Source organism: Pseudorasbora parva, chromosome 16 (genome assembly GCF_024679245.1).
Source record: "Pseudorasbora parva isolate DD20220531a chromosome 16, ASM2467924v1, whole genome shotgun sequence".
NCBI lineage: Eukaryota > Metazoa > Chordata > Actinopteri > Cypriniformes > Gobionidae > Pseudorasbora > Pseudorasbora parva.
The window spans coordinates 16,610,393-16,753,435 of NC_090187.1; the positions used below are offsets into that span (position 1 = coordinate 16,610,393).

Here is a 143,043-nt window from a genome sequence, read left to right on the forward strand (position 1 = left end):
GAGGTTCATCGGTGTGGGTTGGACTGTGGTGTGCCCAGCTCAGTGGCCTGCTGGCCAGCCCCCTCTCCCGGGGAGCGATCGAGGTCGCCCCCTCCGTGGAGTCTTATGGAAGTCATTGCTGCGATCCGCCGTCAGCGATGTTCGGGTCAAATTGATTTCCAGCGAGCACATGCTGCTCCAGCCGCCTATAGTAAGGCCTGCAGCTGGGCAGTAAACTTATGCGCATACCGAAAATCCTCTGTGGAGTTTTCTGGAAGTCGATGCTGCGATCCGCCGTCTACGACGCTCGGACCACATCGATTTCCAGCGAACCCACACTGCTCCAGCCGCCTATAGTAGGACCTACAGCTGGGCAGTGAACGCATGTGCATACCGAAAATCCTTTGTGGAGTTTTCTTGAAGTCGATGCTGCGATCCGCCGTCTACGACGCTCGGGCCACACCGATTTCAAGCGAACGAATGCTGCTCCAGCCACCTCTAGTAAGACCTGCAGCTGGGCAGCGAATGTGTTCACACACGGAATATCCTCCCCGACTAAGCTCTGCCGGGTGTCCGCTTCAGGGGGTCGGGAAGGAGGATCGGTGCGTACCAGAGAGCTTTCCACGATCCTGTGAGTGATGGGCCTTTGGGTAGGCACCATCTGGTTGTACGGTTCCCCACGGAGGAACTCTGACAGGAGTTCCAACTAGGGATCTGGCAATGGTAATTGAAGGATTGGATGAGGCCCCCTTTGAGCCACTGGAGTCAGCTAAGGCTAAGAACCTGACCCTTGAGGTGGCAGTTCTCCTTGCTTTCACTTCTCTGAGGAGAGTGGGGGACCTCTAGGCCTTGGCGGTGACATCAACTTGCCTGGAGTTTGCCCCTGGCGGAGTTAAGGCTATTTTACATCCCAAACTAGGTACCTAGGGTGCCATCTAGGTGGCCAGGTCATTGGTTCTTCATGTTTTTCATCCTCCGTCCCATGTGATGGCGGAAGAAGGGAGGATTTTCCTTTATGCCCGTTCAGGGCCTTGAGAATATACTTGGAAGGTCAGCAATACCTCCCTGCAACGCCGGCGTTAGGGTGCTCCAGTCCTAATTGTGCCTGGTCTCCAGCTTCACAATAGGGCAGGCGTATCCTTGGTGTGGCCTAGTGGGCACTCGTTCCCCAATTCGTCTTTTCGAAGCAGTGCGAAGTTCCCTCGATATAGGGAACGTCTCGGGTTATGTATATAACCCTTGCTCCCTGAGAGGGAACGAGCACTGCGTCGAGTCGCCACACCGCGTATCGCCTGAGACCGTTTTGCTGATATGTTTCACCATTCCTGAGGAACTGAATAGTGTAGAGCACAAGTTGAGCATGCTGACTAAAAAGAGCCAGAATCAGCACGTACCATGATGTCTTCAATGGCCTCATTGACTCTCTGCCTGGTGACCTTCACTTTGAGTTGGACAGCACTGTGGCCCCTGTGCAGTGCACTCCCGGAAACGTACCAGTGGCCCTCAATGCGACCGTTAAAGCACAGTTGGATCAGTATGAAAGGAATGGACAATTAGTCACATTCACACAACCCACTGACTGGATAAGTAACCTGGTCATAGTAAAGAAGCCAGATACACTTAGGCTCTGTATTGACCCCAGACACCTGAACCGAGCTCTCAAGTGGTCCCATTTCCTTATGCCCACCTAAAGCCCCGTTTCCACCACAGGAACTTTACCCAGGAACCAGGAACTTTGGGTGGAACACGGTGTGTTTAGACCGAAGGAACCAGGGTCTAAATGAAGTTCCGGGTAAATATTTCCCCCTCCAAACGGCCCTGCTCGCGAGGTAGTACTTTTTCAAAGTTCAGGAACTTTCAAGGGCGGGACTTGGGCGCTGAACATGCTGATTGGTTGAGCTCAGGCAGCATTTTATTTCAACTCGGCATTTTTAAAAGTCTTTTGCGAGGTTCGGTCTACGTTCAGTAATAATCAGTCTTACACGCCGCGTACAAAACTTTTTATTTCGTAAGTTATGAAGATAATGTTGGAGTAATGACACAGCGTATATTGCCCCAGGCAGTTTTTACTTTAACTGCGCCTGACAGAAGAATTTTTTTCTCAGATGATTATTTAAACAAATAAATAGCTTATAATATAATACTGTATTAGTCCTGGTGGCCGTTAAGAGTTGCTATGGCTTCAGTTAACACATAGCTGCTGGAGAAAACAGCGTTGACATTTTTGATGTGGCAGACAAACTGCTTATGTGACAAAATGATTGCGATTGAAAGTCATCACATGTAAACACCAGATCGGTTTAGATAACGTCTCATGTAAACAGTCCACTAAATCTTTCAATCGGTACACACAAAAATGATTACTGCCCGTTAGGGCTGTCATTTTTGAAAAAAATCTAATTGAACGGAATTAAAATATCAAGCAATGCATTCAAATATATTCAATTATCTACAACGCCGTCATCTCCAGCAGCTGGAATGTGTTTACGGATGCCATAGCAACTCTCAACGGCCATTATCTTCATAACTTCTTATGAAATAAAAAGTTTATCCCTCAGAAAAATGTATTTTCCTCTCTTGTCATGCTTGGTGCATGAGCGCGACGTGCTCTTCAGTGGTGAAGGCGCGCGCTGTGTACATCACATAAGGACGCACACTCAAAAGTAATCCGGTCAGGTCATTTACATGGTGAAATGTTTAGTTTGATCGATTCATGAAAAGGTTTATCCACCCATCTCAAAACGATTACAATTTCATTCAGTTTGGGCATTTTTATTACGATTGAGGTGTTTATATGGAGCATTTTCCTTCAGATTGGACTTTTAAACTGATTACAGTGCTCCATGTAAACGCACCGACAGTAAAAAAATTGCACTACATGGCACTTTAAAAACCGGATAGTTTATTTATAGTTCGATTACGGATATTTCACGTCATCTTCGAATGCATATTCGAATATCGAATAAAAAGTGACAGCCTTGTCCGTCACTGGCTTGGAGGAACAGTCGCGCGCAGTCCTACATCACCAGACTAATTTGCCAAATCTTCTCGGAACTTTATCGCGGTCGAAACGCAGACAGCGTTTCTGTAAAAAAGTTCCTGTAAAAAAGTTCCTGGTACAAATTGTTCCGGGTAATTTTGGTGGAAACGGGGCTTTAGATGATGTGCTGTACAACCTGCCAAAAGCATGTATATTCACGCTAGTGGACACACAGGACGCATTTCTACAGTGCCAACTTGATGAGGAGAGCAGCCTGATGACTATATTTTGGACACCATGGGGCAGAATACACTGGCTGAAACTCCCTTCCAGCATGTTGGTTGTGTCAGAGCTGTATCAGAGAAAACAGCACAAGCTCCTGGTGGGCTTGAAAGGAATTGAGCCTAGAGCTGATGACATTCTTATAGTGGGCTGAGGAGGAAGCCATCCAAGACAATGACGCTAACCTCATTGCACTGATGGACAGGTGCAGGAAAGTAATTGAGGAATTGAGGCTGAGTCTGAAGAAGCTGCAGTTTCAAGTTAAAGAAGTCCACTTTCATATCCACGTCCTCTCGGCCAAGGGCCTAAAAGCTGACCCTGACAAGGTCAGAGCAGTTCTGGACATGCCCAACCTCACAGACACTAAAAGCGTGCAGCATTTTGGGGGGTTTGTGAACTACCTATCCAAGTTCATTCCACTCTTATCAGGGGTTTGTGAACCATTGAGGAGGATTTTTTGGATAAGGATGTACAGTGGCACTGGCCGCCAAAGCAAGACAGCCATGAAAGAGATCAAGACACTGATCCCATCAGTACCTGTTTTGAGGTATTATGACATTAACAGGCACCATTCAGAGCGACTCCATCCAGACAGTTCTGGGCTGCTACTTGCTCTAGGAAGGACAGCCAGTTGCATTCAAATCCCGTGCATTGTCACAAACAGTGCAAAAGTATGCACAAATAGAGAAAGAGTGCCTGAGCATTTTGTTTGCCTGTCAGCGATTCCACTATGGGAGGGGTGATGTTACAGCTGAGAAAGATCACTGACTGTTACGCTGGCTTCACACTGCACACGTAAGCAGGGCGTAAGCAGCGCATATTTTTTTCGGCGCTCATGTTAACAGATGAGTGCATTCACACCGGCAGCAGAGGCAGCGCAGCGGCGCGTAGCAGGAGCAGAGCAGAAGCGGCAGTGCCGCGATCGTTTCGGCGCCAGCTCTATTTTTGACGTGCTGCTCACGATGAATTAAAGCCACAGTGCATTGTTCTGATCAAAATTAACCTGGTTAACATGAAAAATAACACATTTTAACCATGAAATAATTTAGTGAAGTGTTCCGTGTGTTTCTGAGTCACCATAGGCTATGACATCCGGCGCTCTGAAAAAAAAGTTCTACACAAAAACCGAAGTCACTGCCATAAGTTTTTGCCTGAACAACAAAACTAATTTTAAATAATGTATGCCAGTTTAGCTTAAATTAAATATGAATTAAATTATGTATATATTATAACTATATGCTGGCATAAAAACAGAAACGATAAACAAAAGCAGGTGGTGTCAGTCTTCAGAGTGCACTTGGAAAGACATGACACTCGTCTCATCGGGTTGAGAAGCAGTTCTCTATGATCCATACAATTTGCTTTATAAAGACTTGCAAGTGAATGAAAGCATGGGAGGAAGTTGGTGAGCGTGAGCGGCTCTTGGTGCTGATGGTAAGTCATTTTAAAGTGTTTTTGACAATCTTTCGTTGTCTCACGAACGAACAACTAAATATGGATAGGCGAATAGAATGTACACACATTAATATAGCACACATACAGTATAGACATGTAGATAGACTATGATGTGCGTTATTTTGTCATTTAAAAAAAAAAAAAAACGTTTTTAGATAATTTGCTCATTTAGCCTACAATATATCATTAAGAAGTTTCCTCTTAGTTATTACAGTCATTTATAAATTATCTTTAAGAGGTTTATGATGGGTAATGCATGTAAATTTGATGCCTATCCAATATTTCAAGACAATTTCCTGAAGTTTCTCTTTTTAGCAGTGTGCTTTTCATGGAAATATAGTGCGATGGCCTTTCTTCTATCAAAAACTCGCACTAAACGAAATAAAAAAAACATCAGAAACAAGTGATACGATTTTTTAAAATAAAATTAGCTTCATGAAAAATCTTTGCTTTATTCCCATTTCAAATACATTAAAGAGAAATGCAAACTCATCCATTATAGAGTACTCTGTACACAACTGCGCGTGACAACTGCGCGCGACAAACGCTGCCTGTGTGAAAGGAAAAAGTGTGCGCGTTGCTACTGCTTTACACATGCGCTGCTTCAGCGCTGCCTACGCCCTGCTTACGCGTGCAGTGTGAAGCCGCCGTTAGTGTCCATCATCAGTAAGCCCCTCCTTAGTGCACCGAAGTGCTTCCAGAGCATGCTCCTTACGCTTCAGAACTCCTGCCTCAATGAGGTGTACAAGCTATGCCCGGAGTTGTCCATCAGTGAGACGCTCAGCAGAGCTGGTACCCTGCCACAGAGCACAGACACACAGTACAGGTGGGAAATGGTCTGCAGCCTGCAGCAGACAGACTATCTGAATATCAACAGCCAAAACCTCCAAATCCGACAACACACAGAGAAGGATAAGTGCCTTCAGATGCTCAAGAGTGTCATGCTTGAAGGATGGCCAGACTGCAAAGAGGTGACACCCATAGTGATTAGAGGATACTGGGCCATCAAAGATGAAATTAGTGTGCAAGATGGCGTACTCTTCGGAAGCCAGCATGTTATCATTCTTAAAATGTTGTGGCCAGAGATACTAAGACAGATTCACTATAGCCACGTAGGGGGAGAAGCTTGCTACAGGCAAGCCTGTGACGCTCTATTCCATCCCAACATGCAGGGGGAAATCTAAGACTTTGTGCAACAATGCTCTGTGTACAATGAGTACGCTCATGAACAGCAGAAGGAGACCACGATGTCTCACTAACTACCCACACTTCCCTGGCAGATAGTGAGCATGGACTTGTTCAATCATGCCGGAAAGGATTTCCTGCTTGTGGTAGACCACACCAAACTCTCTCATCCATGTCTTTATGGAACTTGTTTTGTCGGTAACACTTTAGAATAATGGTCCGTTATAACTATGTAGGAAGTAATGCAGGACTAATAAGTAGTACTACATTAACACTTCAGCAACTACTATTAAATAATATAGAAGCAAGCTGAACTAATCAGTAAGTAACATCAAATTTAAGAGATAGTTCCTAATTAAGTAATCAATAATTGCTGACTGAGATTAGCTTCATTAATAACTATTAACTGACCAATTATCACAACATTATTGTGTTGGAGATGTAATTAATAATTTTCTTTACTCTGAAAAAAGCCATAAAATGCATCACTAATTACGTAAGTGTTACCTAGTCATTATGCAGGAGCTACTAGTGATCTGGACCATTATTTTAAAGTGGAAAATATGGTTTTAAAATAATTGTCTAGATCACCAGTAGTCCTTGAAGAGTGATTGGGTATTTGAGTAATTAGTGATGCATTTTATTACTTTATTCAGAGTAACAAAGGAATTTTTTTAAGAACTACTAGTGATCTAACAATGTTTTCCCCTTTTAAAAATAATGTGTGGCAGTAGGCGTTCACCCCACCTATTACCACTCGTCTGGATGGTGATTTGTCATTAGTCCCAAGGGCTATAAATGTTTGGTGTGTGTTGCCGGGGAGGGCAGTATGTGACGTCATGTCATTGTCTTTCGGCGGTGTGTAAGAGTTGAGAGGTAAGCACTGCAGATTAACGACGCTGTTGCGAGCATTTTTGTTGCACCAGATGATATGGACTCCTTTGTTTTAGTGGACTGAGGAAGTAAACGGCGGATCATCTGCAGCGCTCGTTATGTGAACTCCTAGTGAAGCGGATGAGGTTTGTGGTGACTTTAAAACTGCCGGCATTCAGGTATGTTTGCAACCTCGTATATATTTAATGTTTTGATCTGATCGTGAGCCCACTTGGTGAATCTTCTCTCGTTGCCTTTCCACTTCAGGTGTTTTCCATAGACCTGAGTAAGGTTGTGGTGGGTTGTACGTCGTCGTTCTGTTTAAGGGACGAGTGAAGTGGCGGTTAAGTGCAGCGTGACGCACTGAACGTTTTGCGATTGTTACATTACTCTATGGGACTGCTGTTTGCTCAACTGGCGTTCATAGAGATGCGCTGCTGCGAGTGTATACTCCGTGCACTGTTTTGCTGCCTGGCTATTTAGCCTAATGACGACTAATGTTACCGTGACACTGTTTTAACAACAACTTTAACTGTGTGCTTATTATTCCACTTCAGCTGTGTGTTCGTTGTAAGAGGCCGATCACATGGATATGACTTTTGTGAGTCAAAGTTATAGCGCCACCAACTGGTATTTTTATCTTCAGTCACCAAACTCTGTATATATATATTGTTCTCTTTGAGCTGGACAACTTTTTAATTTACAGTCATTAGCTCCGACCAACAGGAAGTCAGATATTTAGAGCTTGAGGTGTGAGGACCTTATTGCAATTGCTCAGTCCATCATTCTTCTTCTCCCAAATGAATTACATTTTTGAGGGCCTAATCACGCATGAAAATTTATGAAACTTTGCACACGCATCAGAAGTGGTGAAAATATACATCTGATATGGATTTCAGAATTAGGTGTGGCAAAATGATTCGATAGCGCCACATAAAAAAATTTAATTAAGCGTCATTCATGCTACGTTTGATGTATGAGTATGAAAATTCGGTAGACACATTCAACAGCCCAATGCCTACAAAAAAGACCCAGGGCACCAATTCTGAAAAACCAACGGGAAGTGAGATATTTTGAATTTTGTTTGGTAAATTGGTGCAGTTTTTGCCCTTGCCATACATTGTACTTTAACAAACTCCTCCTAGAGATTTAATCATATCAACACCGTATTTGCACAGTCTAATATAAAGGCCTTTGTGGCGTTAAATTGGGAAGATCTTGAGTTTTCCCTGAAGAGTGTGTCTGTGGTGGCCTCACAAATATTGATGTTTTGCCATGACACAGGAAGTTGTTGTAACTCAGGCATACAATGTCCGATCTGCCTCAAACGTCACATGTTTGACAAGAGTCCTGCCCTGAAGACATCTACATTCCAATATTCAGTCAAAGTTATAGCGCCACCAACTGGCAGCAGGATGTGTGTCACTTTTTTACTTAAATCACTGTCTTACTTTCACCCGATGTACTTCAAACTTCATCAGTATAATGTGAAAACATGACAGATATAGACATACGAATGGATTCCTGATATTTTATATACTTTTGCTATGGCAAAGTTTAATTATCTTTGTGGGTGTTTTTGAGACTTTGAGACTTTGTTTTGCATGCTTGAAATTGCGTGTGTGTGTGTGTGTGTGTGTGTGTGTGTGTGTGTGTGTGTGTGTGTGTGTGTGTGTGTGTGTTTTCTATACATGGGCTTTACAGAAGGTTTTTGAAAAGACACAAATGTCTTAAAATGTATTATTTACTGATAAAAATCAAATTGATTTAAAAAGTCAATTTCACATGATTTTCTAGTTTATAAGTTGTCTGGCTATCACCAGACCAAGCTCAATTTAAGATGGAACATTGGTCTGGGGAGTCTGCTCTGTATTTTCTACTGTACAAGAGGCGTGATCAACGAGCATTATTCGAATGACTCCGTATGCAATTGGATAGTCAACTAAACAGACTACTAAACATGCCAATAGCGTGTCAGGTGAATAAGTTAGTCTGTGATTTGTTCCCGCAAAAGTGTAACAGAAGCAGTAGAAATTAATGTACGGGTTTTCAGACGAAGTCAAATCACCAGCAGATAAGGCTGGGTTTACCCAGTCTAGTTTATAAGTAAATTTTATAATAAAGTTTATAATTAACTTCCATAAAATTTAGACACGCATCTTACTCTTACCTGACATTAATATAAAAATCATTGCTGCAGTTTCTGTGATTTGGCTCCAATTGGTAATTTTGTAATTAACATTTTTTTTGGATGCCACAAATATGGAAATGAAAGCATTAATTGCATAAGATTGTAAGTAGCTAAGGTAGGTCAAAAACACATGAAGAGAAGTGTTAGGATAATACAATATCACCATTCGGACGGTATTCTGCGCTCATTTGAAATTGACGTGACATCATTTGACATGAAACTGATTAATTACATTTAATTGATCTCATAGATGTGACTGTTGTAGTCATAGCAGCACCAACTGCTGCAGTTAATGTGGTGAATTTAACTTCCTTTGTCGGGCACTAACAATATAGTTTTATATAATTATTTTAATAATTGTGTTAATAAAAAGACCTTGAATTAAATACTGGCCTTCTGGACATACACAATTTTGAGCTGCAAAAGATAAATTTGCACATATTTGAAAATGACCTATTATATCATACTACATTAGAATTCATCTATATTTAAATTACATCATGGGTGTGGCTCGTGGTCATAGCGGCACCAGCTGCTGCAGTAAATGTGGCATATTTGAGTGATTTCAAAATACTCTCCTGTTTAAATGCATATTGCCTGTCGTGCACAATTTGCCTGAAGCCACCGGGGTGGCGGTGCCACCTCTTGGGCCCATCATCGCTGCTCGCAGCTTTAATTCTAAAGTGTTACCGCTTTGTGCCCTGGTGCACAGGCATGTTGGAACAGGAAGGGGCCATCCCCAAACTGTAATTGTCCAAAATGTCTTGGTATGCTGAAGCATTATGCAGCGTTCACACCGCACACGTATGACGCAATTTGTTAGAGTGATTTAAATGTAAATTCAATGCAGAGACACAAATAGGCATTCTGCGGTGCGAATAACGTGGCAAGGATCACGCGAATTGGGTGAAACACGCGAGTCGCTCAAGTTGAAAAATCTGAACTTTGGCAGATATTCGTGCCGCGTTAACCATTGAGGAACCTGCTTACTGCTGTCACGTGGTGAAGTGACGGATAGGAAACCCATAGTGGAAACCCAGAGGCCAGAGTAATTTAAAAATACTACTGTTATTGTGTCACAAAATGTAGTTTTAATAGTTTTTCAGGCGAGACTGTAGTTGTTTAAAGCTCAAATATGTAGTTTATTTATTAAGAGAGCGCCTATTTGAAAATTTGATCTGGTGTTTTCGGAGGTGTGAGACCCAGGCGATCACCGGAGCTCAGCGCTCATCAACCCCAGTGAGAGCAGCCTTAACTCGGCTAGTCCATCTGCCGACTGCCACTGCCTGGCAGAACCCCCTCCCATGACGTGAATTTGTGTCTGTTGTGGAGTGAATGTCATGCGCGAATGAAGCGAAATATTCAAAATGTAGACGCGTCCAACTTCGCGCGAATAGCACGATTTATTTGCGTCATTCGCGTGCGGTGTGAACTTACTCTTAGAGTTCCTTTCACTGAAACTAATGGCCTAAGCCCAACCCCTGAAAAGACAACCCCAGACCACAATTTCCCTCCAACAAAACTTTACACTTGACACAATGCAGTCAGGTAATACTGTTCTCTTGTCAACTATCAAACCCACACTCATCCATCGGATTGCAAGACAGATAAATGTGATTCGTCACGGCAGAGGCATCTCCACGGCTCTAGAGTCCAGTGGTGGCATGCTTTACACAACTGCATCCCATGCTTTGTATTGCACTTGTTGTAAGGCTTGGCTGCAGCTGCTTTGCCATGAAAATCCCATTCCATGAAGCTCTCTACACACTGTTTTTGAGCTGGGCCCACATGAAGTTTGGAGGTCTGTAACTACTGACTCTGCAGAAAGTTGGCGACTTCTGGGCACTGTGTGAAATCCCTTCTGTGATTTTATTTGACCTGTTGGTGTTGTTCCTAATTGATTTAACTTTGTTATAATACCATTTACAGTTGACCATGGAACATTTAGTAATGAGGCAATTTCACAAATGGACTTGTTGCACAGGTGGCAAATGTTTGTAGAAGCGTTTTGCATGCCTAGCTTCTTGATTTTATACATCTGTGGTCATGGAAGTGATTGGATTACCTGAATTACCTGATTTGGAGGGGTTTCCCAATACCTTTGTTAATTTAATGTAGCAACAGTAGGCTATGTGGTGAAATGACACATGGAACTGTCTGAGCAATGTTGTGTGGCTTAGACTTGCCATATTATAATGTTCCCCACAGTCAGTGCAGTTACTGTACTAACATTTAAACAGCTTATAACAGTATTATATAAGTTTGACTACTAGATGGTGCTTTGGGGCCATTTTCAATAAATAACTGCCTAGACAATAACTTAAGGCTGTAATTTTAACCCTTTAGGCATTAGAATTTTTTTTTTTTCCTAAAACATTCGATTTTGACATCTTAATTTCAAAAGGCTATATCTTAAAAGTGATAAAAGATAAACTTAATGTAAATTAGAGAAATATTAAGGATGACCCAAAATTTATGTAGGGATTACATTTTCCCATCTAATATGCATATTATGACGTTGTAATGTGGTGGCAATCTTGGATTATAGAATTTTCATGAAAAGCCGCATGTTTACATGATAAAATGCAGCACTTCTTTCCCCCCAAAATGTCCCTCACCTTCTGTGTGCTATATTGCACGATAATGAATGTTCAGATAAATAGTAAATAGTAAACAAACTGTGTAAATCATTACTAATAAATGGTAGAAACAAACTGAATACATGTAGCGGTTTGCCTTTTGCTGTAGAGATTTTTCATTTACTACATACAGTAGGCACTCTGATTCCATGCATGGAGCACATATATATTATATATTATGCATATTAGCCCCTGCCCCGTGGCACATCGCATCTGTTCCTGCTACGAGCAGCGCGCCCAGATCTGCCTCGCACGCCGCAGAGTGTGCACAGCCTGGGCCACTGTCATTGTCATTTTGACTTCCACCCTGCCTCCACATTGCCCCCAAACTGCCCTATGAATACTTCAACCTTGTCTAACATACCCAGTGGCATTAGATAAAGTCTCCACCACATTACTGTTGCCGCGATCGCGGAGAGGCGCAGGGTCAGAAGACGCCTGGCACCTAGAGGGTTAATATTTAATAATATTCTTATTTATTTAAAAATAAATGTATTTGTATTTATTTGAACAAGAAATTTAAATGAAATGAAAAGAAAAAAATTTGAAAAGGAGATTTACAGATTTAAATTATTTCAACCAAAGATCAAGTACATATGTGCAATACAAATATAATATGCAATATTGCTCAGTATTTTAATTATATTTATAGATGCATGATATTTGAATTTGCTACAAGCATACATAAGAAGCACGTTCAACGCAGACGTGCAGATGATTGTCCGTGCTAAACGTCCATCTCGTATAAAAATTTTTTTTAGGGGGCCCTCTGACACAAATAAAAGTAGACACCTAACAGATGTGTAGACACCTACATTGAATTATGTATAACACTTATCTGTATGACCAAAATCGACAAATACATTTAAGTTTCTTTCACACTGATAAGAAAAAAATGTGATGTGCATGCTCTGGCGTCTCTGCCGACCCTAGGGAGTTAATTAAAGCCGACAGTGCCGCCGCTCCCACCACGTGCTGCGTGTAGGGCAGCAAGTGCTTTGGGGGCCTCAAGCAACGGGCATCATAACGTAATGATGCTTAAGGCATTAAGACGGCCAGTGGGACTGCAAACCGAATACAGAAAAAAAAAATCTTACCTAGGTATGAGCAATAAACCATACCAGATATTGAACATTTTTATATTTAACTACTTTTTATAGCGGTAAAAAATGTTTCTGTGATTTAGGTTAGAGGGATAAGGTTTAGGTTTGGAGACTACACTATGCAATATAAAAATCATTATGTCTATGGAAAGTCCCGTCTTTGTAAAACATGGAAACCCAAATGTGTGTTTTGTGTGTGTACTTGTGTGTGTGTGTGTGTGTGTGTGTGTAAAAAAAACAAAATAAATTGATTGATTGATTGATTGATTGATTGATTGATTGATTGATCGATTTTTGGTTGATTCTGTCACAAATGTGTCTGTAGATGGTGGACAAAAATAATATAAAACTATTTATTTTGTGTTTCTCGTCCAATGATTGCTTTTTTAGTGTTTCTCTCTGGATGCAAAAGAATGATGTAGCACTTTGGGGCAAATATGGCCACCAGTAATCCGAAACTTGAAGAGAGAATCGCAAAAATCTCCACAGCAACTGAATATTTCCCTGGTGAGCTCACATATGCTGGAACAAATGCAATCCACACAGCACAGAAGATTAACATGCTGAAAGTGATGAATTTTGCTTCATTAAAATTATCTGGAAGATTTCTCGCCAGGAAGGCTAACAAGAAACTTCCTGCTGCTAGCAGTCCAATGTATCCCAGCAGCATAGAAAAACCAGCCACTGAGCCAATAGCACATTCATAGACTATTTTAGAGCGGATATACTGGTTATTTTTATGGGGTGATGGAGAGGCAGTTGAGAGCCAGACTGCACATATCACAACCTGAAGGACTGTTAGGAACAGAACTGTGCATCTTTGTTGTGCTGCTCCAAACCATTTAATCGCTCCTTTGCTCTCTGGCCGAGATGACTTAAACACAGCTATTACCACCATAGTCTTAACCAGGATGCAGGAGATGCACAGGACAAAGCTAATGCCAAACACAGCATGTCTTAACTGACATGTCCACAACTGTGGCTGACCAATGAACAGTAGCACACACAGGAAACACAGTTTAAGTGACACAAGAAGCAAGAAACTGAGCTCTGAATTGTTGGCACGTACTATGGGTGTGTTATGGTGATAAGCAAAGACAATCATCACAAGAGCACAGAAGCAGGTGCCAAGCAGAGATGCAGTGGCCAGAGAGATGCCCAGAGGATCCTCATAGGACAGAAACTCAACTTCTTTAGGGACACATTTATCCTTATCTGGATTGGACCAGAACTCATCTGGACACAGCACACACTCAACAGCATCTGTGGGTTAAAAAAAAAGGATTTTTAAGAGGAAATTACTTTCAAATTTTATTTGAAGGAAAAAAAATCCACAAATCTCCTCACCTGTTGTATTAGAAATCTCTCCATCTCTGCATGGCAAGCAGTCAAAACAGCAGACAGGAAGGCCCTTCTTTGTGGCTCGTCTGGTTCCTGGGGGGCAGCTCTCACTGCACACTGACCGTAGGGGCTAAAAGAGATATCATCTGTAATCAGTCATGTTTGTCATCTACTTTACATAATGATAAGCTTGGCTTTTCTATTAATGCATTTTCTTATCATAGCTTTTAATAGTATTTTTACATGTAAAAGGATGACATTTAACATTCAAAGTTAATTACATTTTTTGTCTCAAAGTTCCAGTAAAATGCATCCTCATCCAGTGTGAGCATCATCCCTGTTGTTGCCCCTTCATTTACTACACCGACCTTGTGGAGCTTTATTAACCCATCAGAGCTTGGCTGCCAGTTCAACACATCATAGATAGCCCGAGCATCTCCATTTTTATCAAATGACACATGATCCCCAAAGCCTGTGGTGAAGTTCACTTTCTGCAGGTAGTGAACCAGCTGTACAGTTTGAAGACAGGACAGGTGATATATGTTTATCTGACATTTTAATTAATATAGAGCATATATTTTGTCATGTTTAGTTAATCTATATGTCCAGATAACCTGTGGGTCTCACCTGCCAGGGTTTCAGATTTGTTATGTCAGCACAACTGTTCCCACTGAATGGTCCTCTCCCCTCCTCACACTGCATCAGGTCATGAAGCGCATGTGCTAGGGCATAAACTGCTTTATACACATTATAAGATGCTCTCAACCCCGAAACATCAGTGTATGGTGAGTTTGTGGTACTCAGATCCTCCTGTCCTGTACAGACCTTTTTCACTTGCTCTCCTTCTGTCTTCTTACCCTCAGTTTCAAAACTGCAACCAAACATGTTCTCCCAGAATATCCTCACTATATTATTTCTTTGGTCATTGTTGGGACGAAGACGTAACAGAAAGTCATGAAGCCCCTTAATCTCCCCACGCCTGATAGCAATTCCCAGTGAGCCCCCTAGGATGGGCAAAAAACGCGCTGTGCGAAACACAGGTGAGGTGGCCCAAGCCTCACTTGCAATCCATTGCCTGCCTGTTATGTTCTGCAACACAACTCGGTCCATCAAAGGTATCAGCAAGGATGAAGCAGAAAAAACGACTACCACTCTAGCTGTAGAGGTTTGAATCACTCCCATTATTTGTTGAATATCTCTGGGGTTGTTATCATTGGGGAGTATTTCAGAAAAGGCAACACAATATCCAAACCGCTGCATTTCCTGCTGGAAGGACTGAGCAGCATAGATGCCATAGTCATTATCACTGTAGAAGAGACCAACCCAGGTCCATCCAAAATGTCTCAATATCTGAACCATTGCCCGCACCTGGAAGGCATCACTGGGGATTGTTCTGAAGAAAGAGGGGTACTTTTTCTTATCACTTAAACAGGAACAGGTGGCATAGTAGCTAACCTGATTACAAGAGACAAGCAACAAAGGAAGGTGAACAAAATCTTGTCAGTTTGAAAGCCATTGGGTTTTCAATTATAATTTTGTGTTTGTGTGAAGCAGGTTTGTTTATATTTTCACACAATGTTCTGCTATTGCACAGTAAATATAAAGTATAATGTGAAGTACCTTACCATAGGCAGTCGAAACAGTCCCAGGACACTGGAAATTGCAATAGAATGAGTAGAACCTGGATCACCTACGATTCCAATCACTGGTGGTGGGCCTTTGCAGTTGAGGTCAGGGAGAGTCTCATCTTTCCCGCTAACCAGAGCTGTGGCACCACGGAATGCCACTCCAAGCCTTAAGCAGTTGTCGTAGATCTGATAACCAAGTGTTATATTAGGAAGCAGGTTGAGATTGTTATTAATCTCATCAATTGCAAAAACCATTGTTAGTGCTTGCTGGAAGCTTGTCATATAGAAGCTAGAGAAAAACAATACAAATTCAATTGTCATTAACTTAGTAATACTAACTGTAATAATAGAAATATGTGTAAGAGATTACATGAATTTCATAACACAATATTTTAAATTGTATACTCTGTTAAAAAGTGTATATACTATATATATATATATATATATATATATATATATATATATATATATATATATATACATGAGACAATATATATATATATATATATATATATATATATATATATATATATATATATATATATATATATATATATATATATATATATATAAACACATTTTGTGAATGATTTCAGTCCTGTAACCCATCATGAAATGTTATCAGCTGCCTATACTAAATGATCATTTACTAGTTACAATGTATTTGCAGTCATAACAATTAATGTCTTAAGTTTTTTTAGTTGGTTATAGTCCAGACTCACAGTTCACAGTGTGGTAGTTTTGGCTCGTTTCTGAAGCTCAGCTCAGGGAATACTTTGAGGTACCTCTGAACTTCAAACAGACCACCAATGAGAAGGTCTCCATCCTGGAACATCCCATTCAATGTAAAGTGTCCCTGGAGCTGACAAGTACCTGAACTGACCATCAAAGCTATACAGATATAGCTACTAGACAGCAACAAACAAATATACAGCATTACCCACATCCTTGTCTATGTCACTCTTCACTCAGCTTACTGATTTTATATTAATTGTGTGTGGTACTTTTTTTTCTTTTTTATGTAGGAGGCGGTGCCACTGGCCTCTCTGGAAATGAGGACATCATTTCTGCTATTTTGGATCCTTATTATAAAACAAAAAGTGTTTATTGTTTCAGTAAAAAGGAAATATAAAATATAATAAATTAAATAAAAGACAAATCCATATTTCATATCTGGAAGCCAGGCTAAGTGAGCAAACATTGTTTCTGCACCAAAAATTCATACCCGAGCCCAAAGAGACCTGTAATGTGCTACACAGAACCGACCTGGACCCGTCTATTATTTCAAAAGGACCTGGAGCCTTGCAGAGCCGAGAAATGCCAAAAATATTGTAATCGGAACCGATATGGACCCGTCTATTATTTGATAGCTGGAACCGAACCCAGCGTGAAGACACAGACCCTACTGGGCCCAATTGTCTCATATTCCACAATAAACTGCTCTTAACAAGTCAATAAACAAGTTTTTTTTTGTCTCAGCCTACCTAACCTTAAAGCTGTCATCTCCCTTCCCTGTACCTGATTGTGATGCTTTACAATATTCCCCTCTTGTTCCAATCATGTTTAATTAACTCATCATTTCAGCTGTAAAAGTCCACTTTATGTCACAGTGATGGATTTATGCATCTTTGCAGATTTGCATTTCGAATCGAGTTAACTCGCATAATAACTTTGCCTGTTTGCCATTTTGAACTAATAACAATTGCTTGTTCAGTGTCATGGCCGCTGACGTAAGCATTATTTATTTGCTGCAATCTTATAAAATTATTTAATATAATTAATCTTAGAAAATTATTCATGGGGTGGCAAGGGGGTGGCACGAGAACTATGAGGGGTGGCAACACTGAATCTTGTGGATTTAAGTATAAAATACTTATATTAAATATACTTCATATTTATATGTTGCTCACACAAGTGGCAAAACATTTAAACATAGACCAATGTTAAAATTAAAAACATTTGTGGTAGTTGAGGCCAAGAACAGGCAGGACAGATAGTAGAAAAGAAGTGGAAGTTTATTGCTTCCAACACAAAAATTATATACAGGGGCAGATTCCAACAAAAGTCATACAAAATCAAAAAAACTTAAGATTTATGCTAACTGAAATTAACAAAAGTCAAACAGGCCTAAAAATAAATCTCCCCTGTAAACAAATCAAAATCTAACTCAAAACCAAAAGTCAGAGGGCTAAGGTGGCTGGACAATACTGACTCACTCTACTTCTCCCATAATGCTATATATACCCATTTAGCCTCTACCAAACAAAAATAAGGTAAATGTCAAAATAATACAATTACCAAATAAACTCAAAACAATTAACCTTTACAACAGAATATCATTATCACACCTAACCTTAATACAATCATATAACAATATATATGAAAAGAAAATACTCAAATCAAACCAAGATATAACTGAATGAAACAAAGTCAAAAGATCCCCTCTAAAAATGGAATGGTACAGTCCAATTTCCTCTGGAACAGCATAAGTTTGCAGGCTGATGCCCCGCCTCTTCCTTTGTCTGCTGCCACATGGAATGCGGCCGTCACTCCATGGACCAGAAGAATCGCCTCGGTTACGACTGTAACCTCGGTTCCCTGAAGGGGGAACGAGCGTTGCATCGAAAGACGCTTATGGGAACGCTTGCGTGATGAAGTCATGAAGCACATGTGAAATCAGTCCAATAGTGTGAGGGCACGTCACGAGGCGGTGACGTCACCAGGAAGTATAAAGCCTGCCCAAAACACAACCGCGCTAGCTTCGAAGTCTGAAGTAGTGCTTTGACAGGCATGTAGGAGATATGGCAGTACGATGCAACGCTCGTTCCCCCTTCAGGGAACCGAGGTTACAGTCGTAACCGAGGCGTTCCCTTTCAGGGGAACTCCCGTTGCATCGAAAGACGCTTATGGGAACGTCATACCAACGCCACCATAGCGAGACGTGCCTGTCCAGAGTGCAGAAAACAGCACTTAGAGAGACAAGACCCCAGACCCTGGAGTAGAGTCTAGGTCCAGAGAGTAAAACCTAACGAATGTGTGCGGTGAGGACCAGCCCGCCGCATCACAAACGTCTTGAAGGGCCACTCCTGAAATAAGAGCCTTAGAGGCCGCCATACTCCTCGTAGAGTGAGACCGGACGGCCAAGGGGGAAGGCCGTCCGACCGACTCATAAGCCAGTGAGATAGTCTCAACCACCCACTTGCTCATTCTTTGCTTAGATGCCGGTGCTCCCCTGTTTGGGGGCCCAAAGCACACAAACAGTTGGTCAGTCTTACGCCACAAGGCAGCTCTGTGGACGTAAGCATCTAAAGCCCTAACTGGGCAAAGCAAATTACTGTTCTCCTGGTCCGGATTGAGAAAAGGTGGAGGGCAGAAGGCCTGCAGTACAATAGATCTAGCTACATGAGTAGGGACCTTAGGAACATAACCTGGCCTAGGATGAAGGAAGGCCTTGACCATGCCAGGTGCAAATTCCAAGCACGAGGGTGCCACTGACAGAGCTTGAAGATCTCCTATCCTTTTAAGAGAAGAAATAGCGAGAAGGAATAACGCCTTTAACGTAACAAACTTGTCTTGAACCTCCTCCAAAGGCTCAAAGGGAGCCTGGGAGAGGCCCTGGAGGACCGTTCCCAGGTCCCAAGCCGGCACCCTAGTGCGAACTACAGGCCTCAGCCTAAGAGTACCACGAAGGAAACGAGACACCAGTGGATCTTTACCCACCGACATACCACCCAGAGGAGTGTGGTAAGCACCAATAGCCGCCACGTACACCTTTAAAGGGTTACTTCAGCGATTAGCATATGGCCTTGTATCAGTAGAAACCCTGGAGTATATTCAAATGATTGTGCTTTCCCCCCTCATATCTCCCTGAGACAAGAGATTTATGCATTTTATTTCTGGAAAAATTCCTCCTATGATGCAAATTGACGATTTTTGCATCATAGGAGGAATGTTTGCCCAAAGGCTAAAGACTACAGACAGCAGAGGGAGCCATTTCCGCATGTTTTGAATCCGCGCATGGGGGATGGGAGATAGCACTCAGCTCGCAGGGAGAGCTCAGCTCAGCTACAGGCACTCATTTAAACGGAGCTATGGTGTGCAATGTAAGTCTTTTAACTTCTCAAATTAATTTCTATTAAAGTTAAGCTTGTAAAGGCATGAACTGAAACGCACCAGACTGAACTCGCGTTGTGAATGTATGCCGCGAGTGTAGTCACAATTACCTCAGCTCTCATCACTCGTGCAGTTAGTGCTCAGTGCTGTGATACTCGCGCGGTGACTCACTCATTATATTGAACACACACGTTCAGTTTTTAATTGTAGTGTCTTCTCTAACTCAGTCACTGTAATCAAGTTGGTGGCGTTGGGAATGGCCTCACAGGGCAGCGAAGCATTCTGGGAATTGTAGTCTTTCATCCCCATGGGACAAAAATACATTTTCTGTCTTTTCTCAGTCTAGAAGACACCAAATTCAAAAATAATTTCACATTTCTACTACATTGATGACCCAGTTTAAATACAGATTAATCTTCCCAGCGCTGAAGTACCCCTTTAAGGTGGAGGGGGAAAGACCTGCATCAAACCGTTCCTGCAGGAACTCCAGCACTGTACCCAGAGGGCAGTGAACTGGATCTTGGTGACGGTTCCTACACCAGGAAGTGAACACCGTCCACTTCAGGGCATAGAGCTTCCTCGTGGAGGGAGCCCTAGAGTGCAGAATGGTCTCTACCACATTGGTAGAGAGACCCGAACTCATGAGCTGGGCCCCTTCAGAGGCCACGCCCACAGGTTCCATAATTCTGGACGGGGATGAAATATTGATCCCCCTGCTTGGGACAGGAGGTCCCTCCTGACTGGCAACTGAAGTGGATGCCCATCGAGGAGAGACACTATATTGGGGAACCAAACCCTGCCCGGCCAACGCGGGGCTACTAGAATAAGGCGCACCTGGTCCCTGCGAATTATCTCTAGAACTTCCCGGAGTAGAGCGACCGGGGGAAAAGCATACAGACGCAGCCTCGGCCACGCCTGTACCATGGCATCCACCCCCAGCGGAGCTGGATGCGTGAGGGAAAACCATAGTGGACAGTGAGACGTCTCTCGAGACGCAAACAGATCCACTTGGGCCTGGCCAAACTCTCTCCAAATCTGCTCCACCACGTCGGGGTGGAGCCTCCATTCCCTGGGCCTCAACCCCTGTCTCGACAGTGTGTCCGCTCCTATATTCTGGACCCCAGGAATATAAGCCGCTCTGATAGAGAGAAACTTCCCCTGAGACCATAGGAGGATCTGGCGTGCCAGCTTGCATAGCGGACGTGAACGCAGACCCCCCTGGTGATTTATATAGGCTACCACTGCCGTGTTGTCCGTGCGGACTAGCACGTGCTGGCCCCTGAGGTCTGTGAGGAAATTCCTGAGGGCAAGAAAGACCGCCAACATCTCCAGGCGATTGATGTGCCATGAGAGATGACGGTCCCCCCACAGACCTTGAGTCGAGCGACCCTCCAGGACCGCTCCCCACCCCGTGAGAGAGGCATCTGTCGTTAGCATCCTGCGACGACCAGAAGCCCCTAACACCGGACCTAGGGCCAGAAACCAAGGTTTTTTCCACATAGACAGGGCCCGTAAGCAGCGCCGCGTGACCCTGATCATGCGAAAGGGGTTGCCCCTCGGGGAAAACCCCTTGGTTCTGAGCCACAACTGTAGGGGTCTCATGTACAGCAGTCCTAGAGGTATCACGTTGGATGCTGCTGCCATGAGACCCAACACTCTTTGAAATTGTTTTACAGTAAGTGACTGGCCTAGTTTTACTTTCTTTACTGCTGACAGTATGGATTCTATGAGTGCTGGTGACAGGCGTGCCTGCATCAGCACCGAGTCCCACACCACTCCCAGAAAGGTGGTCCTCTGAAGTGGAGAAAGCACACTCTTCTTGGGGTTCAGCCGCAAACCCAGCTCCTTCATATGAGCGAGAACGACATCTCGATGCCGAACCGCTACCTGATGCGAATGCGCTAAAATCAAACAATCGTCGATGTAATTCATAATGCGAATCCCCTGGAGACGCAGAGGCGCCAGGGCTGCATCTATGCATTTCGTGAAAGTGCGGGGTGAAAGTGCTAGACCGAATGGAAGCACCCTGTATTGGTACGCTTTCCCCCCGAAAGCAAACCTCAGGTACTTCCTGTGATATTGAAGGATGGATATATGGAAATATGCGTCCTTGAGATCTATCGTGACAAACCAATCCTCGGATCTGATCTGTGGCACGATTTGTCTCAGGGTTAACATCTTGAATTTCAGTTGCATGACCGCCTCGTTCAGCACCCGAAGATCCAAAATGGGACGCAGACCCCCACCCTTCTTCGGAACTATGAAGTACCGGCTGTAAACGCCGGCTTCCCTGTCTGAGTGAGGTACATATTCTATGGCCCCTTTCTCTAACAGGGCTTCCACTTCTAGCTCCATTACCAGAACCTGCTCGGGGCCCACCACAGTAGGTAAGACCCCCGAAAACCTGGGCGGGCGAGACCCGAACTGTATCTGATACCCTTTCTCTATCGTATGCAGGACCCAACGAGAAATATTTGGCAGTAGCTTCCACGCCGCCAAAAAATTTTTCAGAGGTACCATCCTCTCGAGAATGGCTTCTGGTTTCTGTTGAGCTGCCAGGACGGCGCCCTGTAACGGCGAACCGGCAGGGAACACCTGAACTGGCTGCTCTAGGACCCTCCTTGGAGGGGGCGTGTTCCCCAGGACCACTACCTTTCGGGGTGGACCCTGGGACGCACGCTCGTCGGAGACTGCTGCGCCCTGTAACACCAGAGGTGGCAGGGTTGGCAGCACGGCCCCCGGAGGGCGCCGAAGGGAGACAGGCACCGTATAATGAGGTGTACTCTGCCTCCCTTCGGGGGAGAACGCCCCCATAATCCTGACCCCTCGGGCGTCAGGACTTCTTTTTAGCAGCCTTCTTGGACGCAATGACGGTCCGTAGATCCGTCTTATCCCTCGAAGGCTGCGGCAGACTGCGCTTCCCCTGTCCCCAATCTTTTTGAGGGGGAGCACGAGAAGCCACACTCTGCTTTTGTGTGGCACGGTATGAAGAGCCAGCTTTTGATGTTTGGGGCTGCTCTCTGTGCTCAGCAGCCCCAGTGAAATGTGAGCGGCGGGGGAGGAGTTTCTGGAACGCTACCGCTTGTTTGGATGCCTCCTGAAACCTGTCGACAACCGTGTTTACAGTGTTGCCAAACAGGCCCGAAGGAGACATGGGCGCGTCCATCAGAAAATTCTTATCTTTCTCCTTAATAGAGCTCAAATTCAGCCAGAGGTGTCTCTCAGTAGCCACCAAGGCTGCCATAGAGCGACCAATAGATTTGGCCGTCTCCTTGGCGGCCCTGAGAGACAAATCTGTGGCCCGACGTAGCTCACACACTACTTCGGGCCCAATACCCCTGCCCTCATCCACATCGCTCAGTAATTCAGCCTGGTAGGCTTGTAGCAGCGACATCGTGTGTAAACATGCCGCTGCCTGACCAGACGCTGAATAAGCTTTACCCACTAAGGCAGAGGTGGTGCGTACTGGCTTAGTGGGTAATGCCGGGGCCTTTAGGGAAGATGCCGACTCGGGATAAATAGCTTGCTAAATTATCTTCTATTTTAGGCATCTCCCCATAACCGTGCTCTTTATAATTCATAATAGTGGAATAGTGTGATGTTTGTGCACTATACACCCTATATGAAACCGGTTTTTCCCATGATCTTGACACCTCGGTGTGAAGATCAGGGAAAAATGGTAGACCCCGGCGTTGAGGCTGTGACCGGGTTGGCAAAAACCGTTCGTCCAACTTGCTTTTAGAACGAACGTCCTGCCTGTCTGCGGGCCAGTCAATGTTTAATCTCTCCACAGCCCGAGTCACAACCTCAACTAGCTCTTCAAATGCTTGTGATTGAGGAGGCGGATCCTCTACTTCTCTGACACTAACACTCTCCAGCTCCTCAGAACTGGAGAGCTGCATCAGAGGTGCCTCCCTCGGGGTGGAAGTAACCGCAGTGCGTGCTTCCAACCCCAGAGAAAAGGCACTGGATCTATCAGGTGAGGGAAGAGATAAGGCTGGGCCCGTCTCTATCCCCGCTGATAGATCCACTTGCGAACCCCAGGACTGTAATCGCCGCTGTGCCTCGGCAGCAGCGGGACCAGAGCCCCGGGGAACGCGAGCCCGAACGTCCTCGCGAAAGAACGCCAGGCGGGATCGGAGCGTCCGTAAAGGAAGCGCTTCGCAGTGCCCACAGCCAGCGCCCTCGAGCGCTGACCGTGCATGCTCCTCTCCCAAACAAGCAACGCAAAGACTATGTGTGTCCCCACCCGAAAGGAAGCGAGGGCAAGGGTGCACACACACTCTAAACTGCTGCTTTTCCGCCATAGTGTTGAATAAGAGTTACTTTACTAACTATCAAAACACTGTTTTCACTGATCACAAAGCGCTACTGAAGACAACAGAAGCTAGCGCGGTTGTGTTTTGGGCAGGCTTTATACTTCCTGGTGACGTCACCGCCTCTGACGTGCCCTCACACTATTGGACTGATTTCACATGTGCTTCATGACTTCATCACGCAAGCGTTCCCATAAGCGTCTTTCGATGCAACGGGAGTTCCCCTGAAAGGGAACTAGGGCTCAGGTACAGTCAAAGAGCACAGGAAAATATAAGAAGTGTGCACCCTTCTGTATATTTAAGCTTTGAATAAACTAGTGATGGGCAGACCGAGGCTTCGTGAAGCACTGAAACAGTTGAAGCAAATGTGCCGAAGCTTCGAAACAACACCCGACACTCGTCTCCATGACGCCATCTAGTGGACACATGCGTGTATTTATCTGAAATAACCTTGACAGTGATCTACTACTAGCGAAACAAAACAAAAAACACGTTTTTAACATCTGTCTGACAACTACTTGGCTTTGTAACCTGTAGCCTCCTCATTGTAAATAACTTTAGTCTTTTGTTTTATTTTTTTGTCATTAAAAATTAAGATTATTAAAAAAATAAAATGTGTCATTTGTTACATAACATTTTTATTCAAAAATATGAATTGCTCTGCTGGTGAAGGATTTAGTCAACTTGTGTGTGTGTATATATATATTCCAGCCTTTGAAAAAAATCTCTCACAAGACGGGACTTTTTTTTTTTTTGCAAGTACATACAAATGAGGGAAAATTACTGAAAATTAAGTTAATGGATCATGCATTCTGGGCCAATAAAATACACACTACACACATCTCACTTTATGTGGTGTTTCCAAATGGAAATGCTCCCACACCAGATCTAGTGTCTATGTGACATCTCTTATGTGGAGCCTCCATATCTAGACTATCTATATATATCACTTAAGAATATCTTCTTTATCTATATATTCTATATTATATATCTATAAGTCTAACGTAGCCTATATGAATGTGTCACTAGCCTTTATCTATCCTAACTATCTGTCGCTGTCTATACCTATCAGTCATTTAAATCTAGCCTAAATATAACTACCCAAAGTGCACTATAAATCTCACTATATCACAAAATGTATCTTCTCTCACAAAATGGATTATCTTCACTTTTAAACTGTGGGGAATGAGGTTCATTCAGATGTGTGACTGTGTGGTTTGTTCCCGCCCCTTTTAATCAAAGCAGTTTCGACAGGCGCACCTGATGAAACACTTCAGAGCTTCGTTTAGCGGTAGTCACGTGACATGGGTGTGTCGAATCACAGCTCAGAGCAGCGTTTCGAAACATCTGCGCTTCGGGATCTCGACACAGTGTCGAAACGTCAGGTTCGCGTCAGCCATCCCTAGAATAAACTGTTAACTCATGTTCTTGTCGTGTGGTTTTTTGTATATGAGGGGATAAATAACAAACATTAAATTAAACTCCAAATGTTTGGTAAAAGCCAAAATATGTGAGGTAGGCTCACACAAAATCTATGATACCATCCGACTAATCCAAGGAAAGACCTCACCTGTTTCTTGGTCTTTGGTAGGAGCCAGGACTTAATAGCTTGCACCTTCCCCACTTGAGGCCGAATGACTCCATTCCCCAGGACATAGCCCAGGTATTCTGTCTCTTCCTTCGCCAAGACACATTTACCCGGATTGATGGTCAGTCCTGCTTCTTGGATGCGTCTTAAAACCACCTGCAAGTGCTTCAGATGCTCTTCCCAGGTTCCACTAAAAATCACAATGTCATCAAGGTATGCTGAGGTAAAGTCAGACAAGCCATACAATACCTGATCCATCAGTCTTTGGAAAGTGGGCGGAGCCCCATGCAGGCCAAAAGGCATGGTCTTAAAATGATGTAGGCCCCAAGGAGTCCGGAAAGCAGTCAATTCTTTAGATCTGGTACTCAAAGGCACTTGCCAGTATCCTTTACACAGATCAACCGTGCTAAGATATTTTGCATTACCCAGGCGTTCAATCAACTCCTCAATACGCGGCATTGGGTAGGAGTCAAATTTTGAAACAAAATTCCAATATCGAAAGTCAATGCAAAATCTTGTAGTTCCATCTTTTTTTGGTACTAAGACCACAGGACTGCACCACTCACTTTTAGAAGGTTCAACCACCCCCAAAGAAATCATCAGGTCTAGTTCCTTTTTAAGAGCTGGAAGTAGACTTTCAGGGATACGATAACTCTGTCTTGAAAGAGGATGTAGTTCCAAAGAGACTATGTCATGCTCCACCAGTTCTGTTAGACCCGGCCTTTCCTGGAACAATTCCGGATGACACAAAGGCTGAAGTTGTTGCTGCTGGAACACAGAGAGATGATTTAATTTAAGCACTGGGCAAATAGGGCAACCATTGATTCCAGTCCGAGCCATCCTCATTTATAAATTTCCTGAGCATACTTTTAAGGGTTTGATTAAACCTCTCTACTAATCCACCTGTTTGAGGATGGAACGGCGTAGACTTTAAGCCCTTAATGCTCAACAACTGATAGACTTGCTTCAAGAGCTTTGAGGTAAAATTGGTCCCACAATCTGTAAGAATCTCCCTAGGGAATCCTACCCTGGAAAACAACTCAATCAAACAGGATGCCACTTGTTTAGCGCCAATTGTCCTTAACGGAAACACTTCTGGATATTTAGTAGCACAATCACTCACAACTAACATAAACCTGTGGCCTGCCCTACTTTTCTCAACTGGCCCAACAATGTCCATAGCAAGTCGTTCAAATGGAACTGCAATAACTGGAAGAGGTTGAAGGGGAGCTTTAGAGGGGAGTCTATTAGAGGTCATCTGACACTCTGGACAAGTGTTAAAGAATTCTACCACATCTCTCCTGAGACCAGGCCAATAAAAATGTCTCCTAATTCGGGCCAATGATTTTTACCTCCCCAGGTGGCCTGCCCAGGGTATGGAATGTCCCAAAGTTAGAACTACATTTTGAACTGCCTTGGGTACTACCATCTGCAAACTATCTCCCTGTTGCCGATACAACACCTCCTCCTGGAGGACAAACCTCTCTACTATTCCTTTCCTTACGCACCGCTCACCTTCTCCTTGGCTAGCCAACTTAGCTTGTTGATACAACAAAGACACCACAGGATATTTTTGCATTTCAGCCATGTTACTAGGAACCTTAAACCCAGTCATGTCCTCCATCTTACCATCCTCTGCCTGACCCTCAGCTAACAGGTATCTGTACTTCTCTTGCCTCCGCTGTTGTCTAGATTTCCTCACCTTACCCGGTCCAGCCACCAGCTCAGCATCAAAGAAAGGGAGACTTTTAAGCGTTTCGGATTCATCCGCACTCTGCTTAACCTGAGCCCGGGTCATCACCATACTAGAAACAAAGTTAGGAAGCAACAAATTTAACAGTGAAGGAAAATCTTGGCCTAAAATCACAGGATATGGTAATTTTTCTACTACTCCTACTCTCAATAAATAGGGTAGCTCATATACTACTACCTGCACTCGAACTATAGGGTAAACCTGCTCTTCACCATGGACACACTTAATGACCACCTTACCTTCCTTCTCTTTTAAATGCTTTGGGACCAAATGACTTTCCACCAGCGTCTGCATGCTACCAGTGTCTATCAATGCCATCACAGTTTCCCCATTTACTTCTACAGGAACGGTCAAGTTTTGCGACTGAGTCAGCTTCTCTACCCCTGATTTTGGCACGGTGCATATGTGGGAAGTTTTAGCCAATAGCTTAGGACACATGGGCTTTTTATGCCCTTCCTGGCCACAATAATAACAAATGAGCACCTGACTAAACTGATGTAAAGGCCTAGAGGACTGATTTTCTTTTTTAAACTTCTTATTAGAAGAATTAAATTTTAAGTCACCTCGACTAGATGTTAACAAAGGCCTACCTTCACCACCTCCTTTAGGAGCTTCACCCCAAGCTTGTGAACGAGACCGGGCCGCTACGAACACATCAGCCAGGGTAGCAGCCTGACAGGCTGTACTAGGGTTGTGTTCTCTTACCCATTCCTGCAATTCTGGTGAAAGCATTCTCAAATACTGCTCTAAAATAATCACTTCCCCCACAACCTCTACAGTCTTCCCCTTGGGGTTGCACCCACTTTACATACAGTTCTCGAAGTCGTACATAAAGTTCTTTTGGAGTCTCATCAGGCTCAATCTCTAATGAACGGAATCGTTGACGGTACGTTTCAGGAATAATGGCATACTTGCTTAAAACAGCAGATTTTACTTTTTCATATTCTAATGACTCCTCAATGTCCATGTGCACATAGGCACTCCTAGCCTTACCAGTCAATAAGGGCACTAACCTAAGGGCCCAATCAATTTTTGCCCACTTACAGGCCAGAGCAATTCTTTCAAAAGTGGTGAGAAAATGTTCAATGTCATCAGAATCTTGCAACTTCTGCAACTTAGGCTCAATCATACCTCGGACAGGATCTGGAGCAGGAGGCACAGAGACATTGGACACATTATCAGGCATTTCAGACTGTTGATCCGGTCCTGATAAACCCCGGAGATCAGGGGTTGTACGGACATCCACTTCCTCCCTAAGAAGGTTGAATTGATGCTGCATTGTTTTCCAGCGTTGATCTTGCCGAACTGCCTTACGCTGCATCTGGGCCTCTTGTCGTTGCTGAAACTCCATATTTTTCCGAAACATCTCAGCCAGGTCTTGCAGAGTCAGTTGTCCTGGATCATCAGCCACCTGAGGAATTCATCCCACCACTGCCACCATTTGTGGTAGCTGAGGCCAAGAACAGGCAGGACAGATAGTAGAAAAGAAGTGGAAGTTTATAGCTTCCAACACAAAAAATATATACAGGGGCAGATTCCAACAAAAGTCATACAAAATCAAAAAAACTTAAGATTTATGCTAACTGAAATTAACAAAAATCAAACAGGCCTAATAATAAATGGTCTCCCCTGAATCTGAATCCCCTAAATCTCCCCTGTAAACAAAGTAAACAAATCAAAATCTAACTCAAAACCAAAAGTCAGAGGGCTAAGGTGGCTGGACAATACTGACTCACTCTACTTTTCCCATAATGCTATATATACCCATTTAGCCTCTACCAAACAAAAATAAGGTAAATATCAAAATAATACAATTACCAAATAAACTCAAAACTATTAACCTTTACAACACAATATCATTATCACACCTAACCTTAATACAATCATATAACAATATATATGAAAAGAAAATACTCAAATCAAACCAAGATATAACTGAATGAAACAAAGTCAAAAGATCCTAAAAATGGAATGGTACAGTCCAATTTCCTCTGGAACAGCATACGTTTGCAGGCTGATGCCCCGCCTCTTCCTTTGTCTGCTGCCACATGGAATGCGGCCGTCACTCCATGGACCAGAAGAATCTAGGGCTCAGGTACAGTCAAACAGCACAGGAAAATATAAGAAGTGTGCACCCTTCTGTATATTTAAGCTTTGAATAAACTGTTAACTCATGTTCTTGTCGTGTGGATTTTTGTATATGAGGGGATAAATAACAAACATTAAATTAAACTCCAAATGTTTGGTAAAAGCCAAAATATGTGAGGTAGGCTACGCACCCGTCACAACATTTTACATTAAAACTTACAATAGAAAAAAAATCTAGTCTTTAATTTCTTTAATTTTTAAATCTTTATAAGAAATACTGCAGGTCATAAAGTACTTTGTTTCTCCACCTCCAAGAAAGGAGGAGTGCTCTCCATTATGTCTCCCTATTTATCTAAATGTGTTGTTTTCCTTGCTTCACCTGAGGCAAACAGTCATGTGTTGACTTTGAAACAGACTTTAAATTATATGCATCTGTGGTGAAATAAGATTCCCTTTTAGTCGGTCACTTCGACGTCGGAGGACCGACGAATTGGGATCACTTCTGGGAGCCCCTATCAGCTTCGAGATATAGAAAACGGGCCAATGAACATTGGCGTGCGTGCTTTGCATATCGCACCCCGCCCTCGCAGCGCGGGTATAAAGCGGAAGCAATCGCCACGCACTGTTGTCATTCACTTCGAAGCCGAACGGCGTTGATGAAGCATCTGACCGCCTGTCATTCAGCGAGAGAGAGAAAGAAAGTGTGTGCCGGGGGTAATCGCTCGTGTTGGCCAGACAGCACAAAACAGCGCGAACGTGATTTCACTGCTGCTGAGAGCTGCTGTTTTAACAGCAAAAGAGAAACTGAGCAATTTGCACTACTCACACACAACACACAGGTGGCGTGTTCCATACTGGTGAGAGCCCCGGTGCCTTTTTTCTTGGAGGTGCATGAGGACCTTACTAGGTCATGGAAAACACCATTTAGCGCCCAAGGGTGACCTGGTAGCTCCTCCCTCCTCACTACCCTGGACGATTTAGTGGCACGAAGTGACCTCAGATACTTCCGGCTCCATAGCAGGAAGTGGCGGGTGAGTTGTGACATGTGACGGGAGCATAGACCACCTTGTCTGTTGATGTACGCTATGGCCGCAGTGCTGTCCATACGGACCAGAGCGTGCTTGCCCTGAAGCGGTGTATTGAGGCAGCACAGGGCAAGATGAACAGCTAACAACTCCAGGCAGTTGATGTGCCCTTGCAGTTGAGTGAAGTTGTTAGCTGTTCATCTTGCCCTGTGTTGCCCGTCCGAGGCCTGTGGAGTCTCTTCCGGTCTGAACACGAGGGGCTACAGGTCTACAGACCCCAAACTGCAAGCCCGTTGCACTCGCAGGGGCGGGAGTGGGGCGGCGACGGGCGGGTGTCGCCATTTGCGATGGGCAGGTGGAGGTGCTGCCACCGGTGGTGGGGTGAAGGCAGGAGCGGACTGCCAGGGCAGGATGTGCCAGATAGCCTCCACTTGCTATGGAGCCGGAAGTATCTGAGGTCACTTAGTGCCACTCACATTCCAGGCCTGCTCAATCATGCGGCCGATGAGCTCTCACAACAGCCAGTGCTCCCGGGAGAGTGGAGACTCCATCCTTGGGTGGTCCAGCTGATTTGGAGCCGCTTTGGGGCCGCACAGGTAGACCTGTTTGCCGCCCTGGACACGGCCCATTGCCAATTGTTTTTTTCCCTGACCGAGGGGACCCTCGGCACGGATACTCTGGCGCACAGCTGGCCCCGGGGCCTACGCAAATATGCGTTTCCCCCAGTGAGCCTTCTTGTACAGACACTATCGAGGAGCAGGTCCTGTTGGTAGCTTTGTATTGGCCCAACAGTATGTGGTTCCCGGAACTAGCGCTCCTCGCGACAGCACCTCCTTGGCCCATTCCTCTGAGGAAGGACCTCTGGAAACTCCATGTCTGGTTTCTGAATAGGACGCGGAGGTTCTAGGTGATCTACCACAGGCTGTGATAGACACCATCACTTCCGCTAGAGCGCCATCTACGAGGCACCTCTATGCGTTGAAGTGGAATCTCTTTGTCGACTGGTGCTCTTCTCATCGAGAAGACCCCCGAAGATGTTCGGTCAAGACTGTGCTTTCCTTTCCTTGCATGAGGGGTTGGAGAGAAGGCTGTCTCCCTCCACCCTCAAGGTGTACAAGGCCGCAATCACTGCCAATCACAAACTAGTAGAAGGTAAGTCTTTGGGGAAGCACGACCTTATCGTGAGGTTCCTGAGGGGCGCGAGGAGGTTAAATCCGCCTCACCCTCCCTCTATACCCTCTTAGGACCTGTCTCTGGTGCGGAACGCACGGCAGAGACCTCCCTTTGAGCCTTTGCAGTCAGTGGAGTTAAAAATCCTGTCTCTAAAGACGGTACTCCTGACTGCATTGGCCTAGGAAGGTAGGGGACCTGCAGGCATTTGCGGTCAACGAATCATGCCTGGAATTCGTGGCGCCTCACTGACAGATATTTGTAGAGCTGAGAGCTGGGCGACACCCAACACATTCGCTAGATTCTATAGCCTACGTGTAGAGCCGGTATCTTCCCGTGTACTAACTTCCCATAGTCGGTAGCACCGGAGTGCCCGTTCTAGTGTCGGCATGCTGCACCACTCCCTTCCCCATGGAATGGATACATGCGCTTATATGCTCCAGTAGAGTTCCCCAGAATCGCGAACCCTATTGAGTCCTCAACAACCCGCGGCAGTCAGACGTGGCGGAGCATCTGACGCCAGGTCTAACACTTGTATGCATTGGTGGAACTTGTGTTAGGCTGGGTTCCATATGTTGTGACACGCTCTACCGTCTTAGTGTAGTATTGTTCCCCCATCTAAGAGGGCCAGGGCCACCTCTGGGACTTCCATATGTTGTACTGCCCACGGCCAGTCCATACGAGTCCATATGTATCTCCACATGGCAACCCACTTTGGGGTAGTCTGGCTTCCTCAGCGACCCCCTGGGCACGCTTTCCCAGCGTTATCCAATAGCCTGCTAAATGGGTCTTGTGGAACAGCAGTGTGGCTCTTCCTACAGGAATTTCCCCGCCTGTACAGACGGGGTCCGAGGGATTCCGGCAGGGCACTGGAAGGGGTAGTAACTGGCGTTTTCCATAGGGATCCCAATTCGTCAGTCCTCCGACGTACATCAAAGTGACTGACTGAAATCTGCCTGCTTTCTAAACGGCTGAAAGAGCACAAGCGAAATAGAAAGAGACTGTTTTTTATTGTTCTAAACCTTATTTCACGACTCACATTTTTCTTATCCTAATATTACAATTGGCAAGTTACAGAAAACACACAAGCTGTGCTGACAGACTCTGATCACGGCCAGGCTGTTGTCCGAGTCGAGTATTTCAAACAATGTTAAACAGACCCGGGGCCCGAAGTAATAGACCCGACCCGGACCATTTTAAATATAAACCTGAACCCGTACCCATACCCCAGGTCGGGTCCCAAAATCCAAACACACGACACCTTGTTGCCATCAAGTGTTTACTGACGCATCACACATCTCTAGGCCAGATCCTATGGAGGATCAACCCTGCACAAATTAAAAATGAATGAATGAATGAATGAATGAATGAATAAGTAAATAAATGAATAAATACATAACTATACACATATGTAAATTAATAAAAACATAAATAGATAAATAAATAAATGTGATAATAGGAAAATAAATAACAGAATAAACGACTTGATAAAATAAATATGATTCATTTTTAATCAAATACAATTTTGTATTATCTTTCCCTTAATTGATTATTTTCTGCTTTTATAAAAATATATCTTTTTAACCTTTATTTATTTGTTAATTAAATTTAACATTTATTTTTATATTTATTTTTACATTTATTTTTATATTTATGCATTTTATATTTATGCGTTTTCCCTCATGTATTTATTTTTACATTTATGGATCGATTGATTCATTCCTTTTTTTTTTTCGTGTGCAACATGTAAATGAGGAGGGCGGTCCTTGTGTAGCTTCAGCACATCATTGGTTGAAAGTGGGTTGCCATGTGGAGATACAAACGTATGGATGTTTCCAACAGTTTGACCCATTGAGAGATAAGTTCCAATGGTCCTTATAGTAGTGATTTTGAACTCGACAGGTTGTAAGTTCAGCTCTTGCATGTGTATACTATGGCAGACGTTTCACAAACAGCTAACGTTAGTTAGAGAGTTGCGCTACTTAGCGAATGAAGTCGAAAACAACGCATCAAATTACTGTTGTTAAAACTAGATGTGCTTATCGATGTTTTAGGAGGGTTATATTCCGATATGGATGTGGAAGTAAAGACTGAAATGTTGCCGCGATACATGCTGCAAAACACTGTATGTCCCAGCACATTCAAAACCCGAGAGTAAGATGGTAGTAAGGTGGGACGACAATCGCACTTTCTTCAAATAAGTACCATTGAAACGTATCTCTCAATGGGTCAAACTGTTGGAAACATCGATACGTTTGTTTAGTGAAAGAACTATGCGGCCGTCATTTACTCACAACTCTCCTCAGCTGGTCTGATTCTGCGTGCGTGAGCTTTATAGACTGTGGTGAGCTCTCAACCAATGATGTGCTGAAGCTACACAAGGACCGTCCTCCTCATTTCCATTTTGCACATGGAAAAAGAAATGAATCAATCGATCAATAAATGTAAAAATAAATGAATGCATAAATATAAAAATAAATGTAAAAATTAAAATAAAAATAAATGTTAAATTTAATTAACAAATAAATAAAAGTTAAAAAGAAATATTTATATAAAAGCAGAATATAATAAATTAAGGGAAAGATAATGCAAAATTGTATTTGATAAAAAATGAATCATATTTATTTTATCAAGTCGTTTATTTTGTTATTTATTTTCCTAATAAGACAATTATTTATCTATTTATGTTTTTATTAATTTATATATGTTTATATTTATTTATTTATTTATTTATTTATTCATTCATTTATTCATTCATTCATTCATTTATTTATTTTTAATTTGTGCAGGGTTGGTCCCCGCCTGTAAGACCCTCAGTCACTCCTTAGAGACCAAATACTAGGGATGTCCCAATCAGGGTTTTTTTCCCTGATTGACCATAAGACCCTCAGTCCATAAGACCCTCAGACTTACCATAAGACCCTCAGTCACTCCTTAGAGACCAAATACTAGGGATGTCCCAATCAGGGTTTTTTTCCCTCAAGTCCCTTATTTTATTCACCTTATTTTAACATTCAACACTCTGTTAACTAAACAGAGCACTTATGTGAGGTAGCTTGAACAATCAATTAATAAATAACATAAATTCTTCACTTTTGGATTTTAGTGCAACAGTAAATATAAAAAAGTCCGGGACCGGATTTACGCAGTAGAGAGCAGGAAGTACAACGGCAATATCAAAAGCCTGCCCATACTCTCACAGATCTGTTTGGGGCGGCAGTGGCTCGCGGGGCGGTAGGGCCTCGGTGGTTCATGTAGATTCATGTGGTTCATGTCTGCAAACCAGAAGGTTGGTAGTTCAATCCCTGGTTCCACCTGACCAAGTGTCGAAGTGTCCATGAGCAAGACACTGAACCCCAGCTGCTCCCGACGAGCTGGATGGTGCCAAACATGGCTGACATCGCCGTTGGTGTATGAATGGGTGAGTGTGAGACAAAATGTAAAGTGCTTTGGGTGGCCATAGGGTCTGTTAAAAGCGCTATATAAAAGCAGTCCATTTACAGATGCAGAAAAAATAATTATGTTGGTGTGAAATATACATTTATGAAAATGTAGAAATTAACACAGCCAACCTGCTGCTGCTTCTTCTTTAAAGCTACACTGTGTAACTTTTTTAGTTTATTCTTAGCTGAAAACACTTCTTTCAAAAATATATGTGCTCATTAATGTATATTTACTTCTTTCAAGTAATAAAGTATTCTCGTAAGTTTATAATATGCCATTGAAAATACATACGGGTGAGGGGTTTGAATGCCGGTTGCCATGTTGCCCCTCCATCTTACATTAGCCAAAGAGGGACATACCCGTAAATTCAAGCTTTTCACCTTTCGCGTTTTAACACTCGATGGCACTGTGTTGAATGTGAAGAGGGGGATTGCCATGTTAATCTTGGACTAAATTGGCCACCGTAGGAGTTAAAACGAAATCGGAATTGAGAGGAACAGAAACTATTAATCACTGGATGGTCATATACCTTTTCACCGCTAGATGGGGGAAAATATCACAGTGTAGCTTTAAAGGGGGGGTGAAACACTCAGTTTCAGTCAATCTCATGTCAATCTTGAGTACCTATAGAGTAGTATTGCATCCTTCATATCTCCGAAAAGTCTTTAATTTTATCATATTTATAAAAGAAATATGGGCTGTACCGAGTCTTTCCGGAAAAAACCGAGCGCCTGGAGGCGTATCGTGTGGGCGGAGCTAAAGAATGCCGAATGTGCACAAAGCGGTGATGTCCTCAAGCGTGGAGAAACCCATCGCTATCTCAGCTAATACAGATAATGATCCACAATCAAATCTGAGGCTGAAATAAATTGAACAGGAGAAACGGCAACATCAGGATGTCCGTCTCTGTGGTATGTACTGTATTAAGGGGCCTTTGTGTGTCTTTACGCGCAGTTTATGAGGACATGATTCGGTTTATGGACTATTGACTAGACCTTAGAGGTAGCAAGCAAAACGGTTTTGCACGTCAGAGTCAGAATAGTGTAACGTTATACAGAACAACAATGGAGTAACCGTTAGCGCATTTGAATGACGAAGCACGCGATCGTATCGTTTACTGATGTTTACTCATGCGACGGTAGCCAATAGCAGAGACATTTGAAGTTGATTTACTCACCGGCTGCTTCCAAAGCAGGACCGCTCTGTCAAAAACACACTTCTTTGGTATGATTTGGTGAAGTCCTGTGACAGCAGTGACCGTGGAAATCCACTTTGCGACGCGACTGAAGCGATGCCTTGAAGCTTCCCGTCATTTCTGCGTTCAAATCGGTTCAAATGCAGTGCTGCCTTCCCGGAATGCTGTGCTGAAGCATTGAAGACGCTCGACGTCACCCATAGGAATAAAGTGGAGCGCGGCGCGTCATAAGTGTTCACGGACGACTGGATCTGCACCTGAGAGACTGTTTACAGCGTGCATTTCCTCTCTCTCCCTCTAGTTACGCGCGCGCGCACCCTACCGGGAGAAGAGCCCGTACGGCCCATACAAGGACCTTCTGATCTATTTAACGTCAAGTAGACCCATACTCGAAAAAAACTCGCCGAAACTTGTGAGAAACCGGAAGGAGTATTTTTAACACAGAGATACTCCATCAAACGTCCAACATTAGTTTTTGAAACTTTGTCTATGTTTAGGATGGGAATCCAAGTCTTTAAAGGTGTAAAAAGCTCAGTATGCATGAAACAGCATTTCACCCCCCCTTTAAGAGGGAAACGCTGCCCATATCTACTTGTCTAGAATATTTAATTCTCCGTAAGAATTTGTAATAATAGCATATTATTAGAAAAAGGATCTAGCAAATGATCCAGTGTGTATCTGTATTTGCACTCGTCAAATGATTACATTTCCAACGTGTTTTCGCCTTGGTGAGTAATGTAGCCAATCACAGACATGTTTGTAGATATCTACAACGCAGTTGGCCAATCACAGGTGTTAAACTTGGAATCCACTCACCGTATCACCGTAAGTTTGTCCAGGTGCTTAGTTCAGTTAACGCGTGTCTCTGTGCAGACATTGTGAAAATAAGAGCCTCATTGCATACCAGCTTCACTGGGGAAATCTGTGAGATTGCGTTTATTGAATGAGTGATACCTTTTAATTATTATAAAGGGAGCACTTTGCGCGCTGTCTGGGCAATATAATTATTGTTTATTTTTTATCAATAGGTCTATAATATATTCAGAATTTGAATAAAATTTTTGTTTTACATTCGTGGCAAGCGGCCACACACACGCTCCAATACACTGACCCATCCACATATACATGCGGGATTCACTCGAAAAATGTGATGACTGATCAGTTATAAATAATCATGTCGAAATCAGACTCATAAAAAATATCAGGAAACACGATTCCTGGCTGCATGTCATTATCCATTATCCTGAGTCTTTGGTAAGTTGTAAGGACCACTATATCGAGCTTTATACCCAAACTTTAGTTTAAACTGATGATCGTTTGCTCAACTCGCGTTTTCCTCCATTAACTTCAGTCACGCAGCAGCTCTTCTGCCACTCAGCCCCGGCTGAGGGGGTGGGTGTGTTCCGGTGGGAAAAGTGACGTCGATGCATTCCCTCTATAGCGTACAACAAAACGTGGCGTCATGCCGCACGTGTGGCTGTTTCTGTGTGGAGTAGTGGTGGGAAGTTCAGTTCTTTTCCTGCTAACCGGTTCTTTCGGACAGTTCGTTTCAATGATCTGGTTAAAAAAACGGATCACTGTTTTTTTTATGTCTTTACGTAATGACGTCATTTCGCTCCATCCGGCGGATGAAAATGCATTCAAACACATTCATATGAAGTATTTGAAATCAAAACTTAGTATAGTAATAATTATTATTGTCATCATCATCATCTTGGATACGTTTTTTCATTTATGTTTTGCAAAATCACTCAATACAGCCACTTTCGTGCAAACACTGATGTTTTACACAGATTAAAACAGCAGCTCTCTCAGCAGCAGTGAGATCGCGGTCGCACTGTCTTGTGCCGTCTGGCCAACACAAGCTTTCTCTCTCTCTCTTCGCTGTAGGAAGTCAGTCAGATGCTTCATCAACGGCGTTCGCTCCGAAGTGAATGACAACAGTGCGTGGCGATCGCTTCCGCTTTATACTCGCGCAGCGGGGCGGGGTGCGATATGCAAAGCACGCACGCCAATGTTCATTGGCCCATTTTATATATCTCTATATCTCTATATTTTTTATATCTATATCTTCTATATGTCTATATCTTCAATTTGTTGGTCCTTCCGACGTACGTCGAAGTGACCGACTGAAAGGGAACTGATGTTATCAGCTCATTTCAATTCATCATATAGTGTCAATGTTGACAGATCAGTATTATAGTTTATAAATACATTTTATTTGGATATTAAGTTGAAAAACTAACATCTACATTTTTGTGTCTCCAACTGAGCAAGCTGAGTCAAAGATGCACGTATCCGGCCCAGCAGGCAGAAGTGGTCATTGCAAGCCGACATTTAGAATGGGTACTTCGTGCTACTGACCACTGGGGGCGAGTACACTGAAAGACACACAGAGGCTCTACACAGAGGCTATAGAATCTAGCAAACATGTTAGGTGTCGCCACCTCTACACATATCCGTTAGCAAGGCACCTTGAGCCAGTGTTCAGGAGGAAGATACACTTCTAGTCCACAGAAGTCTTCTTCTGGTCTTTGATGTATGAAATGGTTGCAGTGCTGTCCGTACAGACCAGTATTTGCTTTCAACAAAGTTGCCCCTTGAGGCTGCCTAGCGTAATACTACCTGCTAGCAACTCGAGGCAGTGATGTGTCAATGCAATTGAGGTCCCATCCACAGACCCGAGACTGCATGCCTGTTGTACGTGGCCCCTCAGCCGGTGGACGAGGCATCTGTGAACACCAAAGCATGCTTGGACACTTGTTCTAGGGGAAGTCATGCCCATAGAAACGAATGGTCTGACCACAGGTGGAAGGTTTGGCCACAGTACAGAATAACAGGAACACGGTACATGATGCTCTGCCAAGCCCATCCTGGGACTCGGCTGTGAAGCCAGTGTTAAAGCCTCATATGGAGCAATGTGAGTAGCGTTATTGTGGCCGCCGATGCAATATGCCCCAGGAGCCTCTGAAATAATTTCAGGGGCATTGCCGTCCTGCCATTGAACAAATTCAAGCAGTTAAACACTGACTGAGCGTACTCCTCCCTGAGGGGCAGTCTGGTTGACCAAATCCAACAACCATACTGAGATAAGACATGCTGCTCTTGTCCCAGTTGACCCGAAGTCCCAACAGACTGAGGGGACTTAGCACCATGTCCCTGTGGTCATATAACTGATCCAGTATGAGCCAGTCGTCGAGATAGTTGAGAATGCAAATGTTGCGTTCTCTGAACAAAACAATGGCTGCCTCCACAACCTTTGTAAAGATGCAAGGCGACAGGGACAGCCTGAAGGGAGGACTTTGTACTGATATGCCCGCCGGGCAGGACCAAAAAAAAGGGGCACCAATGGGACCGCAGACGTACGTGGGGTGGGGCAGCAACACAGGTACCCAACCTCTTGAGGCCCGAAGGGGGCCTGTAGTGGGGTCTAATACCCTTTTTCCACCAATGCAGTGCTGGTGCTAGTTCGGAGCCAGAGCCTAGTTTCAAATCGGTTATTTGTGTTTCCACACCCAAAGCACCAGCTCTGAGCCAGGAAAAGTGGTTCTTAAGTAGCACCAAAACATTGCTGGGCTAGAAGTAAGAACCGATTACATCAGGCGCTGGGGGCGGAGTCAGCAAGATGAACACAAACTTGAGATCCACCATTTTTTAAATAGCAGCTAATGGTGCTAATAGCTGCTGCTCGTTTGTAATCACGTCTATACTTACAATGAACTGCATTAATGCGCTGGATTCTCTGTGTTTTGATGCCAATGATTTACGATGTTGTAAAGCCATGTAAATCAATCTTAACGCAACATTCACCATTGTTGATGGAAGGCATGTTTGAGATGCATCGGCGCTGTGCAGCCCGATCGCCGTATGACATCAAAGTAACAGCTAGAGCAAATGACTCCTTATGCTTTTGAATCACTCACGCAGTATATTTTGATATCATATGTAGATCGGTCTGCGCAGCGTCAATGCATCTAAAACATGCCTGGTGTGTTTGTTTTTCCCGCTGCCCTGCTAGCATTGCTGAGAAAGATGAGACGTATACAGTGACGTAACACCTGGCTCTGTTGTGGTTCTTAGCATGTGGATAGCCACACGGTTCTTAGAAGGCTCGTCAGTCAAACCAACTACGAACTTGCACTAGCACTGGCTCTGAACTAGCACCTGGTTCATTCTGGTGGAAAAGGGGTATAAATGTGCTGTTGCAACACTTACCAGGTTCCAGGGCTGCCTGTCCTTGCGCTTTACACCGGTCTTGGCAGAGGCCTTGATGAGCTAGGCACCCCTCATGCGATCGCCCGCTGCCTAGGTGGAGGTTGCTGCTTAGGCTGAGCAGGGGGGCACCCGTAGGCAATGAACAACTGGATGCGCTGTGGCCAACAGCTAGGTGGAGGCAGCAGCTGGTTGAGGGGAGATGCATATTACCCCGCCAAGAGGTAGTGGTCTTGGGACAAAGCTGCATTGCCACAGACCACTCCACTGGGGCAAGCTCCACGTACCCCTTAGCCACGCCACCATTGAGAGTAGTGAGGGTGGAGGCAGCACCAGACAGAAAAATTTCAGGCAGAAAAAGGTGCCATCTACAATCTGGTAACTGATGCACTTCCGGAAAGAAAGGCAATTGAGTATGCTGCCCAAAGATACCAATCGTCCAGTGAGTGTTCCAGAAATGGTGGTGTGTTCCATTTGAGCCAGACACTCATGACGCACCGGGAAAGCATAGCCTTGAGCTCTGTCTCAGACTCGGGTAATGCTGCCACACCCGAAGGGGGCAACGCAGGCAAATTGTCATAACAAGAGGACATAAGCTCACCTTCCGATGCAGCAGTCAACATTCTATCCTCGAGCCTGAGCCCCAAAAGAAATGAATGGCCCCCCATGAAAAGGACCAGCATGCTATCTTGGAAGCACCACCGGCTATGATGTGGAGGAGTGTGGAGCCTGAGGAGGTTGGCTCGGTGGGGAAGCCCTCACTGTGATCCTCAGGTCACCATTAAGTCTATCAACCAAAGTAGGAGCCCTCTAAGTTCCAGAAGGGCCACTAGATTGGGGAATAGGCAATGGGTCTACACACCTTCTGAGGTATTCAAGTCTAGACCTTAACACCGTGATGGTCATGGTCCAGCAGTAGAAACATGGACCATCCACAAACGCTACCTCAGCATGCCGAATGCTCAAGCACGAGAGAGAGCAATTGTGACCGTCAACCAGAAACAGAAAGTGGCCGCATCCAGAAATACACCGTTTGAATGTTTGAATGACATCTAAAAAAAGACCCAAGGCCAAACCTTTTAAGGTTTTTGTTTTTTTAGAAAAAACAAACAAACACTCTTATTGGTGCTGAAGCACACAGGGGACACAATTTGTAAGAGATGTTCTGAGCTGTGAAAATAGCTGTTGATGTCACACGTGACTGTCACTGCTCATGCTGTTTCACCTGCACCAGATCAATGAGCGTCCTCCCTAAGAGCAGATTCATTCATCAGAAACACCTCTGTTGAGACAATCACATTTGGAACAGCAAGCATTCTGCTCTCAAGCAGAAAGCATGGAATGCACAGACCAGATGCCAATGTTTTTGGCTCATTAATTTTACACTCAAAGTAGATTGTTCTCTGAAAATGATCCCCAATTAATCGGTCAGTTCCGACGTAGGCTGAAAGTGACTGACAGAAAGTGAACTCCCATCTGCATTTCTGCAGTTTCCCCTATTAAATCTAGTCATGCAGCAGCCACTCACTCAGGCTGAGAGGGGCGAGTATTTAGTTTATTCGCTTGTTCCCTGTTTTTTTTTAACCTTGGTTATTAATTTGTTCATTAATTAGTCACACCTGTCCCTTATTGTGTTTATATGTGTAATGCAGGAGAGTATGTATTTTTTATTTATAGCCCTCTGTCCCAGTGAATGGTGGTCCTTTATTCTGGTTGTTTTTGACTTTTTGGATCCTGTTATGCCTGCATTCCTGTGCTTTAGAGTATGGCTATATTGTACTGTTGAAAAAAGAAAATCTCTTGTCACCTTATATCCACCAAACCCTGAAACAAAGACACTGGTCTTGTAGTGTTGTTCAACATCATTCAAGACAGGCCTGTGATATAATGTTCTAATTATTAATGAACTATTAACAATCCAGAGGCTCCTAATATGAAACACTGATTAAGCAGTGTACTGCTCTGTGTTTTTGTCTATGGTCTGAGTTAAGTTTTATTATCGAAAATGTTTGATTATTATTTAGAAATAATATACCAAGCAATACGACATCAGTAAAGCATCAGTAAAGCAATATTTTCCTATGGTGACATAATAGCTTGTGAGCAATGGTTGATTTGCATATTATATTTATACCCGGATCATCTCTTCACAAGTCATATTACACACATTTGTTTTAAATATTAATATGACTCATTGGTATGGTAATTAATATTATAGTAATTTAATTTATATTACAAAAAAAATACAAAGTAATAGAGTGAGAAATAGTCAATGTCTAAAAGTATAATGGTGCATATCTGTCTATTAAAGCTCCTACAAGCTCTACATTCAAATGCAGAAACACCAATGTAAGAAAATGTTACAGTCAGCATGTGTAATTACTTGTTGTCACCTTTTCTTCCCATTATAGCTTTTTTAGTGTTTCTCTCTGGGTGTAATATGATAATGTAGCACTTTGGAGCAAATATAGCCACCAGTAATCCAAAACTTGAAGCTAAAATGGCAAATATCTCCACAGCCACTGCATATTTCCCTGGTGAGCTCACATATGCTGGAACAAATGCAATCCACACAGCACAGAAGATTAACATACTGAAGGTAATAAATTTAGCTTCATTAAAATTATCTGGGAGATTCCTTGCTAGAAAAGCTAACAGAAAGCTTACTGCTGCCAGGAGTCCAATGTAACCCAGCAGAATGGCAAACCCAGTCACTGAGCCAATGGCACATTCATATACTATTTTTGACCTGATATACAGGATATTTTTATAGGGTGTTGGAGAGGCAGTTGATAGCCAGACTGCACATATCACAACTTGGACTGCAGTGAGGACTACAACAGTCCCTCTTTGTTGAGCTGCTCCAAACCATTTCATAGCACTTTTACCCTCTGGTCGAGATGACTTGAACACCGCTATTACCACCATAGTCTTGACCAGGATGCTGGAGACGCACAGGACAAAACTAATACCAAACATGGCATGTCTTAATTGACACGTCCACAACTGTGGCCGGCCAATGAACAGAAGCACACACAGGAAACACAGTTTGAGTGACAACAGCAGCAGGAAACTGAGCTCTGAATTGTTGGCACGTACTACAGGAGTGTTACGATGATGAGCAAAGATGACCATCACAAGAGCACAGAAGCAGGTGCCAAGCAGGGAAGCAGTAGTCAGAGATATGCCGAGAGGATCCTCATAGGATAGAAACTCCACTGCTTTGAGGATACAGTTATTCTTTTCTGGACTGGACCAGAATTCATTTGGACACACTGTGCATTCAGTTGAGTCTGTGAGAAATGTATATAGAAAAAATAATTGTGTAACTTTTGTTTTTGAATTTGGAAGAATTCTGTTCAAAACATACATATTTATAATTTGAAATTTTAATGTAGCGTATCACCTGATATATTGGAAATCTCTCCATCTGCACATGGCAGGCAGTCAAAACAGCAGACAGGAAGGCCCTTCCTTGTTGCTCGTCTGGTTCCTGGGGGGCAGCTCTCACTGCACACAGATCTTGGAGGCTGAAAGAGACATCTGTTATCACTCATTTTGTTGGTTTGTATGTTTGTGACTATCTCAGTTGCAAAATAAAAAGCTTGGCTTTTTCATTTATTTGTTCTAATTTCAGCTAAGCTAAGCTAAGTCTCAGCTTTATAGAGTGTTAAGAAAAACTTCTGCAAAAAAATAAAATAAAAAGGATGGCATTAAGTTGAAATGTTAGTTACTTGTTTAGTCTCAAAGTTCCAGTAAATTGCATCTTCCTCCAGTGTGAGCACCTTCCCTGTTTGTGCCCCTTCATTTACCACACCAACTGTGCGAACAACAATAGACCCATCAGAACTTGGGTGCCAGTTCATCACATCATAGATGGCCAAAGCATCTCCATTTTCATCAAATGACACATGATCCCCAAAGCCTGTGGTGAAGTTCACTTTCTGTAAGTAGTGAACCATCTGCACAGATTATAAAACAATATTACTTATGCTATATATTACTGTCTCTTCTCATTAAGTATTATGTAATTTGTAGCACAGTAAGCTGTGGGCCCTATTCATGTAGATTTTACCTGCCACGGCTGTAAGTTGGTAATGTCAGCACAGCTGTTCTCACTGAATGGTCCTCTCCCCTTCTCACACTGAATCATGTCATGAAGAGCATGTGCTAGAGCATAAACTGCCTTATACACATTATATGATGCCCTCAGCTCTGATACATCATTATATTCATTAACTGTGCTGTTCAGATCTTCTTGGGCTGTACATATTTTTTCTCCATCTTTGCTTTCATTCTCAAATTTGCACCCAAACATGTTCTCCCAGAATATTTTCACCAAATTATTTCTTGGATCACTGTCAGGATGAAGGTGTAAAAGAAATTCACGAAGTCCCTTGATCTCTCCTCGACGGATGGCGATGCCCAGTGTGCCTCCAACGAGGGGTACAAAACGTGAAAGGTGGAGCACAGGTGAGATGCTCCAAGCCTCACTTGCAATCCACTGCCTGCCTGTCACATTTTGCAGTAACAACTCATCCATCAGGGGTAACAGATCAGTTGAGAATATCACCACTACTCTGGCTGAAGAGGCCTTAATCACTGCCACTATGCGCTTAATGTCCCTGCGATTATCATAGGCAGGGACGTGCACAGGATTTTTGAGGGGCAGTTGCTCTGACCTAAAAAAGGGCACCCCCCCCCACCACCACCACCATCTGTCCACTTACATATTATTGTTATTGCCATTATCATTATTATTTCAATGCCCCCTAGTGGTATTTATGTTCTGCTCAGGAAAAATATAATAGGTGGGGCTATTTTTTTGCAGGGGGGTCTGGGGGTTTCTCCCCCAAGATTTTTTTTTATTTCGTAGATGTGATTTCCTGTATTATGGTGCGTTTGAGGCCATTTCCCTTGCCTATACCAATAAAGAACTCAAACCAGTCAATATCAATAGTCTAATAAAAAAAGACAATATTAATTTAACTGCCATCAACAGTTTATGATCGTCCGTTTGTTATACCTTTCCGACAACGTTAAGTCTCACCCGACAACCGCGACAATCTCCTTCTAGTGCCGCTCATGCAGGCTCAGCCAGGGCGGTCAGAAGGATTTTGGGGGCCCCAAGCAAAATGGACATGGCTAACCTTCTATAGATAAACGGGTAATGATTAAAAAAAAAAGAAACCATTTTTAAAACATCTATAAACATTACAGATAGACAGACCAAATATTCCTAACACTTTGTTAAGGGTTACTAGTTGGTTTGCAAACTGTCTATAAACATTATCTGGATGGTTAGGCTATTATAAAGTTGCAACAGATGACTAATACCTTGTTAAATATTTAATAAACAGTAACAGTAAAACATGTGGGTTGTCCTGATACTGTACTTCAAAATGCAACAGTGTAAAAATTTCCACACAGAATAAAGTAACTGTTCAAGATCCATTGGTAACTTATAAAAATAATATCATATTTACATAAACTGTTTAGTATATCCCGACACTAGCACATTAAGATAAGATATGAAAAAAAATCATGTTCCTCTGCCTCTTTCTGGTTAAATAATGTTTATAATAATAATTAATGCTATATTAACTATTCCAGGTTATTTATGCATAGTATAAAAATAGTTAGTAGCCTATAGCATGCTATGCCACTTTCATCAAAACCTATTACAAAGCTAAAGCAATTTTAGGTCATTAAAAACGATAAACAGTTATTCTGGAACAGATCTGCGTCTTCCTTATCCCGTTAAAAAACATATTACAATGTAACCATATTCCGTCCGTTTGGAAAAAAAGTTGCACTTACTGTTCGTTACAAGCAGCATTTGCCAGGCAGGTAACGTAAGCTAACATAAACATATTTTTGCTAGCCTACCTGCTGCAAAATTACACCATTTTTGTACAAATAGAGTTATTTTATATAGTGTAATTTATCACTTACCACTATCTTGTTTTTAATCTTTTTTCTTTTCTGGATTCCTAAAGCATAATTCCACTTCATGAGGAGGTTTTGTATTTGCCGGCAGCAGAGATCGCGTGGTTGGGTGGCTGCTGTCAGCGACGACTGAGAGGGCCCCCTTGAGGGGGATTCCGATAACAGTGTCATTGCACTTTACTGCATTGACTATCAAAGGGGCGCTCAAGCAGTTTGTCGTTGCATTTTATTCTTAACCTGTCGCTGTCTTGAGGCCCCAGGCCAGCTCGGGGCCCCAAGCAATTGCTTGACTTTCACTTTCGGACGGGTACCCGAATATGGAAGTGAATGAGGCTTTGCGATTTTTTTATTTTATTTATTTATTTATTTATTTTTTGTATCTAGGCCTACGTGAAATTCTGCATCCATTGTACGATTTTTTTATTTTATTTTTTTCCACCTCGGAAGGGCAACGTGAGTCGAGAAGGGCATATGGGCAGTTGCCCGGGCAACCTGAGCAACCCCCCTGTGCACGTCCCTGATCATAGGGCATTATTTCAGAAAAAGCCACACAACCTCCAAACTGCTGCATTTCCTGGTGAAAGGACTGAGCAGCATAGATGCCATAGTCATCGTCACTATAGAGAACACCAACCCATGTCCATCCAAAATATTTTAAGATCTGAACCATAGCCCGCACCTGGAAAGCATCACTAGGGATTGTTCTGAAGAAAGAAGGGTACTTTTTCCTGTCACTCAAACAGGAGCAGGTGGCATAGTAGCTAATCTAATTAGGAAAGACAGAAATACAGCAGAAAGGTTAGGATGGGTAGTAGAGAAAAAAAGAATTTCATTATTATGTTATTAATTTTGTATTAATATCATATCTTACCATAGGAACACGAAACAGACCCAATACACTAGAAACTGCAATAGAGTGAGTTGACCCAGGATCCCCAACAATAGCAATTACTGGTGGTGGGCCAGTGCAATTGAGGTTTGAAAATATCTCGTCTGTCCCACTAATAAGAATTGTAGCAGCCCTGAAGGCTACTACAAGCTTCAAACAGTTGTCATAAAGATAGTAACCAAGAGTGATGTTAGGCAGCAGTTTTGGATTCTTGTTGATCTCATCTATAGCGAAAACCATGGTCTGTGCCTGCTGGAAACTTGACATATAAAATCTAGAAATATATATATATATACATATTCAGTGACAATGTACATTTATATAAAAAAATAAATCATTGGGTTTACATAAAATATTAAATAATCTGCATTTATCTGTAAAGTAATTACAGTTTTATTTTAACACTATACACATTATATTAGGTAACTGATTTCAGTATGTAATGAATATCGCATGCAATCAAATAAAAAATATAAATATGCAAAATAATTTTCTTTTTTTTCTGTTATTGTCAGACTTTTGTCTAAAATCTCATTTTGGTCTTTCACACTCTTCAGTCTGCAAACGACTTTCGCTCCGAAGTGAATGACAACAGTGCGTGGCGATCGCTTCCGATTTATACTCGCGCAGCGGGCGGGGTGCGATATGCAAAGCACGCACGCCAATGTTCATTGGCCCATTTTATATATCTCTATATCTCTATATTTTCTATATCTATATCTTCTATATGTCTATATCTTCAATTTGTTGGTCTTTCCGACGTACGTCGAAGTGACCGACTGAAAGGGAACTGATGTTATCAGCTCATTTCAATTCATCATATAGTGTCAATGTTGACAGATCAGTATTATAGTTTATAAATAAATTATGAAAAACTTACATCAACATTTTTGTGTCTCCAACTGAGCAAGCTGAGTCAAAGATGCACGTATCCGGCCCAGCAGGCAGAAGTGGTCATTGCAAGCCGACATTTAGAATGGGTACTTCGTGCTACTGACCACTGGGGGCGAGTACACTGGAAGACACACAGAGGCTCTACACAGAGGCAATAGAATCTAGCAAACATGTTAGGTGTCGCCACCTCTACACATATCCGTTAGCAAGGCACCTTGAGCCAGTGTTCAGGAGGAAGATACACTTCTAGTCCACAGAAGTCTTCTTCTAGTCTTTGATGTATGCAATGATTGCACTGCTGTCCGTACAGACCAGTATTTGCTTTCAACAAAGTTGCCCCTTGAGGCTGCCTAGCGTAATACTACCTGCTAGCAACTCGAGGCAGTGATGTGTCAATGCAATTGAGGTCCCATCCACAGACCCGAGACTGCATGCCTGTTGTACGTGGCCCCTCAGCCGGTGGACGAGGCATCTGTGAACACCAAAGCATGCTTGGACACTTGTTCTAGGGGAAGTCATGCCCATAGAAACGAATGGTCTGACCACAGGTGGAAGGTTTGGCCACAGTACAGAATAACAGGAACACGGTACATGATGCTCTGCCAAGCCCATCCTGGGACTCGGCTGTGAAGCCAGTGTTAAAGCCTCATATGGAGCAATGTGAGTAGCGTTATTGTGGCCGCCGATGCAATATGCCCCAGGAGCCTCTGAAATAATTTCAGGGGCATTGCCGTCCTGCCATTGAACAAATTCAAGCAGTTAAACACTGACTGAGCGTACTCCTCCCTGAGGGGCAGTCTGGTTGACCAAATCCAACAACCATACTGAGATAAGACATGCTGCTCTTGTCCCAGTTGACCCGAAGTCCCAACAGACTGAGGGGACTTAGCACCATGTCCCTGTGGTCATATAACTGATCCAGTATGAGCCAGTCGTCGAGATAGTTGAGAATGCAAATGTTGCGTTCTCTGAACAAAACAATGGCTGCCTCCACAACCTTTGTAAAGATGCAAGGCGACAGGGACAGCCTGAAGGGAGGACTTTGTACTGATATGCCCGCCGGGCAGGACCAAAAAAAAGGGGCACCAATGGGACCGCAGACGTACGTGGGGTGGGGCAGCAACACAGGTACCCAACCTCTTGAGGCCCGAAGGGGGCCTGTAGTGGGGTCTAATACCCTTTTTCCACCAATGCAGTGCTGGTGCTAGTTCGGAGCCAGAGCCTAGTTTCAAATCGGTTATTTGTGTTTCCACACCCAAAGCACCAGCTCTGAGCCAGGAAAAGTGGTTCTTAAGTAGCACCAAAACATTGCTGGGCTAGAAGTAAGAACCGATTACATCAGGCGCTGGGGGCGGAGTCAGCAAGATGAACACAAACTTGAGATCCACCATTTTTTAAATAGCAGCTAATGGTGCTAATAGCTGCTGCTCGTTTGTAATCACGTCTATACTTACAATGAACTGCATTAATGCGCTGGATTCTCTGTGTTTTGATGCCAATGATTTACGATGTTGTAAAGCCATGTAAATCAATCTTAACGCAACATTCACCATTGTTGATGGAAGGCATGTTTGAGATGCATCGGCGCTGTGCAGCCCGATCGCCGTATGACATCAAAGTAACAGCTAGAGCAAATGACTCCTTATGCTTTTGAATCACTCACGCAGTATATTTTGATATCATATGTAGATCGGTCTGCGCAGCGTCAATGCATCTAAAACATGCCTGGTGTGTTTGTTTTTCCCGCTGCCCTGCTAGCATTGCTGAGAAAGATGAGACGTATACAGTGACGTAACACCTGGCTCTGTTGTGGTTCTTAGCATGTGGATAGCCACACGGTTCTTAGAAGGCTCGTCAGTCAAACCAACTACGAACTTGCACTAGCACTGGCTCTGAACTAGCACCTGGTTCATTCTGGTGGAAAAGGGGTATAAATGTGCTGTTGCAACACTTACCAGGTTCCAGGGCTGCCTGTCCTTGCGCTTTACACCGGTCTTGGCAGAGGCCTTGATGAGCTAGGCACCCCTCATGCGATCGCCCGCTGCCTAGGTGGAGGTTGCTGCTTAGGCTGAGCAGGGGGGCACCCGTAGGCAATGAACAACTGGATGCGCTGTGGCCAACAGCTAGGTGGAGGCAGCAGCTGGTTGAGGGGAGATGCATATTACCCCGCCAAGAGGTAGTGGTCTTGGGACAAAGCTGCATTGCCACAGACCACTCCACTGGGGCAAGCTCCACGTACCCCTTAGCCACGCCACCATTGAGAGTAGTGAGGGTGGAGGCAGCACCAGACAGAAAAATTTCAGGCAGAAAAAGGTGCCATCTACAATCTGGTAACTGATGCACTTCCGGAAAGAAAGGCAATTGAGTATGCTGCCCAAAGATACCAATCGTCCAGTGAGTGTTCCAGAAATGGTGGTGTGTTCCATTTGAGCCAGACACTCATGACGCACCGGGAAAGCATAGCCTTGAGCTCTGTCTCAGACTCGGGTAATGCTGCCACACCCGAAGGGGGCAACGCAGGCAAATCGTCATAACAAGAGGACATAAGCTCACCTTCCGATGCAGCAGTCAACATTCTATCCTCGAGCCTGAGCCCCAAAAGAAATGAATGGCCCCCCATGAAAAGGACCAGCATGCTATCTTGGAAGCACCACCGGCTATGATGTGGAGGAGTGTGGAGCCTGAGGAGGTTGGCTCGGTGGGGAAGCCCTCACTGTGATCCTCAGGTCACCATTAAGTCTATCAACCAAAGTAGGAGCCCTCTAAGTTCCAGAAGGGCCACTAGATTGGGGAATAGGCAATGGGTCTACACACCTTCTGAGGTATTCAAGTCTAGACCTTAACACCGTGATGGTCATGGTCCAGCAGTAGAAACATGGACCATCCACAAACGCTACCTCAGCATGCCGAATGCTCAAGCACGAGAGAGAGCAATTGTGACCGTCAACCAGAAACAGAAAGTGGCCGCATCCAGAAATACACCGTTTGAATGTTTGAATGACATCTAAAAAAAGACCCAAGGCCAAACCTTTTAAGGTTTTTGTTTTTTTAGAAAAAACAAACAAACACTCTTATTGGTGCTGAAGCACACAGGGGACACAATTTGTAAGAGATGTTCTGAGCTGTGAAAATAGCTGTTGATGTCACACGTGACTGTCACTGCTCATGCTGTTTCACCTGCACCAGATCAATGAGCGTCCTCCCTAAGAGCAGATTCATTCATCAGAAACACCTCTGTTGAGACAATCACATTTGGAACAGCAAGCATTCTGCTCTCAAGCAGAAAGCATGGAATGCACAGACCAGATGCCAATGTTTTTGGCTCATTAATTTTACACTCAAAGTAGATTGTTCTCTGAAAATGATCCCCAATTAATCGGTCAGTTCCGACGTAGGCTGAAAGTGACTGACAGAAAGTGAACTCCCATCTGCATTTCTGCAGTTTCCCCTATTAAATCTAGTCATGCAGCAGCCACTCACTCAGGCTGAGAGGGGCGAGTATTTAGTTTATTCGCTTGTTCCCTGTTTTTTTTTAACCTTGGTTATTAATTTGTTCATTAATTAGTCACACCTGTCCCTTATTGTGTTTATATGTGTAATGCAGGAGAGTATGTATTTTTTATTTATAGCCCTCTGTCCCAGTGAATGGTGGTCCTTTATTCTGGTTGTTTTTGACTTTTTGGATCCTGTTATGCCTGCATTCCTGTGCTTTAGAGTATGGCTATATTGTACTGTTGAAAAAAGAAAATCTCTTGTCACCTTATATCCACCAAACCCTGAAACAAAGACACTGGTCTTGTAGTGTTGTTCAACATCATTCAAGACAGGCCTGTGATATAATGTTCTAATTATTAATGAACTATTAACAATCCAGAGGCTCCTAATATGAAACACTGATTAAGCAGTGTACTGCTCTGTGTTTTTGTCTATGGTCTGAGTTAAGTTTTATTATCGAAAATGTTTGATTATTATTTAGAAATAATATACCAAGCAATACGACATCAGTAAAGCATCAGTAAAGCAATATTTTCCTATGGTGACATAATAGCTTGTGAGCAATGGTTGATTTGCATATTATATTTATACCCGGATCATCTCTTCACAAGTCGTATTACACACATTTGTTTTAAATATTAATATGACTCATTGGTATGGTAATTAATATTATAGTAATTTAATTTATATTACAAAAAAAATACAAAGTAATAGAGTGAGAAATAGTCAATGTCTAAAAGTATAATGGTGCATATCTGTCTATTAAAGCTCCTACAAGCTCTACATTCAAATGCAGAAACACCAATGTAAGAAAATGTTACAGTCAGCATGTGTAATTACTTGTTGTCACCTTTTCTTCCCATTATAGCTTTTTTAGTGTTTCTCTCTGGGTGTAATATGATAATGTAGCACTTTGGAGCAAATATAGCCACCAGTAATCCAAAACTTGAAGCTAAAATGGCAAATATCTCCACAGCCACTGCATATTTCCCTGGTGAGCTCACATATGCTGGAACAAATGCAATCCACACAGCACAGAAGATTAACATACTGAAGGTAATAAATTTAGCTTCATTAAAATTATCTGGGAGATTCCTTGCTAGAAAAGCTAACAGAAAGCTTACTGCTGCCAGGAGTCCAATGTAACCCAGCAGAATGGCAAACCCAGTCACTGAGCCAATGGCACATTCATATACTATTTTTGACCTGATATACAGGATATTTTTATAGGGTGTTGGAGAGGCAGTTGATAGCCAGACTGCACATATCACAACTTGGACTGCAGTGAGGACTACAACAGTCCCTCTTTGTTGAGCTGCTCCAAACCATTTCATAGCACTTTTACCCTCTGGTCGAGATGACTTGAACACCGCTATTACCACCATAGTCTTGACCAGGATGCTGGAGACGCACAGGACAAAACTAATACCAAACATGGCATGTCTTAATTGACACGTCCACAACTGTGGCCGGCCAATGAACAGAAGCACACACAGGAAACACAGTTTGAGTGACAACAGCAGCAGGAAACTGAGCTCTGAATTGTTGGCACGTACTACAGGAGTGTTACGATGATGAGCAAAGATGACCATCACAAGAGCACAGAAGCAGGTGCCAAGCAGGGAAGCAGTAGTCAGAGATATGCCGAGAGGATCCTCATAGGATAGAAACTCCACTGCTTTGAGGATACAGTTATTCTTTTCTGGACTGGACCAGAATTCATTTGGACACACTGTGCATTCAGTTGAGTCTGTGAGAAATGTATATAGAAAAAATAATTGTGTAACTTTTGTTTTTGAATTTGGAAGAATTCTGTTCAAAACATACATATTTATAATTTGAAATTTTAATGTAGCGTATCACCTGATATATTGGAAATCTCTCCATCTGCACATGGCAGGCAGTCAAAACAGCAGACAGGAAGGCCCTTCCTTGTTGCTCGTCTGGTTCCTGGGGGGCAGCTCTCACTGCACACAGATCTTGGAGGCTGAAAGAGACATCTGTTATCACTCATTTTGTTGGTTTGTATGTTTGTGACTATCTCAGTTGCAAAATAAAAAGCTTGGCTTTTTCATTTATTTGTTCTAATTTCAGCTAAGCTAAGCTAAGTCTCAGCTTTATAGAGTGTTAAGAAAAACTTCTGCAAAAAAATAAAATAAAAAGGATGGCATTAAGTTGAAATGTTAGTTACTTGTTTAGTCTCAAAGTTCCAGTAAATTGCATCTTCCTCCAGTGTGAGCACCTTCCCTGTTTGTGCCCCTTCATTTACCACACCAACTGTGCGAACAACAATAGACCCATCAGAACTTGGGTGCCAGTTCATCACATCATAGATGGCCAAAGCATCTCCATTTTCATCAAATGACACATGATCCCCAAAGCCTGTGGTGAAGTTCACTTTCTGTAAGTAGTGAACCATCTGCACAGATTATAAAACAATATTACTTATGCTATATATTACTGTCTCTTCTCATTAAGTATTATGTAATTTGTAGCACAGTAAGCTGTGGGCCCTATTCATGTAGATTTTACCTGCCACGGCTGTAAGTTGGTAATGTCAGCACAGCTGTTCTCACTGAATGGTCCTCTCCCCTTCTCACACTGAATCATGTCATGAAGAGCATGTGCTAGAGCATAAACTGCCTTATACACATTATATGATGCCCTCAGCTCTGATACATCATTATATTCATTAACTGTGCTGTTCAGATCTTCTTGGGCTGTACATATTTTTTCTCCATCTTTGCTTTCATTCTCAAATTTGCACCCAAACATGTTCTCCCAGAATATTTTCACCAAATTATTTCTTGGATCACTGTCAGGATGAAGGTGTAAAAGAAATTCACGAAGTCCCTTGATCTCTCCTCGACGGATGGCGATGCCCAGTGTGCCTCCAACGAGGGGTACAAAACGTGAAAGGTGGAGCACAGGTGAGATGCTCCAAGCCTCACTTGCAATCCACTGCCTGCCTGTCACATTTTGCAGTAACAACTCATCCATCAGGGGTAACAGATCAGTTGAGAATATCACCACTACTCTGGCTGAAGAGGCCTTAATCACTGCCACTATGCGCTTAATGTCCCTGCGATTATCATAGGCAGGGACGTGCACAGGATTTTTGAGGGGCAGTTGCTCTGACCTAAAAAAGGGCACCCCCCCCCACCACCACCACCATCTGTCCACTTACATATTATTGTTATTGCCATTATCATTATTATTTCAATGCCCCCTAGTGGTATTTATGTTCTGCTCAGGAAAAATATAATAGGTGGGGCTATTTTTTTGCAGGGGGGTCTGGGGGTTTCTCCCCCAAGATTTTTTTTTATTTCGTAGATGTGATTTCCTGTATTATGGTGCGTTTGAGGCCATTTCCCTTGCCTATACCAATAAAGAACTCAAACCAGTCAATATCAATAGTCTAATAAAAAAAGACAATATTAATTTAACTGCCATCAACAGTTTATGATCGTCCGTTTGTTATACCTTTCCGACAACGTTAAGTCTCACCCGACAACCGCGACAATCTCCTTCTAGTGCCGCTCATGCAGGCTCAGCCAGGGCGGTCAGAAGGATTTTGGGGGCCCCAAGCAAAATGGACATGGCTAACCTTCTATAGATAAACGGGTAATGATTAAAAAAAAAAGAAACCATTTTTAAAACATCTATAAACATTACAGATAGACAGACCAAATATTCCTAACACTTTGTTAAGGGTTACTAGTTGGTTTGCAAACTGTCTATAAACATTATCTGGATGGTTAGGCTATTATAAAGTTGCAACAGATGACTAATACCTTGTTAAATATTTAATAAACAGTAACAGTAAAACATGTGGGTTGTCCTGATACTGTACTTCAAAATGCAACAGTGTAAAAATTTCCACACAGAATAAAGTAACTGTTCAAGATCCATTGGTAACTTATAAAAATAATATCATATTTACATAAACTGTTTAGTATATCCCGACACTAGCACATTAAGATAAGATATGAAAAAAAATCATGTTCCTCTGCCTCTTTCTGGTTAAATAATGTTTATAATAATAATTAATGCTATATTAACTATTCCAGGTTATTTATGCATAGTATAAAAATAGTTAGTAGCCTATAGCATGCTATGCCACTTTCATCAAAACCTATTACAAAGCTAAAGCAATTTTAGGTCATTAAAAACGATAAACAGTTATTCTGGAACAGATCTGCGTCTTCCTTATCCCGTTAAAAAACATATTACAATGTAACCATATTCCGTCCGTTTGGAAAAAAAGTTGCACTTACTGTTCGTTACAAGCAGCATTTGCCAGGCAGGTAACGTAAGCTAACATAAACATATTTTTGCTAGCCTACCTGCTGCAAAATTACACCATTTTTGTACAAATAGAGTTATTTTATATAGTGTAATTTATCACTTACCACTATCTTGTTTTTAATCTTTTTTCTTTTCTGGATTCCTAAAGCATAATTCCACTTCATGAGGAGGTTTTGTATTTGCCGGCAGCAGAGATCGCGTGGTTGGGTGGCTGCTGTCAGCGACGACTGAGAGGGCCCCCTTGAGGGGGATTCCGATAACAGTGTCATTGCACTTTACTGCATTGACTATCAAAGGGGCGCTCAAGCAGTTTGTCGTTGCATTTTATTCTTAACCTGTCGCTGTCTTGAGGCCCCAGGCCAGCTCGGGGCCCCAAGCAATTGCTTGACTTTCACTTTCGGACGGGTACCCGAATATGGAAGTGAATGAGGCTTTGCGATTTTTTTATTTTATTTATTTATTTATTTATTTATTTATTTTTTGTATCTAGGCCTACGTGAAATTCTGCATCCATTGTACGATTTTTTTATTTTATTTTTTTCCACCTCGGAAGGGCAACGTGAGTCGAGAAGGGCATATGGGCAGTTGCCCGGGCAACCTGAGCAACCCCCCTGTGCACGTCCCTGATCATAGGGCATTATTTCAGAAAAAGCCACACAACCTCCAAACTGCTGCATTTCCTGGTGAAAGGACTGAGCAGCATAGATGCCATAGTCATCGTCACTATAGAGAACACCAACCCATGTCCATCCAAAATATTTTAAGATCTGAACCATAGCCCGCACCTGGAAAGCATCACTAGGGATTGTTCTGAAGAAAGAAGGGTACTTTTTCCTGTCACTCAAACAGGAGCAGGTGGCATAGTAGCTAATCTAATTAGGAAAGACAGAAATACAGCAGAAAGGTTAGGATGGGTAGTAGAGAAAAAAAGAATTTCATTATTATGTTATTAATTTTGTATTAATATCATATCTTACCATAGGAACACGAAACAGACCCAATACACTAGAAACTGCAATAGAGTGAGTTGACCCAGGATCCCCAACAATAGCAATTACTGGTGGTGGGCCAGTGCAATTGAGGTTTGAAAATATCTCGTCTGTCCCACTAATAAGAATTGTAGCAGCCCTGAAGGCTACTACAAGCTTCAAACAGTTGTCATAAAGATAGTAACCAAGAGTGATGTTAGGCAGCAGTTTTGGATTCTTGTTGATCTCATCTATAGCGAAAACCATGGTCTGTGCCTGCTGGAAACTTGACATATAAAATCTAGAAATATATATATATATACATATTCAGTGACAATGTACATTTATATAAAAAAATAAATCATTGGGTTTACATAAAATATTAAATAATCTGCATTTATCTGTAAAGTAATTACAGTTTTATTTTAACACTATACACATTATATTAGGTAACTGATTTCAGTATGTAATGAATATCGCATGCAATCAAATAAAAAATATAAATATGCAAAATAATTTTCTTTTTTTTCTGTTATTGTCAGACTTTTGTCTAAAATCTCATTTTGGTCTTTCACACTCTTCAGTCTGCAAACGACTTTCGCTCCGAAGTGAATGACAACAGTGCGTGGCGATCGCTTCCGATTTATACTCGCGCAGCGGGGCGGGGTGCGATATGCAAAGCACGCACGCCAATGTTCATTGGCCCATTTTATATATCTCTATATCTCTATATTTTCTATATCTATATCTTCTATATGTCTATATCTTCAATTTGTTGGTCTTTCCGACGTACGTCGAAGTGACCGACTGAAAGGGAACTGATGTTATCAGCTCATTTCAATTCATCATATAGTGTCAATGTTGACAGATCAGTATTATAGTTTATAAATAAATTATGAAAAACTTACATCAACATTTTTGTGTCTCCAACTGAGCAAGCTGAGTCAAAGATGCACGTATCCGGCCCAGCAGGCAGAAGTGGTCATTGCAAGCCGACATTTAGAATGGGTACTTCGTGCTACTGACCACTGGGGGCGAGTACACTGGAAGACACACAGAGGCTCTACACAGAGGCTATAGAATCTAGCAAACATGTTAGGTGTCGCCACCTCTACACATATCCGTTAGCAAGGCACCTTGAGCCAGTGTTCAGGAGGAAGATACACTTCTAGTCCACAGAAGTCTTCTTCTAGTCTTTGATGTATGCAATGATTGCACTGCTGTCCGTACAGACCAGTATTTGCTTTCAACAAAGTTGCCCCTTGAGGCTGCCTAGCGTAATACTACCTGCTAGCAACTCGAGGCAGTGATGTGTCAATGCAATTGAGGTCCCATCCACAGACCCGAGACTGCATGCCTGTTGTACGTGGCCCCTCAGCCGGTGGACGAGGCATCTGTGAACACCAAAGCATGCTTGGACACTTGTTCTAGGGGAAGTCATGCCCATAGAAACGAATGGTCTGACCACAGGTGGAAGGTTTGGCCACAGTACAGAATAACAGGAACACGGTATGTGATGCTCTGCCAAGCCCATCCTGGGACTCGGCTGTGAAGCCAGTGTTAAAGCCTCATATGGAGCAATGTGAGTAGCATTATTGTGACCACCGATGCAATATGCCCCAGGAGCCTCTGAATGCCATTTCAGGGGCATTGCCGTCCTGCCATTGAACAAATTCAAGGAGTTAAACACTGACTGAACATACTCCTCCCTGAGGCGCAGTCTGGTTGACCAAATCCAACAACCATACTGAGATAAGACATGCTGCTCTTGTCCCAGTTGACCGGAAGTCCCAACAGACTGAGGGGACTTAGCACCATGTCCCTGTGGTCATATATATGATCCAGTATGAGCCAGTCGTCGAGATAGTTGAGAATGCAAATGTCGCGTTCTCTGAACAAAACAATGGCTGCCTCCACAACCTTTGTAAAAATGCAAGGCGACAGGGACAGCCTGAAGCGAGGACTTTGTACTGATATGCCCGCCGGGCAGGACCAAAAAAAAGGGGCACCAATGGGACCGCAGACGTACGTGGGGTGGGGCAGCAACACAGGTACCCAACCTCTGGAGGCCCGAAGGGGGCCTGTAGTACGGTCTAATACCCCTTTTCCACCAATGCAGTGCTGGTGCTAGTTCGGAGCCAGAGCCTAGTTTCAAATCGGTTATTTGTGTTTCCACACCCAAAGCACCAGCTCCAAGCCAGGAAAAGTGGTTCTTAAGTAGCACCAAAACATTGCTGGGCTAGAAGTAAGAACCGATTACATCAGGCGCTGGGGGCGGAGTCAGCAAGATGAACACAAACTTGAGATCCACCATTTTTTAAATAGCAGCTAATGGCGCTAATAGCTGCTGCTCGTTTGTAATCACGTCTATACTTACAACGAACTGCATTAATGCGCTGGATTCTCTGTGTTTTGATGCCAATGATTTACGATGTTGTAAAGCCATGTAAATCAATCTTAACGCAACGTTCACCATTGTTGATGGAAGGCATGTTTGAGATGCATCGGCGCTGTGCAGCCCGATCACCGTATGACATCAAATGGACTGCATTTATATAAATGGACTGCATTTATATAGCGCTTTTATCCAAAGCGCTTTACACTTTTTGCCTCACATTCACCCATTCATACACCGACGGCGATGTCAGCCATGTAAGGCGCCATCCAGCTCGTCGGGAGCAACTGGGGTTAGGTGTCTTGCTCATGGACACTTCGACACTTGGTCAGGTGGAACCGGGGATTGAACCACCAACCTTCTGGTTTGTAGACAACCTACATGAACCACTGAGCCACTGCCGCCCCATCAAAGTAAAAGCTAGAGCAAATGACTCCTTATGCTTTTGAATCACTCACGCAGTATATTTTGATATCATATGTAGATCGGTCTGCGCAGCGTCGATGCATCTAAAACATGCTTGGTGTGTTTGTTTTTCCCGCTGCCCTGCTAGCATTGCTGAGAAAGATGAGACGTATACAGTGACGTAAGACCTGGCTCTGTTGTGGTTCTTAGCATGTGGATAGCCACACGGTTCTTAGAAGGCTCGTCAGTCAAACCAACTACGAACTTGCACTAGCACTGGCTCTGAACTAGCACCTGGTTCATTCTGGTGGAAAAGGGGTATAAATGTGCTGTAGCAACACTTACCAGGTTCCAGGGCTACCTGACCTTGCGCTTTACACCGGTCTTGGCAGAGGCCTTGATGAGCTAGGCAACCCTCATGCGATCGCCCGCTGCCTAGGTGGAGGTTGCTGCTTAGGCTGAGCAGGGGGGCACCCGTAGGCAATGAACAGCTGGATGCGCTGTGGCCAACAGCTAGGTGGAGGCAGCAGCTGGTTGAGGGGAGATGCATATTACCCCGCCAAGAGGTAGTGGTCTTGGGACAAAGCTGCATTGCCACAGACCACTCCACTGGGGCAAGCTCCACGTACCCCTTAGCCACGCCACCATTGAGAGTAGTGAGGGTGGAGGCAGCACCAGACAGAAAAAATTCAGGCAGAAAAAGGTGCCATCTACAATCTGGTAACTGATGCACTTCCGGAAAGAAAGGCAATTGAGTATGCTGCCCAAAGATACCAATCGTCCAGTGAGTGTTCTAGACATGGTGGTGTGTTCCATTTGAGCCAGACACTGATGACGCACCGGGAAAGCATAGCCTTGAGCTCTGTCTCAGACTCGGGTAATGCTGCCACACCCGAAGGGGGCAACGCAGGCAAATCGTCATAACAAGAGCACATAAGCTCACCTTCCGATGCAGCAGTCAACATTCTATCCTCGAGCCTGAGCCCCAAAAGAAATGAATGGCCCCCCATGAAAAGGACCAGCATGCTATCTTGGAAGCACCACCGGCTATGATGTGGAGGAGTGTGGAGCCTGAGGAGGTTGGCTCGGTGGGGAAGCCCTCACTGTGATCCTCAGGTCACCATTAAGTCTATCAACCAAAGTAGGAGCCCTCTAAGTTCCAGAAGGGCCACTAGATTGGGGAATAGGCAATGGGTCTACACACCTTCTGAGGTATTCAAGTCTAGACCTTAACACCGTGATGGTCATGGTCCAGCAGTAGAAACATGGACCATCCACAAACGCTACCTCAGCATGCCGAATGCTCAAGCACGAGAGAGAGCAATTGTGACCATCAACCAGAAACAGAAAGTGTCCGCATCCAGAAATACACCGTTTGAATGTTTGAATGACATCTAAAAAAAGACCCAAGGCCAAACCTTTTAAGGTTTTTGTTTTTTTAGAAAAAACAAACAAACACTCTTATTGGTGCTGAAGCACACAGGGATTTGTAAGAGATTTTCTGAGCTGTGAAAATAGCTGTTGATATCACACGTGACTGTCACTGCTCATGCTGTTTCACCTGCACCAGATCAATGAGCGTCCTCCCTAAGAGCAGATTCATTCATCAGAAATACCTCTGTTGAGACAATCACAGTTGGAACAGCAATCATTCTGCTCTAAATCAGAAAGCATTCGAATGCACAGACCAGATGCCAATGTTTTTGGCTCATTAATTTTACACTCAAAGTAGATTGTTCTCTGAAAATGATCCCCAATTAATCGGTCAGTTCCGACGTAGGCTGAAAGTGACTGACAGAAAGTGAACTCCCATCTTCATTTCTGCAGTTTCCCCTATTAAATCTAGTCATGCAGCAGCCACTCACTCAGGCTGAGAGGGGCGAGTATTCAGTTGATTCGCTTGTATCCTGTTTTTTTTTTTACCTTGGTTATTAATTTGTTCATTAATTAGTCACACCTGTTCCTTATTGTGTTTATATGTGTAATGCAGGAGAGTATGTATTTTTATTTATAGCCCTCTGTCCCAGTGAATGGTGGTCCTTTCTTCTTGTTGTTTTCGACTTTTTGGATCCTGTTATGCCTGCATTCCTGTGCTTTAGAGTATGGCTATATTGTACTGTTGAAAAAAGAAAATCTCTTGTCACCTTATATCCACCAAACCCTGAAACAAAGACACTGGTCTTGTAGTGTTGTTCAACATCATTCAAGACAGGCCTGTGATATAATGTTCTAATTATTAATGAACTATTAACAATCCAGAGGCTGCTAATATGAAACACTGATTAAGCAGTGTACTGCTCTGTGTTTTTGTCTATGGTCTGAGTTTAGTTTTATTATCGAAAATGTTTGATTATTATTTAGAAATAATATACCAGTAAAGCAATACGACATCAGTAAAGCATCAGTAAAGCAATATTTTCCTATGGTGACATAATAGCTTGTGAGCAATGGTTGATTTGCATATTATATTTATACCCGGATCATCTCTTCACAAGTCATATTACACACATTTGTTTTAAATATTAATATGACTCATTGGTATGGTAATTAATATTATAGTAATTTAATTTATATTACAAAAAAAATACAAAGTAATAGAGTGAGAAATAGTCAATGTCTAAAAGTCTAATGGTGCATATCTGTCTATTAAAGCTCCTACAAGCTGTACATTCAATTGCAGAAACACCAATGTAAGAAAATGTTACAGTCAGCATGTGTAATTACTTGTTTTCACCTTTTCTTCCCATTATAGCTTTTTTAGTGTTTCTCTCTGGGTGTAATATGATAATGTAGCACTTTGGAGCAAATATAGCCACCAGTAATCCAAAACTTGAAGCTAAAATGGCAAATATCTCCACAGCCACTGCATATTTCCCTGGTGAGCTCACATATGCTGGAACAAATGCAATCCACACAGCACAGAAGATTAACATACTGAAGGTAATAAATTTAGCTTCATTAAAATTATCTGGGAGATTCCTTGCTAGAAAAGCTAACAGAAAGCTTACTGCTGCCAGGAGTCCAATGTAACCCAGCAGAATGGCAAACCCAGTCACTGAGCCAATGGCACATTCATATACTATTTTTGACCTGATATACAGGATATTTTTATAGGGAGTTGGAGAGGCAGTTGATAGCCAGACTGCACATATCACAACTTGGACTGCAGTGAGGATTACAACAGTCCCTCTTTGTTGAGCTGCTCCAAACCATTTCATAGCACTTTTACCCTCTGGTCGAGATGACTTGAACACCGCTATTACCACCATAGTCTTGACCAGGATGCTGGAGACGCACAGGACAAAACTAATACCAAACATGGCATGTCTTAATTGACACGTCCACAACTGTGGCCGGCCAATGAACAGAAGCACACACAGGAAACACAGTTTGAGTGACAACAGCAGCAGGAAACTGAGCTCTGAATTGTTGGCACGTACTACAGGAGTGTTACGATGATGAGCAAAGATGACCATCACAAGAGCACAGAAGCAGGTGCCAAGCAGGGAAGCAGTAGTCAGAGATATGCCGAGAGGATCCTCATAGGATAGAAACTCCACTGCTTTGAGGATACAGTTATTCTTTTCTGGACTGGACCAGAATTCATTTGGACACACTGTGCATTCAGTTGAGTCTGTGAGAAATGTATATAGAAAAAATAATTGTGTAACTTTTGTTTTTGAATTTGGAAGAATTCTGTTCAAAACATACATATTTATAATTTGAAATTTTAATGTAGCGTATCACCTGATATATTGGAAATCTCTCCATCTGCACATGGCAGGCAGTCAAAACAGCAGACAGGAAGGCCCTTCCTTGTTGCTCGTCTGGTTCCTGGGGGGCAGCTCTCACTGCACACAGATCTTGGAGGCTGAAAGAGACATCTGTTATCACTCATTTTGTTGGTTTGTATGTTTGTGACTATCACAGTTGCAAAATAAAAAGCTTGGCTTTTTCATTTATTTGTTCTAATTTCAGCTAAGCTAAGCTAAGTCTCAGCTTTATAGAGTGTTAAGAAAAACTTCTGCAAAAAAATAAAATAAAAAGGATGGCATTAAGTTGAAATGTTAGTTACTTGTTTAGTCTCAAAGTTCCAGTAAATTGCATCTTCCTCCAGTGTGAGCACCTTCCCTGTTTGTGCCCCTTCATTTACCACACCAACTGTGCGAACAACAATAGACCCATCAGAACTTGGGTGCCAGTTCATCACATCATAGATGGCCAAAGCATCTCCATTTTCATCAAATGACACATGATCCCCAAAGCCTGTGGTGAAGTTCACTTTCTGTAAGTAGTGAACCATCTGCACAGATTATAAAACAATATTACTTATGCTATATATTACTGTCTCTTCTCATTAAGTATTATGTAATTTGTAGCACAGTAAGCTGTGGGCCCTATTCATGTAGATTTTACCTGCCACGGCTGTAAGTTGGTAATGTCAGCACAGCTGTTCTCACTGAATGGTCCTCTCCCCTTCTCACACTGAATCATGTCATGAAGAGCATGTGCTAGAGCATAAACTGCCTTATACACATTATATGATGCCCTCAGCTCTGATACATCATTATATTCATTAACTGTGCTGTTCAGATCTTCTTGGGCTGTACATATTTTTTCTCCATCTTTGCTTTCATTCTCAAATTTGCACCCAAACATGTTCTCCCAGAATATTTTCACCAAATTATTTCTTGGATCACTGTCAGGATGAAGGTGTAAAAGAAATTCACGAAGTCCCTTGATCTCTCCTCGACGGATGGCGATGCCCAGTGTGCCTCCAACGAGGGGTACAAAACGTGAAAGGTGGAGCACAGGTGAGATGCTCCAAGCCTCACTTGCAATCCACTGCCTGCCTGTCACATTTTGCAGTAACAACTCATCCATCAGGGGTAACAGATCAGTTGAGAATATCACCACTACTCTGGCTGAAGAGGCCTTAATCACTGCCACTATGCGCTTAATGTCCCTGCGATTATCATAGGGCATTATTTCAGAAAAAGCCACACAACCTCCAAACTGCTGCATTTCCTGGTGAAAGGACTGAGCAGCATAGATGCCATAGTCATCGTCACTATAGAGAACACCAACCCATGTCCATCCAAAATATTTTAAGATCTGAACCATAGCCCGCACCTGGAAAGCATCACTAGGGATTGTTCTGAAGAAAGAAGGGTACTTTTTCCTGTCACTCAAACAGGAGCAGGTGGCATAGTAGCTAATCTAATTAGGAAAGACAGAAATGCAGCAGAAAGGTTAGGATGGGTAGAAGAGAAAAAAAGAATTTCATTATTATGTTATTAATTTTGTATTAATATCATATCTTACCATAGGAACACGAAACAGACCCAATACACTAGAAACTGCAATAGAGTGAGTTGACCCAGGATCCCCAACAATAGCAATTACTGGTGGTGGGCCAGTGCAATTGATGTTTGAAAATATCTCGTCTGTCCCACTAATAAGAATTGTAGCAGCCCTGAAGGCTACTACAAGCTTCAAACAGTTGTCATAAAGATGGTAACCAAGAGTGATGTTAGGCAGCAGTTTTGGATTCTTGTTGATCTCATCTATAGCGAAAACCATGGTCTGTGCCTGCTGGAAACTTGACATATAAAATCTAGAAATATATATATATACATATTCAGTGACAATGTACATTTATATAAAAAAATAAATCATTGGGTTTACATAAAATATTAAATAATCTGCATTTATCTGTAAAGTAATTACAGTTTTATTTTAACACTATACACATTATAATAGGTAACTGATTTCAGTATGTAATGAATATTGCATGCAATCAAATAAAAAATATAAATATGCAAAATAATTTTCTTTTTTTCTGTTATTGTCAGACTTTTGTCTAAAATCTAATTTTGGTCTTTCACACTCTTCAGTCTGCATAATTTATCATCCTTTGCTTTCCACACTCACTCCTCACACTTGGGTTGTTCTGGCTTCATTCTGAAACTCAGTTCTGGGAAGACTTTGAGGTGCTGGACCTCAAACAAGCCTCCAATGATAAAGTTTCCATTCTGGTACATCCCGTTCAACTTGAAGTATCCCTGGTTTTGACAGGAGTCTGAGTTGAAAGCAGCCGGGATTAATGTAAAGGACAGATACAGGCAGATGTGTAGAGAAATCAGCATCTCTCTTCCTTATTACCTGCATGAGCCACATCACCCTATATGCTCGCTATTTTATTATGAGGACTGTGAACCATTATTTTTTTCTGTATAACCTTCCTGGGAATTAATACGTCATTGTGGGTTCAATTATAATTATGTTTGTGAAATATAATTGATGAATCCCAATGCTGAATGGAAATTCTTTTGTATTTTGGTCTAACATTTTGACACACACACACACACACACACACACACACACACCCTCTCTCTCTCTCGCTATCCCCTTACAATAAACCTACCCATCACAAAATACTTTATGCATTTTTACATAAAAAAAAAAACTGATAAAAAAAAACACTTTGGATGATTTATAAGGACAAAAAATATCTCCACTAGGATTTCGGATTGTAATATAGTTCTTTGTTATGGGCAGAAGGAACCGGCAAACATTCAACAACTTTAATAAATTAATAAACTGAAAGTAATGCGGGCAACCCCTAATGGGCGGCTGCCACGCACGCACACACATAATAATACAACACAAAGTCCAGGCCTGGTCCTCTCTTGTCCTTCACTGTCATCGCTCTTTCTTTTATGCTTCCGAGCTTCTCCATGAGAAGATTCGAGACCGGTGTGACACGCAGGTGATGGTTATCTGCTTTCACGCCACCGGCCTCACTCAACTCTCTCATGGCTCTCGCCCGCCCTGGTTGTCACATGGATATTGGCATCTTTGTGGGGGCATTTTGTCCCTATAATATAGGGTTTACTAGGACACACACACAATTATGGACATGTCCTCTAAAATAGTACAATACAATGCACGATTCAAGTATATCGGGACCTTTTACAGTACAAACATCAGAAATGTGTAGACTATAAAAATCCATTCAGGCCCCTATTAAAATTTTTCTAGTGACTAATCACATCTAAATTTTTCAGTTGGCCATATTGAATTTCTGTGAATTGATGCAGTTAATTTACAGAAATTCAATTTGGCCAACTAAACAATTTAGATGTGATCAGCCACTAGACAATTTTCAATTGGGGCCTGAATTTTTTTTTTCAGTGTACATCATTTATACCATTATAATGTGTTTAACTATGATGGCTGTTAAGAAACTGCATTTGCATATATATATATATATATATATATATATATATATATATGTAAAACATTTCAAATTCTCAAAAAGATGAATTGGGTTAATTGATATTGGGCTTAAAGGCTTGAGCTGGTGTGAGTCAGCCAGTGGTTCTGTAGCTTCTGTGTCATCTGGTAGACAGTATGTTACAGAGCATATAATGTAGGTGGCAGTCATGTATTAGACACCATTTTGTACTTGTTGTGGTTATCATAAGAGCTTTGAGTACTCCCTATTCCCATCAGATTCTTTCATCAGTGCTAATGTAACAAAAAGAGCTAAAAACAAATTCGCTAACAACACACAGTGGAATAACAAAAAAGTATTATTATTAATGTATTCAAATGCATTATTAATTAATGTATTAATAATAAATAAGTGTCGCCCTTGTCAATATTTGCATGTGTATGATATTTGTGAATAACATCATTCAGATTTAAAACAGATAACCCCCCTCAAAAACAAAAAAACAAAACATCTAAAATTCAAACACTGCCAAAATAACCTAATAGAGACACATGCTACCTGTTAAACATACCAAAGGTTAGAATCTGATATAAATTCCTAAAATGTTTAATTAGTTTGTTCAAGCAGTTAATATTTCCTGTGGTCGGCATGTAAATCCCCCAAAATTACTTTTTGGTTGATCTTCCCATGATGGCTTTTTTAGTGTTTCTTTCTGGGTGTAAAATAATTATGTAGCACTTTGGGGCAAATATGGCCACCAGTAATCCAAAACTAGAAGCCAGGATGGCAAAAATCTCCACAGCAACTGCATATTTTCCTGGTGAGCTGACATATGCTGGAACAAATGCAATCCACACAGCACAGAATATTAACATGCTAAAAGTGATAAACTTTGCTTCATTAAAATTATCTGGAAGTTTCCTTGCCATAAAGGCTAACAGGATGCTTACTGCTGCCAACAGTCCTATGTATCCCAGCAACATAGAAAAACCAGCCACTGAGCCAACAGCACATTCATATACTATTTTAGAGCGGATATATTGACTGTTTTTATGAGGTTTTGGGGATGCAGTGGATAACCAAACTGTACATATTGCTACCTGTGTAGAAATTAGTGCCAAAACTGTCCCTCTTTGCTGTGCTGAACCAAACCACTTTATAGCAGATTTGCCCTCTGGCCGAGATGACTTGAACACAGCTATTACCACCATAGTCTTGACCAGAATACTGGAGAGACACAGAACAAAGCTAATGCCAAACACAGCATGTCTTAACTGACACGTCCACAACTGTGGCTGGCCAATGAAGAGTAGCGCACAGAGGAAACACATTTTAAGTGATAACAGCAACAGGAAGCTGAGCTCTGAATTGTTGGCCCGTACTATGGGAGTATTATAGTGATGAGCAAAGATTACCATCACAACAGCACATAAACTAGTGCCTAAAAGGGAGGCAGTGGTCAGAGAAATTCCCAGCGGATCTTCATAAGATAAAAATTCCACTTCTTTGGGAATACAATTGTCATTTTCTGGACTCGACCAAAACTCATCTGGACACATGAAACATTCAGGTGAATCTAAGAAAGAAAGAAAGAAAGAAAGAAAGAAAGAAAGAAAGAAAGAAAGAAAGAGAATAACAGCACAGTTTAACATTAGGGAAAATTACCTAATAATTAAGTTTACATACTTATTACATATTTCCTTTGAAGACATGAATATTCTCACCTGTTTTATTAGAAATCTCTCCATCTCTGCATGGCAGGCAGTCAAAACAGCAGACAGGAAGGCCCTTCTTTCTGGCTCGTCTGGTTCCTGGGGGGCAGCTCTCACTGCACACTGACCGTGGGGGCTGCAGGGGTATCATCAATATTTAAATGTATGGGCATTTGCATGTGTGAATATTTTTTTTACAAATACCTGTATATTTGTCAGTGTATAATGCTGACCCAGTAATCCAGCTTAAAAAGCACTAATTTATTGTTACTCTTCAGCCAATGAAATGTTACTGATTTTTGTCAAACATTCAGACATTTTTATCAAGAATTAAAGTAACATGCTAATTGCCTTTTTTGTCTCAAAGTTCCAATATAATGCATCGTCATCCAGTGTGAGCACCTTCCCTGTTGCTGCCCCTTCATTTACCACACCAACCGTGCGGACAACTATCGACCCGTCAGACCTTGGGTGCCAGTTCATCACATCATAGACGGCCAAAGCATCTCCATTCTCATTAAAATACACATTATCCCCAAAGCCTGTAGTGAAGTTCACTTTTTGTAGGTAGTGAGCAATCTGTACAGTTCGTAGACAGGACAAGTGTCATTTGAAATAAAAAGACACACAGTATGCACTATATATTTGAATCTTACCTGCCAAGGTATCAGGTTGGATATGTCAGCACAGCTGTTCTCACTGAATGGACCTCTCCCCTCCTCACACTGAATTAGGTCATGAAGAGCATGTGCTAGAGCATAAACTGCCTTATAGACATTATATGAGGCCCTCAGCTCTGATACATCAGTGAATGCTGTATCTGTGCTGCTCAGATCCTCTTGCCCTGAACATTTGTTTTCCCCTTGTTCTTGCTCTTCCCCTATATTTTTGCCTCCAACCTCAAACTTGCACCCAAACATGTTCTCCCAGAAGATTTTTATTGTACTGTTTTTTGGGTTATTGTCAGGACGGAGACCTTTCAGAAAGTAATGAAGTCCCTGAATCTGTCCACGACGGATGGCAATACCCAGCGTGCCCCCCAGTAGGGGCAAATATTGTGGAGTTTGTAGGACAGGTGTTGTTGTCCAAGCCTCACTTGCAATCCACTGCTTGCCTGTCACATTTTGTACCAACAACTCATCCATCAGAGATGACAGATCCGTTGAGAATGCTACAACTACCCTGGCTGTAGAGGTCTGAATAACCCCTACTATTCGTTGAATATCCCTACGGTTGTTATCATAAGGCAGAATCTCAGAGAAGGCCACACAACCCCCAAAGTGCTGCATTTCCTGCTGGAAGGACTGAGCAGCATGGATGCCGTAGTCATCATCACTGTAGAGGAGACCAACCCAGGTCCATCCAAAATGCCTCAAGATCTGGACCATAGCCCGCACCTGGAAGGCATCACTGGGGATTGTTCTGAAGAAAGAGGGGTACTTTTTCCTGTCACTCAAACAGGAGCAGGTGGCATAGTAGCTAACCTTATTCAAAGCAGGAGAAACAAAGACAAAAATCAGGCTTCTTAGGTAATTTTACACTGTGAATAAAATTCAGAAGAAGAAGCAAGGAAATTTAAAAAAAGTATATATAACATTTATTATTATTATTATTACAAAACAAATATATATCTTACCAATGGAACTCGAAACAGTCCCAGGACACTGGAAATTGCTATAGATTGAGTTGAACCTGGATCCCCCACAATCCCAATCACTGGAGGAGGGCCAGTGCAGTTTAGGTTTGAAAAGGACTCCTCTGTCCCACTAGCCAGGGATATGGCAGCCCGGAATGCCACTCCAAGCCTTAAACAGTTGTCATAGATCTGATAACCAAGTGTGATGTTAGGCAGCAGGTTGTTATTATTATTAATCTCATTTATGGCAAAAACCATGGTCAGTGCCTGCTGGAAACTTGCCATATAGAATCTGGAAAAAGCATTACACAAAGTATAACTAAGTAGTCGACTGTATATTTAAAATAAGAGATACATACTAATAAAATATATATGTTAGTTTGATATACAATTAGATTTAGATGCATGTTTTTGTGCTCATCACTATTAGTTAATTAGAATGACTATCCAGAAGTCAAAAGGAACAGATAATTTAAACAAATATTGTGAGCAAAAGTTACAGTATCTATTATCATTATATTGTCATCATTTTCTTTAAATCTCATTTTACTTTTCTTTCACACTCTTTGTTCAGCATAGCTGTTTTCATCCTGCGCATTACAAACTCACTCCTCACACTGGGGCAGTTCCGGCTCAGTTCTGAAGCTAAGTTCTGTGAAGACTTTGAGATTCTGAACCTCAAACAGGCCTCCAATGATAAAGTCTCCATTCTGGTACATCCCGTTCAACTTGAAGCGTTTCTGGAGCTGACAGGAATCTGAGATGAAAGCAGTAGAAATATAGTAAAATGACAGATACAGGTAGATGTTTAGAGTGATCCACATCTCTCTCTTTCTTTCTTTATGGCCAACTCAGCTACTGAATTCATTGCATGACCCAGTGAAGTATTCTTTTAAAGTGAAGGAGGTGTCACTTGAGAAATGAGGACATCCTTCTGGGTAGCTCTACCTTGTCATTTACAAATCATGAGCAGAGTGTGAAAGGGTATGGTGTATAGAATAATATATACATACACACACACACACACACACACACACACACACACATATATATATATATATATATATATATATATATATATATATATATATATATAAACCGATATGTTTCGATATGCAGTCATGCGCATACACAATGCGAGTGTAGTAGGTAGGGCAGCAGAGGATGAATTACATTTTGGAAGCAAAACGAGACGCAATGGTTTTTGCGAGATGCATCGGTTTTTCTGAGATACAGCTTATCCTTTTAGTACAGAATGTATTTCTTTATTTATTAACGAGTGTTGTCATCCTGTTTTCATTGTGCATCATTTAATTGACCTACATAAAGTAGTCATAAGCATTGGACTTGCGGATGTGTGTACACTATAACTTAATGTATCAGCTGTGCGGATGAAGCCAGTGATGCGCCCAAAGGTAGTTGTACCTCAGCTCTCATCACAAGAGCTCATCAGTTCATTTATGACGTTAAATGTAATCTGACTCCTGCAGCGTTAGTGCTGTGAGACTCACGCGGCGACTCGATCATTTAATTGTAGTGTCTGTTCTCCAACTCAGTCACAGTAACCCAGTAGCGGTGGCTTTGGGAATGGCCTCACAGGCACCAGTGTTAATTGCAAATTCAGATTTAGTCTTAGTCTTTTGAATAACACGCCATTTAGTTTTAGTCCCATTTTAGTCATCTGAAATCTTTTAGTCTTAGTCTAGTTTTAGTCGACTAAATATCATAAGAGTTTTAGTCTTAGTCTCACGTGTCGGTTTGTATAACGTTTTAGGTTCACGGATTCAGTACGGTTCGGTATTTGCTATGTTCACAGAATAAAGGACTATTAAAAATAAAGAAAATAAGAACAAATAACTTAAATACAAGCAGCAGCACAAATAAATTATATTGAGCAAAGACACTGATAAAATGAACAATGCATTTCCTGTTTAGAGTTTCAGGTAGGTCTAACGTTAGTTTTAGGTAGAGAAATAGAATAAATAATCAAAGTTTTAGGTAGAGAAATAGAATAAATAATCAAATGTAAAATAATTACATATTTAACTGTTTAAATGAAAGATTAATCCTTATTAAACTTGCACAAGCTATTCAATCAAGAGCAGTGAGTCCTCATATTTTCTTTGACATTAAAGGTTGCTGCCCCTTTAAGACGGGTATGCGTCGTCTTTCTCGACTGTATAAAGTTCACTTAAGGCATATTCAGATTATGTCTGCTTGGATACTTAACAAGATGGACATGTTGACACTTTTTGTATGAGTTTGTTCGTTCAAGCGCAAGACTTGAAAGATAACTGAATATTTGCGCGCTGTGGGACGCGTGCGCGCTCTCGGATGACAGATCTTCACACAGCGTGTGCGCGCTCTCATTCGCGTCTTCTGGCGAATATACCCGGGTGAGGACGGCGAAATGACTGGACAATCAGCAGCACTCATGCATTGAACACAGTTTTACAAAGAGAAACCGTTTTGCCAGTTTTTCTTTTATAATCGCTGTTGTAGTGTAGCCTATCAATTGAGGAGCCAGCACGTGTATCCATCGACAGAAACAAACATAAAGCATTATTTTCAAGTTACAACCCATATCAAAGATGCGTCATCATCAGATGTGAGATGAACCGCGGTGCAAGTGCGTTTTACACGGCACCCCCGCTCACGTCAGACGGCACCCCTGTTGGGAAACGCTGGTATAATCAATACAGGTCAGACGTGGTTTTCTTTAGCTTCTATTTTATTCCAAGTTTAGAGCTAGCGGAAACACGGTGGTTTATCTGATAAAATAAACTGGCGTGAGTGCTTTGGCATGTAACGTATTTCTGGATGAGTCGTCTGTAAATGTCGCTTCATGTTGGTGGTGTTTTTCCCAGCGATTTTTGCTCCACACGGTTTACAGGCGTATGATTGTCCTTGTTGTCATATGTGAAATGTGACCATATGTCAATTCTTCGTTTTCGTCCGGCCTCTGACATTTCTGTTCTGTCTTTTCTGTGTAACTGCTGCTGCGCTTGATTAGCTGTTGCGCTTGTATTTGCCGCAGATTTTTTTAAATGGCTCTGCTGCTTCTGCATAGATCAACCTACCCTCAACGATTCGCTCTGATTGGATTTATACCCAACACGGACCACAAAAAGAGTACTTATGATTGGATCTCTTCTCCATTCGTCCCTCCCATATATTTTCGTCTCATTTTTATTCGTTTACTTAAGTGTCAGTTATATATTTCGTCACGTTCTTCGTCATCATATCTGACTTTTTATTTAGTTTTTATTTAGTTTTCGTCCGTGAAAAAGGTTATTTAACGAATATTTTTCGTCATAGTCTACGTCAACAAAATTAACACTGACAGGCACTGCATGAAAACACTGGAATATGGCATTATCCGGGCATGGTAAACTCCTGTGTAATTTAAGGTTTACCGGACGTATGTGGAAAAAAATTAAGAAATTGAATGGAACAAATAAAGGAAAATTAACCAACCATTTTAGAATAACACAAATTTATTCTGAAGTTTTACAAAATGCAGTTAATAACAATGACATTTAATAAAAAGGAACGTACATAAATGTGAAATAATCTAAAAATGGCTTTAAAAACACACAAAAACGGATATGCTCAAAATAAAATTAAAGGAATAAAAAGGTCATTGGAAATCGCATGGGGCTAAATCTCAAACATTGTGCAAATGGGAATTATGACTGATACCTTTTCTTTTGTCTGACTTAACTGCACAATGTATGTACTTAGTACACATCTCCCTGCAATACGTTCCACAGGTAGGAACGCTGCTGCCCAATCAGTCTATGGTCCATACCTCCACAGGGTTCCCAAAGAAACATCTGTCTGGATGAGGGTGCAACCACGAAACCTTTGCAACAACATGGCGTATAGTACGCGTGTTAGTTTTTAGCACTGATTATAAGAAATCTCTTAATGACTCCAGGACACAGCTCTGCATTTGGGTCTAGGACTGGTTTATCCAAGAATTTGTATTTCTCTCCACACCTCTCTTTTTAAAAGACCCAGTTTTTTTTTTACCAAGGTCTCTATTGACTGAGTTACTTTCTTGTAACAATAGGTTATTTTGGGGTACAGATATTCCTTGCCATTGAAGCTTATCATCTTTTTCATTAATAGATGGAAAGACTCAGAAAGTGTATGTTGTCTTACACTTGGGACAGACAGCATATTCAGTGAAGTTCTTGTACTGGTATATTTTCTTAGTTAATATAAAGTCTTGGGAATCATACCAGCAAATTGCATCAATCAATCGGTTGACCGGCCGATGATGTTTGTGAGGGAAGGCATTTGAGTTCGTTCAGGGGATGAGTGGCTTAGCCTGATGAAGCCACATGCCATTTCCTGGTTACTGGAATGAGCGTCAGCGTTGCTATGCAACGGGCTTTCTCTGCGTCCCAGGGAGCACCGGCTGGGTGCGTTTTGTCACGGAGTGAAGTTTTGTCAGTGAGGTTTACTACGGAGTGGAATGAAGTTTCTGGAAGAGCTCTTGGTAGCTCTGAGTGCGGCGGCCCGTGTAGGCAGATGGGTGACAAGGCCAGCAAGGGTTAGAGCAGCCTGGGTTGCTGCAAGGCACGCGGTGAACTTGTTGAACAACAAGTTGAAGACGAGAAGCAAAGCATTCATGATTGGTCCTTGGTTTTAAACATGTCTTGGAGTCCATCCCCGAAAGTTTCTCGGGCCAATCGAACATTGTGGTGGGTCCCGTCCCTGTCTCCTGTTCGTATATATCATTAGTGTGACATCATCTCAAACACTTGTTGATATTCTTCATGAGTTCATTTAAATGTTTTAAGGATCTAACTTCCATAGCGTAACTCTAGTACATTTTACACATGTTTACCTTGCATCATGAGAATGGAAATCTTTTATCCGTTACACCAATTTCAAATAGCATATATTTCTCATGGCTGGGATAGGAGATACTAAATATTCATATATGGTAAACGTTGGTCTTATAGCCAAACAACACAGGTTATAGGAGAATACACATCATACTTTGGTATACATTTGTGGCCTAATATGGACCGTTCTTCCCGGAGATCTGCTAGATGATAATCCGTGGAACAAAGGGGAAAAACAAGTCACATGATCGCTCTGTCTCTGCATTGGTTTGAGACAAAGCAGATTGGTGGTTATAAAAGGTGTTGTTTCCCTCCAAATGCAAATTATTAATTTTTATGGTTCGCTAATGGTGGAGGAGGATGAGCCCTCGGAGGTCAGGAATGTGATGCCTGGTTTTGGAACAAGGCCTGTTTCGTAGGTGATCCTACAGTTACATCTTGTATAACTAATAAAAAAAAGTTTAACATTTCTTAACTTATTTTGATGAGTTAAAACAATGTAAAAAAATATGTTGTCATAACTTATTGAATATATCATTTTTACAGTGTAGTCGCATAGTGACAAAGTTTATGCAGCTGGCACCAGAAGGCAAACCTGATACCTAAATGAGACATATAAGAGATAATATGCCCTTAGTATCTGGAGCTTAGGGAAAGCTCTGTCAGAGCCATAGCCTTGTGGACAGCACATCAACAATGAGGAGTAGCAGCACCTCAGACAGCATGAGTTCAAGTCCCAGCTAAAGGTATACTTTCCTGGTTCTTTTCCCTTCTCATCTCTCCCATTGTTTCCAATCGCTTATCGTACAGTCCTGTCCATTAAAGGTGAAAAACCCCAAAGTCACAAAAAAAAAGAAAGAAAAAAAACCCACATCAAGATAATAAAGAGAACGCCCATGCTTCTCATTTTGCACTCCTTTTTCTCAGATAATACTCAGTTTTGTCTACTCTTATTTCTCCTAATGGATTTTAGGAGAAACATCTGAGACACTGCTGATACTAAAACAAGAGCTAAATAAGAATCTCAATTAAGTCTCAGATATTTCTCATGTCTCAGTTGTGTCTACTCTTATTTCTCCTAATGGTTTTTAGGAGAAACATGGGAAGACAAAGCTGACACCTAATTTAGACAATAGAGAGATTTTCCAAGCTTCTCTCACCACAATCTCAGTTTTGACTCTCTTAAACATCTCTCATTTGTGTCTATATTTGTTTCTCCTAAGGAATTTTAGGAGAAACATCTGATAAACAGTAGCCTGACAAGCCAGACCCACATCAAGATTTTTGGTCTGGAAACTCACCATAGACAGGGCTCAATCCGAGGGGCGGGATAAACGGTTGTCTTTCAAACTAGGATAGCACTACCACCAACCGGAGCAACTAAGGTGAAACAGAGCTTGTTGATAGATTAAACATTCACCGTATCCAGTCGGCTAAACTCCGAACACATCTTCCCTTTTTAAGAATGACTTCAGTGCTGTTCTTTGTTCTTTTCTCAGAGAAAAGCTTAACTCCAAGTCTTCCAGAGTCAGAGCTGATTCGAAAGACCGCCGCCGTTCGCCAGTTTCTGTGTTTACTAGAAGCACGCAAACGCAACTCAGCTGTCGTCATTATGGCCCCGCCCGCCGACTCTATACACGATGTGGGTGGACCATCCAGAGTGAGGGGAATACAGCTCAGAAGTGTATCGAGAGTTCCTAGACGACACTTGCGGGCAGATCAAATTTGCTGCCACTAGGGTGGGTCTAGATTTCTAGGCTAGATAAACAGCGGACTCTTAATCAAGAAACATAGGAGAATCACAATTATGTCTCCTGAGCTTAGAAAAAGCAACCAATGAACAAATACATTTTCCCCTGGAGGGAGGGTGGGGGGAGGGGGGTCTTTGTGGATGTATCTTTCGTATGCTTTTAAGTGAATAAAAGATCAAAATGTAATTTATAATAAATCTAAAAGTCTAAATAATTTGGATAATACTAATCTGGTAACACTGTGTGTTAAATTTATAAGAAACTGTTTAAATACATTTAACCCTTAAATGCATACCTCGGGTCGTTAGCGACCCGAGACGTCATTCACTACCCTCCTCCTCATTCATTTTTTAAAGTTAGACATCAACCTTCTTAGTATTCCTCAATCAATCCATTTTAAACAATATAACATGAAAAAAAATGTAACCAAGTGGAAAATCCCTGTCAACAAAGAGACTGGTTATGTAATCTGAGTTAAATAAATCACATTTTGTTGTTTTTGTCATGCACTGATAAAGTTACGCTGGCCCTTTAAGAAAAGTTATTCTCAGCAGTGTCGCGAGAGGAACAAGCAGCGCCAGGTGGGTCCTGGGAAGAAGGAATAGGATAGAGCATCGTTTTTTAAATTTTTTGTGTGTGTAGGTATGATAGGAAAAGAGTAAAAACAAGAACAATTTGATGAACAAACTGCGACTGCATAACAGCAAAAGTAGGTGGCGATATGCACATAGTATGCAAAGCACCAGCAAACAGAAGAAGAAGAAGAAGAAGAAGAAGAAGAAGAAGTGTTGCGCGTCACCGGAGAGATATTCAGCGCGGGTTTTAGACAGTGCTCACTTGTTAGTGAAGCAATGCGGGTTAAATCCATGAGAATCACTAATTTCTGAGAAATATCCACTTTTAGTGAATGATAAACTATCTCTCCATGTTTTGGTGATTTTGGTCGAGTCACATTTCCGTGTGTGGGGATCACTTCAAAATTCCATCAAACGCGTAAGTGATGAGATATGAATATCAGTGTGATATTAGGGGTAATATTTTGTATTATTCAACGTATACGATTGTCATTGATATCTGATTATCTTGCTGATTCAAGAGGGGAGAAAAGTGCTCGGTTAGGCACTCCGTGTGTTTCTGGAGTGAGTGTGAAGCGTCCGAGTGAGTTTAAATTACTTTTATTTGACTTCAACAAGTGTTTTGACTCATTTACATGTGTTTTATTGAAACAAGTTTAAGTACAGTGTTATTTTGATGCCATTTGTTACAAATGTTGAGACGGTTGTGCATTATTCTTTTACTGTCTACAGAAGGGAAAAATGAGGTCATCATTTGCTATGAAACCGTGTTAATGCTGTAAAGTGATGATGAACAGTAAGTTTGAATTGTTTCATTTCAGTTGTGCAAGTAACAAGTGTTTATTCACATATTGCCAATGTTGAATTGTGTAGTCACTTGTTAAAGACATTGACTGTACTGAATGTGATTTTTCCAGTTTTATTTATATGCATTTGTCAACTAATGTGGACAGCTTATTTTATTGACTGTGCTTACAAATGCTATAATTGTGTGTATTTGTTTTTCAGAATGTGAGGCTGCTATCGTTGTCTATGTTAGCTAGTGCTGTAACTGAGAGCAAAAAAAGAGAGACACATTTGATTGTGCAAAACCAAGCTTTGTTTCCAGATATTGTATACCATCTTTATCTCTTCTACTCCAGTACCAATATTCAGCATAGTTAACACTGCACTGCTTTAAGAGTAGTCTGGGAATAAAAAAACCCTGTTAATATTCATTCTGTGTCTGGTGTCATCAGGAACTCACATTTTACAGGGCCACATATAATTATAAATGAATGCTTGTTTTTGCACTATTTTTTGTCAAAATTGTATAGGGTCGCTAACGACCCAAGGTGTGTACGATTGTTGTTGTTTTTTTTTGCACAATGATAAATTAGTCTATAATCACAAAAAAGGTGCAATTTACCTTTATTCCACAAGGTGGCAATGTCTGATACACAATGATGAAGTCACGTTTCACTCATAGCTCTGACAGAAAACAAAACTATAATACTTATAATCTGCAAAACTTGAAATGGTTTAGTGATTTACTGCAGAGAGCAAGTACTAAACACAATCAAATATTAGTGTCAATGTCACTGATGATAGATATGGTGAAGAAGCTGTCAGTGATCAAAATATTGATTTTGAAGACGTCGAAAATGAGTTGGAGAATATGCGTGAGATTGCGAATATGAGGCAGATACTGAATGTACTGGTAAACGAGCTCTGACGAGGACAGATTATGATGGGATAAACCATCTGCTCAAACTAAACCCTTCCAAGCTCCAAAAGGTAACGAAATAGGTTTTATTTTCTTCTTCTGTAACTGTTACTCTAACATCAGGAGTAACATCTATCCATGTTAAATATAGATCCAGGTCGCTAACGACCCGAATATAAGAATGTTTGGCGAAACAGTCATGCATTTAAGGGATAATGGCCCTCATTTATCAAAAGTGCGTACACCAAATTTCCAGCGTACACCTTGCGTACACCCAAACCCACGGTGACTTTGAGATTTATCAATATGGACGTTGGCGTACGGCACGCTCAAATCCTACGCCAGCTCAGGAGGTGGTGTACGCACGTTTGAGTTAGTGGGAAAATGCGCAGAAAAACAATTCCTAACACCACAAAACGCACTGGCAAGATATGCTATATTATTACCCACTGTTAAAAACCACAACAACAACATTCAGTGTTTATTTTTGTGCAACATGAACGTCAATGTTTAATTTTTGTGACTTTACCAAAGCGTTTGATTTTTAGGCATATGTAATCCTCCAGTCGCGAGCCTGTGCGCTTTATCTGATGTTTCAGGCCCGTCTGGCCCGGCAGCTGCGCACGGACTGGGACTAAAATAATTCAGACTGACAAAATATTAAAAATAACCTTCTTCTTTTAAATAATAATAAAATCAATAAAAACGACACTCTTCTTCTGAATAACAAGCGTCATTAAGAATAATCATAATAATAATAAGAAGAATTACAAATTGTCATGTAATTATTAATGTGAATGAATCTTACTCCACATCACATCAGCATCACTATTGTACCCCAATACATGTGCCGTGATACGAAATTAAATGCTAATTTTTTCAAAACGTGATGTAAAATAATGCATTGTGATGGTAATTTATCATCCAAACAGCTATTTAAACTGCTGGAGTGCGCATCTCAACCTCCACACTATTAACAGTGGGCTACTCGTTATTTGGGTCCATATTTTGTTTTTGTAGGTGCCTTTAATCCCACTCTTTAAACTCCCAAATAAAACAATTTCGTTTTTTTCCCACTTCCCTGGTGATCTCGATGGGCGCGTCTCAATCATCTCACTAGTTCAGTAGTCAGAGCACTGATCAGGGAGTCAGCCCATTGACTTATGCCCTAATCAGTGCCCTGACTAGTGGACTAGTGAGATGATTGAGCGCACCCGATCTCCACGTCAGAGAAGTTTCGCTTATTTGCCGTCTTCCATGTGTCCAGGGCGTAAAATGAGGGCGTGGGGGAGGCGGAGACTTGAATTATAGGGGCGTGTTATTCTAATGACGGTCGTTTTCAGCCGACGCATTTATCAAGGGCAAGTATTGCGTACACCTGGATTGCAGAGGTGCGCACAGCTTCATAAATCAGGCGGTGAGAGGAGTGTAAGCATAATCTTACGCCAACATATACACCAGTTTCTACGCAAGATTGATAAATGAGGGCCAATAAATAAAAGTTTACTGACTCAGTGCATCACAGCGTGGTATGGTAACAGCACCAGTCATGACTGCAAAGCCCTGCAAAGAGTGGTGCGCTTGTCCGAGCGCATCTCAGGGTCAGCTCTCCCGTCTCTGCAGGACATCTACATCAAACAATGCAGAGGTAGAGCTAAAAAAATCATCAAGGACATTAATCATCCGGCCAACCACCACTTCACCCGGCTGCCTTCTGGTAAGCGCTTCCGTAGCCTGATGGCCAAAACTGAGAGACTCAGGAGGAGTTTCTTCCCACAGGCCATCAGACTCCTGAACGCTGTCACTTAACAACATGTGACTTCACCTCACTTCAGTACTAACAAACTCACATAATGATACTGCACTGCACTTTATTCTTGTGTTCCATGTAACTACTCATTATAATGCTGTTTGCACATTACACTCCTGCACTTCTGTTATCCACGTATTTATTTTTATAGTCTCCAGTTTACTTTATCTCACTTATTTTATTCCACATCTCTTATTTCTTTTGCTTGATTTATTCATAATTTTATTTATATATATATATATATATATATATATATATATATATATATATATATATATATATATATATATATATATATAGCACCTTTATCCTATTCCTATTTTATAATTTATTGTGCTTTTTTTCTTAATTGTTATTTGCTGTCCATGGAGCGGACCTGTTTACATTTCACTGCCGGTTGTATTCTGTATAACTATGTATGTGACAAATAAAACTCTTGAACTTGAACTCTTGAACTTAAACTTGAACTAATATATACACAATAAGAAACCACTCTTTTGTTTTATTCTATTCAGCTCCATCCTGATTTCTGCTGCATTTCAATGCATAATCAATAATAACAACCTATATCTAAGTTCTAATTAGATAGAAGCTATTGTGTTGTGTACTGCTTGTTCTCTTATTGACTGTAGGTGGAGTGCGCTGACTAAAACACATAAGGTGGGTAGGCTACTTAAAGATGGATGTGCTTCAATAGATGAAAAATCAGCAACACCTTACTTAAAGCCCTTATATATAATTAATTATGAAAGTAATTTTAATGCATTAATTATGCTTTGTAATGCATTTATAATGCAAAGTATGGTCTCATGGATTATTGTAACCACAGTTATAATACATTATCTTCTTCTTCTTCTTCTTCTTCTTCTTCCGGCTTTTTCCTTCAGGGGGCGCCACAGCAAATCATCTGCCTCCACCCAGTCCTATCCTCTGTATCCTCTTCTCTCAGAGCAACTACCTTCATGTCCGCCTTCACTACATCCATAAACCTCCTCTTTGGCCTTCCTCTTGACCTCCTGCCTGGCAGCTCTAACCTCAGCATCCTTTTATTAATATATTCACTCTCCCTCCTCTGAACATGCCCAAACCATCTCAACCTGTCATCTCTAACTTTTTCTCCAAAACATCTCACATGTGCTGTTCCTCTGATGTACTCATTCCTGATCCTATCCATCCTTGACACTCCCAAAGAGAACCTCAACATCTTCAGCTCAGTGCAACTGTCTCCAAACCATACAACATCGCTGGTCTCACTACTGTCCTGTACACTAGTGATGTTAGGTTCGTGAACAAATCGTTCTTTTTGAACAAATCTTTTAGGTGAACGAATCGTTCTCGTAGTCTATTGACTCATGTTTCTCGTTCACTGAAATTCCTCCCTCCACCGCAGCGTGGCGCTATTAGCAGCGAGCGCATGCGCAGCTCTGTCGACTGTTTCATTCTGTCAAAGAATGACAAAACCTAAAGCCATTAGCTTTCGAGTATGAGATGTGACGGAGCATGTGATTTGTTGAATTCAGTGAACGAATACGCCATTTACTGACCAAGAGGCTTTGAGTCTGACTCTGAACGAGAAATCTCGTTCGTGAACGAATTGGTACATGTCGTTCATTCGTGAATGAAATGAACCAGTTGTTGAAGGACACTGACAGCGAACAGCTCGGCTCACATAGGTGACATATTTGGCAGCAAAGAAAGAAATGTACACTTTACCACTGTAATGAAAACAGTGTAATAATGCAGGTTGATGGTTAAATGATTCCCACGGAGTAAAGTGTGTTTGTATTTTATGTTTTATGATTTGAACCGTTTTCTTCATTACATTAGAGTCATATCATGCACTTCTCTAAAAACTGTAAAACAAATAAAAAATGTGACAGTAGCCTATATGGTTAAAAAGATCCTGTGTGTCATGTCAGTAAATAGCATTCTGAGCCATTGAATGAACTTCACTGACCGAATCGCTGTTTGGAGTCTGCACGAGAGAGCGAGAGATCTCATTCGTGAACGAACTGGTAGTTCTCGTTCGTGAACGAAATGAACCAGCTCTGAACGAGAGAGAGAGAGAGAGAGAGAGAGAGAGAGAGAGAGAGAGAGAGAGAGAGAGAGAGAGAGAGAGAGAGAGAGAGAGAGATCTCGTTCATGAACGAACTGGTAGGCTACCTCGGTCATTTAGCATGCGTGTCAGTCTCGTTCAGCAATCAGCAGAAAGCGGATGCAAAACACAGTTATAGACAAATTTCATGTTTATGAATGTTTATGAATGTTACCCATGTTTACCATAATCCCAGATATATGAATGTCTAAATGTCTGACCAAACAATTTAAATATTAATAATGCAAGAAAACATGCTTCGATCATCTAAACCACTTATTTAGACTTATTTTATTTAATGAGTAGATTATGCAGATTTTAATAAAGCCAAATAAGTTTTTTTGTAAGTAAATACGTTCAGTGACTTAAGACATTACACATAAAACACTCTTTTTCGTCACCTGCGGTCAGAATTACCGATAATGTAATATATATTTTTTTAATGTTACTGAACGAATCAGTGAACGAATCTGAGCTAATCATTTTGGTGAACGAACTGAAAATGAACGACTCTACTAAAAGAATCAAAATTTCCACCACTACTGTACACCTTTCCTTTCATTCTTGCTGGTACTCTTTTATCACACAACAGACCTGACACTTTTCTCCACCCATTCCAACCAGCCTGCACACGCTTCCTCACCTCTTTTCCACACTCCCCATTGCTCTGGACTGTTGACCCTAAGAACTTAAAATCCTGCACATTCTTTACCTCTTCTCCCTGTAACCTCAATGTTCCACTTGGTTCTCTCTCATTCACACACATGTATTCTGTCTTGCTGCGACTAACCTTCATTCCTCTTCTCTCCAGAGCCTAAACTTCCACCTCTCTAGACTTTCCTCCATCTGCTCCCTGCTCTCACTACAGATCACAATGTCATCCGCAAACATCATAATCCATGGAGATTCCTGTCAGACCTCATCTGTCAGCCTGTCCATCACCAAACAAGAAGGTGCTCAGAGTTATAATATATTATAATACTTTGTTATGCCTTTAGAAAGTATAATGCATTAAATCACATTAAAACAACCAATTTCAGACATAACAAGGAAATTGCAAATATTATAAAGCATTTTAACTATGGTTACAATTATTTATGAAGACATAAAATGCATTATACATAAAAATGTGTAAAGTGTAAAAATCCCTTAAATCAATCAATCATAAATTACTAGACATTTATCTGAAAACCACCTGAGTTTATTTGATTCCAAACACTTGCTAATTGTTCTTAAATTGCATTAAAGCTGTTTATTCAAGTTTCAACAAGCAGTACATATAGTGTCGTAGACTGGAGACATTTAAGATTTTAAAGACGTTAAAGACGTGTCATAGACTGGAGACGTTTAAAATTTATTTCAAGTTGTTCTTCCCATGATGGCTTTTTTAGTGTTTCTCTCTGGGTGTAATATAATAATGTAGCACTTTGGAGCAAATATGGATACCAGCAATCCAAAACTGGAAGCCAGGATGGCAAAAATCTCCACAGCAACTGCATATTTCCCTGGTGAGCTGACATATGCTGGAACAAATGCAATCCAGACAGCACAGAATATCAACATGCTAAAAGTGATAAACTTTGCTTCATTAAAATTGTCTGGAAGATTTCTCGCCAGGAAGGCTAACAGGAAACTTACTGCTGCTAAAAGGCCAATATAGCCGAGTAGCATTGTAAAGCCAGCCACTGAGCCAATAGTACATTCATATACTATTTTGGAACTGTTATACTGGCTGTTTTTATGGGGTGTTGGAGATGAATTTGATAGCCAGACTGCACATATTACAACCTGGAGGGCTGTTAGAACCAACACTGTGCATCTTTGTTGAGCTGCTCCAAACCATTTCATTGCTCCTTTGCCCTCAGGTCGGGATGACTTGAACACGGCTATTACCACCATAGTCTTGACCAGGATGCTGGAGATGCACAACACAAAGCTAATGCCAAACACAGCATGTTTTAACCGACACGTCCACAACTGCGGCTGGCCAATGAACAGCAGCACACACAGGAAACACAGTTTGAGTGATAACAGCAGTAGGAAGCTGAGCTCTGAATTGTTAGCTCGTACAACTGGAGTGTGGCGGTAATGTGCAAAGATGACAACCACTGCAGAACAGATACAGGTGCCAAGCAAGGAAGCAGTGCTCAGGGAAATGCCAAGTGGTTCCTCGTAGGATAGAAACTCCACTTCTTTGGGGACACACTGATCCTTATCTGTATTTGACCAGAACTCATTCGAACACACTATGCACTCAATGGAATCTATGTGTTTGAGAGAGAGAGAGAGAGAGAGAGAGAGAGAGAGAGAGAGAGAGAGAGAGAGAGAGAGAGAGAGAGACGGGGGGGGGGGGTATAATGTTAATTAAAGCTATGATTAAATAATAATACAGTTTCAGTTGTTCTTATGATTACATGACTTTCTTCACCTGACATATTAGAAATCTCTCCATCTGCACATGGCAAACAGTCAAAACAGCAGACAGGAAAACCCTTCCTTCTGGCTCGCCTGGTGCCTGGGGGGCAGCTCTCACTGCACACAGACTGTGGGGACTGATGGATACAAAAAATAAAATAAAAAGAATTAAGAAAATGTATATGTGTGTACAATGTTAGAAAAAAAAAAAACTCTTTCAGTGACCATTACTCACGTAATATGATAGACATATGATTGTGTTTTAAAAGTTTAAAAGACATGATAACATGCAATACTAATTACTTTATTTTTTTTCGAGTTCCAGTATATTGCATCTTCATTCAGTGTGAGCACCTTCCCTGTTGTTGCCCCTTCATCTACCACACCAACTGTGTGGACAATTATTGACCCGTCAGAGCTCGGCTGCCAGTTCATCACATCATAGATGGCAAGAGCGTCTCCATTCTTATCAAATGACACATGATCCCCAAAGCCTGTGGTGAAGTTCACTTTCTGTAGGTAATGAACCAGCTGTACAGTTTGAAGACAGAACAGATCTATCTTTATATTTTGTATGAACATGTTTTGTGTTTGTTTTTCATTTAACTATTCTATTCTATTCTATTCTATATTCTGATACGCTGTGCTTCTGTCCACAGGAGTCTTACCTGCCAGGGTTTCAGGTGTGATATGTCAGCACAGCTATTCCCACTAAATGGTCCTCTCCCCTCCTCACACTGCATAAGGCCATGTAATGCATGTGCAAGGGCATAAACTGCCTTATAGACATTGTATGAGGCCCTCAGCTCAGATACATCAGTGTATTCTGTGTCTGTGCTGCTCAGATCCTCATGCCCTGAACATATTCTTTCTCCCTCTCTGCCTCCAGAGTCAAAACTGCACCCGAACATATTTTCCCAGAAGATTCTCACCATATTATTTTTCAAATTACTGTCAGGATGGAGCTGTAACAGAAAATCACGAAGTCCCTGGATCTCCCCACGTCTGATGGCAATGCCAAGTGTGCCCCCCAGGAAGGGTAAAAGACGCTGAGTGTGAAATACAGGTGAAGTAGCCCAAGCTTCACTCGCAATCCACTGCCTGCCTGTTACATTCTGCAATACTACTTCATCCATCAAAGGCAGCAGATAGGCTTCTGTGGAGAACACCACCACCACTTTTGCTGTGGAGGCCTGAATCACGTGTACAATGCGATGAATGTCTATGTGGTTGTTATCAAGAGGTAAGATTTCAGAAAAAGAAACACAACCTCCAAACAACTGCACTTCCTTTTGGAATGACTGAGCAGCGTTTATACCGTAGTCATCATCGCTGTATAGAAGACCAACCCAGGTCCATCCAAAATGTCTCAAGATCTGAACCATAGCCCGCACCTGGAAGGCATCACTGGGGATAGTTCTGAAGAAAGAGGGGTACTTTTTCCTGTCACTCAAACAGGAGCAGGTGGCATAGTAGCTAACCTTATAGGAGGGATCACAATGACAATGAAAACAGATTATTTGTTTTCCCATTGTTATAGCGATCAATTACTCTTTTACATAGACAAATTGAAACATTTTATAGAAAGCTGTATAAGTTTAAATTCATCCCTTCCTACCATCGGTATTCGAAATAGTCCTAGCACACTGGATATTGCTATACAGTGAGTAGATCCAGGATCCCCCACAATTCCAATTACCGGTGGTGGGCCAGTGCAGTTGAAATTGGAAAGGATCTCATCTGTCCCACTAAGCAGGGCTGTTGCGGACCTAATTGCCACTCCAAGCTTCACACAGTTGTCATACAGATGATAACCAAGGGTGATGTTAGGCAACAGGTTAGGATTATTATTGATCTCATTTATGGCATATACCATAGTCTGTGCCTGCTGGAAACTTGCCATATAGAATCTAGAAAAGGCAGTATAAATGTTTATATTAAGTCACCCTAAATAATATCACTATAAACATATAAAAAATGTGTTAATGCAATCCCACAATACGATTATTTTCTGGATCTTTTCTGTATTTTAAGAGCAGTTAAGCCAGTACATTTAATTCGACAATCTGCTCTAAATGTACAAGATGTCTATAAAATACAACAAGAAACATAAACAACTGAATAAAAAACATAGACTTTGTTCTGCATGGTCTTCCTTCTATTGTCTTTTAAATGTCCTTTTTTGCCTTTTGTTTAGCCCAGGCTCACCGCTCACAATGCGACTGTTCCGGTTCTCTTTTAAAGTTCAGTTCTGGGAACACTGCAATGAGATGAAATGCAAACAGGCCTCCAATAATAAGGTCTCCATCTTGGTACATCCCATTTAACTTGAAGCGTCCTTGGAGTTGACAGGACCGAGCAATTGAAGCTGCAGAGATACAGGTAAAGGACAAATAAATAGAAACATATAGAGAGATCCACATCTCTATTACTTTCTCTCACTCTTCTCTCTCACCCACTTGACTCATTAATATATGATAAAGATTATGTGCTGCACTGCTTTATAGAACAGGTGGTGCCACATGGGCTTCTCAGAAATGACGTCACTAGGTCTCACTGCCTCTTTGTTTTGCACAGAATAAACAGTGTTTTCAAAAATGGCAGTTTAAAACTATGATGTGTTATTTTCTAGCAGAAAAATTTGTTAAATTCATTAAAAAATATATTTAAAAATATATATAAAACACATTTTATGCTAGGCTATGTTATGTTAATAAGTTACTTAACAATTCTAAGGGGTTGTGCAATGAAGGAAGGAAGGAAGGAAGGAAGGAAGGAAGGAAGGAAGAAAGAAAGAAAGAAAGAAAGAAAGAAAGAAAGAAAGAAAGAAAGAAAAAAAGAAAGAAAGAAAGAAAGAAAGAAAGAAAGAAAGAAAGAAAGAAAGAAAGAAAGAAAGAATTGCTTACATGCCTGTGAAAAGTGCCTGATCACTTTGGTTCTTTGTTATATCCAGTAGATGGCAGTCATCTAATGTTGAGCTGTATACCTGTCTACTCACTTTACATCTTTACTTTACATTCAAAGACCCCCATATTCTAAAATGCACATACACATTAATAATGAATTGCTTAAATTCAGAGTACCTGGGAGACAGCTAGTTTTCCTTGTTGCATTGTGAGTTTATACACACACACACACACACACACACACACACACACACACACACACACACACACATGTTGGTCTATGTGGTTTACAGGGACTCTCCATAGGCGTAATGGTTTTTATACTGTACAAACCGTATTTGCTATCCCCTTACACTGCCCCTGCCCCTAAACCTACCCATCACAGGAAACATTCTGCATTTTTACTTTCTCAAAAAAACATCATTTAGTATGTTTTTAAGGCCATTTGAATTATGAGGACATTTGATATGTCCTCATAAACCACATTTATAGTGTAATACCAGTGTAATACCCATGTAGTTATACAAATTTGTGTCCTCATAAACCACATAAACAGGCTCACACACACACACACACACACACACACACATGTATATATATATATATATATATATATATATATATATATATATATATATATATATATATATATAGTGTATCTGCAGAAAATATGTAAACTATTTTGTCTTTTTTTCTGTTGAAATTATAAAATTTGAGATCTTCATACATTTTAGAAGGATCCCTAATACATCAAGGCACTTTGATCTGAAACACTGGTAAATCACATGACCTGGGTGACTACTCCACCCACAATGTATATCATTGGCCAGTCTTACCTGATGTTTCTTTTGGCATCATTGTGATATATTTTATATAGCTGGGAATTCTAGACTTCCATACACATTGGATGGGGTCCTCACAAGCTGTTTCCATGGTTGGATTTGAAAGATTCAGCAATGGCCAATAAGTTGCCAGTGAGTCAACTGGCACCATTGGGTCTTTTGCTTCTCCTGCACTTCTCAGTAATTCTCTGCACCTTAATGAACAATAGATGCTGGATATTGGGTGATTTTAATTCACCAGTACTGGAACAGGATGGTGATATTGTAATTGGAGGGCTCTTTCCCATGCACTATATTGCTCCGCAAACAGACCATGATTACTCTGAACGGCCACGGCATCTAGAGTGCAGCGGGTGTGTGAAACGCCATGCAGATAACGGAAAATAACAATGAAAAGATAACATACCAATTGGTTTAAAATTATGAATAGAAACCTTAAATGTAACATTAATGAGATCCATAATTTATTACTCATAACATGTGATGCACTATTATGCTATAAGAATAATGTTCATCACTTTTGCGATCTGTTTTTCCTCAGACTAAGCCTGTTTGTTACCTTTTCAACTACTGTTGTTTTTGCTTTTTGTCCGTCTTCTCAGCAGGTTTGATTTTCGTGCATTCCGCTGGGCCCAAACAATGGTGTTTGCTATTAAAGAAATCAACAATAATTCCAGTTTATTACCAGGAGTGACACTAGGTTATCGGATCTTGGATAGCTGTGATCATGTGCACACAAGCCTGCGGAGTGTGCTTTTCCTGGTGAACGGCACCTCCAGTCAAACACAGGTTGATGCTGCTGGCAGTGCCAAATGCCTTTCCACTGCCCCGGTGCCAGCTGTCATCGGTCTGGCATCATCTTCTCCTACACGGGCTGTGGCACAAACATTGGGTCCATTTGGAATTCCACTGGTAAGAGTCTGAGTAAGAGGTGATAATTCTAGATATTTATGTATTAACATTCCTGGCCTTGAAATGTGTTTAGCATTTATATAAGCTCGGTGAGTGTTTTACCCCTTGATAAATGTCTTGATAAACATATCCACCTTCAAGCAACTATTAATGCTCATAAAAACAAATAAGAAATACTCACAGCTTTAAACTAATACTGTCTGTTATGATATAATATTTAATAAATAACATGCATTTTATGATCCTGCAAAAATGAATAGGTTACTTGCATACTTTCTTTTAGTACATATTATTTATTCTACTGATTCCACTGGATACTATTGATTAATAATGTTGCTTTGAATTTTAGCTATTGTCAAAAATATCTCTCTTGCTTCCTTTTTTCCCAAGTTTACATAGTTGTTTCAGCACAAAACAAAGGGTAACATCCTTTAGGAAAAAAAAAATGAACAAAAAAAGATCAGCATCTATAACATGATCAGTGCAAATATATTTTTGTATACTGTTCTACTGTTCTTAATACGTTAAAAAGATTGTTTCCTCTCCAAATTTGAGATTTTGCAATATTATATGTATATTTTAGAAAAAATAAAAACAAAGTCTGCCACAAATAATATTTCAAGACCTTGCTTTCAATTTTCAAGTCTTTCATAATGTCCCCTTTTCTGCTTTTTTTCTTGCTCTTTCTCTGCTGACGGTCCTTTCAAGATAAGCTACTTTGCAACCTGCACTTGCCTCACAGATAAGAAGGAATACCCTTCTTTCCTTCGTACTGTTCCCAGTGATGTATTTCAGGTGCAGGGACTGGTCCAGTTGGTTTCCCATTTTGGCTGGCGCTGGGTGGGCACAGTGGGCACAGATGATGACTACAGTCACTATGGTATCCAGGCCTTTACTGAGCAGCTTGAAAGAATTGGTGGCTGCATAGCCTTTCACCACACTATACCAAAAGCACCTTCCCAGGCACAGATACATGCTATTCTTAATAGCCTGGAGGATTCCACTGCACGAGTGATTATAGCATTTGCCACTGAAGGACAGCTGCTGGAACTCATGGCTGAAGTGGCTCGTAGGAATCTGACGAGGTGGCAGTGGGTTGCCAGTGAAGCCTGGGTGACAGCCAAACTTCTCACTATCCCTGAGCTTCACCATGTCCTGGCTGGAACAGTGGGCTTTTCCTTCAGGGGCACTACTATTCCAGGCTTGGCTGATTTTCTCCTTGGGGTAAGACCTTCAACAAGACCTGAATCTGTTTTCATTAACATGTTTTGGGAGGAATTGTTTGGATGCAGCCTAGGTTATAAAGAGAGTGGTGATTCTGAGTTGCCACTCTGTACTGGCTCAGAGGATCTGATGAAGACTGAGAATAGCTATACAGATGTATCAAGGGTGAGAATTTCATACAATGTCTATAAAGCAGTGTATGCTATTGCTCATGCTCTACACCAGCTGTTACAATGTGGCTCTGAGGAACAAAGCCCAGAACAAATATGCAAAACTGAATCAAAGTTCTCTCCATGGCAGGTAATATTAATGTGTTTGTCAGAACCTTCTTGTACATTAGCGATTTTAAAATGTGTTAAAACTATTGTTATTTTGCTAAACAATTATATTTGAATTTATATTCCATACTATAATTATATTTATTTTATATTGCTTGCCTTAACTAATTAATTAGCTTCTTCACCACCTGAAAAAAGTGAATTTTACAAACCAGTTCAAAGAGAAGGTGTATTTTGACAACAATGGAGAGCCCGTGCCCCTCTATGACATCATAAACTGGCAGAAACATGACAGAGGTACCATCCAGTTTCAGATGGTGGGCACTTATGATGGCTCTGCCCCACATGGACAGCAGCTTAAAATAGATGAGGGGTTCATTCAGTGGGCAGGGGGACTTACTGAGGTGAGCCTGTGCCCCTGGGACAAAAAGTTCCTGATTTTATGTAAAAAAAAAGTTTCCTGATTTTATGTTTTGTGTGCAGGTTCCTCTTTCTTTATGTACCCCTCCTTGTCCACCTGGAACACGCCAGGCCACTCGACCGGGACAGCCAGTCTGCTGCTTTGACTGTTTGCCCTGTGCTGAAGGGGAAATCAGCAATATCTCAGGTAAAAAAAATAGATAGCATAGATGATCGATCTATCTATCTATCTATCTATCTATCTATCTATCTATCTATCTATCTATCTATCTATCTATCTATCTATCTATCTATCTATCTATCTATCCATCCATCCATCCATCCATCCATCCATCCATCCATCCATCCATCCATCCATCCATCCATCCATCCATCCTTCCATCCATCCATCTATCATCTTGAGCTGTTTATTTTGTGATGATGACTGACTGACAGTATATTATCTATTTTTTTTATTATACGGTGCAACTAATTAAATAAATAAACAAGGCAGCGGCTATTTGCACATAGTGTAAATATTATCTAGTTGCTATTTACACTAATGCAAATATCAATATATGCTATTTACACCAACAACTAGATTCTATTTACACTCAGTGGAAATAGCATATTTTCTAATTGTATTTACACTAAGTACAAATAGCAATAGATGCTATTTACACCGTGTTAATAGCAACTAGATTATATTTACACTCAGTGAAAATAATTTTTTTTCTTAGCAATAGATGATATTTACACTAAGTGCAAATAGCTGTAGTTTATATTTACTAAGTGAAAATAGTGATATATTCAATTTACACCATATAAAAGTAGCAGTTATTTGCCATATAAATAGTAATTCCATGTAATTTATAATTTTTTTTGACAGATACATACTATTTGCAACTCAATTATTGTTGTACATTAACAGGATGCAATAATAACAGTGTAAATTATTATTTGTATTTAAATTATTAAATGGAATGCCGCCTTAAAGGGACAATAAAAGCCCTCCTTACACCTATCACTAACCCTACCCAATAAATGCTTTTATTATTATTAAACATTTTGTATGGCACTTTATTTCCACATTATTTCCACATTTAGAACAATATCTTAATTTTTATTGAAAATAAATGCCTGTCCGACAGGGCCGTTTCTAGCCTTTCTGGCAACCTAGGCAAGATTCATATTGTGACGAAGAGACTGAGGCGTTCGGATCCATCTGCAGTATTTTATTAATACAGAAAACAGGGGCAATCCAAGAAACGTAGGTCAAACAGGCATGGGTCAGAGGCAGGCGGCTTAGGTTCAAAAACGATATCAAAGTCCAAGTCAAAAATACAAGAGCAAACACAAGAAATAAGCTAGAGACAGCGTGTAGGTAAATCAAGACTTCACAACTGAACAAAGAACATAGCAGTCCATATAAAGGTGAGCTGAGGGTACACAGGTGATAATGATGCAGAGATAATAAGGTTAATAGGAGCATGCAGTCCTAATACGCAGGAGAGAGGGATCTGGTGAAACCAGGAGGAGGCGCAGTTGAGCGTTCTGTGACACATATCTTGCTTTGATTTCTATGATCTACATATGTGTATTTTAAGATGTTCTGAAGGCCAAAAAATTAGATAACAATAGCTTAAAAACCATGTCACTCGACGCCGCTGCGGATTGAAGAACACAGTGACACAAAGACTAAAAGATGGGACGAAGCCGTAGCCGAAGCCTCGCGCCAGTTTCATATGTTTTTAAAGGTTAATCACATATTTTTTTAGGGGAGGCTGAGGCATAAGTTCATAAAAAAGGGCCTAGTGACGCCCATGGTTATGAAATTATCACTTGATCAATTTACACTAAACAGCTATCTCTGATGTAATGTTTTTTTTTAATTCAAATGAACTATGCTATAATGTTCTGCACCTGAAATAAATGAGCATGGCGTGTGGTCTGTCCAGTACTAATATTCAGTGTAATGTTTTGCTCAACGTTAGGATAGAGCGACCAGCTTAGTAGAGACAAGTAACCAGGCTAACATACCTGAATATTTCGCTTTCTTTTTTTTCTTTTTTCTTTTTGTGATACTGAGCCCCTGATGGCTTTGACCTTTTCATGATGATGAAACTAAATGAAGGGATGGAATTTGCTCAAAGAGTTACAATGTAAAACAATTAGAATTTATTTTAGTACATTTAAAAAAAATGTTGTTTAATATTTTGTTCACTTGCAGTCAGTACACTCCGAGTTACGTCAGTACTGACGAAATGGGGGTTTCACTTAGAAGCCAGCCAGCTTCGATCTCAAACAAAACGATCCAATGGCATGAAAATGCTCTGGGTCTGTGGAATTTGCATAATACAACTCCGCCCCACCACGTGGGTATAAACAGCGTTGTATTGCAGTCTTGCATTTATGTTTTTGATTTGGAGCCAATTTCTACATGCCTTCCTGAGTGTTTATATTTCTTCAAGACAAGTGTCTCTCCAGAGTGTTGGCTTACGGCACATTCCAGCGAGTTCCGCATTCCTGTTCGATCTGAGCAGTGGTCTATGCAAGCGGGTAAAACACCTGTAAAAGAGCTGCACGCGGGCTTCAGTTTAAAGATATCTCGTCCTTGCTCCGTTCCTGGGGCGTTCATGGATGTGTCATGTTGTCACTGCGGGAACTTCGAGGCCCAACAGTTCTCGGCCGCACAGAGACAGACTGAGGCTATCAAACATATCCTGCCACGGCGGCCCTCTGCTGCTCCCACCCAGCCGCTGGCCCAGGCAACTCAGCCTGCTCCCCGTCGAGGCCGCCCTCCTTCGGCTCAGCAGCAACCTTAACCTGGGCCAAAGCGCAGAGGTGCCCGCGCCTGTCTCTGCCCCGAAGCCAGCTAAACTGCAGGCTGAGCGGCAGTCCTGAGACAGGCTGCTCGGAGGTGAACTCGGTTCTCTCCCAGGGGATGGTAACAGGACCATTCCTTCCCCGGAGGAGGGCTGGGGGAGAATCTTTTGTTTAACTTCCAATTCCCCACCGCTGGTCTCAAAAAAATGGCCAGCGACACCCTATTCTTGGTTAAAGAGATAACTGATTCATTCACCTCTGAGCCCCAAGAGGGTGCGACTGGCAGTGTGTGCCGCACAGCCTCGCCATTCTCAGTCCCCTCTGTCACCAGCCCCTACCAGTTGAGAGACCCGTGGTACGCTCCGCCTCCCCTGGTCTCTTCTGTCAGAGCGTGGAGTTTGGCCACGCCCACACCTTGGGACACTGTAACACCTCCCTTGTCTGGGCCAGTCATTCCTCCTTGCTGCGCCACTGCGGGTATGCCTGTGGCTCGCATGACCCCGCTGGTTCAGTTTCTGGGGGCCTGACTAGCGCTGTAGCACTCAGAAGGTCCAGCTGGCTCACTCGCACCATCAGGCTCGACTATCACTTAAGTTCTCACAATCTCCTCCCCGGTTTCGGGGAATCCGCTTATACCATGGTGGGTAGCAATGCCCGCCGTGCAGGGATCGACACCCTACTGGCGAAGGGTGGCATCAAGATCATCCCTCCGGCCGAGATGAAGTCCGGCTTCTACAGCCCTTACTTCAATGTACCCAAGAAAGGTGGCGAGTTATGACCGATTCTGGATCTGCGCATCTTAAACCGAACCCTGCACAGGCTCCCGTTCAAGATGTTGACAGCCAAACGCATTTTCGAATGCGTTTGTCCACACGATTGGTTTGCAGTGTTCGACCTGAAGGATGCGTACTTTCATGTCTCCATTCTTCCTCGACACAGACCATTTCTATGGTTTTTGCCTTCGAAGGACGGGCATATAAGTATGCCGTTCTATTATTCTCTTCGCCTGGCCCTGTCTTCTCACGTCTTCACAAAAGTCGTCAAGGCAGCCCTAGTGCCACTCAGACAGCTTGCGGTTTGCATACTGAACTACCTCGACCACTGGCTGATTCTAAACCACTCTTGAGATTAGGTTTGCGAACACAGGGACCTGGTTCTCCACCATCTTTCTCGTCTGGGCCTTCTGGTCAACTGGGAAAAGACCAAACTCTTCCCGGTGCAGCTTTTCTCTATATGTACGTAGATTGACTTGGTCTTCATGTGAGCGCAGCTTAAGAAAGAGTGCGCACAGTCCCTGCTGGCTTGTCACTAAAGTCATTTCAGAGGGTCCTGGGGCATATGGCATCCGCAGCTGTAACGCTGTAACGCTGCTTGTGTTTCTTTATTGAGACCGATCCAGCACTGGCTTCGCGGCCGAATCCCGCGGTGGGCATGGCAACGAGGCACGCTCCAGGTAGAAGTTACCCAGCCCTGCCATTAGACCTTCTCCCTGCGGAGGAACCTCCAGTTTCTACATGCAGGAGTTCCCTAAGAACGAGTTTCCAGGCATGTTGTGGTGACAACAGATGCCTCTGACACGGGCTGGGGTGCCATGTGCAATGGACATGCTGCTGGCTCCTGAAGGGACCTTTGGCATGTCAATTGCCTTGAGTTGCTGGCCGTACGTCTTGCCCAGCACCACTTTCGGGCCCTGCTGAAGAACAAGAACGTAATAGTGCGGTCAGACAATGTGGCAACCTTAGCGTACATCAACCGACAAGGTAGTCTACGCTCTCGCCTGATGTCACAACTCATCTGCCACCTCCTGTTATGGAGTCAGAAGTATCTGAGGTCTCATTTCGTGCCATTTACATCCTGGGGGACCTGAATCGTGCAGCCAACCAACTGTCACAGCTTCAGCCTCTTCCGGGGGAATGGAGACTCCATCCCCAGGTGGTTCAGCTTTTTTGGGACCAGTTTGGCGACATACAGATAGATCTGTTTGCCTCCTTCGACTCTTCCCACTGCCGCTGGTACTACTCCCTGAACGAGAGGACCCTCGGCACGGATGCACTAGCGCACAACTGCTTACGGGGTCTACGCAAATATGCGTTTCCCCCAGTGAGCCTTCTCGCACAGCTCCTGTGCAAGATCAGGGAGGACAGGGAGCAGGTCCTTGTGGTCGCCCCGTATTGGCCCGGCCAGACCTGGTTCTCCGAACTCATACTCCTTGCGACACCACCTCCCTGGCCTATTCCCCTGAGGAAGGACCTTTCTCAGAGGGGGGGCACCATATGGCACCCGCGTCCCAACCTGTGGAACCTCCACGTGTGGCTACTGGATGGGACGCGGCAGGTTTGAGTACCCTACCACCTCCAGTGGTGGCTACCATCACATTCCCGTGAGGCCCTCGTCCACGAGCCTACGCATTGAAAAGGAACCTCTTCGTCACCTAGCGCCCTTTGCACTTACGCAGACAGGACTCGGATTGTACTGACTGAAAGGGAACGTCTCAGTTACGTATGGAACCCTCGTTCCCTGAAGGAAGGGAATGAAGACTTATGTCCCCATGTACCTATGTTATGGTAGGGAAACTCAGCCTCGGCCCCTCTGCAGGTAAACATAAATGCAAGACTGCAATGCAACAACGTTTATACCCACGTGTTGGGGCGGAGTTGCATTATGCAGATTCCACAGACTCATGGCATTTTCATGTCATTGGATCGTTTTGATTGAGATCGAAGGCAGCTGGCTTCTAAGTGAAACTCCCATTTCGTTAGTATTGACATAACGTCTCCATTCCCTTCCTTCCTTCAGGGAACGAGGGTTTCATACATAACCGAGACGTTATCTTAAACCCCCAAGATATCAGGCGATGCAACAGTCTGAAAAAAGTAATAGATTAAGAAAACTATTTAAAATGCTGTCTTAATAATAAAAACTTAAAAAACTACCGTGTCTACACCGGACGCGTCTGCTGTTACTCGTGTTACATAGTGCCGCAAAATCCAAAGGCTGTCTACAATGGATGCAAGAAAGCGACCATTGCAAAGCATTTGTCCTTCATGTCAGAAATTCATAAATAGAACAAGGCATCAGTTTTACTGAAATTCATTGTTTGTGACGCACAGCATCCTGTGTAGACAGAATCACTGTTTATAATAAACGTTATTGTTTTTAGTCACTTTGCATAGCAACATTCATGTCTGGTTTAGAAAAGGTGTCAGGGTGGCACAACTGCAAACTTGCCTCTTTTATTGTGAATAGACAAGGTAATAACAGTAAACATGATAATGCATCATCCAGAGGACACCAACTGATCCTTGTGACATAGTGAAAAGGTTTGAAGATCTCTCTCAAATACTGGTAAAAACTGCTAATTTCAAGTATGGGTGAGTTGGAACACTTTTTGGTTGTACTGCCTGACAAAAGGGCAAAATGTTGTTTAACTGAAACTTGTTCAAACACATTGTTCAAGACTCAAAAACATGCATTACATCAGTTTAGTTTTTTTTTAAACACCTTTTCTTAAGGCTTTATTTGTCAATGACCCTTATACACATGAGCGAATAGGAAACATCTGACTTCAGACTGACCAAAAACAACAAAAAAAACAACAACAGAGTTTTGTAATAATGTGTGATTTATAGAAAATCTGGTTGACCCACAGTGTCTGTTTATGTCTACTAGGTGCTACTGAGTGTACCAAGTGCCCCCAGTACTACTGGCCAAACAAAGAAAGGGTTTCTTGTGTTGCTGGCATAGAGGAGTTCCTGTCATACCGTGAAATCATGGGTATCATTCTCATTTCTTTGTCTCTCTTTGGAGTCGCTGTGGCAGCTGTTATCACAGTGATTTTTTTCATTTTTCGAAGCACACCCATCGTTAAGGCCAACAACTCTGAGATGAGTTTTCTGTTGTTGTTGTCTCTCAAACTTTGCTTCCTTTGCTCACTAGTATTTGTGGGCCGGCCCTCACCATGGACATGCCGTGCCCGGCAAGCTGCATTTGGGATTAGCTTTGTTCTATGTATCTCATGCATACTGGTCAAGACTATTGTGGTGCTTTTGGCCTTTCGTTCCACTATGCCTGGGACCATTTCTCTAAAACTATTTGGCCCTTCACAGCAAAGGGTTTTCATCTTCTGCTGCACGACAGGCCAAGTTATACTGTGTGCTTGCTGGCTGGCACTAGCACCTCCTTACCCCTACAAAAACACATCCTATCAGGGTGGTAAGATTGTGCTAGAATGTAAAGATGTGTGGCCACTAGGATTTTACCTGGTGTTGGGCTATATTGGGTTGCTCTCTTGTATGTGCTTTGTTCTCGCCTTCCTTGGAAGGAAACTACCAGATACATTTAATGAAGCTAAGCTCATCACTTTTAGTATGCTGATATTTTTTGCTGTGTGGATCTCTTTTATACCAGCATACAACAGTTCACCAGGGAAATACACAGTGGCTGTTGAGATATTTGCCATTCTAGCTTCCACTTTCGGACTTCTGTTTTGTATTTTTATACCAAAATGCTATGTGATTCTGTTAAGGCCTGATTTAAACACAAAGAAGGGAATGACTGGAAAAATATCCAAATAAAATGTTATCACTTACCCTGTCTATCTGATCAGCATTTCATTCCGATTTATCTAATTGTTCGGTTATGATTGCTGTATTCTTTTAAAATATATGCAAGCCAGTAATTCTGTCACAAATAACTAATTTTAGTTCATTTCATGTATTTTATTGTCGTATGTGTGATACGTCATACATATGTGCAAGTGTAATTTTGTCATAGCCATGTTGACATAAATAAAGCCATTAAAAAACTGTATTGCCTTTTATTTTCTAAAATGAATTATCCAATTTGGCATGTGCTAACAGAATCGTAAAGATAATTTGCATTAAAAAATTATAAATTGACATATCATTATATATTTTTCCATCTTCTGTATTTTTTAAACATATTTGCACATACAACCATTAAGGAAATTATAACAATCACAGAATATATAATTTGAAAATTATATTAATTAGTATTTGTATGCACTAGTGACTCAAAGGGCTTTTGATGGTACTTTACTCATTAGGTGTTTTTTGGTGTTCTGCTCTGGCCTAAATACAATAATGAAACATTTAGGAGCAAAAATACAAAGAATCAGACCAAAGCTTGAAGCTAAAATAGCAAATATCTCCACAGCTACAGTAAATTTCCCTGGAGAGCTGACATAAGCTGGAACAAATGTAATCCATACAGCACAGAATATAAGCATACTGAATGTGATGAATTTAGCCTCATTGAAGTTATCAGGCAGCTTCCGGGCCAGGAAAGCTAAAACAAAGCAAAGGAAAGCTAGGAGGCCAATATAACCCAGTACAGCCCAGAAACCAATCGCTGATCCTAAATTACATTCTAAAATGATCTTTTCTTTGTAGTGTTGCATATTATTGTAAGGAAAAGGTGGGGATAGTGTTAACCAAAGCACACAGATAAGAACCTGTACAAGAGTAAAACCAAAAACACTGAGTCTCTGTTGAGGAGGCCCAAACCATTTCATGACATTACTTCCTGGAAGCGTAGCTCTGAAGGCCATTAACACAACTAGTGTTTTCCCCAGAACACAGGAGATACAGAGAACAAAAGTGATGCCAAATGCTGTGTGACGCAACATACAGGACCACTCAGTGGGCTGACCAATGAAAGTAAGTGAACAGAGGAAACACAGAGTCAATGAGAAGAGCAGCAGGAAGCTCAGTTCTGAATTGTTGGCTCTTACTATCGGAGATGCCCTGTTTTTGTAGAAGACTAGAGTAATGCTCAATGCCACTAAAGAGCCTGCAATAGAGAAAGCAGCCAATATAATCCCAAGGATCTCATCCCAGGAGAGAAACTCCACTGGTTTAGGAAGACACTTGTCCTTCTCATTATTGGGCCAGTACTCAGGTAGACATTTGTGACAATTTAAAGAATCTGGAAGATGAAGAAATCAGTGCTTAACAGTCATTCATTGACCACAGTGAGAAAATTAAACTTTTTCACAGATTATGCTGTTTTAGAATGACCAACTCAGTGGAAAAAGCCATGTCTATGATATGGTGCATTACTGTTATACATTAAAATGTTGTCAATACATAAAGTTTACCTACACATTATACACAGTTTACATTAGGGGTGTCAACAATAATCGATTCGGCGATGCATCGCGATGCGGGGCATGAACGATTCAGCATCGATGCGGCAAAGTGCCATAATCGATTATGTGCAATTCCCCTTTATTCCACAAGGTGGCAATGTCTGATACCCAATGATGAAGTGACGTTTCACTCATAGTTACCTCTGACAGAAAACGAAACAATAATTATAATCTGCAAAACTTGAAATGGGTTAGTGATTTACTTCAGAGAGCAAGTACTAAACACAATCATATGTTAGTGTCACTGTCTCTTGATGATGGATGTGCTCAAGAAGCTGTCAGTGATCAAAATATTGATTTTGAAGACGTTGAAAATGAGTTTGGAGAATATGCTCGAGATCGCGAATATGACGCAGATTCTGAATCTACTGGTAAACTCTGACGAGGTCATATGATGATGGTATTAAACATCTGCTCAAACTGAATCCTTCCAAGCTCCAAAAGGTAACGAAATAGGTTTTATTTTATTCTTCTGTAGCTGTTACTCTAAAATCAGGAGTTTTATATATTATCACGACAGGTAGAGGTCTATCCATGTTAAATATAGATCCGGGTCGCTAACGACCTGAATATGTAAGAATGTTTGGTGAAACAGTCATGCATTTAAGGGTTAATTGCATTTTATTTAATTTTATTTAATTACATTTTATTTTATTTAATAACTTTTATGTCAAAGATACAGGAGACACATAGCAGCCAATACAACCTGTTGTTTAATATCTGCTTGTATTGCCTCATGACTGATGAAAAATTTGCTTTGTGTGCAGTATAATTTTGATGCATCACAATGCATCGTAGAATCGAATTGAATCGAATCGTTACCTGGTGAATCGTAATCGAATCGAATCGTGAAGGCAGTGCCAATGCACACCCCTAGTTTACATACACTGAAAAATGTTATAAAATAATAAATAAATAAAGAAGTAAGCTCTAAGAATATTGCATCTTGTTTTTATTTAGTACTGCCCTGAATAATTAATTTAATAAAAAGGATGTTTACATAATAGTACACATAACAAAAGTACAACATTTGCACAAGGTAACCTATTTATGAGTTTACTACCTAGATCTTCAATGTTTTTTGCCTTTATTATTAACAGGTCTGTGTTACTACCTGCAAAATCAATTACTAATTTTATGTTTTGTGATATTTGTTCATGAGCCCCTTGTTTAAGAAACTGTCCACTGTTCTTCAAAAAAATCATTTAGGTCCTCTTTGGTTTTCCAGCATCTTTTGCATTTTCATTTTGAGATCTTTTTAGGACAATTACAATTACACAAGGTGCAACAATTCACTAATCCAAAAATGTTCATCAGTTTACAAACTCCCCATTAGCAAACAGAAACCAAACATAGATGTTCAGCAATAATAGAAAAACACTATTTTTACATTCAGTATTGTCAGTAATGTAACTATTTCAAAGTTTAATAAATTCAACTATTTCAGCTGACATAATCTCACAGATGTTGATTATCATGGTCAAATGTTGATAATTATGGTCAACAGAAAAATACACCTTACTCTTGCACCTTCTTACCATAGATTTGTAAGAACTTTGCACATGTTTTAAACTAGATGTGTCTTTTATGTCATTGGACAAAGACATCTAATATTAATCCAGAAGAATATGTCCAAACATATTACCTGTCTTATTACTGATTTCTCCTTTTGCACAGTTAATGCAGTCATAACAGCAGACAGGTTTTCCTTTTTGCACAGCCTTCCTAGTACCTGGAGGGCAGCTCTCACTGCACACGGAGACAGGCACCTGCAGGTGACAGGAACACACATCATCAGAGTCAGAAATGTAACAATAAAACACTTAATAAATAAGTAAATTAATCCATTCATTCATTCATTCATTCATTCATTACCTATGAGGATCTTGTTATGTTTTTAGTGTCATATATATCTGTAAGGCATTTAATTAGAATTTTTTTTTTGTTGAACTTTCAGCACATTTTTTATTAATTGATTCAAACGCAATTTCCATTCAATTCAAAACGTGATGTGATGACATTGTATTTTACTATTAGAAGAAAGTATGTCATCAGAAAAATACAAAAAATGCCACAAAAACAGTTAGTTCCAGGGGTATTTCACAACACTCCTGAGTAGTCACAATCACATAGAATAGAAAACATCTTATACCTTTTCACTACCATCATACCAAAAGATAGCTCTGTTCAGACTGAATTCTTGGCCTTTAGGCTGCGATGCATCATATTGACCCACTGTAACAAAATGGACTAAACCGTCTCCCTGAAGTTGCCAATTCACAAGTTCATAAGTGGCCACAGGGTCTCCATTGGTGTCAAATGAAACAGGATAATTATTTTTAGTGAAGTTCACTCGTTTGAGCTGATCAAAAACCTGCAAGATGGACATGAAAATTCAAACTGTTTTGTGATTAAAAATATTTGCTGATAATCAGCAGCTGAAATAGTGGGTGTTATTTTATAGAAGGTCTACACAAAAAGAAAAAAAACACTATTTTATTCAGACTTGATTCAGAAATGATCTTTTATAAATATATTGTTGGAAAAATAATAATAATAAAATGTTTTTAATTATTCCACGATAAGAAAACATACCTGTCTGGGTTCAACTTTAATGTTTTTGTCACAAAACCTTTCCTTACATACAATGCCATGGAGGGCATGAGCTATAGCATATGTGGCTTTGTACACCATGTTAGTGACGCGCAATTGGGACGTGTCTGTGTATGGGTTCTGTAATGCTCGCAGGTCCTCTGTGCCGTCACATGCTGGCATACCAGTAGAAGAACCCGTCTGCCCTTTTAGACTACAGCTAAATGAGCTTTCCCAGAACTCTGTCAGCAGGGGAAATTTCAGCACCTGTTCTGGAGACAGGTCAAGTAGAAAGTTACGAAGACCAGGGATAAAAGACCGTGGGAGTCCAAAGCCTACAGCACCGATACACAAATTAAACCGCAGCATTTCTGGGTCTGTAACCCATGCCTCACTGCCAATCCACTGCATCGGGGGTGGAGGATGCTGACTCAGCTCTTCTAAAAGAAGTCTCATATCACCTGAGGCCAGGAAGGCAACGATTACACGAGCCGTTGATCTGCGAATGACATCTGCAACTCTTTTCAATTTACTGCGCGGCTGGGTCCTGTAGTAGGCCTCAGAATACTCCACACATATTCCCTCCTCCTCTGCAGCCTTTAGGAATGATGCCATGCCATTGTTCCCGTAATCTGAATCACTACGCACAGCCCCGATCCACGTCCACCCGAAGTGCTTGACCATCCGTGCCAGCGCAGCAGCTTGATGGTGATCGCTGGGGATGGTCCTGAAGAAAGTTGGATACTGCCGCTTGTCACTGAGACACGCACATGTTGCGTAATGACTAACCTTTAGTGCACCAAGAAAGGAAGATACATTTACAATAAAGTATTTCTGAACATATAAGGGCTGATACATTTTTTTATGATAAATATATTTTTTTGTTAGAATAAAAATGTATTCTGTCTTGTGACAAATACTGACAGATGTTCCTTTTTAACAAATGTTTTCAAGGGTCTGTTTTGTAGCAAAAATACAGTGATTTTTTAGAATGATTAAACAGAATTTCTAGCACAGCGCCCACATTTGTATTTATTTTAGAAATCTCTTTAAGAAGACTAAAATATAGTTTTACTGAACAAACACCTGTGGAATTCCAAAAGGACCGAAAAGCCTTGACATGCTTATAGACGGTGTGGAACCAGATTCTCCAACTAGTGCGAGAACTGCAGAAGATTTTGCACAGGAATCAGTGTCGTTAAATGTGAGATCTAGTCCATTGGCAAGCTGAAATGATACTTTGATTGCCATTGGCACAGAGGCACAAGAGTCATATATATGATACCCTAAAGTTATGCCAGGTAAGAGATCGGAGCTGTTGTTGATCTCTTGGATGGCAAACTGCAAGGCACGAGCAAAGCGCAGCTCTCTGAAGTCCATGCTGTAGAAGTACACACAAAAAATGTATTAGGTATAATAAACAATTATTAAAAACATGCATGTGGATGTTTTGATTGTCTGATTTTCATTAACTTAGTAAAATAACAAACCACTCAAGATGGCTCTGTTAAAACTTGAACATTTTTTTTTTTTTTTATCACACTCTAACCTCCCACTGCACTCTAGTGGTTGTGGCCGTCTGGTGTAGTTGTGCTTCTCTGTCCTCAGATAGTAATGAATGGTGAAAGCTCCTCCAATGATAAATTCTCCATCCTTGAAAAGAGCAGGTGGCTGTGGGTCACCTTGAAGGATGCAGTTACCTAAATTAACCCCACATACAGCAGGGCAAAGTCTAGTAATACACAGTATTGTCGCTGTCAATAAAATATTAGCATGCATTTCTCCTGCTTGGCAAGCAACCACTCCAAATACGAGGTGGCATTTAAACCTTGTTTTATATACCAACCAGCCAGTACAGTTGTATGTTGTAATAATCTGTAATGAAAAATGTAAGAGGGTGTGGTTAATATTTCATATCAATGAATCATAATAAGACAATGTGTCTCAAGTGAATCAAAGTTTCAAAGCATCCAAACCAGGACCATTTTTAAGGTAATCCCTCCCCCTGCCAGCCTCAAGGGAAATCTGGTTAATGGAAAACATGTACAAACCCGATTCCAAAAAAGTTGTGACACTGTATCAATTGTAAAAAAAAAAAAAAAAGAAGAAAAAAAGAAAGTAAAAAAAGAGGAATGCTATAATTTACACATCTCATACACTTTTATTCGCAATAGAATATAGATAACATTTCAAATGTTGAAATTAAGACAATTGAAATGTCATGCTAAATATTGGCTCATTTTGGATTTCATGAGAGCTACACATTCCAAAAGAGTTGGGACAGGTAGCAATAAGAGGACAGAAAAGTTAAATGTACATATAAGCAACAGCTGGAGGCAGGGGCGTTGCTAGCAATTTTGGGCCCTATGAAAGAATATGAGCTTGGGCCCCCTATTGTACCAAACATACAGGCCAATCTGTAGGGATCCAAAATCTTTGTCAGCATTTAATTATATATACACTACTCAAACAAAAGTTTGAGATTGGTATGATTTTTAAAAATGTTTTTAAAGAAGTCTCTTCTGCTCACCAATGCTGCGTTATTAAAATACAAAAAAAAGCTGTAATATTGTGAAATATTATTCAAATGTAAAATAACTTCTCATGTGAATATATAGTAAAGTGTAATTTATTCCTGTGATCAAAGCTGAATTTATCATCATTACTCCAGTCTTCAGTGTCACATGATCCTTCACTAATCATTCTCATATGAGTATTCACTTCTCAAGGAGCATTGATGATTATTATCGATGTTGAAACCAGTTGTGTAAAATATTTTTTTAGGATTATTTGATGAATATAAAGTTTTTTTGTTCTTTTTTATTCTTTTTAAGAAAGAACTTGAATAAATGAATACATAATTTATTCAGCAAGGATCCATTAAATTGTTCAAGTGAAGTATAGATTTTTATAATGTTGCAAAAGCTTTATATTTCAGATAAATACTGTTCTTTTGAACTTTCTTTTCATTAAATTATCCTGAGAAAACTGTTTTCAACACTGATAATAATCATAAATGTTTGATGATCATCAAATCCTCATATGAGAATGATTTCTGAAGGATTATGTGACTCTTGAGACTGATCTCTGGGGGCCCCAAAAGTTCATGGGCCCTTCGTCCTAACTTTTCCCCCCTTAGCTACGCCCCTGGCTGGAGGGCCAATTTGTAACTTATTAGGTCAATTGGCAAAATGATTGGGTATAAAAAGAGCCTCTCAGAGTGGCAGTGTCTCTCAGAAGTCAAGATGGGTAGAGGATCACCAATTCCCCCTATGCTGCAGTGAAAAAATAGTGGAGCAATATCAAAAAGGAGTTTCTCAGACAAAAAATTGCACATAGTTTGATGTTATCATCATCTACAGTGCATAATATCACCAAAAGATTCAGAAAATCTGGAACAATCTCTGTGCACAAGGGTCAAGGCCGAAAAACCATACTGAATGCTGTGATCTTTGTGCTACTTTAATGAAAATCACAACATGGGCTCAGGAATACTTCAAGAAAACATTTTTGGTAAACACAATCCACAATGCCTTTTGGCGTTCCCAGCTAAAACTCTATAGGTAAAAAAGCCATATCTAAACATGATCCAGAAGCACAGGCGTGTTCTCTGGGCCAAGTATCATTTTAAATGGAATGTGGCAAAGTGCAAAACTGTTTTGTGGTAAGACGAATCAAAAAAAGTTATTTTTGGAAAACTGGGATGCCATGTCATCTGAACTAAAGAGGACAAGGACAACCCAAGTTGTTATCAGTGCTCAGTTAAGAAGCCTGCATCTCCGATGATATGAGGTTGCATGAGTGTGGCATGGGCAGCTTACACATCTGGAAAGGCACCATCAATGCTGAAAGGTATATCCAAGTTCTAGAACAACACATTCTCCCATCCAGACGTCGTCTCTTTCAGGAAAGACCTTGCATTTTCCAATATGACAATGCCAGACCACATACTACATCAATTACAACATCATGGCTGCATAGAAGAAGGATCCATGTACGGAAATGGCCAGCCTGCAGTCCAGATCTTTCACCTAAAGAAAACATTTGCCTCATCATATAGAGGAAGGTGCGACAAAGAAGACCTAAGACAGTTGAGTTACTAGATTAGACAAGAATGGGACAACATTCCTATTCCTAAACGTGAGCGACTTGTCTCCTCAGTCCCCAGGCATTTGCAGACGATTATAAAAATAAGAGGCAATGCCACACAGTAGTAAACATGGCTTTGTCCCAACCTTTTTGAGATGTGTTGATGCCATAAAATTTAAAATCAACTTATTTTTACTTTAAAAGTATACATTTTCTCAGATTAAACATTTGATATGTCATCTATGTTGTATTCTGAAATACAATATTGAAATTAACTTCCACATCATTGCATTCTGGTTATATTCACGATCTTGTTTTAGTGACACAACTATGAAGCATTCTGCTATAAACACAGTCATAAATAACAAAGACGTACTACAGGTCCTTCTCATAAAATTAGCATATTGTGATAAAGTTCATTATTGTCCATAATGTAATGATACAAATTAGACGTTCATATATTTTAGATTTATTGCACACCAACTGAAATATTTCAGGTCTTCTATTGTTTTAATACTGATGATTTTGGCATACAGCTCATGAAAACCCAAAATCCATCTCGCTTTTACTAAAAACCGCAATCATGGGTAAGACTGCCAACCTGACTGCTGTCCAGAAGGCCATCATTGAAACTCCCCTCAAGCGAGAGGGTAAGACGCAAAAAGAAATTTCTGAACGAGGTGACCGGACCCGGAGGAAGATTGTGGAGAAGGACCGATTCTAGACCTTGGCAGACCTGCGGAAGCAGTGGACTGAGTCTGGAGTAGAAACATCCAGAGCCACCGTGCACAGGCGTGTCCAAGAAATGGGCTACAGGTGCCGCATTCCCCAGGTCAAGCCACTTTTGGGCTACAGAGAAGCAGCACTGGACTGTTGCCCAGTGGTCCAAAGTACTTTTTTCGGATGAAAGCAAATTTTGCATGTCATTCGGAAATCAAGGTGCCAGAGTCTGGAAGAAGACTGGTGAGAAGGAAATGCCAAAATTCCTGAAGTCCAGTGTCAAGTACCCACAGTCAGTGATGGCCTGGGGTGCCATGTCAGCTGCTGGTGTTGGTCCACTGTGTTTTATCAAGAGCAGGGTCAATGTAGCTAGCTAGGAGGAGATTTTGGAGCATTTCATGCTTCCATCTGCTGTAAAGCTTTATGGAGATGAAGATTTCGTTTTTCAGCACGACCTGGCACCTGCTCACAGTGCCAAAACCACTGGTAAATGGTTTACTTACCATGGTATTACTGTGCTCAATTGGCCTGCAAACTCTCCTGACCTGAACCCCATAGAGAATCTGTGGGATATTGTGAAGAGAAAGTTGAGAGACTTAAGACCCAACACTCTGGATGAGCTTAAGGCCGCTATCGAAGCATCCTGAGCCTCCATAACACCTCAACAGGGCCACAGGCTGATTGCCTCCATGCCACGTTGCATTGAAGCAGTCATTTCTGCAAAAGGATTCCTGACCAAGTATTGAGTGCATAACTGAACATAATTATTTGAAGGTTGACTTTTTTTGTATTAAAAACACATTTATTTTATTGGTCGGATGAAATATGCAAATATTTAGAAAATTTGGGGTTTTCATGAGTTGTATGCCAAAGTCATCAGTATTAAAACAATAAAATACCTGAAATATTTCAACCCCAAAAATTAGGTACGCAAAAATTTGAACGCAGTAAATGGACCCATTCAAACAACCCAATTTCTAGGTTTGTCCATTTTCAACCCAACTTGGGTTGTTTTTAACCTAGCAATTTTTATAGTGCATGTCATGTCAACAAATGGAAGTCAGTCAGCTGTCAACTTTTTGGCAGAATAATTAGAAGTACATAAATTGAATTAGTACTAAAGCCTAACAATTGTATTTACAGTATAATTGTAAAAGGTTTGTTGTTCATTCTCTATATTAAGATGATACTCAACCCCCTTATTAGTGCCCCTTTTTTGTTTTGGGCCACTGCCCCTCAAAATATCTGTGCACGGCCCTAATTTTCAACACTGATTATTTTTGCTCCCAATTAAAAAATAAACCTTATTTAAATATAAAACTGATGTTTTATGAACGTTAATTACTTTATACATGGACTACAATTTTAAATCGCCATGTCAAAACATCCCTGAAGGAGGGAACGGAGACACCACATACCGACGAATAGGAATCTCGCTAGCGAGAGCCAATCTATTGTATGCAGCAATGATTGCACCAGCTGCTCATGCCACGCAGTGCGGGTATAAATGAGGCAAAGGTGCTTGCATCAAATTAGTCTTTTGCTGAGGAGCCAAGTAGGTGAATTGGCACCCCAGCAGGGTACAGAGGACATGGCCTCCTTCAGGGAACGAGGGTTACATACGTAACCGAGACGTTCCTATTCAGCCGGTCATTCTCGACGCCACGTTGAAGTACCTACGAATAGGAATCCCTAGCAAAGAGCCATGGCCTGTGCCCCCTCCCAGTGCCCTGTGTGAGCCTCCTGAACACTCTTAAATGACGTGACGGGGCTCACACAGAGATGTCCATCACTGCTGTTCTGCATAACCCGCTCAGTGACTATTGGATAACACTGGGAAAGTGTGCCCTAATTGGGGGGCAGCTGCGGAACCACATCATACCGGGAGGAGTTATGTGGAGACAGCTGAGCCGTAGCCCGCCGCCGTGAGGGGGCACCATCCCTAATAAGAGTGGGCTCTCCCAAGGGAAAGACACAGGATTCCAGGAGGAGCAACCATGGAAAAATATGTGGAATCCCCGCAGGGTCACTCACATGGGCCAAGCCAAATACCCGTTTGAGGTGAGAACACAGGAGGAGACCGGCTCCACACGTAGGTGATAGAACCTAGCGAACGTGTTGTGTCGCCCAGCCCACAGCTCTACAGATGTCTGACAGCGAGGCACCACGTGCCAGCACCCAGGAGGATGCAACACTTGTAGTAGAGTGTGCTCGCACCCTGAGGGGACAGGGCACACCTTGTGCTTGGTAAGCCAAGGTGATGGCAACCACTATCCAGTGGGCCATCACCTTGTGCTTGGTAAGCCAAGGTGATGGCAACCACTATCCAGTGGGCCATCCTCTGCCTGGAGACAGCCTTTCCCTTCTGCTGGCCTCCGTGACAGAGCTGATCTGAGGTCGTAAAGCTTTCTGTCCATGTAGGTCCGCAGAGAGTACCGGACAGAGCAAAGCTAGGGCTGGGTCTGCCTACTCCCAGGCAGCGCTTGCATGTTCACCACCTGATCCCTGAAGGGAGTGGTGGGAACCTTGGGCACGTAGCCAGGCCAGGGTCTCAGTACCATGTGGGCATCACCCGGCCCGAACTCCAGGCACGATTCGTCGACCGAAATTGCCTGCTGGTCCCCTATCCTCTTGATAAAGGCCAATGCAACCCAACAGCAAAGTCTTCATGACAGAGTCTTAAGCTCTGCTTACTGCAAGGGCTCAAATAGGGCATTCTGAAGTGCTCAGAGCACCAGAGCAAGATCCCAAGAGGGTATGGAGGAAGGTCGAGGAGGATTTAACCGTCTCGCCCCCCTAAGGTACCTGACGAAACCTTGCTTCCCAACCGACTTACCCTCTACATGGTCGTAATAGGTGGAAATAGCAGCAACGTAAACTGAGGGAGGAGGGCGACAGCCCGGGGCCAGCTGTGCACAAGTGCATCCATGCCGAGTGTACCCTCGGTCAGCGAATAAAACCACTGGCAGTGGGACGTTTCTGGGGAGGCAGACAGGTTGACCTGTGCCTCCTCGAACAGAACCCAATCAGCTGGACCACCTGGGGTGGAGTCACCACTCTCCCGGGAGCGCAGCTAGTGACAGCTTGTCGGCCACACGGTTGCACCCACCAGGGACATGAATTGTCTGAAGCGACCTCAGACACTGCTGACTCCAGAGGAGGATATGGGGGATGAGTTGCGATAGGAGCATAGACAACATTGGTGGTTGATGTATGCAACGGTCGCAGTGTTGTCTGTACGGACCAATACATCTTTGCCCCGTAACCGGCCTTTGATGAGGCTCGGTGCACAATGTAATGCTAGCAACTCGAGGCAATAAATATCATCAGCTTTGTTGTCTTCAGGAAACTGCACATCTGTCTTTGTGTGGGTGGAAGTTATTGTTTGTCTTTATCCTGGTGGGAGCTGAGGCCTGGGGAATGGAGACTCAACCTGGAAGTGGTGGACTTGATATGGCATTGGTATGACAGAGTGAAAGTTATCCTGTTCGTTCTGCTCCTAGCGAGGTGTTCTAGCAAGGGTTCACCAGGACAGGGTTTGTTTCTTTGACTACACACCCCATGACCTAGTCAAAACGGACTTGTGACCCAATTTTGGTTGCGACCAACCAGTTGAGAAACCCTGCCATAGGTTGCCAACTACCACTTGATGCACATAGCTCTTAGGTTTGAGAACAGGTTGCAGCGCAATATTAACCAATGTTAAATAAGAAAAAAACATTTTTATTTTATGTCTTAATCACAGAAACATGCTAAAATATAGCACCATGAATTAACTACACAAGTTGTGAATATAATGTACATAATCCGTTAAGCCAATATGTGTAAGTATAAAACTATACCAAAGCATAATTATTGTGAATTTCAAATGTATAACAATTTGTGTTACAAAGGTATATATTTTTTTTTAACCATCACACAATATCTAGTACATATTTGCACAAATAACACAAACAAATAAAAATTGCTGCGTCTCAAAGTGATTTAGATGATACTTTACCCAGTAAATGTTTTTTGGTATTTTGCTCTGGTTGGAAGACAATAATGAAACACTTTGGAGCAAAAATACAGAGAATCAGACCAAAGCTTGAAGCTAAAATAGCAAAAATCTCTACAGCTACAGTAAATTTTCCAGGAGAGCTGACATAAGCTGGAATAAAAGTGATCCAAACAGCACAGAATATGAGCATACTGAATGTGATGAATTTAGCCTCATTAAAGTTATCAGGTAGCTTTCGGGCCAGAAAAGCTAAAACAAAGCAAAGGAAAGCTAGGAGGCCAATATAACCCAGTACAGCCCAGAAACCAATAGCTGTTCCTAAACTACATTCAAGAATAATCTTTTCTTTGTAGTGTTGCATATTGTTGTAAGGAAAAGGTGGGGATATTGTTAACCAAAGCACACAAATAAGGATCTGTACAAGAGTAAAACCAAAAACACTGAGTCTCTGTTGAGGAGGCCCAAACCATTTCATGACATTACTTCCTGGAAGCGTAGCTCTGAAGGCCATTAACACAACTAGTGTTTTCCCCAGAACACAGGAGATACAGAGAACAAAAGTGATGCCAAATGCTGTGTGACGCAACATACAGGACCACTCAGTGGGCCGACCAATGAAAGTAAGTGAACAGAGGAAACACAGAGTCAATGAGAAGAGCAGCAGGAAGCTCAGTTCTGAGTTGTTGGCTCTTACTATCGGAGATGCCCTGTTTTTGTAGAAGACTAGAGTAATGCTCAATGCAACTAAAGAGCCAACAACAGAGAAAGCAGCAAGGACAATCCCAAGGATCTCATCCCAGGAGAGAAACTCCACTGGTTTAAGAAGACACTTGTCCTTCTCATTATTGGGCCAGTACTCAGGTAGACATTTGTGGCATTCTATAGAATCTAGAAGATGAAGAAATCAGATATCATACTGTTTTAGAATGACCAAATAAGGGGATTAATAACATGATGGCAATTTATTTGTATTATATGTTATTTTAAAATACATAAAATTGCAATGCATACATACAATCATATTTCTTTCAAAAAGCCTCATCACAAGAATTTAATGATTAAAAGTAGTTTAATAAAATATAGCTATTTAAAAAAAAGTCCACTAAATTAAAGTGATGCAACAAAGTCATGTAGCCCAATTTGCAGAAAAATTCCTAACACAATTTAGGAAATTATATAATAGAAAGCCTTCTCATAGCTGTGTATCGAGGTGAAAGGCAAGAAAAAAAATTGTTCACTTTAAGAAAGAAATAATTTTCCTAGTACTTTCTAAAAATATATTTAAATTTTTATATATTAGTTCTGTCAATCGATAAAACAATAATTAATTAATCACACTTTTTTTCTGTTCTTAATCACGAGACATTTTTTTAACATAGTTTTAATATTTTTAGAATGCAATAAATGTACAATTACTCTCCAAATTAATGTAAAAACAACTTATATACAATATATTAGACATTTGTTATAATGGCATCTTTTTAGGAAGGCTAGTTAGCCTGACAAGCCAGACCCACATCAAGATGTTGGGCCTGGGAAACTTACCCTTGGCAGGGCTCAATTGGAGAGGCGGGATAAACGGTTGTCTTTCAAATCCCCACTTTACGCAAGAGGATAGCGCTTCCACCAACCAGAGCAAGGAAGGTGAAGTGGAGCCAGTTGATAGATTTAACTTTCACTGTATCCAGTCAGCAAAACTCTGAACACATCTTCCTTTCTTAATAATGGCTTCAGTACCTTTTCTAAAAAAAAAAAGCTTAACTCCAAGTCTTCCAGAGTCGCCAAAGCCGATTCGAAAGACCACAGTTTGCCTAAATGTCTTTCTTTACAAGTAGCATGCCGAATGCCAAAATTGATCAAATTATGTTAAGCCTGCCCACCGACTCTATACACAATGTGATTGGCCTGACCAGAGTTTGGTTTTCCAGGCTCACAATCCAACAGAGGGTTGCAAGACTACCCTGGCTGCAAATTAAATGTGCTTCCGCTAGGGTGCGTCTAGATTTCTAGTCTAAATGCTACTATCACTGATACTAAAACTGCTACTGATGTCTCTGAAATTGTGTTTTATTTTTATTTAACATTAATGATAGACATTCAACATTACTGTATAGTTAAAAGCTATATCAGTTTCAAGTGAACCTCACATCTTCACATAAACCCATTATAATAAATGTCATGTCTTATTTACCTGTGGCCTTCCTACCTGTCTAATAGGTAGAAATAAATATAGAGACATTTAATAACTGAAGTAAAAATGTAATTTATCCATTTCTGCACTACATAAATAAATTAAATATAGAATAACTCCTTATTAAAGCTACAATTTTCTCTGTGTTTAGTTTTTTCTCTGTGTAATGTTCTTTGTGTAACATTAATGATAGCATTAGTCGTTGCTGTTCCTTTAAGATCTGCTGCTGTTGAAAATCGCGGATCTGACGTGCTCTGACATGCATCTTATTTTCCCCACAATTTTTAAGTTCATTTAAGATATTATTTAGCTAATTTAAGACTGCTCATATGAGAATACTCGACAAAATGGGCATTTTGGCATAATTATGTGTGCTATTGTTCATTCAAGCATGAAGAGAACTCGATTCTGGTTTTTCAGGGGTGTGTCTCAATCAGCTCCAAGTTCAGAAGGGTACTGATCAGGAAGTCACCCACATTCATCTACACAATTGACTGATTCACCACCTAGGAAACTAGGAACTGATTGAGACACAACCAGGACATTCACAGAAAGCACGTTCTCTTTTGTCTTACCATGCTGGAATTCTTTTAAATAATTTGAATGAATAAGTATGTATCATTCAATGTAATGCTAGCCAACCGGATGACAGAAAAAAAATGGATGCTGCGTTAATCACATTAAATATTCATAAAATATCATATAAATATCATGTGTGTTAACGTGTGAATTTTGACAGCCCTAATTAGCACAGAATTATATATTTTTTGTTTAACGTGTTACAATTTTTAATTAATGCAGCATCTGTTTTTTTCTTCTAATAACTTGTGTTATTGTTAACTGTATGTATATATGTGTGTGTGTGCGTGTGCGTGTGCGTGTGTGTTATAAACAGGGCTTAACGTTAACATTAACATTCTTGCACACAAGCTGCTAGATATAGATTTTTTTTTTAATATTATTCCATAATTTGGCAAGTATTTTAGACTGCTGTCATTTTAAGACCAGATCCACACTGTTACACATACTGTTTTCCTTTTTTTATGTGCACTTATAACTTATAGCTATTTTGTGTGTATTTGACTGTTTAGGTGCAATAATATGGAAAGCCTAACAATCCAAACGTGCGCCGAGACAGTGGGGTATTGCAGAGCTTGCACAGCCCGGACATGTCATCTGCACGGTGAGGGGTTTCTTTTTTTGATTATTTGAGTGTATTTATGGTTTGCGCTGCGCTCTTTAAATCGGTCAACGCTGCTGTCCCGCTGTCTTGTCCCACTTTTGGATTGTTTGGCTTCCCATACGGTAAGCAGCGGAAGATAATTCCATTTAGTACTGAGAGGTGTGAGCACTTTGGGTACAAAATCTGCGGGAATGAGTAAAGTTATGAGCAATACACAAAATACCAGGACGAAATTCAAGCCCTGTAACACCAACAATATTTATCTGGAGCAAATGAAACGAGTGAGTTAGGGGATGCGGGTTTGTGTGTCAACTTACTGTCACTGAGATCATAATGCTACGTTCACACCGAACGCGAATAGAGCGTCAAAATCATGTCTACTGCGTCTCGTTTGACACGTGAACATTTTGAATCCCTTCGTGCATAGAAATCGAGCATCAGAAGCGAAATAGACACGCGTTCAAGGCACTCCATGAGAAATATGTCATAAAATAACACTCTGCCTCTTTTCATTTTCATTAAAAAAATTAATTAAGCATTAACAGCCACACAAATGTGGTTCAGCCAATGCATTAACATTACCTGGATTACCTGGACCATTCACTGCATGTATATTTTTATATCCTTATAGCCCTTAGTCAAAATGATTTGGTAGGCAACAATAGATTTATTAGACCACAGATCACCTATTAGATGTACACAAGAAGAATTATATCTTGTGTTTAACCACTACAGAGACATCCGAGCCAGCGGCAAACGGCAAAATGACTGGCCGAGGAAAGGCTGCTCTCGCCGGAGTTAAAGGGCTGAGCGCTGGTGATCGCCTGGATCTCACAGCTCCAAAAACACAAGATTTTTTTTTTTTAAATAGTCTTTATAAATAAACCACATATTTTAGCTTTAAACAACTACATTATCAACTGAAAAGCATTAAAACTACATTTAGTGACAAAATAACAGTATTTTTTAATTATGTAGGGTTTCTCATCACGTCACTTTACCACGTGACAGCAGCAAGCAGGCTTCCCATTGTTAAGCGCGGTGGGGATTGACGCCAAAGTAAAATATATATATATATATATATATATATATATATATATATATATATATATATATATATAATGTGTGTACAGTCACGTTATCGGAATTATTATTAAATCTTCCTTGATCATTGTCATTATTACTTTTCTCCCTTAAAATTTGTATAATATTACAATTATACTGTATATTGTATAAGAAAATTCTGACAAAGCACCTGTCTCATTGCTGATTTCTCCTTCTGCACAATTAATGCAGTCATAACAGCAGACAGGTCTTCCTTTTTGCACAGCCTTCCTGGTGCCTGGAGGACAGCTCTCACTGCACACAGACACAGGTATCTGCAGGTGACAGGAAAACTTATCATCGAAGTCAGAAATGAAAGGCTTTGGGTGAAAATACTTTGAAAGTTACTTAAAGCTCCTGTCCGTAACTTTTTTTGTGTTGAAGAAAATGAGAATGTACAGCATTATTCCATTTTTTTAAACTGTGTTTTTGTCTTACCTTTAAGATTAACTACATTATGATACACTTAATAATTCAATTAATTCAATTGTTCAATTTATGTAATTGTGTATGATTATTTAATTGGATTAATATAATTGTGTATTATGTGTACGACAAATAAAGAACGTGCTTAAGGTTATAAGTAAAAAAATAAATACATTTAAAAAAAACTTCTGGGGAATATAACAACACATTGCATACCTTATCACTGCCATCAAACCAAATTATGTCTCTGCTTAGACTGAATTCTTGTCCTTTGGGCTGCGAAGCATCATATTGACCCACAGTCACAAAATTAATGAATCTGTTTCCCTGAAGCTGCCAATTCACAAGTTCATAAGTGGCCACAGGGTCTCCATTGGTATCAAATGAAACAGGATAACTATTTTTTGTAAAATTCACTTGCTTGAGTTGATCAAAAACCTGCATGATGAAAGAATCAAATTGTTTTGATACAATTATTTGTTGAATAATTAGTACTGAAATACTAGGTGTGGTTGAATATCTTTTGTAGTAGGTCTTTACACAAAAAGTAAAGGAATACTGTATTATATTTAGAATTTGGTAAATGCATTAAGAAAACACACACACGTTTGTTTTTGTGACATATGGGGACATTCCATTCCATAATGGTTTTTATACTGTACAAACCATATGTTCTATCCCCTTACACTGCCCATACCCCTAAACCTACCCATCACAGGAAACATTCTGCAGTTTTTCCTAAAAAAAAAAATCATTCTGTATGATTTATAAGCATTTTGAAAAGTGGGGACATAGCCAATGTCCTCATATTTCACCCTCTCCTTGTAATACCTATGTCATACCCATGTCATTATACATATTTGTGTCCTCATATGTCACATAAACATGCCCCCCCCCCCCACACACACAGTCACACACAAACACACACACACACACACACACACACACACACGTGTTTTTGTGAATTGTGTGTGGAGACTTTCCATAGGCTTAATGGATTTTACACTGAACAAACTGTACATTCTATCCCCCTACACTGCCCCTGCCCTGCTGGCTTGTCCCCACAATGTAATATAAACAAGTACATACACACACACACATAAAAAAAAGGAAAAAAAACTCAATTATTCCAAGATGAGAAATCTTACCTGACGGGGCTCAACTTTGATGTTTTTGTTACATTGTTTTTCTTTACATACAATGCCATGGAGGGCATGAGCTATAGCATATGTGGCTTTGTACACCATGTTAGTGACGCGCAACTGGGACGTGTCTGTGTATGGGTTCTGTAATGCTCGCAGGTCCTCTGTGCCGTCACAAGCTGGCATACCAGTAGAAGAACCCGTCTGTCCTTTTAGACTACAACTAAATGAGCTTTCCCAGAACTCTGTCAGCAGGGGAAATTTCAGCACCTGTTCTGGAGACAGGTCAAGTAGAAAGTTGCGAAAACCCGGTATAACAGACAGCGGGATTGCAACGCCTACAGCACCGATACACATATTAAACTGCAGCATTTGTGGATCTGTAACCCATGCCTCGCTGCCAATCCACTGCATCGGGGGAGGAGGATGCTGACTCAGCTCTTCTAAGAGAAATCTCATATCACCGGCAGCCACGAAGGCAACAATTACACGAGCCGTTGATCTGCGAATGACATCTGCGACTCTTTTCAGTTTACTGCGTGGCTGGGTCCTGTAGTAGGCCTCAGAATACTCCACACATATTCCCTCTTTCTCTGCAGCTTTCAGAAATGATGCCATGCCATTGTTCCCATAATCTGAATCACTGCACACAGTCCCGATCCATGTCCACCCGAAGTGCTTGACCATCCGTGCCAGCGCAGCCGCTTGATGGTGATCGCTGGGGATGGTCCTGAAGAAAGTAGGATGCTGCCGCTTGTCACTGAGACACGCACATGTTGCATAATGACTGACCTGAAGTCAAGAAATATAAATCTATATTCTGAACATGAAAGGACGTAAAGTAGCTAAACATTCTGATTACTCGAATCCCATACCTAACATTTACTGACTGTACAGCAATTATTTTTACACTGTGATAGTGTAGGCAACTTTTTTTTTCTTCTTTTCTTTAACACTTTACAAAATGGCCTCATTTGTTAACATTAGATAATCAAACATGAACTAACAATGAGCAATACATTTGTCACAATATTAATGTTAATGTTAATTCTTTGTTAATGTTAATACAAATCCAGCTGTTCATTGTTTGTTCATGTCACTGTGCATTATATATATAATGCAATATATTATATTGACCAAGCACCTGTGGAATTCCAAGAGGACCAAAAATCCTGGAAATGCTTATAGCCGGTGTGGAAGCAGAATCTCCAACTAGTGCAGGAATTCCTGCAGATTTTGCACAGGATTCGGTGTCGTTAAATACGAGATCTTGTCCGTTGGCAAGCTGTAATGCTACTTTGATTGCCATTGGCACAGAAGCACAAGAGTCATATATATGGTACCCTAATGTGATGCCCGGTAAGAGATCAGAGCTGTTGTTGATCTCTTGGATAGTGAACTGCATCGCACGAGCAAAGCGCAGCTCTCTGAAGTCCATGCTGTTGAAGCACACACACAATAACATATTAAAAAAAGAACTCTCATGTGAACGCTATGTTTGCGTGTTATTAACTTTTATCCATAAACATAATTTTAAGACAATCATTAGCCATTTACACTGCTTTGTTAAAGACTGTATTTAATTTTAAATGAACTTCTAACCTCCCACTGCACTCTAGTGGTTGTGGCCGTCTAGAAAAGGTGTGTTTCTCTGTCCTCACATAGTAATGAATGGTGAAAGCCCCACCAATGATGAAGTCTCCATCCTCGAAGAGAGAAGGGGGCTGAGGGTAACCTTGAAGTATGCAGGTGCCTAAATTAACCCCACTCACAGCAGGGAAAAACATAATAATACACAGTAGTGTTACTGTCAATAAAATATGAACATTCATTTCTCCTTTTTTTCACTCTCTGCAAGTGACCATTAGTATTGTGATGTGAGCATTAATACTTCTTTTATACTCACCATCCACTACTGTTGTATAGTGTAACTCTTAACTGTACAACCTAAGAGGGTGTGGCCAATATCTCACATCAGTCAATAATAGAATGTCTTGAGTGTACCTTGACTCACTGGAGCCGAGGTCATGGAGCAGACAAACTGGCTAAACTGACCATCCGCTAGCTGTTTTACATCACCAGAATCCATAAATTCCAAGACAGAGAGACTCTTTCTCTTTCAGATATTATCACATAGAGACTGTGTCTGTTCCCTGAATTAGTAAATAAATATTAAAAAAAACCATCAAAACCATTCAACTGTAAAAGTTTAATTGATGTCCAACAAATAAACAGCATATATAATACAGATGAACAAAATATAAAGCTTGGGTTGCTGAATATTCGATCCCTTTCTCCAAAAGCGCATATTGTTAATGATATGATTAGAGATAATAATCTAGACTTGCTGTGTTTGACAGCAACCTGGTTAAAACCTGATGACTACATTACTACATGACTACATTACATCCAGACATGTTCTTAGAAAATGTTTAATAAAATTCATAGTTTTGGACATAACAGCCTCAGATTTTAAATAAAGCATGACCACACCTGTGCCTTCAATTTAGTTGTAGTTATAAGTCTTTATACTACATTCACATAATATTTTTATACATGAAGAAAAATTGTATTATTTTTTTATTTTTGTAAATGTTTCAGCCTATATATCTCTATATTTATAACTGTCTGAGTAATTCTGCATATTCAGCTGTAAACTCTCAAGTGTTGGCTTTCGAAATATATATTGGTTATGTGTATATTCAGAATACCGCACGAGCAGCTGTCTTTATACTACACTGAAAAAAACATCTCAGGTTACGTATGTAACCATGGTTCCCTGAGAGGGAACGAGACGCTGCGTCGAAACGCTAGGGGACGCCTCTGCGTACCATGTCATGAAGCACTTGTGTAGACTGATATTGGACATCAATCCAATAGCGGGACGATATGTCACGGGCGGGTGACGTCATCGACCAGGAAGCTATAAAGCACACCTGGACCAAACAGTCACTAGCTTCTGGAAAAAGTCGAACAAATCGATCACAGGCATGCCGGGAGTATGGCATCGCGACGCAGCGTCTCGTTCCCTCTCAGGGAACCATGGTTACATACGTAACCTGAGATGTTCCCTATCTCGAGGGAACTTCGAGCTGCGTCGAAGCGCTAGGGGACCTCGACACCTACACCGCCAGAGTCCCAAATGTCTGTATGTGTGGTTTAACCCAGAAACACCCGGGACCCCGGAGTAGAGGCTACGTCTAAATTGTAAAACCTCACAAATGTATGCGGAGAGGACCACCCAGCCGCATCACAAACCTCTGACAGTGAAACTCCCGAAATAAGAGCCACAGAGGCAGCCATACTCCTAGTAGAGTGGGCGCGGACCCTCATAGGTGAAGGCTGTCCGACCGACTCATAAGCGAGCAAAATATCCTCGACTATCCACTTGCTAAGCGTCTGCTTTGAAGCCGATTTTCCCTTACTGGAGGACCCAAAACATATGAACAACTGTTCTGACTTTCGCCACAGGGCAGCTCTGTGGACATATGCATCTAGGGCCCTGACCGGACATAGCAGATTTAGCTTCTCTTGGTCTTGACTAGTGAACGGAGGCGGACAGAAAGCCTGCAGCATTACTGGTCCTGGCAAATTAGTCGGGACCTTGGGAACATATCCTTCCCTCGGGAAGAGAAATGCTTTCACCATTCCTGGTGCAAACTCAAGGCAAGAAGGTGCTACTGATAGAGCCTGTAGGTCTCCTACTCTTTTCAGTGATGAAACCACTAGAAGAAACACTGTTTTTAGTCTGAGGAACTTTTCTGACACTTCCTCTAATTGCTCGAAGGGAGCCAACATAAGGCCTTCCAGCACTATGGATAGGTCCCAAGTCGGCACCCTCGAGCGTGCCGCAGGTCTGAGCCTCAAGGTACCACGGAGGAAACGTGTGACCCACGGGTGTCTCCCTAATGATGCGTTATCTAATGGATTATGATACACAGATATCGCCAACACATACACTTTCAGAGTCGACGGGGATAACCCTGCGGATAATTTTTCTTGCAAGAACTCGAGAACTGAACCGACCGGGCAGTTAACAGGGTCCAAAGTCTGGTGCGTACACCAGGCGACAAAAACTCTCCATTTGAGTGCGTAAAGTTTCCTTGTGGATGGTGCTCTGGAGTGCAACATGGTCTCTATCACCTCAGTCGATAGACCCGTGTTTATGAACTGGGCCCCCTCAGGGGCCAAGCCCACAGTTTCCACAGTTCCGGGCGCGGGTGCAGTACTGACCCCCCGGCCTGCGAAAGAAGATCCCTCCTGACTGGGATTTCCCAGGGAGGACCCTCTAGGAGAGACATGATGTCTGGGAGCCATACTCGGCCCGGCCAGAACGGGGCTACCAATAAGAGCTGAAACCCGTCCCGGCGGACTCTCTCCAGCACTCCTGGGAGCAACGCCAGAGGGGGAAAGGTGTACACACGCAGCCTCGACCACGTCTGTACCATTGCGTCCAGCCCCAGCGGGGCTGGATGTGTGAGGGAAAAGAATGCTGGACAGTGTGTCGTCTCTCGAGATGCAAACAGATCCACCTGTGCTCGCCCAAAGCGGATCCACAGCTCCTCCACCACCTCGGGGTGGAGCCTCCATTCCCCCGGCACCACTCCCTGCCTCGACAGGGAGTCTGCCGAGGGATGTACATCGCCCTGAGCGAGAGCATCTTGCCTTGGGCCCATATTAGCATGTGATGCGTGAGCTTTCACAACCGACGCGATCTCAATCCCCCTGGTGATTTATATACGAGACCACCGAAGTGTTGTCTGAACGAACTAACACATGGCGGCCCCGTAGGTCTAGGAGGAAGTGTTTGAGTGCTTGAAACACAGCCATCAACTCCAGCTGGTTTATGTGCCAGGAGAGCTGATGGCCCCTCCACAGACCTTGGGCCGAGCGGCCACTCATGACCGCTCCCCAGCCAGTTAGGGAGGCATCCGTCGTTAGCATTATGCGACGACAAGGAGCCCCCAGAACTGGACCTTGGGAAAGGAACCAAGGATCTTTCCACTTCACCAAGGCACGTAGGCAGCGCCGCGTGACCTTGATTAAGCGAAAAGGGTTTCCCCTCGGAGAGAACCCCTTGGTCCTGAGCCACCACTGTAAGGGTCTCATGTACAGCAGGCCAAAAGGTATCACGTTGGACGCTGCAGCCATCAAACCCAACACTCTTTGAAAGTGTTTGAAAGTGAGTGACTGGCCTAGCTTTATCTGGTTGACGGTATTCAGGATCGTTTTTACCCTGGGCAGAGATAGCCGAGCCGACATCGTTCTCGTGTCCCAAACTACCCCCAGAAAAGTAATGCTCTGCTGTGGTGCCAACATACTTTTCTTTTCGTTCAACCTTAGCCCCAACACCTTCATGTGGGCGAGAACAGCATCTCGATGCTGAAACGCCAGTTGTTTCAACTGTGCTAACACTAGCCAATCACTGATGTAATTTAGCACGCGGATGCCCTGGAGTCGCAGCGGAGCCAGAGCTGCATCCACGCACTTCGTGAAAGTGCGGGGCGATAAAGCTAGACCGAATGGCAGCACTCGATATTGGTACGCTTTTCCCCCAAAAGCGAACCTGAGGAACTGTCTGTGCTGCGGAAGGATGGAGATGTGGAAGTACGCATCTTTTAAATCTATCGTGATGCACCAGTCCTCGGACCTGATGTGACACACGATCTGTTTTATCGTGAGCATTTTGAATTTTAATCTTTTTACTGCTCTGTTTAGATGACGCAGATCTAAGATAGGCCTTAATAGTTCTATCTAAGATAGGCCTTAATAGTCCTTCTTTGGAACTATGAAGTACCGGCTGTAAAACCCCGACTCTCTGCAGTGGGGAGGGACCCGTTCTATAGCCTCTTTTCGCAGAAGAGTCTGTGCCTCTTGTTCCATTACCAGAGCCTGCTCGGGGCTTACTACCGTGGCAATAACCCCGTTGAACACGGGCGGGTGTAACCCGAATTGAATTCTGTACCCTTTTTCTATTGTACGCAGGACCCATTCTGAGACATTTGGCAGAAGTTTCCACGCTACCAGAAAATCTACTAAGGGAACCAGCCTCTCAAACTGACCGCCCAGGGGCCCTCCCGAGAGGGCGCGAACATGCCCAAGCCGCTACGTTTCCGGGCAGACATGGAGATATGCGTTCGCCGTGGACTGGGCAGGGTTGGCAGGGTTGGCAGCCCGGCCCTCTGATGGCACCGGGAAAGAGCAGGCGCCTCGGCGAGCCGCACTTTCCCGAAGGGGACTGCCATCGGAAGCCCTCCGCTCTTGGCGTCAGGACTTATTAGCCGAGGTCTTCCTAGCGATAAGAACGGTCCTCAGATCCGTCCTACCGCGGGAAGGTCCCGGCTGAGCGCGTCGCCCGGTCCCCCGTTCTCTCTGCGGGGGGGCCCGAGCGGCCATGCTCTGTTTTTGTTGCGCACGATGCGCCGCGGAGGAGGACGTACTCGGCTGGGGCTGCCCCCGCCCGGCAGCCCCTGGGGAATATGATTTGCGGGGGAGAAATTTTTGAAATGCCGCCGCCTGCTTCCTGGCCTCCTGGTAACGGTCAACGACTGTTGTTACAGCGTAACCAAAGAGGCCAGTAGGCGAGACGGGCGAATTTATAAGGAACTTTTTGTCACGTTCTTTAATATCTGACAAATTTAACCATAAATGTCTCTCCGTGACATCTCCCTGGTGGCACGAAGAGACAAATCTGCCGCCCGCCTAATTTCGGCGATCGCTTCTCTCCCCACTTCCTCTGTTTCTTCATTAATATCCCCCAACAGATCAGCTTGATATGCTTGCAGGACGGCCGCCGTATGTAAACAGGCGGCCGCCTGCCCTGCTGCCGAGTATGCCCTGCCCACCAGCGCTGATGTTGTTCTCACGGGCTTGGTGGGCAGCTGCTGGGCTTGCAGCGACGATGCCGACTCGGGGGAGAGATAGCTCGCGAGCGTCTCTTCCACCCGCGGCATCACCGCATAGCCATGAGCCTTCAACCCGTTTATATTGGAATATTCAGATGTGGATGGGTTAAAGACTCTGGCTGATGCTGGTCTAGCCCAGGACCTCGACACCTCGTCAGTTTCATTTATGCTTACAACATCCAGTTCCTCGGAACTGGAGTGCTGCAACTGATCTTGTGCCTCAGCGTGAGTGGAAGAAACCGCAGAGCATGCTTCTAACTCGCGAGCTGAGGCTTGAGATCCAGCGGGTAAGGGCAGAGATAGGGGATCACCCGTCTCTAACCCCGCCACTAGATCTAACTGCGATCCCCAAGACGCGAGCCTTCGCTGCGCCTCGGCAACAGCGGGACGTGAGCCCTGAGGACCGCGAGCCAAAGCACTTTCCTCGAAGAGTGCCCGGCGTGATCTCAGGGTTCGCATTGGGAGACTCTCGCAATGCTCACAGCCAACCCCCTCGAGAGCTGACTGGGCCTGCTCAAGCCACAAACACATTACACACAGGTCGTGTGTATCCCCACCCGTGATGTAACGAGGGCAGGGAGTAACACATCGCCTGAACTGACTAGACATTCTCTTTTCTCTTTTTTGACACACACACAATAAATGGACATACAATATCACACAGAGCGCTTTGTGAAGACACAGAAGCTAGTGACTGTTTGGTCCAGGTGTGCTTTATAGCTTCCTGGTCGATGACGTCACCCGCCCGTGACGTATCGTCCCGCTATTGGACTGATTACACAAGTGCTTCATGACATGGTACGCAGAGGCATCCCCTAGCGTTACAACGCAGCTCGAAGTTCCCTCGAGATAGGGAACAATATGTAGAATTTACTCAATTTTTATTTCGCAAGTTTTTGCACAAAATGTTTTCAAGTAAATTTAACACCTCTAGGAAATTAAGTAAATTTACTTAACTAAGCTGAGTAAAATTTACAAAGTGCACAAGTACATATAACATGGCCTGTTACATTTTATTGAGTAATTTTTACTTACAAATTGGATGTAGTTAATATAATTAAGTAAATCTATTGACTCTTTTTAATGCATTTTACTTGTTTTATACAGTGCTGGTTATTACCATATTTTATATTAATTTAAATCACTGATCCTTTTAATACAGTTTACTTGTGTTATGCAGTGCTGGTTATTTTAAATTAAATTAAATGTTGCTTTTATAATGGGACACAATAATACTGTGACAATATGCAGTTAAGGGTAGTTTATAGAAGAAGAAGGGGTCAGCTTGACTGGGACTCAAAACTCTTTATTTAACAGTTTAACAGTTTGTGGCAAGGGGGGCGTGGTTCAGCGAGGTCTGCAGCGGGAGAGAGAGACGCGGGACAAGCGGTAAGTGAGTGGGTTGGAAGCAGATTAATAACACCTGTCTCTTGTTCTAGAAATGAGCGCGGAGAGGGGATAAAACATCAGTGGAACCGGAGATCAAGGAGAGAGAGAGCCCGGACGGTTGATGCCAAACCCCCCTCACAGAGACTGAGTAACCGGAAGCCGGAAGTGCCGACCCGGAAGTGATCGAGTGATCGTGTTTATGTGATTCCCCACCTGAGTGTGTGTTTATGAGTTATAGAGAAAATAAAGAGACAAGCATCAACCGTCCAGCCGACCCCCGTGTCCTCTTCCTTCCTCATTATATCGAACATTGTTACACAGTTATTTAACAGTTATCTGTTATCTGTTTATTTAACAGTTTCAAACAAGCAGCAAACAGCGCTCGACGGCGCGTAAACTCAAAACCCCACGAAATAGATTGCTCCTTGTAATGAGGTTTGTGGCTCTTATCTTTCTTGTGGGGAAGGAAGAAGGCGGGTTCGGTATGACTGGGACTAGAAACTTTTATTTTCACAATGCAACTGGTAAACATAAACACGCACGAGGGCGTAAAACTCCGTCTCTCAAAACTCTCACAGTTCAGAAATTATTTCCTCTCTCAGGCTCAGGCTCAGGTTGTGTGTCTAGTCCCAGTCCAAACTCTCTCTCCCTCTCTCTCCTCCCGCAGTGGCTTTTGTGCTGTCTCTCCACACCAATTACTGCAATTAGACACAGGTGTTAATCATTTGCACTTGACCTACTTACTCCCCGCTCTGTCCCATACCTTCTCTCCCGCTACAGACCTCGCGAAACCACGCCCCCTCCGCCACACTCCTTTTCACTCTAAAGCCCTATTCGGACTGGATTAGTTTAACATGGGGACATGGGGGTAAAGTCATTTTACCTCAGGACGTCTGTAATATCAATGGCCAATTCGCACGGGATAAGACATCTCAGTAAAACTAGCAGAAGTGGGAGGAGTAACTCGCTTTATGCACCTCCTTGACGTCATGTGTGTATGACGTTACCGTTATAACATGAGCAAACACAACCTGAGCGCCAGTCTGAACTCCGTCTCCAATATATATGTGTTTTAATAAACAGTTAGGTCCAGTCTAACGATTATGATTGGATTATGTTGGTAATAGATACTTTCCTAGAGCTAAAATGTGTTGTGCCTCTAATAAGTGCTTTTGATCTTCTTTTTGCTTTAAATGATATGCGGAAAATACTGGACATTTTCCACAGATTTGTCCCACCACCTACAACGCAACCGAATGCTTCATGCGCCTCCATGGTCGCAAAAAGTGCTCTTTTTTAACTTTTAAACAGAAAATGACGGAATTTTTACATTTTTAAAATGACCATACATTTTTACAGCAGGTCTATTCGAACGGGATTAGTATTACCCGAGGTCATTTTTCCAGACCTTTTTACAGAAGGTAAAAGTCTCGGTAATCTTTACTGACATTCTCCGTAATGATTACCGAGATGGCACATTCGGACGGGACTAAAATCACCGAGAACCTCTGGTAATAATTACTTTACCCCCACGTCCCCATGTTAAACTAATCCAGTCAGAATAGGGCTTTAGTCAAAGTCCCAGTCCAACTCTCCCTCCTCTCTCTCCCCCGGCAGCAGCATATTTGAGGTCTATCCACATCAATTACTGCAATCAGAGACAGGTGTTTGTCATCTGCACTTGACCTACTTACTCACCGCTCGGTCCCACTCTCTCTCTCCTGCTACAGACCTCGCAAAACCACGCCCCCTCCGCCACATACCTCCACCGCCTGACTCAAGCCGGGGAGCCATCCAGCCTGCAGCCTCCCACCTGCTGGGACAGGACTGTGCCCAACCCCCTATCCGAGGCGTTAGTCTCCAGAATAAAAGAGAGAAAAGTTAGGAGCCTGTAGGAGCGGTCCACCACACAGAGCCGTCTTTTAACTGAGTAAAAGCCTGCTGGCACCTCTCTGTCCACTGAACTGTATCTGGTTCTTCCTTTTTAGTTAGATCAGTCAGCGGGCTTGCAATTTCCGAATAGTTAGGCACAAATCTTCTGTAAAATCCCGCGCCAGCCCCAGGAAATGTCTAATCTTCTTTTTGGTCTTGGGTCTTGGACAGGCCGCAACTGCTGCCGTCTTGTTAATTTGGGGACACACCTGCCCATGACCCAAGTGGAAGCTCAGCAAGGTTATTATAGTTTTGCTTTTTTAAATTAGTTTTTATTTTATTATAGTTTTCAATTTTGCTACAAATTTCAGTTTAGTTTTAGTTAGTTTTATAAATGGTTTTGCTAGTTTTAGTTTAGTTTTTATTTTGCAAATACATTTCTATTTAGTTTTTATTTATTTAGTTTCAGTTTTAGTTTTAGTAATTATAGTTTAGCAGAGTTACCATAATGAAGTGTAGAGACCAAATCAAGGTTTTTAATTTCAGCAAAGTTTAATTAACAAATTAGAGTTTAATCTTACTAAACATCCTTAAGTGAAATAACTTGATAAACGAGCATTATTGTTTAAACCCAGGACGGTCTTACAAAACATGCAGTAAAGTTGGGTCTTCACCTTTGAGCAAAAAAGCTTGAGTCAAACTATGACCTATACAGGATCTATCTTAAAGAACAAAATAGATGCAACGTAAAATATAAAAGTAAAAATTATAAATTCCAGACAAACTCACTCATAACAGATGAAATATTGTTAAACAATTAAAAGCTTATTTTAATTTCTTCAGTAGTACAATGTAGGCTAGCAGTGTCTACACACTGTTTTGCTGTGTGTGTGTGTGTGTGTGTGTGTGTGTGTGTGTGTGTGTGTGTGTGTGTGTGTGCCTGGTGAGGACTTCAAACTGAATGCACACAGACTCATGGGGACTCGTGTCACCGTGGGGACCTAAATTGAGGTCCCCATGGGTACAAAAGCTTATAAATCATACATAATGAGTTCTTTTGAAAATGTAAAAATGTAGAAAGTTTCCTGTGATGGGTAGGTTTAGGGGCAGGGGCAGTGTAGGGGGATAGAATATATGGTTTGTTTGGTATAAAAACCGTCTATATGGCAAGTCCCCACAAAGATAGCGCACCAGACATGTGTGTGCGTGCGTGTGTGTGTGTGTGTGTGTGTGTGTGTGTGTGTGTGTGTGTGTGTGTGTGTGTGTGTGTGTGTGTTTGTTGTGCTATAATTGTAAAGGGGACCAATGTCCTCACTTATCTAGTAAAATATTATGATAACTGACTAGTAAGGACATTTGACTGGTCCTCACTAGTTAAAAAGGCTTATAAATCGGCCAAAACATGTTTTTATTTAAATCTATTGTTTTGCACGTTCTTGGGATGGGTAGGTTTAGGGATAGGAATTGAGTTAGGGGATATAAAATATCATTAACCTGATATAAAATCAATGGAAGTCCATGCAATGTCCTCACTTATATAGTGAAACAAACCTGTGTGTGTGTCCCGGCATTCCCTACTTTGTGGGGAAATGTCTCCACACAGATAATAATATTATTAGTAGTAAATGATTATGATAACACCTTTGAGCCTGTCAATATTATGCAAACATGAAATCTCAAACGCACAGTAGGCTAGTAACGTTATTTGCTAATATAGTTGCTGACTTTTGCGCCTGCGTCTCTCGTCACGTAAGAAACGGCATTCTAAAACAGTGAGCTTAAAAGAAGTTCAACGTGCATCTCATTACCTTGTGTTATTTCCCCTTTCACTGCCACGGACGCATTGATTCTTTGTGAACTCCCGTTTAGGACTGGCGATGTGTTGCCTGTCTGCACGCGTCCGTCACAGGACAGCGGTTAATCTCCTCAGCTCACTTGACGCGCAGTAGCGCAATAGACACTCCCTCAACCGCCACAGTCAGATTTTCCACCACATTAAAGAGAACTTATTAACAACGAAAACGAATATTTATTTTTGCTAATTATTATTTTATTTCAGTTAGTTTTTTAGTAAGAGTAGTTAGTTTTGTTTAGTTTTAGTTTTTTATTTTTTCAGATTTTTAAATTTTATTTCAGTTTACGAAAATGTTTTTTGACCAATAGTTTTAGTATTAGTTTCAGTTTTTGTTTACGAAAATAACCTTGAAGCTCAGATATCTTACTTCCACCCGCCCAACTGCACACTTCTTCGGGTTGGCCGTGAGCCCAGCCCTTCTCAGCAACCTGAGGACAGCCCGCAGATGCTGCATATGACGCTGCCAGTCCCCAATGTAGATGATGATATTATCTAGGTAGGCAGCGGCATCAGCATGCGGCCGGAGAATTCTGACAATCAGGCACTCGAAGGTCGCCGGAGCCCCAAATAAGCCGAAAAGAGGAGTAACAAATTGGTGTAATCCAAACGATGGGGTGAAAGCTGTTTTTTCCTTGAACACTGGAGACAAGGGGATCTGCAATTACCCCTGTGTTAAGTCCAGTGTTGGATAAAAATGAGCGGTACCAGCCGATCAAGCAATTCGTCAACCCGCGGCATAGGGTAAGCATCAAACTTCGACACTGCATTGACTTTTCGATAGTCGACACAGAACCGGACTGAGCCATCAGTTTAAGGTACTAAAACTATCGGGCTTGCCCAGTCACTGCTCAACTCTTCTATTACTCCCATCTCCAGCATGGCTTCTAATTCCATCTGAATCACTTCCTTATTATTTTCAGGCAAGTGATACAACCACGCCTGGCTCTGTCTCAATGTGGTGCTGAATGAGGTCAGTCCAGCCAGGAAGGGGCGAGAACACGTCTGCAAAATCTGTATCAAAATCTGTAATGCCTGTATCTGTGTTAACGTCTATGAGATGTGAGGACGAGAGGTGGTCTCCCCACCAGGGCTAGGCCAGGGCGAGAGATTGAGCATTTTGGAGCGCCTCTGGCCCGAGATCCTCCTCTTTACTCACCACCATCGCTAGCAACACAGTCTCTGCCTCCGCCCATTTTTTTTAATAGGTTGAGGTGATATATTTGACGTGCCCCATCCCTATCTGATCGGATTACCTCATAGTTGAGATCTCCCACTTGCCGTGTGACCTCAAAGGGCTCTTGCCACTTCGTGAGGACTTTATCTCCAGGTAAAAATTGACGAAGTCTAGCACCTCTGTTGTATAGCTGTCTCTGTTTGTCTTGAGCCTATAACAAATTCTAAATAGACAGCCCAGTGTGTGGAGTTTTGTTCTCAGATCCAAGACAAACTGAATTTCGTTTTGCTGGCAGATGGTCCGTCCTCCCAAGCCTCTCTAATGACATCCAACACCCCGCGGGGCTGGCAGCCATAGAGAAGCTCAAAGGGGGAAAACCCCATGGAGGCTTGTGGGACCTCACGGACAGCGAACAAGAGAGGTTCTAGCCAATTAGCCCCATTTTTGGTGTCTTCGTGAAAGAACTGATGAATCATTGTTTTTAATGTGCGATTAAATCGTTCCACCAAGCTGTCTGTTTGTGAACAGGGACCAGGGTGATATATGCTGGTCTGAATCGATTTAATGCCCAACAATTCATAAAGCTTGCGGATCGTCTGTGACATGAACGCTGTGCCTTGTTTGGTGAGAATCTCTTTTGGGATTCCCACCCGGGAGATTAACAAAAACAGTGCACTCTCAACACTCTTTGCAGAAATGCAGCAAAGTGGCACTGCTTCAGGATATTGCATTGCATAATCCACTAGGACTAAAGCAAATCGATGTCCCCTAGCTGACCGCTCTGATGGCCTGGTGAGGTCTATACCAATTTGTTCGAAGGGGACTAGCATAAGTGGAAGAGGGCACAATGGTGCTTTTGGGTTGGCCGGTGGATTCTCCTAATAATCCCCATATAATGATTGGCTTAATCAATCATTGGCTTAAGTCTCCTCTCCACCTCTCCAGCCTGTGTGTGGTGGGCGTTCTGGCGCAATATTTCTGCCATTGCATCATCCAGGTGGGTGCTGCACATTGGTGGTGGTTGAGGAGATTCCCCCTTCTATGTAAAGTGCTTTGAGTGCCTAGAAAAGCGTTATATAAATGTAACAAATTATTATTATTAAGGGAAAATAAAGATTTTTCAGAGTGCTCTGTTCCCCTGGACTAGTACCCAATGGTCCCGAATCCACCTCCCCCACCTGAGCGACCATCACCTTCCATTTTTCTCATTCTCCCCAAGAGGCACCCGCACACAAGTATCCCAATAATTTGTTAAAGGCTGGCAAATTGGTCCCCAGAATTACCGGATGCCTGAGGTGCTGGTTAACTGCCACCTCAACAATGTGTTTGTCCCCGAAATTGAATATCCACAAGCAACAGTGGATACTCCACCACCTCCCCGTGCACACACCATACCTTAACCATGCGCCTCTTACCCCATGCCGTAGGTTGAATCAGGCTTTGATGGATGGAGGTCTGGTTACAACCTGAATCCACCAATGCCTGATAAAAACCTCCCTCGATTCTCATGGGTATTTGGTACAGGCCAGCTTGATTGGGGGTGGCATGTGGCGCATCAGGGACCCTGATCAGCATCCACACCTCCATCACTGGACACTGATCAATAAAGTAACCTGGGTGCCCGCAACACAAACAAGCCGGCCCAGGCTTCCCCGCCGCCAAAGTGGCTGGAAGTAGGCCCATGTATTGACGCAGACAGAGCGCAGGGACAGAAGGGGACGGAAACGGGTCAGCAGCCACTCCCATTCATCTAGGCGCCAGCTTGGGCGCTGCCGGTGGTTCCCCAAAACCGCCCATCTCTCCACCTTGGGGCCGGCCGTGGCAGCATCCCAAAGCGAGACCTGGGAAGGGAGAGGAAGAGAGAGAGAGAGAGACAGAGAGAGAGAGAGAGAGAGAGAGAGAGAGAGAGAGAGAGAGAGAGAGAGAGAGAGAAAGGGAGAGTAGCTGATGGCAGGGGCTTGCGACCCCGTGGCATACCACTATTTGGTCCTCCGCCAGTTGGATGGCCTGGTCCCGAGAGACGTCGGCCGGTGGCACTGGACCCACTGTGCAGTCTTCTTCGGAAGCTGCGCCATGAACTGCTCCAGTGCCACACGGTCGAAGACTTCCTCAACGTCACTCCAATTGGCCATCAGCCACTTGCGCAGGAGTCCCGGAGCTGGAGCGCGAACGCGAAGGGCCGGCCAAACTCGTCAAGGGTCAGGGTCCAGAACAGCTGACGATGTTGTTCTGGGGTCCGGCCGACCCGCTGAAGAATGGCGCGCTTCAGGTAATCGTAGACCAGGAGATTCTGGGCTGGCAGTTGGTGGGCAGCTACCTGCGCTTCTCCGGACAGCAGGAGGAGTAGCCGTATAGGTCAATAAATTTAATCACAAATACATTTATTATTATTATAGGCCAGTCCGTCTTGGGCCATCTCCCGGTCCGAAGGAAGAAGATGTGGTTGGCTTGACTGGGACTCGCAACTTTTTATTTAACGCCATTGCTGGCGCTCGACGGCGCATAAACTCAAAACCCCACGATATGGATCGCTCTTTTCACTCTGTCAGTTTCAGTCCTCTAATTCTCCCGGCAGCGGCTTATATGCGGTGTCCTTGAGAGTATCACCAACCAATCGGCTGTTGTTTTAGGCGAGTCTTATGCCCACTTCTGCTGTGCTGGTATATCATTAGCATAATGCCTATTAGCATAATAGGCTGGCATTCTTTGAAAGTTTGGTTAAAAACTTTTAAGAAACCAACTTTCCTAGTGTGATTGTGGTGCATTTTACACAAAGCTGCCTTTAATCAAAAGGATGGAAATCGTGTATGCGTTGCACAGATATCAAACAGCCTATGTCTCCCTTGATTGGAGTAGAAGATAATAAAGATTCATAGGCTATGTGAGAAATTTCTAGCATAGAGAGAAACGTCACAGGTTGGCTTCAAAACATGTTTTCAAATTCAGAATCCTGTGAGGTATTTTGGTGTTATATTCAAAGAGTCTCTGGACGGTGTCAAGTGACAGGGAGGGGGAAGGCAAAGCATCCCTGTTTGATGTCTGGGCGCAAACTTTTCTTCAAGATAACACTTTGGTTTCATGTGTGAGGGTGCCTTGCATGGTTTGGAGAGGGGGGTCTCTGGAATTATTTGTTGTGTCGCCTCGCTGCATGTTCATACATATTCTTACAGCTATCTTTGCTCTGCGGCATAAAGGTGCTGTATGTAAGTTTTTGATTGTACTAATTCATAAAAATACCAAATTATGTTTGCAGATATTTAGAAAACATGCTAAATTCACATACTTGTTTCTCAGAAAAACAATTCTAGGGTCAGTTATTCTGCTTTGAAATGTGCGAGCAGTGTCGTAATGTCCGTTTTTGTTTTGGTCCGTGCAATAACGCATTCTCGGTTTACCCAATAGTATTTCACCACCATAGGTTGCCAGTTGGTGGAAAACACAGCGTATTGCGGCCATGTAAGTCATTGCAGATTCTACCCAACCTAAAAAGGCTTGGCATCTCTGTAAAAATCTCTATGAACAGAAGCACATTTAAAATGCAGATAAATACTTCCATTGTCAATAGTGCTCGTTACTGTTGCATGCCCTCAAACTGGCAACCCACGTGAGTGTCGAGTCTGAGGAGGAGGAGGTAGGGCAAGCTATATTTTGAATTTGGACTGCAGTACCCGTTTCAACCAATAGATACATTCTTACATACAGCACCTTTAAACTTCAGATGCGCATAATCCTGCAAGGCCTCCTCTCATTGCCTCCAACCTACCAGTGGCCTACAGCTCCTTTAGCAGATGCTAGCATGAAAATGCCTCCACTAGCGATGCAAACACATATAACACTTCCATTTCCTGTTGCTGCCTCTAACCCTTTTCCCTATCAGTGACCTACAATCTCCTTCAGCAGATCCTAGCATGAGGATGCTTCTGCTAGTGGCTCAGGTTCAGGCCCAGTCATCAGTTTCAAAATCTCATTTTGTCCTTGTCCTACAGCTTAAACTGAGGACCTTAGCGTGATCCTGCCTCTGCTAGCCGCACAGGCCCAGATGGCCTATTTTCCACCCCAGCCATCCTCTGCCTTTGCCTTCCCCATTACAACCCATGCCCAGGGGCCCGACCCGTGCATAAGACTGACTCTGCAAACAACTTTGGCCCCAGAGCTTCCCCCTTAGCTCTCTTGCCCAGGCTAGATGTCATTAGTTCCAAAAGCACCTTAAATCCTTTTTTATTCAATCCACAATCCCAGCAGATCCCTATTCCAGTCTTCCATTCTGCATAGAAGCAGCAGCTACAGATGCCCAAAAAAGTCCTCTTCCATCATCAGATTCAAACACACTTAGTCAGATGTTTTCAAGAACTATATCAGAGTTAATTGCATCCACATTAAAAAAAATGTCAATGAATACTTATCAGCTTCTGCTTGTTCTCTCACTCAAACCTACAAGCTCAACATAACCGCCTCAATTAACACCATCAATCCACTTAAATATTGTACTTCACCTTTACTGCCACAGTGTCTTTCAACCCACTCAAGCAGGAGACAACTCCATTCTGTAGCTAAATTTTCTCCAATGACGCAACAGTGATGTTCCTTCACGCTGCCACAGGAGCTCAGTTTCTCTGGGAAAAACATTCTCCACTGCTGCAACAGTGATGTTCCCTCACTCTCCCGCAAGAGCTCAGTTCCCTGGCTAATGTCTCCATTGCCACAGAAGTGTTTTCCTCTCCACTCTCTACAATTGCAAACAGCCTCATAAAATCTAAACTGGCAGCAAATACTACATCAGGACAACACGTTCCATGTCAAGGGACCTTAACACTGTATAACATTGACGCTGTATAAAGTTGAAGCTGTACAAAGTTGACGCTATGGGAACACTTTTACAAGAGCCGGTACCTAAAGCACATGTGAAAAAGATGGGGTCAGGTGACAACGCATAAGCCCATAATCAAGACCATAATATGTGCCTGCAATAAACATATTCAGCTTCTTTGTCTTCAGGAAGCTGCACATCTGTGTTTGTGTGGGTGGAAGTTATTGTCTCTACATTCTGGTGGGGAATGAGGCCCAGAAAATGGAGACTCAAGTGGTGGACTTGATTTGTCAGAGGTATGACAGAACGAAAGTGGACCTGTTTGTTCTGCTCCAGAAAGTTCTATCGAGGGTTCGCCAGGGCAGGGTTTGTTTCTTTGGCTACACACTCCATGATGACCCACTCAAAAAAAAAAAAAAAAAGGTTTTATTTTATGTATTAACCACAGAAACATGCTAAAATATAGCAGCATGAATGGACTACACAATTTGTGAATAAAATGCACATAATTTGTTAGGCCAATATGTGTAGGTATAAAACTATAGCAAAGCATATTTATTGTTAATTTCAAATGTATAACAATTTGTGTTACAAAGGTATTATTTATTTTTTTAACCATCACACAATATATAGTACATATTTGCACATATTAAAAATTGCTGCGTCTCAAAGTGATTTTGATTGTACTTTACCCATTAAGTGTTTTTTGGTATTTTGCTCTGGTTGGAAGACAATAATGAAACACTTTGGAGCAAAAATACAGACAATCAGACCAAAGCTTGAAGCTAAAATAGCAAAAATCTCTACAGCTACAGTAAATTTCCCTGGAGAGCTGACATACGCGGGAATAAAAGTGATCCAAACAGCACAGAATATGAGCATACTGAATGTGATGAATTTAGCCTCATTGAAGTTATCAGGCAGCTTTCGGGCCAGAAAAGCTAAAACAAAGCAAAGGAAAGCTAGGAGGCCAATATATCCCAGTACAGCCCAGAAACCAATAGCTGATCCTAAACTGCATTCTAGAATGATCTTTTCTTTGTAGTGTTGCGTATTATTGTAAGGAAATGGTGGGGATAATATTAACCAAAGCCCACAGATAAGAACCTGTACAAGAGTTAAACCAAAAACACTGAGTCTCTGTTGAGGAGGCCCAAACCATTTCATGACATTACTTCCTGGGAGCGTAGCTCTGAAGGCCATTAACACCACTATTGTTTTCCCCAGAACACAGGAGATACAGAGAACAAAAGTGATGCCAAATGCTGTGTGACGCAACATACAGGACCACTCAGTGGGCCGACCAATGAAAGTAAGTGAACAGAGGAAACACAGAGTCAATGAGAAGAGCAGCAGGAAGCTCAGTTCTGAGTTGTTGGCTCTTACTATCGGAGATGCCCTGTTTTTGTAGAAGACTAGAGTAATGCTCAGTGCCACTAAAGAGCCAACAACAGAGAAAGCAGCAAGGACAATCCCAAGGATCTCATCCCAGGAGAGAAACTCCACTGGTTTAAGAAGACACTTGTCCTTCTCATTATTGGGCCAGTACTCAGGTTGACATTTGTGGCATTCTAAAGAATCTGGAAGATGAAGAAATCAGATATCAGACTATACTGTTTTAGAATAACCAAATACGGGGATCAATAACATGATGGTAATTTATTCTTATATGTTATTTAAAATACATAAAATTCCAATTCATACATACAATCATTTTCCTTTAAAAAGCTTCCATTACAATAAAAAAATGATGGAAAATAGTTTATCAAAATATTGTTAGATATTTTTAGCAAAATGCTTCACTGCTTAGTGGTATTTGAAAATAAAAGTCTACTAAATTGAAGTGGTGCAACAAAGTCATGGAATTCAACCAATATTCAACTAATATCTATTTTTCAATAGTACTTTCTAAAATATATATTTTAAATCAGATATATATATTTGAATCACCCGCCTCCAGGCTGAACTGATCTGACCCCTCGGAATCAGACAGCATCAGCACTGGGTTATCAACCTCGCGGGAAGATGCCGTACCGCGGAAGAGCGTCTGAATCGTCGGACGAGGATTGGGAAGATGCCTCAGCATGTCCGCTTCCCGTCGCGAGATCCAGTTGTGAGCCCCATGATCGCCGCCTCCGCGCTGCTTCAACAGACCCGGGGCCCGATCCCTGGGGCTCGCGAGCCTGGCACGTCTCGGTAAACACGGCCAGCCGTGAGCGCAGCACTCGGAGCGGCAGCTTATCACACTCGCTGCAGGCGGCACCCTCGAGAGCGGCCTGAGTGTGCTGTGCACCGGGACACTGCACACACATTCTAAATTGCTCACTTGCCATTGCTTTATCTTTTTGATATATTGTGGACAGAAAACAGTAAATAGACAAACAATATGCACACAGAGCGCCTCCGCTGAAGAGCAAAAGCTGTCTGTACTTTTTGACGGTGCCTTCTAATAGCTTCCGCATATGCCATCACTTACTACGTCATGACGTAGCACCAATCAGATTGGTGGCAGATTTCATTCATGCTGAGGGCGTTCCCCAGAGTGTCGTCACTCGATGACGCAGTGCGAGTTCCCTCGATAAAGGTAACGAATATTTAAAGGAATAGTTCACCCCCCCCCCCCAAAAAAAAGCTGTCATCATTTACTCAGCCTCATGTTTTTCCAAACTCTGCTCTTTCAAACATTCTTTAAAATATTTTCTTTTGTGTTCCGCAGAACAAAGAAACTCATACAGGTTTGAAACAACATGAGGGTAAATTATGTCAGAATTTTAATTTTTGGGTGAACTATCCCTTTAAAGGTGCACTATGCAACTTTCCGCCCACTAGAGGGCGTCTATTCAAAACAAAGGCGTATTTTGATGACGCCATGTTTGAGCGCAGTATCTTGGGACATGTGGTCGTCACCTCACAGCCGGTAGAAAATAGGACATGGGCAAAAATCATGTTCATGGATGCGGTTATTTACGTTACTGCAGTATGAACAGAGTGGGACAGAGTGTTGTGGAGCTGAGCATGGCTGCTGGAGCAATTGTTACACAAACACGGCTCGCGATCACCGGGGCTTTTATTATGACAGGACGGGACACTTTTTCAGTCATGCGTATAAGGTAAAGTAGCTCTGTTTATCATATTAGATACATTTAAGTGTGTTTAAAATGATGTTATGACGTTACTCTGTGCGTTCGCTCAGCGCTGCTGTGACATGTTCACACTGCTAAGAGAGAAGCGATTCTGCTTTTTTATCCTGACACTTCTTTATACTTATGCCTCTGTATGCCTACATGTGCAGTAAACATTTTTTAATCGATACAATATTAAACATCATTGACTCGATGACTAACAAACAGCAGACATACAACAATCCACTTAGAGTAACTTAGAGTGGCTATGCACCTAATTATGCAGAACCTTAAGACTTTGTATTATGTAAACAAATATCATATAATGTTACATCACCCCCCTCACAGTAGTTATGAAGGGCAAAATTAGCAATATAGAGCAAAACCACAATTTGTACCAGGCTGTAAACATGTTTTTTCTGCTGTAAAGTTAGACATTTTAACATGGGACTCAATGAGATTCTGCTTCCTTTTGGACCAGTCGATTAATTTCAGTTTAAGTCACTTGGCTTCAAGAGAAACTGTGAACTCTTAGTGACAGCAGCCCAATAAACCTGCTGCTGTCTGTCATTAATATTAATCAAAGAACAAAATAAAGAGATAAAATCACTCACTTCTCTTGACTGAACCTTTGTAGCTTTAATAAGGATTAATCTATATTTAATTTTTAATTTATGCAGTGAAGACTGTGAAGTGTTTGATAACTTTATTACATTTCAGTATATTCCCAAAATATTTCAAATATACTGTCTTTATGTTGTTTCTACAATAATTTGGAGATTAAATGTGAAATTATTACTATATAAAACTAAAATAAAAACTTAAATGTTAGGTGCGATTAATTGCCATTAATTAATGTATTACAGAAAAAGGAATAGTAAATGAAATGAGTAAGTTAGGGGACACGGGTTTGTGTGTCAACTTGCTGTCAGAGAGCGAGGGAGAAAATGCAGGCGCAGCTGGTAATATGTATCTGTTCTGTGGACAATAAGTATTAGATAAGTATAAGACTTGTCTCATATATTTCAGTGTTGATATGAAAGGCCTATTGAAAAAACAATATAGCTATTTGACAACACTTCATTGCACTTAGTTTGTTATTTTACATTTAAAAGACTACAGTTGAAAAATATATATTATAAAATCCAACCTGCCAAAGTAGCTATGAATAATGTGTGTACAGTCACATGTATGGGAAATTGTTATTAATTGTTGTTGATAGTTGTCATTATTACTTTTCTCCCTTAAAATTTGTATAATATTACAATTATACTGTATAGTGTATAATAATATTCTGACAAAGCACCTGTCTCATTGCTGATTTCTCCTTCTGCACAGTTAATGCAGTCATAACAGCAGACAGGTCTTCCTTTTTGCACAGCCTTCCTGGTGCCTGGAGGACAGCTCTCACTGCACACGGACACAGGTACCTGCAGGTGACAGGAACACACATCATCAAAGTCAGAAATGAAAGGCTTTGGGTGAAAATACTCTAGAAGTTTCTTAAGGAATAGTGTTGTTAAATGTTAAGCAAATATAAAATGTTTTGTTCAATTTATTTAGTTGTGTATGATTATTTAATTGGATCATTATAATTGTGTATTATGTGTATGACAAATAAAGAACATGTGCTTATATGGTTTTAGTTTTTTTTTTTTTTTTTTTTTACTTCTGGGGGTACTGTACAACATTCGTAAATAATTACAAGCATAGGAAATATAACAACACATTGCATACCTTTTCACTGCCATCAAACCAAATTATATCTCTGCTTAGACTGAATTCTTGTCCTTTGGGCTGCGAAGCATCATATTGACCCACAGTCACAAAATTAATGAATCTGTTTCCCTGAAGCTGCCAATTCACAAGTTCATAAGTGGCCACAGGGTCTCCATTGGTATCAAATGAAACAGGATAACTATTTTTTGTAAAATTCACTTGCTTGAGTTTATAAAAAACCTGCATGATGAAAGAATAAAATTGAATTGATAAAATTATCAGTACTGAAATACTAGGTGTGACTGAATATATATTTTATAGTAGATCTACACAAAAAGTAAAGGAATACTGTATTATATTAAAAATTTTGTAAATGCATCAAGAAAAAGAAAAAAATCACACACAACAACAAACAAAAAGGAAAAAAAAAAGAGAAAACTTACCTGTCGGGGCTCAACTTTGATGTTTTTGTTACATTGTTTTTCTTTACATACAATGCCATGGAGGGCATGAGCTATAGCATATGTGGCTTTGTACACCATGTTGGTGACGCGCAACTGGGACGTGTCTGTGTATGGGTTCTGTAATGTGTGCAGGTCTTCTGTGCCATCACATGCTGGCATACCAGTAGAAGAACCCATCTGCCCTTTTAGACTACAGCTAAATGAGCTTTCCCAGAACTCTGTCAGCAGGGGAAATTTCAGAGCCTGTTCTGGAGACAGGTCAAGTAGAAAGTTACGAAAACCCGGGATAACAGACCGTGGGATTGCAAAACCCACAGCACCGATACACAAATTAAACCGCAGCATTTCTGGGTCTGTAACCCATGCCTCGCTGGCAATCCACTGCATCGGGGGAGGAGGATGCTGACTCAGCTCTTCTAAGAGAAATCTCATATCACCGGCAGCCACGAAGGCAACAATTACACGAGCCGTTGATCTGCGAATGACATCTGCGACTCTTTTCAGTTTACTGCGTGGCTGAGTCCTGTAGTAGGCCTCAGAATACTCCACACATATTCCCTCTTTCTCTGCAGCTTTCAGAAATGATGCCATGCCATTCCCGTAATCTGAATCACTACGCACAGTCCCGATCCACGTCCACCCGAAGTGCTTGACCATCCGTGCCAGCGCAGCAGCTTGATTGTGATCGCTGGGGATGGTCCTGAAGAAAGTAGGATGCTGCCGCTTGTCACTGAGACACGCACATGTTGCAAAATGACTGACCTGGAGTTAAGAAAAATAAAACTATATTCTGAACATGAAAGGACGTTAAGCAGCTAAACATGCTGATTACTCGAATACATAACATTTACCAACTTGCCAAAATGTTCACCAGTGTTGTAGGCAAAATGACAATTATTTTTACACTGTGAAGTTTACTTTTTTTGGCAACACTGTATATTAAGGTCTCATTAGTTAACATTACTTAATGCATTCAAACATGAACTAACAATGAACAATACATTTGTTACAGTATTAGTTAATCTTTGTTGTTGTTAATACAAATCCAGCTGGTTCATATTGGGTCATTGTG

General features: G+C 41.9%; 11 protein-coding genes across 13 annotated transcripts in view; 1 reads left to right on the forward strand and 10 right to left on the reverse strand.

The window, feature by feature from the left end:
• LOC137043223 (extracellular calcium-sensing receptor-like) overlaps positions 1–640 on the reverse strand; it is an 11,937-nt gene extending 11,297 nt beyond the window's left edge. Inside the window, exon 1 of the mRNA XM_067419409.1 lies at positions 374–640. Within this exon, the coding sequence (XP_067275510.1) occupies positions 374–640 (267 nt within the window). The remainder of the gene's footprint in view (positions 1–373) is intronic.
• Positions 641–13,036: 12,396 nt separating this feature from the next.
• Positions 13,037–16,602, reverse strand: LOC137043270 (extracellular calcium-sensing receptor-like). Its single transcript, XM_067419465.1, has 6 exons — positions 16,379–16,602; positions 15,654–15,945; positions 14,656–15,483; positions 14,310–14,537; positions 14,035–14,158; positions 13,037–13,950 (listed from the first exon to the last, which is right to left on the reverse strand). The coding sequence occupies exons 1-6, from the start codon at positions 16,600–16,602 to the stop codon at positions 13,037–13,039; spliced, it is 2,610 nt and encodes an 869-aa protein (XP_067275566.1).
• A 26,337-nt stretch (positions 16,603–42,939) lies between these two features.
• On the reverse strand, positions 42,940–47,665 carry LOC137043158 (extracellular calcium-sensing receptor-like). Its single transcript, XM_067419316.1, has 7 exons — positions 47,381–47,665; positions 47,023–47,275; positions 45,952–45,955; positions 44,636–45,185; positions 44,295–44,522; positions 43,967–44,090; positions 42,940–43,853 (listed from the first exon to the last, which is right to left on the reverse strand). The coding sequence occupies exons 1-7, from the start codon at positions 47,663–47,665 to the stop codon at positions 42,940–42,942; spliced, it is 2,358 nt and encodes a 785-aa protein (XP_067275417.1).
• Positions 47,666–52,623: 4,958 nt separating this feature from the next.
• On the reverse strand, positions 52,624–57,357 carry LOC137043195 (extracellular calcium-sensing receptor-like). Its single transcript, XM_067419373.1, has 7 exons — positions 57,073–57,357; positions 56,715–56,967; positions 55,636–55,639; positions 54,320–54,869; positions 53,979–54,206; positions 53,651–53,774; positions 52,624–53,537 (listed from the first exon to the last, which is right to left on the reverse strand). Exons 1-7 carry the CDS (start codon positions 57,355–57,357, stop codon positions 52,624–52,626), a joined length of 2,358 nt encoding a protein of 785 aa, XP_067275474.1.
• Positions 57,358–62,583: 5,226 nt separating this feature from the next.
• Positions 62,584–66,012, reverse strand: LOC137043295 (extracellular calcium-sensing receptor-like). The gene is made up of 6 exons (XM_067419511.1): positions 65,798–66,012; positions 65,189–65,480; positions 64,280–65,083; positions 63,939–64,166; positions 63,611–63,734; positions 62,584–63,497 (listed from the first exon to the last, which is right to left on the reverse strand). Exons 1-6 carry the CDS (start codon positions 66,010–66,012, stop codon positions 62,584–62,586), a joined length of 2,577 nt encoding a protein of 858 aa, XP_067275612.1.
• Positions 66,013–67,768: 1,756 nt separating this feature from the next.
• On the reverse strand, positions 67,769–71,275 carry LOC137043157 (extracellular calcium-sensing receptor-like). Its single transcript, XM_067419315.1, has 6 exons — positions 71,061–71,275; positions 70,452–70,743; positions 69,472–70,299; positions 69,167–69,394; positions 68,828–68,951; positions 67,769–68,679 (listed from the first exon to the last, which is right to left on the reverse strand). Exons 1-6 carry the CDS (start codon positions 71,273–71,275, stop codon positions 67,769–67,771), a joined length of 2,598 nt encoding a protein of 865 aa, XP_067275416.1.
• A 13,330-nt stretch (positions 71,276–84,605) lies between these two features.
• olfcq1 (olfactory receptor C family, q1) lies at positions 84,606–93,558 on the reverse strand. 3 transcript variants are annotated; one of them, XM_067419319.1, is made up of 7 exons: positions 93,504–93,558; positions 87,870–88,029; positions 87,280–87,571; positions 86,330–87,142; positions 85,965–86,192; positions 85,675–85,798; positions 84,606–85,510 (listed from the first exon to the last, which is right to left on the reverse strand). In XM_067419319.1, the coding sequence occupies exons 2-7, from the start codon at positions 87,977–87,979 to the stop codon at positions 84,606–84,608; spliced, it is 2,472 nt and encodes an 823-aa protein (XP_067275420.1). In that variant the 5' UTR covers positions 87,980–88,029; positions 93,504–93,558. The 3 variants fall into 3 exon arrangements, with proteins under 3 accessions (XP_067275420.1, XP_067275418.1, XP_067275419.1); XM_067419317.1 differs by lacking the exon at positions 93,504–93,558 and having other exon boundaries at positions 87,870–88,084; XM_067419318.1 differs by lacking the exon at positions 93,504–93,558 and having other exon boundaries at positions 85,675–85,789; positions 87,870–87,979.
• On the forward strand, positions 89,524–99,622 carry olfcu1 (olfactory receptor C family, u1). Its single transcript, XM_067419410.1, has 6 exons — positions 89,524–89,762; positions 90,015–90,321; positions 91,030–91,845; positions 92,000–92,227; positions 92,307–92,430; positions 98,718–99,622. Exons 1-6 carry the CDS (start codon positions 89,524–89,526, stop codon positions 99,620–99,622), a joined length of 2,619 nt encoding a protein of 872 aa, XP_067275511.1.
• A 458-nt stretch (positions 99,623–100,080) lies between these two features.
• On the reverse strand, positions 100,081–105,588 carry LOC137043193 (extracellular calcium-sensing receptor-like). Its single transcript, XM_067419371.1, has 6 exons — positions 105,359–105,588; positions 104,896–105,190; positions 103,813–104,598; positions 103,370–103,591; positions 102,863–102,986; positions 100,081–100,994 (listed from the first exon to the last, which is right to left on the reverse strand). The coding sequence occupies exons 1-6, from the start codon at positions 105,586–105,588 to the stop codon at positions 100,081–100,083; spliced, it is 2,571 nt and encodes an 856-aa protein (XP_067275472.1).
• Positions 105,589–112,592: 7,004 nt separating this feature from the next.
• Positions 112,593–120,496, reverse strand: LOC137043266 (extracellular calcium-sensing receptor-like). Its single transcript, XM_067419459.1, has 6 exons — positions 120,267–120,496; positions 119,809–120,103; positions 118,671–119,456; positions 117,739–117,960; positions 117,248–117,371; positions 112,593–113,506 (listed from the first exon to the last, which is right to left on the reverse strand). The coding sequence occupies exons 1-6, from the start codon at positions 120,494–120,496 to the stop codon at positions 112,593–112,595; spliced, it is 2,571 nt and encodes an 856-aa protein (XP_067275560.1).
• A 16,836-nt stretch (positions 120,497–137,332) lies between these two features.
• LOC137043265 (extracellular calcium-sensing receptor-like) overlaps positions 137,333–143,043 on the reverse strand; it is a 6,619-nt gene continuing 908 nt past the window's right edge. The window contains exons 3-6 of the mRNA XM_067419458.1: positions 141,951–142,733; positions 141,526–141,747; positions 141,095–141,218; positions 137,333–138,246 (exon numbers count right to left, since the gene is read on the reverse strand). Of these exons, the coding sequence (XP_067275559.1) occupies positions 137,333–138,246; positions 141,095–141,218; positions 141,526–141,747; positions 141,951–142,733 (2,043 nt within the window). The remainder of the gene's footprint in view (positions 138,247–141,094; positions 141,219–141,525; positions 141,748–141,950; positions 142,734–143,043) is intronic.

What these genes read in the sequence shown, in the direction of transcription:
- olfcu1 (XM_067419410.1), top strand. Translation starts at nt 89,524, where the DNA reads ATGGCCAATAAGTTGCCAGTGAGTCAACTGGCACCATTGGGTCTTTTG. An exon ending in GTCCATTTGGAATTCCACTG is followed by an intron (nt 90,322 to 91,029) that starts GTAAGAGTCTGA and finishes GGTCCTTTCAAG; the next exon opens with ATAAGCTACTTTGCAACCTG. An exon ending in GGAAATCAGCAATATCTCAG is followed by an intron (nt 92,431 to 98,717) that starts GTAAAAAAAATA and finishes TATGTCTACTAG; the next exon opens with GTGCTACTGAGTGTACCAAG.
- LOC137043266 (XM_067419459.1), bottom strand. Translation starts at nt 120,496, where the DNA reads ATGAATGTTCATATTTTATTGACAGTAACACTACTGTGTATTATTATG. An exon ending in GTCCTCTTGGAATTCCACAG is followed by an intron (nt 119,457 to 119,808) that starts GTGCTTGGTCAA and finishes TCTTGACTTCAG; the next exon opens with GTCAGTCATTATGCAACATG. An exon ending in GGTTTGATGGCAGTGATAAG is followed by an intron (nt 117,372 to 117,738) that starts GTATGCAATGTG and finishes TGTCACCTGCAG; the next exon opens with ATACCTGTGTCTGTGTGCAG.
- LOC137043295 (XM_067419511.1), bottom strand. Translation starts at nt 66,012, where the DNA reads ATGCTGATTTCTCTACACATCTGCCTGTATCTGTCCTTTACATTAATC. An exon ending in GAACAACCCAAGTGTGAGGA is followed by an intron (nt 65,481 to 65,797) that starts GTGAGTGTGGAA and finishes ATATATTTCTAG; the next exon opens with ATTTTATATGTCAAGTTTCC. An exon ending in GTCTGTTTCGTGTTCCTATG is followed by an intron (nt 65,084 to 65,188) that starts GTAAGATATGAT and finishes TTTCCTAATTAG; the next exon opens with ATTAGCTACTATGCCACCTG.
- LOC137043270 (XM_067419465.1), bottom strand. Translation starts at nt 16,602, where the DNA reads ATGTGGGTAATGCTGTATATTTGTTTGTTGCTGTCTAGTAGCTATATC. An exon ending in CAAATCTGAAACCCTGGCAG is followed by an intron (nt 14,538 to 14,655) that starts GTGAGACCCACA and finishes CAAACTGTACAG; the next exon opens with CTGGTTCACTACCTGCAGAA. An exon ending in GGAACTTTGAGACAAAAAAT is followed by an intron (nt 14,159 to 14,309) that starts GTAATTAACTTT and finishes TATCTCTTTTAG; the next exon opens with CCCCTACGGTCAGTGTGCAG.
- LOC137043193 (XM_067419371.1), bottom strand. Translation starts at nt 105,588, where the DNA reads ATGCATGCTAATATTTTATTGACAGCGACAATACTGTGTATTACTAGA. An exon ending in CCACTAGAGTGCAGTGGGAG is followed by an intron (nt 105,191 to 105,358) that starts GTTAGAGTGTGA and finishes GTACTTCTACAG; the next exon opens with CATGGACTTCAGAGAGCTGC. An exon ending in GGTATGATGGTAGTGAAAAG is followed by an intron (nt 102,987 to 103,369) that starts GTATAAGATGTT and finishes TGTCACCTGCAG; the next exon opens with GTGCCTGTCTCCGTGTGCAG.
- olfcq1 (XM_067419317.1), bottom strand. Translation starts at nt 88,084, where the DNA reads ATGTGGATCTCTCTATATGTTTCTATTTATTTGTCCTTTACCTGTATC. An exon ending in GACTATTTCGAATACCGATG is followed by an intron (nt 87,143 to 87,279) that starts GTAGGAAGGGAT and finishes CCCTCCTATAAG; the next exon opens with GTTAGCTACTATGCCACCTG. An exon ending in CACACCTGAAACCCTGGCAG is followed by an intron (nt 86,193 to 86,329) that starts GTAAGACTCCTG and finishes CAAACTGTACAG; the next exon opens with CTGGTTCATTACCTACAGAA.
- LOC137043157 (XM_067419315.1), bottom strand. Translation starts at nt 71,275, where the DNA reads ATGTGGATCACTCTAAACATCTACCTGTATCTGTCATTTTACTATATT. An exon ending in GACTGTTTCGAGTTCCATTG is followed by an intron (nt 70,300 to 70,451) that starts GTAAGATATATA and finishes GCTTTGAATAAG; the next exon opens with GTTAGCTACTATGCCACCTG. An exon ending in GGAACTTTGAGACAAAAAAG is followed by an intron (nt 68,952 to 69,166) that starts GCAATTAGCATG and finishes ATACCCCTGCAG; the next exon opens with CCCCCACGGTCAGTGTGCAG.
- LOC137043158 (XM_067419316.1), bottom strand. Translation starts at nt 47,665, where the DNA reads ATGTCAAGTTTCCAGCAGGCACAGACCATGGTTTTCGCTATAGATGAG. An exon ending in CCAACTTACAGCCGTGGCAG is followed by an intron (nt 44,523 to 44,635) that starts GTAAAATCTACA and finishes TAATCTGTGCAG; the next exon opens with ATGGTTCACTACTTACAGAA. An exon ending in AGAGATTTCCAATATATCAG is followed by an intron (nt 43,854 to 43,966) that starts GTGATACGCTAC and finishes CATTTCTCACAG; the next exon opens with ACTCAACTGAATGCACAGTG.
- LOC137043195 (XM_067419373.1), bottom strand. Translation starts at nt 57,357, where the DNA reads ATGTCAAGTTTCCAGCAGGCACAGACCATGGTTTTCGCTATAGATGAG. An exon ending in GTCTGTTTCGTGTTCCTATG is followed by an intron (nt 56,968 to 57,072) that starts GTAAGATATGAT and finishes TTTCCTAATTAG; the next exon opens with ATTAGCTACTATGCCACCTG. An exon ending in AGAGATTTCCAATATATCAG is followed by an intron (nt 53,538 to 53,650) that starts GTGATACGCTAC and finishes CATTTCTCACAG; the next exon opens with ACTCAACTGAATGCACAGTG.